Source organism: Podarcis melisellensis (assembly GCF_964234715.1).
Source record: "Podarcis melisellensis genome assembly, chromosome: 1".
Lineage (NCBI taxonomy): Eukaryota > Metazoa > Chordata > Lepidosauria > Squamata > Lacertidae > Podarcis > Podarcis melisellensis.
Genome location: NC_138528.1, coordinates 60,045,503 through 60,151,368, shown reverse-complemented (window position 1 = coordinate 60,151,368; position 105,866 = coordinate 60,045,503). Strand labels below are relative to the sequence as shown.

Here is a 105,866-nt window from a genome sequence, read left to right as displayed (position 1 = left end):
CAGACTGAGCACATCATAAATAGAAAGAAAGAAAATGTAAGCCAGACCGTTTCAAGATGTCAGAAAGGTTTTGATTCAAAATTTGAGGAGGATGCTAAATTCAGTCTGGTGCTGAATACTTTTTATCACACCACTCTCCAAACTCTCTTCAAAACCCCATAGGTTATGCACAGACCCTTATAATATATGCACAAAGCAGAGAATGGGCAGTAGGGCAATGGTGACCGAAACCCTGTCTCTGAGCATGGAAACCTTTGAAATTAGGTTCAATAAATAGAAATTGGGCTAACAACTTACATTCTGCAGACAGCACCCTTAGCACCTTGGTTTTTCCTGCAGACCTCTCTGCTGGAACAGCCCATTAAATATAGGGTGTGCATAGGCTCTAAGATTTCCTTTGTACATTTTAAAAACTTACAATCTGCTTCTAAGTCATCCTGTGCTCTGTTTGCTTCAATCTGTTTGTTTGTTTTTTTTCGGTTCAGAGCTGCTCTGTATAAAATGAAGCTGCGTGCTCCCGATTTACTATAATGGGGAATCTAAAGTCAATCTAAAAACCTTCCTCCCACCTTTGACCAAAACGGATGAAATTTACACGCCCAGGAGCTCCATCAGAGAGATTAAATCTGCCAAATTGCAGACAAAGAGGTCCAGGGGCTTTTATTGTGGGAGAATTAAAGGACTTCACTTTCCTCCATAATGCTCTACTGGATAAGCGCAGGGAAATGGGAGTTTGTCTCTTTCTTACCATAAAACAATTAAGTGATAGCCAAGTGGTGCATATTCTTACCTGAACATTATTTTTCTGGCTGAGCAAAGAAGACAATTGAGGAGCAAAGTGGCTGCAAGTTCCTCTCTGGGGGTCTACATAGTTTTGGCTTACTGTGTTATGCAAACCATGCTATTATAAATGCAAACATTGAATTATACAGCACAGAAAAGCAAAGAAACAGAGCAACAGAACCCCACAGGAGAGGGCCCTATTTGATTTGGAGGAAGTTACTGATATCATGTGTCAATGAAAAAAAGGAGGAAACCCCCAAACCCTGCAATTCTCATTGTTCTATTCCTGGAGCCATTGCACACCCCTAGTATCTGCATAACCTTCTTGTTTGTTACCCAATATCTGTATAAGTTTCTTATTTGCTATAAGCACCATTCTTTTCTTGTTTCGTTTTTTTCGAGACAGATACTATGAATCTAATCTGGGCATTTTGCCCATTAATCTAGCTCTTTTCTTTGCCAAGGATATGAGTACTGTTCCTTCATTGATTGGGATCTTTTACCATAGTGTTTCAAAGTAGATAATTTGCTCTTTTGCCATAAGAAATGAAACCGAAGCACACAAATGTATAAAACAGCATAATCTTTAGCTCACATGCTAGACACAGCCTGGGATATTTGTTCCAATACTTAACAGTCAAGAATAAGCTTCAAAGTGCAAGTACTTTATGTCCAAAATGCTTCATGTTTAGTGAATTCAGAATTCAGCAAGTGTTTGTTTCTCAAGGTTCGTATTGCATTGAGCAAAACACCTTGGAAGTTTGCAAAACTTGCTCCTGACCAGCTACTAATGCACAAGACTGAGTTTGAAAGCTGATACTTTCATAATACCTGTGAATTCACTGATAAGATACATTATGCTACATAACTTACACTACTAGCATTTTCACATCTTTTTTTCCTTCACAAGTGCATGTAAATAAGGCACTATGCAGTGTGGGGCAAACTCGGGTATAAAAATGTAGCAAAACTTCAAAAATACTTGTAAGAACTTAAAATTATGTAACAAAACACTGCCTGTAACACCTTCTAGCTAAGTCTACATGCACAGTTTACACTAAATAAACTTTATAAATTTGCAAAATTGTCTCAAGACAAAAATAAAAAAGGAACTGTTTCTCTTCTTAGCAACATTTAAAAAAACCATTATTTCTAAGCATTGCAGATTTGGCTACATTAATGTACATAACCTTTCATTCATTAAATATTATGAATAGATATTCTGTACAAACACAGAGATCTAGTATTAAGGCATATTGACAACAAATGGCTTTGTTTACAATTTATCCCTGTAGATAATTTACTCAGGGGTTTTGAAAAATATGAAATCATTTTTTTAAAATTTCAGAGATAATGACTTCAGATCCCAAATAATACTACTACAATCACAGGTAAAACTCCAGATTACCTCAGTGGATCTGGTCTTGATAAAGTATATTTCCAATTCAATATCATACTAATTTTAGGAAGAATCTGGTCATCTTTCTAACTCTCACTAATCATGTAAGAATAGAAAATGATTTTATTTTATTTTAGGAACTCTGAGGTATAATTCCTTAAACTTCCCTTACTATTTTGGAGAAAATATGGCTGATGAAAATTATTAAGCATAGAAATTACTTATGAAAAAGTAACTGTGGGTTTTAATTTTTGTTAGGTCACTATAGTTACTGAACTGTTAAATCTACAAATATGTTATCTGTGCCTTAAAAATAACCTACAAAACAACCCACCTCAAAAGGTACTGAAAGGTACAGGTTTGTGCGGCAGAAATGCACACGTGATATGTGAAAGATTTTCCAAGTAATGTTCCAAAGTAATGCATGATCAAGGCCAATGTGTGAAAAGTACATGCTTTTGAATAGCCAGTGCTACCTATCAGACAAATACAGATTAGTACTTCTCTATGTAAGGCATCCAATTTAGTTTTTTCTTTGTCTGATGTTAGCATCTTACAGTAAAGGCTCCCCAAACATTTGTGTACTTGCTGCACTAAGCCCCTTCTGCCTTAACAAGGTTAACTATGACTAGCATATTGGCAGTTCAGATCCCAGTTTCCCCAACTCTGAGAACAGGCAAACAAAAATAGGATTGAACTATAGAGCCATAGGTTGGAAGGGGCCTTGAAGCTTGGTTAGTCCTACCAAGATGATGCATGAAACCCACAGCCACAGCATCCCCACCGGAGTCTGTGGAGTGCTTTAATATCACTTGAAGAGCATGATGAAAAGATACAGAATTCCGTTTAGGCTCTAGCATCATCAGTTGACAGTGCAACAACTGAAGGACAGCACACCAAACTCTTGGCCTTAACAACTAATAATGATACTAATTAAATATAGGCTGGGTGAGGGAGGAACTTCCTGAGCTTCATTCAGGACGCCATTGCCACACTTACCAAGAACGGTGACTGCAAATGTGGAACATTATGAACTTTTCGCTATAACACACTTAAGACAATTCTAGCAATGAGGAACATACAGTCTTAGAAAGGCAAGGCATTTCAGCAGTGTCATGAGCAGATTCATTTTTCAAGGTTCCACAGCAGCAAAGGTATGTAGCTTGTTGATTGGCCAACAGGAAATCCATGTTGATTCTCTCCACTTGCTTCAGTAAAATTGTTAGAACCGAAAGAGAAGCTTTCACGCATATTGAACTGCTTGTCTCAGATTGGACAACCAATTTTCACAGGCTGGAATTTCACAGTCAGCTGTTCCTCAGGTTACATGACTTCTGATAACTCCACTCTCCCTTCGGTGGCAATGACTTCCTTTTCCATGCTGGCGGTGGTCCTGTTTTCACACAGCTTCTGCTTGAGTTTATTGAGTTCATACTCATGCAAGATTTTCTGAGTTAAGTACTTCTCACGCTTTATTTTGGCTTTCACTTCAGCCGGGACATCAGGAATCATCCAAGCCACAAAGAATTTGACAATGAAAACAACATGCTGCAAGGCAGGGGAACAATGCAAAAATAGGAGAATGTATGCAAAGAACTATGGAGGCAAGGTATTTCATCAAACAGTTGTTATTCCCTGTCCTAAACATTTGCAATGCAGACTTTCTAGGCTTGAGCTCTGAGAAAGATGGTTTTGCAAAGTGATGATATCTTCCTACACCAGGCTTCCTCAACCTCGGCCCTCCAGATGTTTTGAGACTACAATTCCCATCATCCCTGACCACTGGTTCTGCTAGCTAGGGATCATGGGAGATGTAGACTTAAAGTTGTGGCTACAAAGAGGTTTTTTTTTGGGGGGGGTCAACAATAGCATGCCATGCACACTAATTTCATCAGCTTGGGATGCATTTAGATAAATAGCACAAACTTTTGGGAGGCAAAACAACAGAGGGTTGTTTGCAGTAAAGCTTGCAAAATTCTGCAATTCTTTTATAATCTGCATATATGCAAATAGTATTCGATTCTGGATTTCTGTTTGCAACTTGTAAATCCTTTGTGTTTTGTTGTTACCTTTCTTTTAAAGCTACAATTCCATGAATCACAACAAGATAATTTTGTACCCTCATCAAAACTGCAGTAACTCTACACTGACACTCTACACTGAATCAATTACAAAAGGCAAGGGAACAACTTACCTCCATAATAATGATAAAAGCCATCTTGGCAGCCAGGATGTGCCAGAACTGCATTGTGTGTGCATATTTCCTCTCATGGTCTGGTGGATATCGATAGTCCCTGTACCTGTTGAATACAAACATGTAAAGGTGAAGGGCCACATTCAAAGGCAGACAGATTACAAGCCCAGTGGCATTTACATTCAAATACACCTGTCACTTAAGAAGCCTTTTGATCCTGATCTTAATGTTTTGCTTTATTTATTTCTTTTCAGGACATGGCTCTTGTAACTGGTTCAGTGTCCCTCGTTTGCTCTTTCGTAGCAAAAGCAAACTGTAGAGCACATGCTAGCAGAGCTTTCAGCTTTCATAAGGTGATGTTTGGCTAGGTAGATCATGGAAGAGCATAAATCAGGGAACAGAAACGTAAAACAAGACGTGATGTAGGAAAGTTGTTCAAACAAAGCACTAAAGCTTAAATGGTACATACAGAAGCCTTGGGCTTTAAGGGGAACATGTCCTTCACTTCTACTGTAGATTTCCATGGCTCATTTATAGCCAACAGGAACAGTCCTCTTCACATGCAACTCACACAAATGGATAGCACAGATATAAAGAGAGCTGTGTGTATAGCCCCACCCCTGAGGCAGTGTGAGTCCTCCTGGCCCTCCTTGAGCAACACCTTCCATTGACAAAAAAGGCTCCCTCTTCCAGAAGGTATCTGTAAGCACACTGGGGGCCAGGAGGAATTACATGAGCTCCAGGGTAAAGCTAAATGTGTGGTCTTTTACAGCCATAATGCCCCTTTGCATAAGAAACATGCAAAGAAGGCTAATGCCAGAAATGATTCTGTAGGCACCTTGTAGTGAAAAGCCATGTGGAATCTTGTGTGTTATAGTAGCCCCATTCCAAGAGGTGCACTCAACAGGGAATAGGGTTATCAGGAATGTCATAGAGGTAGCACTGGATAAAACAAAATGTTGAATCCATTCCTAGCCTATTACATATGAGTCTTCTTTTAAAGGAGACTGTAAAAGTCTCCATGTGATACAACTCCCCTTTCTCCAAACTCTGATATATGCATTTTATTTTAGGTCACCTCTCCAGGTGAGACAATCACAGAGCTACTACTGAAAACTGTAGTTCTGTGTTGTGGGCCCCCTCTTCCCCTAGGGACATGTTAGAGAAGCAGGTGACATCACATCATTTATTTATTTATTTTAGCTTTTCCTGACCCGCATAACATGTTACTGAGAAAGGTGGCAGGGGGGTTGCCAATATGGGGTTGCAGAGACACCATGATCAGCATTACATCTGCTTCTAGAGTGAAATTACTTTAAATTTAAAAGTGAGAATAAGGCAATGAAAGGTTGTAGACTTTACACTTCCTTACTTCTGTCCTTTGGGCTACATTTGTTCTCTCCCCCCCCCTACAACCTACTGGTAATATTGCCACAATTACATCTTGCCTTCAAGATGACATCAAATTACATTCCCTAAAACTCATATAATAAAGCAAATGTCTTATTCTGATGGCTAAAGGGCCCCTCACTTCATCTTATAGAAGGCAACAGTAAGGAGAAGAATTTAATGATCAAGACCAATATAACTGATTTATTACAGAAATCTACTGCAAAAAAACCACACACACACAAACAAACAAACAAGCAAACAAACAAACAAACACGTAAAAGGGGTTAATTGCAACTAACCTGCAAGTGGAAAAGTTTTCTGGGTTTATGTCAGGCCTGTTTTTATCAGGAAAATCTGAGGTTTGAAATATGGAGAGGCTGTCATTAATGTATCCAGACATGGGTGAAGAAGGATCCATAGAGTAGGCATAATAATAAACCAATCGAGGGATCATATCGGATGTGAAGGCAACAATAAATGCCTGCAGGAAAGAAGTTGGATTATATGTTAAATGTTTCATTCACAGGAAATGCAAAGAAATGAACAATGTATCTACCTTTGAATACTAATCCACGCACAGATACAAAGGTCATCAGGTGACCTTAAGCCATTCTTTCTCAGCCTAAGCTACTTGTGAGGATATAGGAGAAGAAGAAAAACCAGGTATGCCACTTCGAGCTCCATGGAAACAGGGATTAAAAAGTGTCTATTTATTGATATATGTAAAAACATAAGAACAATGGTGATTTATCAGATGAAAACCCTACCTAGTCCAGCATCCCATTTCCCACAGTGGTCTATCAGATGGCTATGTGAAGCCCAGAGGTAAGACAAGAGCACTTGCCTGTTCCTATTCCACACCACCGAGCCTCTGATGCTGAAGGGAACCTGGATGTACAACTGGTAAACTTAACTGCAACCATTATTGATCTGCCAGTGCTCTATGATCCTGTGCCAAGGCTCTCTTCCATGTACCTCTTCCATCTGGAGTATGACAATACCTTCAGAGGAGAGGGCTTTCTTGGCAGTGGTTATAAAGTATCCTTCCCAAAGAGGAAGGTGCAATCATTTAAATGCCAGGCAATAGCACATTTTAATTGATTTAATTGAGCAATCATTTAATAGTTCATTTTAAAGCTTTCATCTGCTGCTTTTATCTTTGTTTTTGTATTTCATTACATTGATCTTTTATGTTTAGTGCTGCCCTGAAATCTAACCTGACAAAGCATGGTCCACAATGAAGGCACCACTATGGATGCTTTGCCATTCACACTTCTGCGAAGGTCAGGACGAAAACCAACAATTTATTCCACTAATTTTAATGGAACTAACTTTAGCTGAATCGGGGTCCTGTGCTTTACATATTACAATTTCCCTTAGAAAAAAGGTGATTATGTTGGAGTGCACCAATTAGCACCTTCTTAGAGCTTCGGTTCCCAGGATCCCTGAAGTAAGACATGAGCTTTAAAACAATGTGTACTACCATACACCTTCCAATCGGCTTAAAAATTTTTACGTACACCCAAGCCTCAGCAAAATGCAGGACCAGCTGTATGGACTCTAATACAATAGCAATTCAAAGAGGCACAAAACAAGGATGCCCACTGTCTCCCTTCTTATTAATCTTGGCTCTGGACTCTCTAGCAAACCGAATCCAAGCAGCCACAGACATCAAGGGAGTGGAAATAAAAGACAGAACCTATAAATTAGGGCACTTTGCAGAAGACCTGATGATCACAACACCAGACCCCATAACACAGCAACCACCCTAACCAAAGAACTCAACACATTTGCAATGGTGTCGGGCCAACAATTAAACATTGCAAAATCTGAGGCCATGTGCTTCAACATCCCCCTCATATCCAAAAAGAATTTTCCCCAATCTCTCTCACCACCAAGGAAATACAACAGGCGAATAGAAAGTGAACGCACACAAGTGACACTGACACAAAACCCCACACATACACTGAGTACAAGAATAGAAGCATTACCACACCACTCTACTCACTGTCCCCCTCCCCCTCTTTTATTCCCAACCTAATACTGCATGCAACACTAATATCTCACAACAAATAAAACGGACCTGTAGAAAACACAACTTGAAAAAACAGACAATGCACATATTTTTGTAAAGTAAGAAATCATACACACACACACACAAAACAACTTACATTTGTGACAACAGACAAGATAGCCATCCCATTCAGAATTTCTTGCCAGACTCCTATGCTATGGGCTTTGGCTGCCACTGGCCTTCTAAACTGCGTTGTAAGCTTCCAAGAATCAACTCGAATTTCCAGGATATTGTTCATCAGAGCAAGTAATGGAGCCAAAGGAAAAGAGGCCACAAATAAAGTGATAAATCCAAACTGGATAACTACATGAAAAGGAGAGAGAAAAATAAAGGAAAACATCTGAATGAAACCTTAGAGAATTTACATTTGAATTAATTGTGAATAGTAAACATACATATCAGAATATTTGTGTGCAGCTGTGGATGCAAGTACATGGTATGAATCAAAACAAATGTAGCAAGTATTCCTGGGGAAAAAGTAAGCCTGTTTTTACATTTAAGGACTTAATTCAGAAAAAAATGGTAGTTATTTATTAAGAAAAATAATACAGAGACTGAAGATGAAGAGATCAATTCCAGAATAAGACTGAAAATCTTTTCCCTGAAGAAGAAAAACCCTAACACAGAAAAGGAAATTCTACCTCTTCCTTCAAGTCTTTCACTCAGAGGCTGGAAGCCAACAACCTACCAGATGTTGCTGGACTACAGCTCCTATCATACCTGACCATAGGCCACACTGACTGGGGTTTATGGGAGCTGGAGTCCAACAACATCTGGAAGAGCACATGTTCCCCACTCCTTAGTTCTCATGACCTACCATAGCCTGCAGTCAATCTTAAGCATGCATGATCAAAGTCTTTCTCTCCGCCTCCACTTTCTTCCCTTTTCTTGGTTGATTTCCCTTGACTGAATTTTAGATTGTAAGTTCCTCAGGGCAGGGTCTCTGTAAGTGCCATGCATACTGTTGGCATGGTAATCATACTAAATGATAAACCAAGAGTTTGTGTGACTTTAGCTGTGTTCCAGCCCCATCCCTGGCCTAAAAGCCTTCGTGGTAGTAGTGGCTGGTGTGGCAGCCATCAATGGTCTCCCAGCTTCCAAATACAGTATGTTGCTGGCACTTACAGGACGGAGAGAGGCTAGGAGCATGGTGCTATGCAGTGGACCCAACCCACTGCTGTTGCCATTATGTGCCTGCACAGTGCCTAGTATGGTGCTGGGAGGACAGTGGAGCCCCACCTAAGCCACTACACTGGCCACTACAGTTTCATTGAGACTTTATTTCCTTGCAAGTCACTCCCTCTCCATGGCTGTCAAAGTGAGCATGGGTGGGAGAGAAGGGCATTTTATGAGGTAATAAAATTTTAAATGGGGAAGAAGGGGCTACGATTTGACAAGCTGCCCAGTGAGAATAGGATAGGGTCTAAAAACAGAATAACAGAATGCATATTTACCTTTACACTATAATCTTCTCTGCCCCCCAGCTTTAAATTTTCATTTGGTAATACAGGTGTCCCCCCCCCACTTACGCAGGGGTTACGTTCTGGGCCATCATGCACATAAGTGAAATTGCATAAAGTGGGAAGCACCCTCTAAAATGCCTCGAAATGCTCATTTTCCCATGCTTTCTAGCTCCCTCTCATGTTCTCTCTCAATACAACTCTCTCTTCAACTAGTGTAGAAGCTCTGGGGCCAGCTGGAGGCTGGAAGATGCGTGGGGAGGCTGAGCAGCCTAAACAAAACCCAGCTGTGTCTCAAGTCTTTTGGGGGCTTCCTCCGCCCTCACTGATGTCCTCTTTGGGCTCTGTGAGGGTCTCCTCATGAGCAATGAGGACTCTCTCCCGCCATTTCCTGGTATGATTCTATTTAGAACATGGGAAAGTGGGGAGATGCCTGTATGGTCCACAACAAATAAAAAAATATTTCACTCTATGGTGCTTTCAGATAAAGAGAAAACCCAAAACATACTTTATTCATTACTGCAATGAATACCAACTCAAATCAGCATGTCTGCTTTTAGTTTCTTAAAGGCTAGCACACAAAACACAATGTAGCAGCCATAACAGCACTATTTTAGAACAGATTTTCTTGCAAGCTACCATATGCCATCTGTTGGCTGCTCTGTGAAATCACAACAGCTGTTGGCTTCTTATCTTCTGCTCTCAGTAGTCATGCTCTGTTTATGTGGTAGCACATTGTGACGGCAGAAAGTTCATGTCTTTCACTGTACAGAATGGGTCAAACTGCAGATACTGCTGTGTTCAGATAAGGCAGGGGTTTAAGCCACATGAAGTCTGTGCTGAAAGCTCACTAAAAGCAACGTAATTATTGTTGCACACTGCAGCAAAATTTTAGAATATTTTTTTTTTATGAATATTCTACATTTTGTACCCAAGAAGTTGATTCTTTTCCAATACTTCACAGCTTGGCAGCCAGAAGTTGTTACTGTTTATATAGTGCCATCTATATATAAGGTGCTTTACAATGAAAAGGTTTGACAGGTCCCTATTCCTAGGGGACAACCACTGCAAATGCATCTACAGGTGTATATGTAGTACTATTAGTTCACATAGTCTTTCAGCCAAGAGACATCAACTGAGGAATATGTATTAGCTCCATTCAATTGCACAGAAGAAAAGCAGCTGTCAGAAACTTTAAAAGCTCTATACAGAGGTATTTTATAACCATTCCTTGTGCTTACCCATTTCCAAGTACTCATAGAATAGGCCCAAGGCTCCAAAGTTCTGCAGATCATGGTCCTGCTCCCATCGACTGTATAAATTCTCAGGACTGCTACTGGCTTTCCGACGACCCCACCAATTCCGGATCCAGCTGTGGGTTGGGGTAACAGAAAACACAGGATGGGGCAGGTTGCATAAAAGGCACAGCATTGAAGTCAGAATCATGTCCCATATGGTATGACACCAAAAGTGTTTACAAAATATCTCTCCCATAAAGAAGACTACCCAGGGTTTAATACTGGGTGGGAAAAGTCCAGGTTACAGGGCCACTGTAGTTCTATGTGGGTGTTCTAAATCACACAACACACACAATGCATCTCTGCAGTCAAATCACCTTCCATCATCACCCCTACTGTTCACACACTGAAAAGTCTGAAAAGAGGAGCTTGGCTCTTTGTGTGTATGACAGTGCAACCCTGATCTCACAGTGCTCCAAATCAAAGAGAGACCATGTGTGTGCAGACACTCCCTCCTATAGCACTGATTCTGGTGCCTAGGAATGCTCCCTCTTTTCCAGTTCCATAACCATTGCCTACATTTTAAATAATTTTCTCTCATCCTGCAGTAAGAAGTTTCTGCAACCAAAATGAATATCGTTATGCCTTTATGCGCTTACTGCGTTCACTGGTGAGATGCATAACGCAACCTATTCCTCCCTCTTAAAAACAAAACTTACTCAACCTGAAGGCATCACTTACGGTACAATAGCCTCTTGGATGTTGCCCCATATCTGTTTGCCAGCCATGATAATGGTAAGCTGCGTTGTCAGCTCTATCAGGCATCCTGCAGGATCACACTAATGAAACAAGGGTGGGGAGAGGAAGAAGCAACACGTAATTGGTCTTTCCCTTGAAAACCACAGTTTTAAAGTAGAAGACAGGAACTCTTTACTACGTAGTAAAAAAAGAAAGCAAAAACTACATGGGTTTAACACTAAAACTGCTTACCTACAGAGCAACTGTTCTTGATTATGCCGAGAAATTAAACAGACTACAGCATTCACTATACTCCTCAACCTTACCCCCAAGTTGACACCAAAAGCCAGCAGAAAGTTTCTGCCAGAAAAAGAGAACAGCAGGACCAAAAAAGAAGCTTTCCAGTGCTGGGCTTGTCATCTTTTGTTTTAGGAAAACTAAGGCAATGAGAATTGGTTAGAGAGCTGGGTCTGGGGTGAGAGGTTGAATTATGTGTATACCAAGTACTGATGTAAAGCGCCTATTTTTAATATTAAAAAGCCAGCAGCCAAACATCTGACTGGCTGTTTCAAATCAACAGGCGACCCCTCGTTTCTGTTCCTGGGCATGTGCAGCTTTTTTTTCTGTGCCCAGCCTCCCAATTTTACTTCTGTCAGGTTCCTCATTCTTGCCTTCTCTTCTTGCCCACATTCCTCTGGACAGCTCAACCCAGGGAAGTAACCTGTTCCAACCTTCATTTTCTAAAGTTCCATGGATTCTCTAGGGCAGCAATCCTTCTTCTCAAGTTCTTGGCTCCTGCCTTCTTCTGCCCTCCCTCCCATGGTCTCTCTGACTTCTCTGTCCCTTTCTAAGATCTGAACACCTCAACTAATGGCAGCCAGAGACTCAGAGGAAGGGAGCTAGGCTGACTTGCTTCCTTTGCCTACGACCCAGTTAGCTGTACAGAGGATTCTTATGCAGAGAAGGTATATCCCACTATTTACCTAAGGTCAACTTCTGAGGAAGCCCCCTGAAAATTTATCCATCACATTTTGTAGCAGCAATTTCACTGATAGGGAACAACAGATTTCAGCCAATCAAATCCAGAAGCTCTTTCTCCTACCCCACCCTGTCATTAGAGTGGCTTAGTCTGTTAGTAGCACTGTCAGCACCATAACAAAATCCCTTAATACTATATAAATTTATGATTTGGGAAGAAAGGGAGAGACAAAGTCTTAACGCCAGAACGAGAGACATGACTATTGCTCTCAGAGAGCCAGTCTGTTTCAGCAGTTTACTCTTGAGTTAAATAATGCAAGGACCTTTGTTTGCAAATAGCACATTCCAAAACATACACTGACAAACACAGACAGGCATCTTCTACTGCATCTTATGTACATTTGTGACATTTTCCTGGCTTTTTATTCAGAATATTGTGCTGTTTTATTGGCCTGTCTTTACAAAAATGAGGGTGGTTGGAAATTACTTCCTTAATTCACTGAAAAATGACCCCATACCTCTTCATTTCTCCAGCGATCAAACATGTATGTGTAGTGACCTGGGTACCCCACAAATTTCCCTTTGAAGAAAGCCACGTAGAAACATGAAGAATAATAGTTGACAAACTGAAACAGGAACATCTTCATGGTGAGTCTGTTCTCATATTCAAGGTGAGTTCTTGGGATCTCTGCAAGGTCAACAAAATAAACAAGGATTTTTTTTCTTTTCTGCACCATGCACAGCAAACAAGGCTACAGCAAACACTGACAATTTTGAATTTGGCTGAAGCACTGCAGATCAATTAGGTATGAGTAAGAACAGGGTTTCCAAAAGAATACTACAAGACCATTCACTGCATTTTTATGCCAGCAGAGGGCAGCAGCTATAGAACAGTGAGTCAAGTCTATAGCCTCTCTATGCAAGTGACAGGACTACTGCAGAATTATTCCTATAGGTGAACAATTAAATTCTTTCACATTTAAAACACATTATAATTATTATTTCCACTGTGGAAAAATGAATGCAGATTAAAACATTTCCATTTGCCAGCTACAATTGGGGATCATCATCTTATGGAATTTGTGGTCCAAATCTTAATTGTAAGGTTTGCAAATTGTAATAAATGCTCACATAAGCAGCCTATTCATATGAAAGGTGTAAAATCTGGAGAGGTGAGTCAAGAAAAATGTCACTTGTGGATGGTATATTATTATGGAAGGGGAGAAACACTCTTCCATGAGTTCCCTACAGTGATATTACACTGCTAATAAGTAGTTATTAGCATGGTCTAGCCAGCTGCAATAGTGTACAAGCTCTTCCTCATAAAATCACAGAACTAGGATGCAGCTGTGGATAATCTAGGAATAAAGCTACATGATACAGAGGTCTCAAAAACAGTTTCCCAGGAATGCTAGCCAACTTGACCATATGGAAAAATTGTACAAATATTCAGCTTCTAGTTGCCAATAAACTCAGCATTTCCACCACAGGGACAGAAACATATCCCTGACAGTTCTGTCTTTATGCAACATACCTACCCATATCTGTGATCCAGATGGCTATCCTCTCATACAAGAAATTCAGTATCATAATGATGACAAAATTCAGGCATGAAGCAGTGACCGATGTTGCCAGTTGTGGTGTCAGGATACCTTGAATAGGCTGCAAGGTTTGTGCATTCTCCATGATGCTGGCAAAAGCAGCATAGACGGCAAGGCGGTAAACTATCACAGCTATCATACTAGCTATGATCAAAAAGATCTGAGAGAAACCAGAGGGTTAAGGACAATGACATCGTATCAGAAACAGCCTTTGATGCTTTTTACTATATAGCAAGCATGAGGAACCCATGTCCCTACAGCTGTTGATGGACTCCAAGTCCCATCAGCCCCACCCATAATATCCAATGGGCATGATGGGAGTTGTAGTTCAGCAACATCTGGAGGACCACCAGTTCCCTAACTGTGCCATATTCTAAGGACCAAACTACACATTGAGAATAATAGTGTAGTATGGCCCCATCAGGACTGTATCACTTCAGACTGCAAGAGGGAGGATATGTGTTTATCTGAAGGCTCATCTGATACTCATCCAATGTATTCTTCTTGCAAGTAAAACCCAAGTACATCAGGGTGAGAGCCAAGGCAGACCCTTTCCGCCTGATGCACTGTTATTTTTGTGTCTTTCAGTTGATATTTGCTACCAACAGTTGTGTGTAATGGACACAATGCTGTGATAGTTCTGCATCTACCTCCAGGGTCAGTTTCAGAAAGCTGCAGTGGGGAGCTTCTGCTCAACCACCATGACACTTGTGTCATAGAGTCCTACATGGCTCTGTTTTATGCCCCCATGCTCTTTCTCAAACTGCTCAGTAAGGTAATCTAACCTAGATCTATTTCTCTATGTCATGTGAGTCAAGTGAGCCTCAGCCAATGCCTGGATTTGGAAATGGACACATGAGGGTCAAGACTGAAGCTGAATACTGACAAGGCAGAAGGACTGTGAGCAGGTGATTCTTGGGTCTGGGAGACAGATGTTCAGTGCGTTCTGGATGGCACTGCACTCCCCCTGAAGTAGCACACATGGAACTTGAGTGTACTCCTTGATTTAACATTGCCACCTGATGCCTTAGCGGCCTTGTCTTTTAACATTTGCCTGGTTCTCCAGCTGCATCTGTTCCTGGCCAGAACCTCTGGTAATATCCTGGATGGTTTAGACACATAGGGCAACCCCTCAGTGTTATACACAGGGCTGCCCTTTAAGACTATATAGAAGCTTCAATTAGTGAAGAACTCAGGTGACACAATTTTAACTGGCTCAGCCCAGTTGATTCACAGTATTCTGATTCAGAAAGAATTGTCTTGGCTACATGGTCACAACTGGGACCAGTATTCAAGATGGTGATATGTACTTGTAAAGTCTGAAATGGTTTGGGTCCTTTTCTGCAGTGGTACTCCAACTCTGGAACACCCTCTTCAATGCTGGTAAGCCTTTTGCTGACGTTGTAATATTTCTGGTGCCTCTTGTATTTGGCCAAGCATTTCAAAGGGCTATGTTTGCTTTTGCTTTTGTAGCTTTTCCTGCCTATTTGTTTTCAAGGTTGGTTGTTTTTAATTGTGTTTGTGTTTCGTATAAGTTATTGTTTATGCTTATTGTACATTGCCCTGGAAACCGCTAGATGAATGGAAATTTAGAAATAAGTAGAATAAATGTAGTCATGTCTTCAGTCTAAAGTGGTATAGTCCCAACAGAGCAGTAATATTGTCTTTTTCTGCTTAGCTTGTCTGTTAGTACACCAGGCAAAATCATGCAAAGCACACTAGTGGCATGCTGTTTCAAAATCCACCAATACCATGTTACAATTTCATTGCATAGATATGGTAGCATTATAAACATTTGTGTTTATAACACATTATCCACATACTAAAGATCTCTCAATCTTTTTCTGTATTGAAATAGAGAAAGTTGAATTGATTCAGACGTAAATGATGCAATCCAGAACCCAATTTCTCCAGAGTGTTTTAGTCAATAATATATGACTACAGGTTATAGGAAGGTTTTATAATCAAGCATTTGAACAATTCAAAATAGGGCAAAATTCCCTTGGTCTACAGACAACTACAGAGACTGATTATCTAGATCTAGTTTCAAGGCTGGTTATGGAACAGAGGCTCTGCAAGGATAGTGTATCCCTGTTGACTCTGCTAGACATCTTGACAGCTTTCAGTCCATCAAACATGGTATTCCTCTGGACCACCTTGCAGGGATGGGTCTTGGAGGTACTATTTTACAATGGCTCTGCTCCTTCCTGGAGGGACTCCTGTTTGACACCTTGGACATTGGCCTGCAGAGTCCCTCAGTGTTCTCTTCTGTCCCCTGTGCTATTTAACATTTACATGAAACCACTGAGAAAGGTAGTCTAGAGTTTTGGGGTTCATTGTCACCAGTATGCTGATGACCCAGCTCTATTTCTCCTTTCCACCAAAATCCAAGGAAGCAGTCTCAGATGCAAACCCACGTGTGTCATCTGTAATGGACTGGATGAGGGTGAACAAATTGGAACTTAATCTAGACAAGGCAGAAGTGCTCTTGGTCAGTCAGAAGGCAGAACACGGAATAGGGATTCAGCTTGTGCTTGATGAGGTAACACTTCCCACGAAGACACAGTTTGGGTGTGCTCCTGGACTCCAGACTGAGCATGAATGACCAGGCTTCTGCAGTGGCCAGGAGTGCATTTGCACTGTGCCAACTGCACCCATTCCTTGATATCTCAATTGGCCACAGTGACACATGCCTTAGTTACCTCCTATGTGGATTACTGTAAAGCGCTCTAGATGGGGCTGCCTTTGAAAAGTGCTTAGAAACATCAACTGGCTCAAAGAGATATGATCAGATTATTGACCAGAGATAATTATAGGGAGCATAACCCTTTAGTGAGCAGTGGAACAGCTCCACTGTCTACCAGTCTGTTTCTAGGCACAATTCAAAGTGGTGGTTATGACCTTTAGGCGCTACATTGCTTAGGTCCAAGCTACCTGAAATAATGTATTCCCTCATACAAACCTGCTCAGGTTTTGAAATCTTCAGAAAAGGTCCTTCTCTTGGTCATGCCACACTCATATGCACAGTTGGTGGGGACATAGTAAAGGGCCTTCTCAGTAGCTGCTCCCAGACTCTAAAACTCCCTCCCAGGAGAAGCTAGACTGGCACCCTCCTTGTTGTTCTTTCATCAGATGGTAAAAACTATCTTGTTTTTTTGGCTTTTGGGAACTGCTTTTAATGAAAGGGCTTTTGGGAACTGCTTTTAATGAAAGGGCTGGTGACATACCATTTTTACTGTAACTATTTGCTTGTTTTAAACATATTTAATACACGTATATGGTTTAATTCTATCAGTGTTTAATTGTTTTTTAATTATTATTTTTCTATGTTTTTAGTGATTCTTTTTATCTGCATGCTGCCCTGAATCCCATCAGGAGAAAAGGTGGGGTATAAATAAATACAATAATAATAATAATAATAATAATAACAACAACACAGTCAGTGGTATCTCATAGATGTCATCTTAAAAGTAGGTTCCATTGAATTCAACAGAGGTTATTCCCAGGTATGTGGGTATAAAACTGTAACCTAAGTCACTATATTCATTATCATGAATAATGGACAAATAATAAAGTCAAATGGATTGATTTGGCAGAAGAGAGAGTTATGGATTGTATGCTATACGATTCAGTGTGTACTTTGCATGACACTAAGAAAGCAGAATGTTAGTTACAACCCCTTGTAGCCAGAAGCACAGAGAGAAAGATACCGACAGCAAAAGCATTAAGGCATGTTAAAATTCAAGCTTAAAAAGTGATGCCTTGCTTGTTATGCATTACAGTGATGATTCAAAAGGATGCTCACCCAGAACAACACTGTCGTTCCCGAGATGCAGAATCGTATAGCCTGGCTAGTTAAAGGCAAGTAAGGCTCCAACTCCTGAAACAGTCAAGCAAGCACAGCACATTTCACCTCCCGCAGACATATTCTTACACTGAACACTGCAGAAAGCAACCTTAACCACTGTGAGAAAGCAAACACACCCCAAGAAAATAGTTTTTACACTCCCAAGGAATGCATGATGTAGCACATTTCATCTTATGGGAGAAAGACAGAAATGGAGGAGTCCATATGTAGATCAGAAGCCAGTCATCCAGAGCTTTTAAGACTTTGCCAAATTTACAAGACGGCCAGAAGGCCATTTTTGTTTTCCTTCTCTGTGATCTTCTGAACAGAAGGGAGTGAATGCAGTTCAGTTTCCAATATGCCCAAATTACATGACAGGAAAAAAATATGTATGTTTGGACTGGACTAGCTATTGCTGTTAAGTGTTGTCCTCCATTCACTCAGGTCTTTTCATTGCTTTCCCACTTGAAGAAATGGCTCTTTCATTAGTTGCCACTCTAAGCTGCTGAGTTCACGCAGCCCTGTCTTACCCAAAACAAAATTCCAAAGTACAACAAGCTCAGTTTCCCATAGTCATGTATGCTCTTCCTCTTAACCAATTCTAATTCCTAGAATAGCAGACCAGACAATTTAAAAAGCAGTAATTAAAGAACGGAAAAGATTTCACTGTACCACCATCACCTGATACTAGTGCTACACATGTCTGCAGCTATCTAACCAGGAAGTATCCCATTAACCAGAGTTTCTCATTTCATCCAAGCCAGGAAACTAGGGTCACCACCATCAGTTTAATTGCAATGAGAAACTATGGTTAATTGGAGACTTTCTGGCTTGATTGTTGCACAACACAAAGGGAAGGATGGAAGTAATTTATAACAAAGGTCAATAGTTATGTCCAGGCCTTAAGGCTCAGGTCTATGCTGCTGTAAGCTCTTTGCTGCCTCTCATCTGTGAAAGCCAGTGGGAGGAGAGCAAATAGGCAGAAAGGATGACAACAGAGAACTGAGCACATTTCAAACCAGGCATTGCCTCTGGAAATGTCTGAGCTCAGTTCAAAATTGGCTTAAGATGTTCTCCAGAAAAGTGTTGTTCAACCGCACACACTCCTCCCCCATTTTGAAGTTCAGTACCATCATAAGTAATAATCTCCATGAGAGCAGATCATAACCCACTGTGATCCAGCTTAAAGCTTTAAGATTGATTACAATGTTGCTAGACCTGCGGGTTAATAAAGAGGGCACAATTCTGATATAAGTCTATGGAAGTGCAAAATGACTGGTGACCAGCAAAAGTCTTAAATTAGTGTAACAATGAAATGTAGTTGTACAGTTGAAGAAAATTTTAATCTAAGCACATAGTTTAGCAAATTTACTTTATCAGTGTTCTTTTCAATCTGCAGATATAATCTTTAGAGCCTCGGGTCCTTCACATTTTCATTGTCTAATGTCACACAGCAAGAACAATCAACTATAATTTGGTTAACCATTGATTTCTTTCATATCTGGACTGCTGACAGGATGTTTACAAATTTCTGTAACCTAGAACCTTGACAAATAGATAATAGAGTATTTAAAGAAGAGGGAACAAGGTTTCAACATTCTTTTTTTTAAAAAAAAATGTAACTAGGTGTGATGGGACGATGAGCTGCTTGTGCGTAAAATGCAAGTCCCTCAGAGTTTGATCAGGCTTTCAAACCTCTGCCTGTGACGGAGCCCCTCCAGCATGGCTGCGTCAATCACTAGTAGAATCCGAAAGTGGCTGCTTTCGGAAACGTTTCCAACATAAAAGCTCCTTAACGGAAACACGTCGTCTGGCCTCTCGGCGTGACAGTTTCCGTCGAGGTGTGGGTGTCCCTATAGGAGGTCCTGAGACCTCCCCACTGGTTTCGCTTGAAGCGTCTCTGAGCCATCCCTCCGACTCACTTTCCCTTGGAGTTCTTGCTCGCCCTCTACTGGTTCCCTCTTCCGCTGCTACTGCTCTCTCACCCTCAGTGAGCCTTTGCGCCTCCGGCGCTTTAGATGTCAGTTCCCTGACATCCACCTCCCCTCCAGGGCCCCCTTCACCCCCTCCCGTCTCCTCTCCTACTGGCGGTGAGGAGGTAAAACCCTTGAAAGAACCTCCCTCATCTTCCGACGTCGCGAACACTTCCTTCCACTTGTTGCTGTTCCTACTCTCTAGGTACTCTTCGTCATCAGAGTCCACTCCCTCTTCCAACTCCGACTCCGCGAACCCTTCCATTTCCTCTTCCTCATCGGTGGTGCCGAAATACTCCCTCCTAAACCTTGCTATCGGCTGAGGTTTCCTCGGGAACCTTTGATGGAACGTTTCTGTTAAAACCTCGTCATTGACTTCCTGCGCACTTACCCAGGTGTTTTCTGACTCCGGTTCCCCTTCCCACGCCACTAAATACTCCACCTGATTTCCCTTCCACCTGGAATCGGGGATTTCCGCTACATGGTTGCGGCGTTCCCTCTCTTCCAAGGCTGGTCCCCTGACGTGCTCCCCTTCACCTCCTCCCCTGTATGGTGACAGTAACGACCTGTGGAACACTGGGTGCAATTTCATGTGATTGGGTAATCGGAGTTTGAAAGCTACCGGGTTGACCTGCTGAATCACCTCAAAGGGTCCCAATCTTCTGGGCCTCAGTTTCTTACAACCCCCTTTGAACGGCAACCCTTGGGTTGACAACCACACTTGATCCCCCACCCTTATGGTTTCACCTTCCCTTCTGTTCTTGTCTGCCTGCTTCTTATATTGTGCCTTAGCCCTTTCTAAGTTGAGCTGGAGCTGCTGATGGATGGCTTCCATCTCTTCTACAAAATGTTCAGCCGCTGGGACGCTCCATCTCTCCCCTCCTTCCCCTGGAAATGCCCTGGGGTGACACCCGTAATTAGCCAAAAAGGGACTCATCCCTGTGGACACATTCTCCGCATTATTGTAGGCAAATTCTGCCAACGCCAACTTTTCGACCCAATCGTTCTCTCTGTCATTGACATAACACCTAAGATATTGTTGAAGAATGCCATTTGCCCTTTCCGCCTGCCCGTTGGTTTCAGGGTGCCGGGCAGTTGAAAAATTGACTTCCACGTGTAACAAGCTCATGAGCTTCCTCCAGAACCTGGAAGTAAATTGTTTGCCTCGATCTGAGATCACCCTCGAGGGAGCCCCGTGCAACCTAAAGATATGTTCCACAAACAACTTCGCCGTTTCTTCCGCTGTGACTGCATGTGAGCATGCTACAAAGTGGCACATCTTAGTTAACAGGTAGGCCACCAAAATTCCCTGGTAACCAACCACATGGTCTTGTGTTGCCCAAAATGTCCCGCCGTGGGGCTATCATGCAACTGCTTGAGTACTCTCCCCCTCAATTCACCTTCGGGTATATACAGTGCCCCTTTGTAATACAATGCCCCATTTCTTTCCTCAAAACCTCCGGGGCTCTCGCCCTCCCCCCTGAGACCTCTGAGCTTATCCTGGGCATATTCATCATTTTCCGTTTCCTCCACCAGTTCTCGTTGCCCCACCATCGCCGCCCCACACACCCAGCGGTCCTCCGGGATGACATGTCTCTCTTCGATCACCCCCTCCCCTTCCCAATATTCTGGTTTGCGTGAGAGCGCGTCCGCCCTGACGTTTTCTGGGCCTGGCACATAACAAATCTCAAAGTTAAATTTGGAGAATTCCTGTGCCCATCTCACTTGTCGTTGGTTGAGCACTCGAGCTGTTCTCCAATACTCTAAATTTTTGTGGTCGGTGCACACTTGCACCTTGTGTTGTGCCCCAATTAATAAATGTCTCCACCTCCGGAATGCTTCGTGAATGGCAAGTAGTTCCCTGTCATACACCGTGTAATTCCTCTCGGACTTATTCAGCTTCCGCGAGAAGAAGGCACACGGTCTCCACTCCGACGCACTCCTCCCCGGTTGAAGAAGGACCGCCCCTACCGCCCGGTCGGATGCATCTGTTTCCACTCTCATGGGTTTTCGTAAATCCACATGCAGAAGTTGTTCTTCCGAGGCGAAAGCCCTTTTCAGTTCTTCAAAGGCTCGATCCGCCTCTGCCGTCCAAACAAATTTCTTCTTGCTGCTGAGACAGTCGGTGATGGGCGCCGTCAAGTGGGCAAAGTTCTTGATGAACTTCCGATAAAAGTTCCCAAATCCCAAGAATCTTTGCACGTCCTTCTTGGTCTTCGGTGTCTTCCATTCCAGTACCGCTTGGACCTTGCCTGGATCCATGGCCAATCCCTTGTCTGACAAGCGGTACCCCAGGAATTCCACCTCCTTGGTATGAAACTGGCACTTCTCCAGTTTCACCCACAGCTGGTTGGCTTGCAGCCTGCCCAACACTTCTCGAACGTCCCTCACATGCTGTTCCTCATTTTCCGAATACACCAACACGTCGTCTAAAAAGGCCACACAATTCTTGTAGAGCAAAGGTCCCAGAACGTGGTTTATAAAAGCTTGAAAACACGCGGAGCCCCCTTGTAGACCGAAGGGCATAACGAGGTATTCAAAGGCTCCCAACGGGGTAAACATGGTGGTCTTCCATTCATCTCCCTTCCTTATGCGTATCAGATTGTACGCCCCCCGCAGGTCCAGTTTTGTAAAAATCTTTCCCTTCCTTACTCTGGTCAAAATGTCATCAATTCGGGGCATAGGGAAAGCCAGGGGCTCCGACACTGCATTGAGGGCCCTGAAATCACACACCAGTCTCGGTTTGTCTGTGTTCTTTTTGTCCACAAAGAACACTGGGCTGCCCCCCACCGCTCGGGACTCTCTGATGAAACCTCGCTTCAAGTTTTTGTCAATGAACTCCCTCAGCTCCTGCATCTCCCTGTCTGACATGGCGTACAGCTTGCCTACTGGGAGTTGGGCCCCTGGGAGTAGGTTGATTTGACAGTCAAAGGGTCTATGCGGTGGCAGTTTGTCTGCTTCCCTTTCGCTGAATACGTTGCTCAGATCTGCGTATTGCGGGGGCACCTTCCCTTTGTCCATCACTTCCATCCCCGCTAGGGTGACTCTGTCTCCTCCCGAAACCTTCCCCTCCTTGCAGTGTTCTAGGCAATGCGCTGACCCAAAGGAGACCACCCTCTGATGCCAGCCCACTAGCGGATCGTGTAGCGCCAGCCAGCTCATCCCCAAAATGATGGGCGCTCCTCCCAGGATGGCCACATTAAACGCTATCTGTTCGGTGTGCCTTGCCACTCTCATTATCATCGGGACAGTCTGTTGGCTAACTTCTCCCCCCAACAGCTCTCTGCCGTCAATCGTAGTCACCTGCAAGGGGTTACTTAAAGGGATAGTCTGTATCTGGTGCTCAGCTGCAAACTCCTTACTCATGAAATTACAGGAGCTGCCTGAATCCAAAAGCGCCTTGACCTTTAGTGGGTGTCCGTTTGGCAGTTCTAGTAACACCTCTATCACTAAAGCGGGTCTGGGGGGTTCTGGCATGGGCACTTTCATTGCTCTTTGGCCTGGCTGCTGTGCCCCAACGGTGGCAGCCAGGCGTTGGCTTTTACTTGCTCCTTGCCTTCCTCTTCCTTTCCCCCAACAGCTCCTGCCATCCCTTGCCATTCCTTTCTTTGTGGGCAAACTCTGGCAAAGTGCCCTGGCTGTTGGCAGAGATAACATCTCTTGGCGCTCTTTCCCTCCTTTTTCCGCCCTTCACTGGGATTTGAAACTGCGCGCGCCCGCGCTGTTCCAACTTCCATCGGCTCTGCCGGCGGGAAAGGTGGCTCTGGAATGTCTGGAATGCGGAACTCCCTCCAACGGTCTCCTTTCCCTTCCCGCTTTTCCATAGCCCTCGCCTCCTGGCGCGCTCCTATGGCCAGCGCAGATTTGGTTAACTGGTCCATAGACTCCGCCCTGGGGCCCCGGGAAAGCTCATCTTTGACGGTTGAAGAAAGCCCCTCTTCGAAAAGCATTTGGATGGGCTCCGCCGATAGGTCCCACCCCAATTTGTGAATCAACATGGTAAATTCAGTCCAGTACTCACGGACAGATCTGCTTCCTTGCTGGCAAGCCATTAACTGCCTTCGCACCACCCCCTGCTCAATATCGCTGGAAAACATCAGGTCCATGGCACGAAAAAACTTCCTCGTGTCCTTTAAGATCTCATTATTCGCTGCCATCAGGGGTCTAACCCAATCTTTCGCCCCGGATTCGAGATGGCCAATCACATACGCCACTCGCGATTCCTCATCGGGGAAGTCATCAAACTGCAAGTTTAGAGCGTATTGCATCTCTGTTCTAAAGGCATGATAGTTCCTGGGATCCCCCCCGAATTTCTGCACCAATCCTGGCACCTTTCTGGCGAGCGGGGTGGTTTTCTCCTTTCCCTTTTCTGCATCCTGAGCCCTCCTCTCCTCAAGCCTCGCCGTTTGCAGCGCCAACTGGATCTCCAACGCCCTGTACCTTTCTTCCAGGCTTGGACCTCCTCCAGCTGCTCCTGCTCCCCCGGTTCCGGCTGGATTGCTCATGATGCTTCTCCCTGCACAAGCTGGCTTTCGGTGACTTTCGGATTGCTGTGATGGGACGATGAGCTGCTTGTGCGTAAAATGCAAGTCCCTCAGAGTTTGATCAGGCTTTCAAACCTCTGCCTGTGACGGAGCCCCTCCAGCATGGCTGCGTCAATCACTAGTAGAATCCGAAAGTGGCTGCTTTCGGAAACGTTTCCAACATAAAAGCTCCTTAACGGAAACACGTCGTCTGGCCTCTCGGCGTGACAGTTTCCGTCGAGGTGTGGGTGTCCCTATAGGAGGTCCTGAGACCTCCCCACTGGTTTCGCTTGAAGCGTCTCTGAGCCATCCCTCCGACTCACTTTCCCTTGGAGTTCTTGCTCGCCCTCTACTGGTTCCCTCTTCCGCTGCTACTGCTCTCTCACCCTCAGTGAGCCTTTGCGCCTCCGGCGCTTTAGATGTCAGTTCCCTGACACTAGGAATTAAAGCAAGTGACTTGTAATGATCAAACACATATTTAAGAATGTCAACACATTTAGACTTCTCATTCTTCATGAGCTTCATGTACAAAAGGAAATATCTAAGCTAGGATAGATAATAATATGCAATATAAATTAGGATTCCTCTAACTTGTAGCTGTGCTCAAAGGATACCTTCATTTTGTCCCAAAACATTTTGCCAATCCATTGTAAAGATACTGCAAAATCATCAACTTGCTGATTCTAACTGATATGTTTTATTTCCCTTGCTTTATTTTTTTGTTTTTTGTTTTTTACTTTCTATTTTCCTGCAGTTGAGCAGCTTTGACGGAAAGAAAGGATAGAATTTAACAAATAAATAGATACATTAATATTACTTACATCCAATGTAATCACATTAACACCAGAGAATTATTCCTTAAAGCACCAGAGTTCCATCATAAGGATCAGGCTTAGTGAAACAGACATTTACTGCATCTGAAGTAGAACTGTAGCCATTTTGTCTGTTATTTTTCCCCTTTGGCTTAGCTGCCCAGAAACTCATGGCATGCAGACAAAAGCTCATCAGCAATTCAAACACTCAGAAGAAGCACATGCTGTAGGACCCTAGGACTGTGTTGCTCCAGAATGCAGATGTGAAAACTGCATATGTGAATGCATCCACATCAAAAACTACCTATACTTAGAGAACTGTTTCAGGAAAAAGGCTAGATAGAAGCTTTCCATGTTCAGCATTTTTCGGGGTATGGGATAGCATTCAAACATGCAACTGTTAAGCTGTATTCTGAACCAATATAGTCTCAAGGAGAGCAACATAAGCTTTTTTTTCTCAATGGTTGAACCAATTCCTAGAGAAGAACAAATCAGATAAATTTGCCCTCTTGAGCTCCTGCCTTTCCCTACTGGAATGATATATCTTCTTCTCCTTTGGTGATCACTTGTAGCCGAGTAAGATTGTCTTCTATAAACATGGTTTTAACAATGAGTCTGTAAGTGACTGTGGATAACAGCATTTGGAGAAAGCCTGATTCTTTTCAAATCCATTTTATATCTGTCATTGGATCCCATATATTAACCCTAAGCACCAGCAGTTGATTTGCCACCTTGTTCTGAAACATTTACAGAATTATAACTTTCTGGACCCTGTCAGAACAACATGCTTGTGTAATGTTCTGGCATAATTCCTTCTTAAGCACTTAAGACATGGCATAAAAGGTAAAGGGACCCCTGACCGTTAGGTCCAGTCACGAACGAATCTGGGGTTGCGGCGCTCATCTCACTTTACTGGCCGAGGGAGCCAGCATACAGCTTCCGGGTCATGTGGCCAGCATGACTAAGCCACTTCTGGTGAACCAGAGCAGTGCATGGAAATGTCGTTTACCTTCCTGCCATAGTGGTACCTATTTATCTACTTGCACTTTGACATGCTTTCGAACTGCTAGGTTGGCAGGAGCAGGGACCGAGCAACGGGAGCTCACTTTGTCGCGGGGATTCGAACCGCCGACCTTCTGATCAGCAAGCCCTAGGCTCAGTGGTTTAGACCACAGAGTCACCCGCGTCCCACAAGAGATGGCATACTTGGTCTTAAATACGCAATGGGTAACTGGAACTTATGTATCCCCCAACCTCCATGTGATTTTTGTCTTCTATTGCTCAGGTTACCTGTGTTACTGGATTCTTCCTTTTTTGAGTACATTTCGCTTCATACTCTGGCCTCAGTTGGAGTTGTTGCTGTTCCTCCTCAAAATCAACTAGATCCCATTCATATTCAAGTCGAGCTTGCCGACGCTTCCAGAACTCCAAGAAAAGTGTGACTGCAATGAATAGAGTATGGTGCAAACAAAAATAAGAATAAGAAATGTCTAGTAGCAACTGAGCAAAACCAACATTCCCAGATGATACTTTCTCTATTATCTTTGTGATGGATTTGATGTCTATACAGTACATCAGTTACATAAAAAACTACTGAAGATTCCCTGGAGAAGCCATTTCTCATTTTGATGGAATTTTTGGAGCTGTGACAAAGTTAGTCAGATTCATTACTGTCTACATATTTTTGCACATTGAGGGTTGTACCACTCCATGGGATTTGGTGTGATTAAGAATATGGAAGCGCTGTTCAGTTCCATTGAAACCAATAGGACCCAAGTTATCTAAAACATGCTTAACTTCCTCTGGATCGAACCAAGTGAATTATTGCACATTTACATATATCATTACAGAATGATATTTATTGCATTCATGCCATACTTACAGAGGCTGAGATCTAGAGTTGCTCATCCAAGAATAAAAGCAACTCCAATTCAGCAAAGGTAATCTCGGCCCTGAATGGGACGCCTGGACTTTGAAAGTCATCTAATCTTCCTTGCTGTATTATACTGTATTGTTTTAACTAGTGTTTCTATACTTGTTTTGATTTTGTGTGGAGTGCCCTACCTGGGTGGATGGAGCAGCCAAGTAATTTCGTGGTCCCCGAGAGGGGGCAATGACAATAAAGATGATATTATTATTATTATTATTATTATTATTATTATTATTATTATTATTATTATATCTGCCAATTCCCCCCTTTCCCCTGCAATCCCCCCCATGTCACCTCCCACATAGTTCAGAGCTGAATACTTGGGGGGGGCATGTGGCACTGTGGTCTAAACTATTGAGACTCTTGGGATTGCTGATTGGAAGGTCAGTAGTTTGAATCTGCATGACGGGGTGAACTCCCATTGCTGTGTCCCAGCTTCTGCCAACCTAGCAGTTTGAAAGCATAGCATGGCAAGCAGATAAATAGGTACCACTACAGATGGAAAGTTTTCCATTGTGCCAGAAGCGGTTTAGTCATGTTGGCCACATGACCCAGAAAGCTGTGGACAATTACCGGCTCCCTCAGCCTGAAGTGAGATGAGCGCCACACCCCATAGTCACCTTTGACTAGACTTAACCATCCAGGGGTCATGTACCTTTACCTTTTACTTTATGTTTACAGAGGGATTCATGAGGGAGTCGTGAGCTCTCCCTCTTCCCGTGAGTGAACATTCATTCACAGGACCAAGTCATGGTCTTGTTGTTAAAAGTGCCATTGACTTGCATGCAGTAAGAGACAAACCTAAAGCTGACCCACATGGCTTGAGTGTTATTTAAGTAGAACTAACAAATATACTCACCCCAGATGCCCATAAAGATTGCAAAAAAGAGGGTAGCCACATTATCAAACAAATGGGAGTACTGGAATAAAAACACAAATTAACAATTTTACTGAAAACAACCATGGAAAAGCTATTTTTTAAAAAACAGAAATTGCAGCAATGACTACAGACCTCTGAAGACTCACACGTGGAGTTCAATCTCCAGTAATCACATTTTTGATCACATAGTGGGCACATGATAATCTTTCCCCCAATTTCAGAGTCACATATTTCTTGGCTGAAGGGGACAGATAAAATATATGTTGTATTTAATTAAGCAATAGACAGATAAATTGTGTTTTTGTGCAGATGCTGATATTTGACTTTACAAAAGGAATATAGAGAAACAGTTCCCTCTCTTTCAGTGCGCAATATTCAGCAGGGCCATACCCACAATAATGCAGTGGCACATAGTTCTACATCTGGATCATACATTTAAGCTAATGTTTCTGTACAGTGGCTCACAGGATCGCTGCACACAATGTTACAGAAGGCAAGGGGACTCAAGCTTTTCAAAGAAAAAATTGAGCCACAACAATTTGCATTGAAGTGGACAGGACAGCTGTCATCAGTCAACTGGTCATGATTCAATCTAACCAACACGACCATGTAAATTACTCTTACCTACTCATATTTTCATTCATTGTGAATGCACCATACAGGAAACAGATTAATCCAACGATAGCGGCAAAGAACAGCATCTCAGTGTAGAACCCCAGCCAGGCAAAGTAGATTCCAATCCTCTCCCCATAATACTTCCTGTGGGAAAGTAACGTGGAATGGAAAGTAAGGGAATGCAAGAAACAACCAGCATCTTAAAAAGGGGGAGGAAAGGGGAGAAAAGCTTGGAAGACTAATTGCAAATAAAGATACAGGGCTAGATTTGGATGACAAGTTTTCAGGCAAAATTCAAAGGAATGCTACTGAGTTGACTGTAAAACAATTCTCAGAATTTCTTGTTCTTATTTGTGCCCTAATTACATGGATAGCTAGTTTTTGCTCATGTGTTGCCCAGCAACCAGATATGATTCTCCCTCCCTTCATTTTGATTTTAAAGCTGCCTTAGACCCTGGCATGAAGCCATGGAAGTGATGATATGAACATGGCCAGTGACAGCACCTTTAACATCCACAGAACGTTGTTTAGCATAATTGGTCAAACAGCCAGTTGGGAAGCTGAACACCAGAGAAAAGGAATCTAACAGTTCAAAGTACATCCTTTTACAGCTATACATTGACATTGTACCCTCACCTCAAACAAAATGAAGCATTTGGTGGGGGGGAGGGTTACTTGGAAAACAAATCTGATTCTAACATAGGAAGACACTCACTGCAATGAGAAAAGAGGGCTTTACGGTGTGATGTAAAGAGAAACAATATTGACACCTGTACTGGGACAGGTCAAAAATCTCATGCAAAACATTTTTCATTCTTTCTGCTTTTGAACGTTCCAATGATGATCTTGGCACATACAGGTCTCCCAGCTATCTAGCTATATATCTTCACTTCCATTATTAGAAATTGTATCCCATTGGATACCCTCCCAAAGGGGAGCCCAAGGCAGCAAACAAGAAGGTACCAAAATAACACAGTAGTGGTTTTTTAAAATTAAAAAAATTAAAATAACAAAAAAACAGTTATATATCTTCAGATTCAAGGTTGCTGGAAACCATTTTTTTCAGCCATTAAATGCCTGGTTGAACAGGGGTGTTTTAAGATTCCTCTAGAGTGTTGATAATGAGGGAGACCACACACCCCACCCCACCAGGGAGGACAGCACACAAATGGAGAATGGCCAATGAGCAGGTCCTGTCATGGGTCAGCAACAACAGGGCAGCGGGAAGTGGCAGCACCACCAACAGGGTCTCTCCTGTGAATTGTAGTGACTGAGATAGTGGGCCTTGGGAAAGGTACTCTTTTAGGCATATGGCCCCCAAGCCTTTTAGGGCACTGGTACTAATACCTTGAATTGGGCCAAAGAACTCACTGGCAGCCAGTGCAACTTTCAGGATTGACAGAACATGGTCCTATCAGGATGCCCCACTCAACAATCTAGCATTCTGCGTTAGCTGCAGCTGCCTGAACAATTTCAAGGTCAGTCCCATGTAGAACACACTGCAGCAGTCCAGGCAGGAGGTCATTAGATTGTGGACCCCTAAGGCCATTTTACAATTTTTGAGGTTTCCTTGAACTATGGAATAATCTACAAATTAAAGTATATACAGTGGTGCCCCGCAAGACGAATGCCTCGCAAGACGAAAAACCCGCAAGACGAAAGGGTTTTTCGGGTTTTGCGACGCTTCGCTAGACGATTTTCCCTATGGGCTTGCATCGCAAGACGTAAGCCCATAGGGAAATCTCGGGGACCTTTTTTTAAATGCTGGCGGTGGGGAGCAAAGCCTTTTTCCCCCCTCCGGACTTCAGAAGAGGTCCAGGAAGGCCGGCGGGGGCGAAAGGCTTTGCTCCCCACCGCCAGCATTTTAAAAGCGGTCCGGGATAGCAGGGAAGCGCTTCCCGCTATCCCGGACGGCTTTTGAAGGCAGGCAGGGGGGGCAAAGACTTTTGCCCCCCCGCCCGCCTTGGGAAGAGGTCCTGGACCTCTTCCCAAGGTGGGCGGGGGGCAAAAGTCTTTGCCCCCCCTGCCTGCCTAACCAGGGGCTTTTAAATCGCCCCGGGACTGTCCGGGGCGATTTAAAAGCCCCCGGACGGCTTTTGAAGCCTCCCCCCGCCGCCCGGCATCGGGGCATCGTCCCGATGCCGGGCGATGGGGCGAGAAAGCCTCCCCCCGCCGCCCGGCATCGGGGCATCGTCCCGATGCCGGGCGACGGGGCGAGAAAGCCTCCCCCCGCCACCCGGCTTCGGGGCATCGTCCCGATGCCGGGCGACGGGGCGAGAAAGCCTCCCCCCGCCGCCTGGCATCGGAACCATGTCCCGATGCCGGGCGACGGGGCGAGAAAGCCTCCCCCCGCCGCCTGGCATCGGAACCATGTCCCGATGCTGGGCGACGGGGCGAGAAAGCCTCCCCCCGCCGCCCGGCTTCGGGGCATCGTCCCGATGCCGGGCGACGGGGCGAGAAAGCCTCCCCCCCGCCGCCCGGCTTCGGGGCATCGTCCCGATGCCGGGCGACGGGGCGAGAAAGCCTCCCCCCGCCGCCTGGCATCGGAACCATGTCCCGATGCTGGGCGACGGGGCGAGAAAGCCTCCCCCCGCCGCCCGGCTTCGGGGCATCGTCCCGATGCCGGGCGACGGGGCGAGAAAGCCTCCCCCCCGCCGCCCGGCTTCGGGGCATCGTCCCGATGCCGGGCGACGGGGCGAGAAAGCCTCCCCCCGCCGCCTGGCATCGGAACCATGTCCCGATGCCGGGCGACGGGGCGAGAAAGCCTCCCCCCGCCGCCTGGCATCGGAACCATGTCCCGATGCCGGGCGGCGGGGCGGGAAAGCCTCCCCCCGCCGCCCGGCTTCGGGGCATCGTCCCGATGCCGGGCGACGGGGCGGGAAAGCCTCCCCCCGCCGCCCGGCTTCGGGGCATCGTCCCGATGCCGGGCGACGGGGCGGGAAAGCCTCCCCCCGCCGCCCGGCTTCGGGGCATCGTCCCGATGCCGGGCGACGGGGCGAGAAAGCCTCCCCCCCGCCGCCCGGCTTCGGGGCATCGTCCCGATGCCGGGCGACGGGGCGAGAAAGCCTCCCCCCGCCGCCCGGCTTCGGGGCATCGTCCCGATGCCGGGCGACGGGGCGGGAAAGCCTCCCCCCGCCGCCCGGCTTCGGGGCATCGTCCCGATGCCGGGCGACGGGGCGAGAAAGCCTCCCCCCGCCGCCTGGCATCGGAACCATGTCCCGATGCCGGGCGACGGGGCGAGAAAGCCTCCCCCCGCCGCCTGGCATCGGAACCATGTCCCGATGCCGGGCGACGGGGCGAGAAAGCCTCCCCCCGCCGCCCGGCATCGGAACGATGTCCCGAAGCCCGGCGGCGGGGCGGGAAAGCCTGGGCGCGCTTGCAACTCTCCGCAAGGAGCGCGCTCCTTGCGGAGAGGTCCGCGCCTCTCCTGGACCTTTTCTGAAGGCAGGCGGGGGGGGGGCAAAAGTCTTTGTCCCCCCTGCCTGCCTTCCCAGGGGCTTTTAAATCGCCCCGGACAGCGGAGAAGTCCTCCGCTGTCCCGGGCGATTTTAAAATGCCGCCCGCCAGAAGAGGTCGGGGGAAGGCGGTTTCCATAGGAACGCATTAATTGATTTTCAATGCATTCCTATGGAAAACCGTGCATCACAAGACGAAAAACTCGCAAGACGAAGAGACTTGCGGAACGAATTAATTTCGTCTTGCGAGGCACCACTGTATTGCAAGGCAATGCAAAAGCTGGCGCTTTCATTACGACAAGAGTACCCAATTGCTCACCTGATAAGGTCCAAGGGCTGTTCTTTGAAAAAACGAGGAAACCTTGCCCATTCTCTGTAGAGGGTGTACCTTTCATTTTCACACTTCGGGTCATTCGCCCTCTTCCAGTACTGGCACTGTGTCAGCGTGGACAATGAAATAAAGCAGAAATAAAACAGATCAGTAAACGGCAGCATGTGTTCTGCAACACTGGTTCCTCCTAAATATGTACCAGGATAATATATGTAGAAATTGGTACAATTCTATGTATATGACAGGCTGGGGGCGGGTGGCAACAAATAGCTATTTATAGTATTAAGACCAACAACGTGGGCATTCCTTAAGAACAAGCACACTTAATCTGAAACTTGGGGACTGCATCTCTGCCCGGACTAAATAATATATATTTTAAAACTTAACTGACTGTGGGGCAGCAACAAGCAGGAGTGGATGGCAGGGAATTAACTACGCTGGCATCCCTGTGGCTTACCAGGAGGGAGAAGGGAAGGGGCAGTGCAACAAAGAAACTGGGATTGTGCAGATGTACTCCTCCTGCCAGCGTGTCATCAGAGCACAGACCTTCCTGCTGCCTACCTTCCCCACCTCGCCCTGGCAAGTTGCAGTTATTCTAGTGCCAGGAACAGGTTGTGCTTACTCTCCCAGCAATTAAGGCACTAATTATTTTTCAAATTCTCAAACTATTTAGGCATAGAAGTTCAGGAGTCTTGCAATATGCAATTCTGTTGTGTTAATATACAAAGTGCTGATCAACTTGTATTCAGGAAACCCTATATCCCATCTTGATCGCTGAGATCATCAGGAGCCAGGCCCATGTTACAGAGGCCCGACTGGCCTCTACCAGATGCCAGGCTGGTTGCAAGCACTGAAAACAGTCTTCTAGCAAAGATTCAGCAGACACCCTTGTTTTTGATGTTTCGCTTGAAGGAATCTCTACCTTGTTATGCAGGCAGGTCCATGCAACTGCTTAATTTTTTTTTTAGCAATTAGGAATTAAAATGATCATTTTGTACTATTTTATATTCCATTGCATATATTGTTGCATTGTATATATTGCTGTTCTTGTTATATCACATGAACTGGCACTGTGAAAGTATTTTAATGAATACATAAAAGGCCACAATTTCCTAACATAGTTTCTAAAAACAATTATGTGCCCCATTCATATATAAACTGCTAAAAAGAAAATCCAAAAATGCGCTCCAGTGAAGCACTTGTTGTATGCCGCCAGAGGGCGCTTTGACACTAAACTTTAACCCTGCAATAACCACCCCAGTTTGACAGCACAGTTGTAATTAACCTTCTTCCCCTCCTTGCTCTTTTCCCGAGGCTTGCACAGGTGTTATGTTACGTTATGTTATGTTGTAAGCAGTTTCCCATAGCAGTAGTCACAATTACAGAGAATCACACATACTATGTCTTCCCCAGGAGGTGTTACTTAAAAACAGATAAACTGAGGTTTGGAAAACAGGGAAGTACTCTGAAATGAATGAATGAATGAATGAATGACAAAAAAAATACCTACATCATGAAGAGGATAAGCAGCAGTATAGGTGCCATTATTCAAGAGCCGTTTGATTCCAAACTTCTTTTTCCCTTCTTCTGTTCCATATGGACACCTTGTTAAAATATAGAAAACCTAAAAGAGGGAGAGAGAAACCAACCAACCCCACAGTTTAAAATGAATATACTATGATTATCAGGTAATCTACTGGTAATTTTCCTTCGCAACTGTTCTTCACTGCAGTGCGTGGATACAAAACATTTTCCACACTCCAAAAATAGATATGTTAGTCAAATAAAATTATATTTGACCTTTAAACTAATTTATTAACCCATTACCTTTACCGACTAAAATACTTCAATATAAGGCTCCAGAACGTTGAATTGCACCTCATGTGTGCTAATGTGTCGGAAGTACTCACAATTCTGTTCCTGACAGACGGGGAGAAAAATGTATTTTCGTCTTCAATGAGGTAGAGTTCCTGCCTTTCTTTGCTGAATGGGGCTGTGAAGTAATCTGGTTCTGGGTGCATCACAATTTCAGGCAGCCTAAATGGCCAAGATATCCAATCAAAAGGGTTTTCCGCAGTACAAGGGATATCATTTTCTTTGATGGGCATTTTTATGCTCAGTACTTCAGCATATGTGATCAGAACCTCCCATGGCGCATGAATCTTCACAAAGTAAGTTTTGCCATTGTCAGATTCCTACGAAGGAAATGATAAGGTTTGAGGTTAAACAGGCAATACTTTCACATTCATACATCTATGAAGAAGCTTCACATTAAATACAGATATCATCTATGGGAGCTAGTGCCACTGCATCCACGTAGTAAGCAAAAACAAGATTACTTTGGGTGGTACTGAACTCCTGTGACCTGCCAGTGCAAAGATTTCCACATGGGTAATAAAACTTTCTCTCCTTTTTGGACCCTCCACTATGAGCATCCTATGCCCTCACTAAATCTGCTCCAGAAGGGAACACCTGGAACAGATTTTTTTGGGGGGGTGCAGAATGAAGAGAAAGGGAGAACATTTCATTACCCATCGAGAAATCCTTCCTCTGATGAAATGACAGACCTAGTGCTACATTGGACTCTAGCATAAATATTTATTTAGCCTTTACCACCATTTTTAATCCACCATTACAAGTATTTCTGGGCAATATACATTTCTTAAAAAACAAAATACCATAAAATATAAACATGCAAAATAAACCTTTAAAATATTTTTTAAACTTCAGACTAAAACCAGAAACAAGCCCTAAAAGGCGTATTTTGAACATATTGAGAAAGTGCAGTTTAGAAAGCTTGTGCTTCTATTCTATGTCAAGCCGCCCTGTTTGCTATTCATCTCATTACTCTTCTAGGTATTTGATAACATTTTGTACATCATAGTCCAAAAGAAATACTAAATTACATTTAAATCTCGCTGAAACCAATAGTGCTAACTTGTTCTATTAATCCCAGTGGGAGTCAATCATGACCAATCATCTACAGGCAAAATGGGAGAATAATGAAGACCAAGAGAAGCTAGTTGTGCTCATCAGAAGTGGTCCATATTCTGTCTCCATACAAAACCTTTATTTAGACCACATGCCTGAAGATTTTCTGCATTTACAGCTTAATGCTCTTCTAGCCCTTCTTTTTCCTTTATTGTAGGCCTTTAACAAACCTCCCACTGATGATAGCTGAAGGATTACAGCTTATCAACAAGATCTACAAAGAGGCTCTATTTCCATGGGGCTACACTTCTCATCTCCCGTACCCCCGCACAACAAAGGATAATGGGCACAAAACAAACCCTAGGCACACCTGGAATCAGAAGATGTCATAATCAGAGCAACTGCCATACTTTGAGTTAAGAAAGTGAAATTCCTCAATCTTGAAACTACTTGCTGAGACTTCTCCTATAGAAGCATTGTTGTTGCAGCTGGACTGTGCAGTCTCCTGATCCCAGGTATGTCTTGGGCTTGACAGGCAGAGGAGCACCTCTCCATGTTGTTAGGCACTGCAGGGTTTTGGATGACACCTAAAGGTCACAGAACCTCTCCAGGAATGGAATGCATCACTATTTTCTGATCAGCATCTAGCACGCTGTTAACAAACAAATCTTAAACATGGTGCTGGCAGGGAGGTGAAAGATGCCACAATTCAATAGACATTCTATTTCCTAGCAATTTCCAAGCAGAGTTCTTCTTCCCCCCTCTAGTTTAAGCATATGTTCAAGAAGTAAGAATGCATAATAATGCTTCGTTACCTTCTTGTCTTCAGTTTCTAGTTCCAGGCCAGCCTTCTCTAGATTGTTCTCAAATTCTCGTCTCCGTTCCTGAAGGAAAACAAATCTCTTTACTTCTTATTAAAATAGTAGGTGCATTTAAATCGATAAATACCTGTTATGTGTCAAAGAAATGTTCTCAAGGGCAGCCCAATACAAAGCACAGTGCAATGGTCTAAAAATGATATTACCATTCTCTTGGTGACAGTAACCACATCTTGGGTGAAAAAGAAGAGAGATCATAGCCACCTTAGTAGCCAAACTGTCAACTGGCCATGGCTGCTCCCTGGACATCCAGCAGCAGAAAAGGCATATCATTTAAAGGGATGTTTTTCTAGCTAGATGAAAATGTCCCTGCCTTAGGTGACCATTTTACATTGTTTTCTGTTTTATGGTAGGACTATAAATCACACCAACACATGTGTAAAAGGCAGTAACTAAACAAACAAAAATAATATTTATCAGCACCTATTTAGAATGACTTGAACAGTTTCCTTAACAGACTTCCTGTTTTATATTGTAGACCCATCCCAAGTTCACCCTCAGGGTAACAGTTGAAGGCAGACTTCAATTTCCCATGGTACAGTTTTATGAAGATAAAAAATAGGCACCGAAGTCCAGTGATTAAAGTTAATGATTCTGAAAGAAGTTTAATATAATGAACAGATAATACATGTTATCTTAGAGAAAACCTGTGCTATCAATGTAAAAAGAAGTTCACTTTCAGATAACAGTGCTGATTGCTCCTAACCTTCAAATAATCAGCAAAGTGATAACATGTTTACAGTGCATGTATTATAATTCAGGGGTTCTCATGCAAGGCTTTCGCTTTGTTACGACTCTTTGGAAGGCATCACCAGTAGTCTCCCTTTCACATCTCTCAGATGTCCTACATTGTAAAGAATGTTTTGCATTTGTGATTACTACCTACAAGATGGCACAGTCCACATTGGGGTGGGGGGGGGAGAGAAACAGAACATGGCCTTTTATTTTAGGCAAATGATTACTACCATTTTGGTTCTTTAGTAAAATCAACAAGCCTAGCACCAGGAAAATCCACTAGGTGGACAAACAATAAGTGAAAATGACATGTGCAACAGTGGATAAATTCCAAACATTTGCCTGTTTCTAATTTGTTGCCAAAGTTTGTGTTATTTTGATCCAGGTAAGTCAACACCAGAAATACCAAAAACAACTAGTGCTTTTTTGGTTAGATTATAAAATTTCCACAATAGGGGAAAGGGAAAGGTTTACTAAGGGGAAAATAAGACCAAAATTCATATTCTGAACATGAACCTCTCCCTGTACTATTAACAAAATATAACAGTGCAAGTTATTCAAAGAATAACTTTACCATTCTACTTTCACATGAGGGATATTTCTTTGGAGTTGTTTGCCTGTGAGAATCAAGAAACTTGATGCACTACTTTTCAAGCCTGTTTTCTGATGTGGCAATTTTTGCATAATCAACTTTTCTTCATGTGAATCTTAGGGAGATGTATTTCACAACTGCACATGTAAATTGGCCCAACTTCTATAGCATATTTACCCAAATAAATATGCTTAGGCATGCACTAGAGCGTGTTGGCATGCAGCATTGAACCAACTCTTTCTATTAGACAGCATTTCAGCTTCTCATTGATTCATTTTAAGGTTCTGCTGAAAATGGAAATGATTTTTAAAAGTTTTCTTTGTATGAAAAATTAAGTGCTCCACTAGCATATGTCTGCAAAACAAAGCAAGCATACAGACTTCCAGACTGTGCAGCTCTCAGATGTTTTCCCAAGAATGCTTCTATTCTTAGCCCACAGAACATTGCCAAGTCACTGTGCTGTAGAAAGAGCAATGCATGAGATTTCCTAGCAGTTACTGTACAGTATGACACTGCATGCATTTTTTTTCCAATCCTTAACAAAGTGTCAAGCCCAAATCCATTATAACAGAAGGAAAAAAAAATCCATGGTTAGAGTTCACTGCTTAAAAGGGAGACGTTGCTAAGTAAACCTTTACGTCTGACAACGCCTCCAGCTTTCCTTCTCCCAATGACATATAATTGGACTGAATGTTTTCAGGCAGTGGGCAGATGTTTAAAAACTAAGATCTCTATTAAGATTAGTCAATCTTCTAGTTTATTTCCATAGAGTAACCCTCACAGATATTCCAGATGATCTTCAGTCAGAGTTTTTAATGCAGCAAAAAGAAAATCACTTGCTACAGTTCCATGGTTTGGGGTTTTTAAACCAACAAGACGTCAAGCTGGGGTCGACACAAACTGGGACAGGAAAGCAGTCTCTCCATAATTTTTTCTTTGAGAACTAGTCTGCCATCAGCAATGGCCTTGATGCTGTACTAAACTTTCCATTCTTCAGAAAGGAAGGCCTCACACAGTCTCAAAAAGAAAGGAACACAATAAACAACTCCCCAAGGAAAAAGACAGTGAAACTTGAGCAGTGTTGCAAAAGCCCAGTCTTGCTCTCTGAATGCAACTGAAAGATTTAACTATGGATCTGCAAACTACCGTATTTTTGCTCCATAAGATGCACTTTTTTCCTCTTAAAATCTAAGGGGAAATGTCTGTGTCTTATGGAGCAAATGTGTGGTCCCTGGGGCTTGGGGGGGGGGACCTGGGCTTCCCTTGCCAGCCCCGACAAGCTCTGGGAGAAGCAGGAAGGCTGGCTTTCCCCACCACCAGCTCCACAAGCTTCAGGACGCTTCCTGAGGCTTCGGGATGCCTTCTGCTGAAGCCTGGAGAGCAAGAGGGGTCGGTGCGCACTCTCACTCTCCAGGCTTCAAAGAAAGGAAGCGCTCCGGAGGCTTCGGGTTCCTTTCACTGAAGGTTAGGTGCCCCTTCAGCTAAGCGGGAGGAGAAATGAAAGGGGCTCCATTTCTCTTGCCACTTCACTGAAGGGGCGCTGCGCAGAGAGGGGGAGATTATTTTTTTCTTGTTCTCCCCCTCTAAAACAAGGTGCGTCCTATAGAGCGCAAAATACGGTATCTTGGGTGCATAGGCCTCATGTACAAATGGTTCCTACCAGAGGTGAGACCACAGGATGATCTCTTTTTTAAGGGTTACATACAGAATATGTGTATGTTATCTATGCATTTTTTATTGAGTAATTCTGTGCAGTAAAGGTTCTAATTAGCAAACTTAAGGATAACATGCCTTAAGATAGAAACTGTAGTCTAAGCATCCGGAGAGCTCCACATTGGCTATCCCTGCTGTTGTGTATAACAGCTATATGGAACAAGATGTAGTACAAAGTACCGAGGACAAAGTTCCCACCCCATCTTAGAAGATAAGATTATTTCTATGCTTTTGTGGATAAGGAAATCTAAATTGCTTACAGCCTGGTTCTCAAACTACTCTGGCAGCATTGCAAGTCACTAGATGGGTAAACAAAAAACATTTGCTGAAATGCTGTTGTTTATGATTAGTGTATTGGACCCCTGAAAATATATAGTATCTTTTGTAAGCTATGCAACAACATACCGTATGTTTCCAATACATTTGGAAATAAATTGTTTTGATTATAAAGGCAAGTCACATTGAGATGGAGGTCTATTTAATTTTTTCCTAACAGAGTTTCAGGGCTCCATGACCTTGAGTTTTCTTGCAAAAACTCAGTGTCTAAGCATACATTCCTCTCCTACATTGAGAGAGGAAACCAACATTGCAGTGAGGCAATCCTTCTGTCAGGTCAAGCATTTTGGCTTGCCAAACAAAACGATTCCCCCTCTTCTCCCCACACATGCTGTTTCAGTGTTTCTCCCAAAATCCCCCAGAACCAATTTCAGGGGGCATGCGGAAAAGGGAGGGGCTGTTGCACAAGTGAATGTCCTTGCACAGGGCTTCTGCTGATAGGATTCATGAGTTGAATCCCCCCCAGAGACTTTTCTACCAGCAAGGGAATGAGGGATAGACCAAGAACACTACAGTACCTAAGCATTCCCGTGTGTGCAATGAAGTACCAGTTGGCTAATTTCATACAATTAAGGGAAGCACGTGTGCTAGACATGACTGCAATCTCCAACATCAAGAGGAACTGCAAACAATCTTAATCTTGAGTAATTCACTATGTCTGTTGTTGTTTCACTGACTATTTGAAGAGCAACACAAACTATGATTCTATGAACTGTCCAATTACACAAAATAGTGCTCAGACCTGCAGTCAAAATGGTGCTATCGTCATCAGAGAAAAGAAGCTGCTGCTCCCCACCCTTTCTTTTAGGATAACCACACGACTGCTGCAGCTCAACTGGCACCACTCAGCACATCTATACTTTAAAAGCTATATTATGATTATTTAGAAGATATATACAGGCATTAACAGAACTTTACACAGATAATATTAAATGTATAGAGCAGAATCATTAACAGTGAAGAATGCAACACTTAGAATGGCATCCTGACACTTCTGAAGAAGTAGATGCCAACTTAGAACAGAAATTAAGACAGAACTACATCATGCCTCAGTAAATTGCTTGGAGCTGTTATTTTCTGGTCATACAAGAGGCAAAAACAGGAAGCAACCATTTGTTTCCTAATGTCATAAAATGTCATAAAAGAAACTTACCACTTTTTTTTCTCCTTCTATTTTTGGATCATCTACATATGCAAGTACGAAGTCTATTCGCCGGACACCATCCCTGAAGAAAACAGAGTCCTTGCTTTGATGGCGTTTATCAATCTATATAGAATATAATGTACACTATTAATATTTGTGGCTGCTTACATGGCAGAAAACCACACATCTTCCAGTTTGTTTCAAGCACTCAGTCTCCTATTTCTGAAAGAAGTATGAGATTTATGAAATAATTTGAGGGAAATGCTTCATAATTCATGGATGTTGTGTGTGTGTGTGTGTGTGTGTGTGTGTGTGTGTACTCTTTACATTTTCTCGCATTTGCCCTCTTCTATTAATCACTAATTTCCAGTCAGTCACTCACACTACTGACCCCTCTCCATGCATGAACAAGTTCACACACTCCCATACATCACAGATGTTTTCAAGTCACACATTTGACTGAATGAAATATATGAAAAAGAACATCTGAAGCCCATTGCACATAAATGTTATTCACCTGCCATACATCAGACATGTTAAATGCAACATACAATGACAAAAGACAACAATCTTTAAATTCTTTTTACATTTTGTCTAAATGTCTGCTTTTAGAAGCAATTGCAAACATTGAAAAGTTTATTTTAGTCCTAGCATAATTTTGTACTGTAAAATAATAATACTCTGCTGTTAAAACAACACACTTGCAATATGTGAAAGCAGGAAGCACAGCAGTGGTTCTGAAAGTAAAGAAAATCTGTCATTGTTTTTTAAATAAATATTTAAGAAGGCAACAGACGCTTAGCAACAAAATCTAGTTGACTTTGGATTCTGCAGTAACAAATGTGGGAACAAATTTGGTACATAAGTAATGTTATAGAGGTACTTGCTTCCATAAAGACTCCATAAATCTGGGAGTGGTATCTTTTTCAGCTAGTTTTAATTTTATTTTATGCACTTAGAAGATTACTATTAATTGCATAGCTGTAAAGTGAGTTTCCTTCCGATTTGCTTCATAATTGGCTTGACTATTCTGAATTTCATTAGTGAAGTCTCAGGGCTTGCCCAAGAATTCTCCAACAAAACTTGGAAAGACCAAGTCAAGGAAAACTCCCTGTCAGTAGCCTTCTATTGCCAACCCTCCAGTACTGTGTCTCCCTCCGCTTGCCAAATTTACTGTGCAAGGGAATAGTGAGGGGAAACAGTTAAATTGGTGATTATATACCTGGACAGCAGTGGGTGCCTTAAGCTAGAGGTTTCCTTTACTGCAAGGCCTTCTTAAAGCTATCTCATTACCAGAGTAAATTTGAGAATTTTTTTTGCACCAAGTCAAGTCCCTTATGAGTTAGGCTAAACTTCAGTAGGGACCTTGGATGGCATTGCAGGCAAAAAATATTTTTATTTAACCAGACATTGCCCTTCTGAGTCATTCTTCTCGGCTGCTCTGTGTTTTAAATTGAATTATGTTTTTAACTGGCTTCCGCTGTTTGGGTTTCTTATCTGATTTTACTGTACTATTGTTTATGGTGTGTGCAGTCAAGCCAATTGTTTTGTGGACTTTACTGCTATCTGCCTTTGTAATTTTTTTATGGATAGGTGGAGAACAAATGCAACAAACAATAAAATCCTAAGTTTACCTTTCTGAATTCCACTAGACTTTGTGCCATCAGTAGTAGCAGCAGCAACCGTATATAGAAATTTAGGCTATATGTAATGCCAAATGCTTTGCAGCACTGGTTTTATTCATTCTCACAATTATGCAAGGTAGCTCTTCATTTTCATTCCACTATGAAGCCCATATTATTATTTATTCTGCTAGCTGAATTTTGGGTGTGTGTGTGACACAGAGTTTCAAGTGCCATTTGCACCTTTTCATAATTTTGCTACAATGTCATATGTTGCTTTTATCACACTGTTGAACTGACTCTTAATTATGCTTTTTGTTCCATTTTATCTTATGGGATATCCCTGAGCGCTTTATTTCTGTGTGGAAAGCAGACTCATAAATCACAACAGCTGCTATGCAAATGTTCATCTAATGCATGGTGGTTGGGTGTTTGAAGGAAATTTGGTCCAATACAGCAATTGCAGTTTCTCCCAACATATGCATGCAAAACAGAGCTTAATTTAATCTACAATTAGGTTTGTATTCAGTACCTTGCAGTTGGTACTCAGTACTTTGCAATGATTAGAATGAGTCTCTAGTAATATCAAGTTCACCCTAATACAAAGTTTTTCAATGCTGAAGAAACCCCATCAGAAATTAAATATTATATAATGTCCAATTGTCAAATAATTGGATAAGGTTTGCAGTCATGTAGGCAGAGCTTTGATGCTGTCATCAAGTTTAACATGAAATTATGTTAGGGTGGCTGTGGGTTTGTTTTGTTTTAAGAAACAAGCTAAAAATCACTGATCATTATTGGGGGGTTTTCTGGTCTAAATTCTGTTCTTGTTTATATTATGCAAACAACTATTCTTTATTTAAAGACTATTGAGGCTACAAATTTAATTCCCAATTAACCAGAGACATCACATAGTGAAGCTTGTTATCACTGCAGCCATCCAAGCTATTAGCAGTATCAGCTCTCTATGGTTTACCCTGAGACGTTGCTTCAGGAACAGATTGTATCTCCTTCCAGCCTTCTGGAACAACCAACAGGGAATTAGCATGTCACCAAACTATTTTTAAAAAAACCTAAATCTACAATTGCGTAAAGTCAGGAACAAGACTCATTTTTCCAGATCAGAAAGTTATGGCTGCAGTAATAAAACCTGCCATAATAAAGAATGCTTATTTCAAAGACAATATATGCTTACATAGACCTTAAGTTCTAATATGTATATCATACATTTAAGATATCATTTTTGGAGATCTGGTTCTTAAATTCTCTATGACACATTCACAACAAGAAAACAATGTGCTCCAAGAGACACCCATGGACAAATACAGACTGAGCATTTTGCATTCAATTCCTGTTATCGCAAGAGCTGGAAGTTTACAGTCAATGTAATTTGATGCCAGGAAGCTATAGCTATACCTGCAGACATCCCAAGTTGCATTTATGTGTCCACACTGAAATATATGTGATGAAAGGGAATTGAACTTGCCCATTGTATGACTAGTCTGTCCACATACATAAAAAAGAAAAAAAGGTAAAGGACCCCTGAATGGTTAAGTCCAGTCAAAGACGACTATGGGGTTGTGGTGCTCATCTCGCTTTCAGGCCGAGGGAGCAGGCGTTTGTCCACAGATAGCTTTCCAGGTCATGTGGCCAGCATGACTAAACCATTCCTGGTACAACGGAACACCTTGATGGAAACTAGAGCACATGGAAACGACATTTACCTTCCCACCGCAGTGGTACCTATTTATCTATTTTCACTGGCATGCTTTCAAACTACTAGCTTGGCAGAAGCTGGGATAGAGCAACGGGTATTCACCCCATCGTAGGGATTTGAACTGCTGACCTTCTGATTGGCAAGCCCAAGAGGCTCAGTGGTTTAGACCATAGTGCCACCCACGTCCCTTTTGTCCACATAGCAGTAAAGGAGAACTTTCAGAGCTATGTAGTGGGCACTGCAGTTATTGCTATCAGAAGTATTTTTCGAAGGAAAAGGAGGCATTCCATGCAGGGGCGAGAGTTTTCTCTGAGGCAGTTTCCCATGCTTCTAGTTACATGCTCCAAAGCAAAACTGGAAGAATGGATATGCCCTCCAGTTCATAAAGCTAAGAACAGATAAAAGCCTCACATTTTATTTCTGTCCTGAGGCTTTGACCACAATATGATTAAAACCAGTTTCAGTGCCCTCTTATTTAAAAAGTCAAAGCAAGATCCAAGTTGTCTGTACCCTAACAGCTAAGTAGGTTGTGTACAAGCTTTTAGCACTTCATTCCCTAAAGGTAGCTGCTAACTCCAAAACAAATAAGAGGTCAGCCACCAGTAACATAGCTAAGAAAAGCAAATTTTGGTTACAGCCTCCACCACCAAATTATATTAACAGAAGAGTTATTGGTGTTTCTTTTTTTTAATAATACTTGCTTATACATTTATTATATCAGATGAATACTGTAAGAATTATTTGCTGCATATGCCACTGGTTCCCAAACCCTTTCCCCTGTGGACAACTTAAAAATTACTGAAGTCTTGGCAGACCATTTATTGGATTTTTCTGCCTGTTGTAGCAATCGTGATGCACTGTGCTAGATGCTGGATGATTTTTAATTGCTTTTTTATTGCTTCATTTATTTCTTATCATGTATTTTATTGCATTACGGGTTGCATGCCATAAATTTCAAACTGTAATACAATAAAATACATAAAAAAGAAGCAATAAAAGACAATTAAAAATAAATATGAGTGTTTGATGCAGACATGCTGTGGATCACCTAGATAAAGCTCATGGAGCACAAGGGTCCACAGACCACAGTTTGGCAATCTGCACATGTACAGTACAACAAATCACTTCAGAAATAAAATCGGTGCACAAAAAGGAGATGATGTTCATGATGCATATGCACTGTATTGTAAGATAACCAAGATATCACCGAAATCTGCTAACATGATTCTGGGATGGAAGTGTGAGCGATCAACTGACCAGAAATACCAAGGAAGAATATATGGTCATAAAAAGCAGTAAAAAGTCACAGCAATATTTTTCCAGATCTTTAAACTCACAACACATTGTGTTGGAGTTATATTTCACAATTACAAACTTTATATTGCTTAATTGTACAAAATATTATATAACATATTAATTAAAACCTGTGGTTGTTTTTTTTTTTAAAAAAAAAAAACATAGTTTAGGGTTACTTTCATTTTCCTATACATATTGAAATACTGCCCCTCAATGAGGCCAAACTTAGATTCACAAAATGTTTAGGGGTATGCGTACCCCAGCGTCCCACTAGGGAAAAAAGCACTGATTAAAACCATAAAAAAGAGAAACATTCATGGAAGTTATTAGGTAAGAAAAAAAACTAAAATAGGCCTACTTCACTTAAGCACATCAAATAAATGTAAATCCAGAGTTATAACTTTCTCCTGGCTCAGAATACAAGGAGCAGTACAGTAAATAATGATAAAGATCCATCCATCGGGCACCACAAACCGGATAGATAGATAAATAAATGGAAAAGTAACACCAGTATTAGTAACACCAATACACAATGATAGTAAGAAGTCAGCGGCTACCTCATATAATTTCGTCCGTGAAGCTAAGGATATCTAGGTGTACCTGAAAGGCAGACTGCCTCAACTCCATTCAAAATTCATTAGATTAAAAGCGAGATACCATGTTAAGAATGTTAACAGATACCATTTTTATCCTGCTTTCACTAGCTGCATATTGTTACAGTAATTAATAAAGCAAAGCATTACACTTTCTTGGACTTCATTTTTCAAACTGATCCATTAGGGACTCCCCACTGCCCAACATTTATGCTTGCTTCAGTACAAGATGAGGGGGTGTTGAAAGTCCATTTATTCAGAAGGGGCATGCAGACTCCCACTGACAGATGAATGAGCAAGGTGGTAGAAAATAAACCCAAAGTTCTGTTAAAACAGCAGAAAAGATCGAAACACATAATAGCAACTCATTCCACAGCAAACCCAAGGAATTTTTAAAAAAAACTTTCCAGTTTTCAGCATTGTGTGGAAATTTTATGCAATTTGACACTTCATATTTGGTGTACTCTCTGATACCACTGTCCATTTTAATGATTAAAATGAATGCCAGCAAACTGAGAACACTAGGCAATTAAAGAGACAAGAATTGTTTAATTTTTGGATGGACAGAGACTCCATATCTAAAGGGTAATAGCTTATTCTAAAGTGTCATTCCAGAAACAGACATTACCCTTATTTCTGAAATCTTGATACTGTAACTCAAAGAAAGAAAATCAAGGGTCACCATTGCATTTGCAGAATGGCTTCTGTTCTACTAGTGGTGTCTACTAATATAAGAGAAAGGGGGATCATTGTTGCTGATTTCTCATGCAGTCTCCGATTTTACCTTCCACACTGTTCTGGAGAGTCTATTGCACAGATTGTTGAAGGGATATCCAAAATATCTTAAGAAAACTGGAAAATATTTTTTTTGCTGTTGTTGCATTTTGACATACAGTAAGAGACAACACTATTCATGCAGGGATGCATAACCACTGCCACTGATTGCTGCTTACCCCTTGAAGATCAGAGATGAGTAATGTAGTCTCAGTGGTACTTAGGCCCTGCCAGTGGCATCATGAGAAAAATATAATGGGATTAGTGTAGATGCAAAAGCTGCAGGGTGCTTAAAACAAAAAACAAAAAACCCAGCAGTAACCATGAAGCCTTGCAGGGTTTGTATGTGTTTTTAAAGCTGCAGTGAGTAATTTCCAGTTTAATTCTCAAGGAAACAATAGACTGTCATAGCCACCTGTCAGCTTTATTTCCTGTGAGGAAACTTAAACCACAGTAATTTATGTTTTACATGGTTATTATCTTCCTGTTTGCGAACAGGAATAAAAGTTTCTATCTAATAATCTTTTGGTTATTCTACTGTAAAAAAATAAAAATAGAAAAAGGCTATGGTTTTGATAAGAGTTTTATTCCACACTTGGAAATGATGGGGAAAAGAAGCTTTCTTTACATTTTTATCATAATAAATTTCCTGTTGGTCACTAAAAGCTTTTGGAAATTTCTATAATCTAGCGGTCTCTTGAATGCAATCAAATTTACTATGTAAATTAGAAGTTTGCTGTATACCTCAAGAAGTGAGTAAATTTGGTATGAAAAATGATCTAACGTTTTATGTAATAACAAACAAATGCTTAGGACAAGGTTTTCCAACAGTGATCTCAAAACATGAGTTTAAACTGGCAGTCGAGCGGGGTGTATAGTGGTGATGCATGAAGATATATAAAGACAAATGTTTGATGCGTTAGTTTCAAATACAGGTAGGGAATGTGAAACAAGATGTGCAAATTTTTTCTATGTTAATTTCAGTCCAGTGCATATGAGTGCATGAGTAAGTTACAGTATTAGACAATAAAAGCCAGATGGTGATATTCATCCACAAATTAAACTGGATTCAAGTTTGTCACTGAGCATCTAGCACAAAAATTCAAAGAAGTGATCACCTTTGTATTTAAATTAGATAAAGATGTACAACAGCATATATTGGACAGTAACTGTTGCAGCAAGCAAAGTGGATAAGGTATTTATTATGTGAAAGTATGGCAGCCAAGCAGAACTAATTTTAGGCTAACATTCATCACAATAAATATTACTCAAAATGCATACTCATAAAACATTTTCGTAATGGCTTATCCATAACTCATCTTGTATACTATGCATTGCATGTAAATTATTGTAAAGAAATCAGAATTTAAAATGCTGAAAAAACTTAATTGAAGTTGCAAATATCTGCCCTTTTATTATTAAGCTACCATATTTATCATATGTGTAACCTCGATGCAGCTACTGAATTTACATTTGCTTTGCAACCAGAAGCCAAAAAATACAATTTTAGTATCAGATTTACACACAGGCTTTACCCAATAAAGCAAAAATACATTTGCCTTGAAATATAATTGCAAAAGTGAGCAGAATCATATTGCCCTCCCCATTCCTCTACAGTGCGTCTTGAACTTGCATCTCCTTTTCCAGCTCTATGCTCTATGGCATTGGGCATTATTGCTGTCAATATGTGGCTATTATGTTTAAAAATAAACAGTACCTGTGCACAGTTTACGGTACAAAGGAAAATAAACTTCTATGTGCAGGGATACATACACTGGCCTCTTCGTGCTTGTTCAATGGTGGTTCACACACTGGAAGATGCTGTGACATCATTATATCTGGCAGGTGTGTATTTTGTGAGAGATTGACTCCTCCTACATCTGGTTAACATGGGGACATCTCTGCAACCTCAACCTCAAATCCACACCATTGCCTCACTCCACTGCCATGGATGATGGGGTGCGGTACTTGCTGTTACTCTATTTTGGAGCAGAGTGTTTTTCTGGATTGGTGAGTCTAGAATATGGCAGATGTTGTACCAGTGTAGTGAAAGCACAGCTCTTCTCCTGGTGTATGGGAATAAAGGATTGTTCTTCCCACATAGTACCGGTATATGCCCTCAAATACTACCATGTGTTTAAACGCATTAAACTTATGATAGGTATGTGATTCGCAACCTGAACAATTTCACTAAAGTAATGAAGAGAATATATATTTACAAGAGCAAGTACTGTACATACAGTACCCAAAGTATACAACAAGTGGGCTACCAATATCAAATCAAGACTTTCTAATAATCAGCCTAAAGTAATAAATAAATAAATAAATAAATAAATAAATAAATAAAGCACTAAATATATATAAGATAAATACAGTTTGAGTTGGGTTGTTAAAAAAACACTTTACATTAAGATATAGGAAGCTGCCTTGAACTAGGTTAGACTATTCTTCCAGCTATGCAAAGAAATGGACAGCATTAACTATGATGAGAACTGTGAATTAATACTTTTATTATTATATCATATGGGAATACAAACACAAGGCATAGATGGCTTTCTCATATCTAAATCACATAACATTATTTGATTTCATGTAGCACTCATCAGCTTAATCATCTAACCAATTCACACATGTAACCAGGCTTCTATATGCAGTTTCCTAGATTAGGGAGCACTTGCACAATTCTGCTGCGCAATGGAATTTAGGGTGGACAAACTTTCCTGGCTCCATTTTGCTTGTCTTCTGTAGACTGGCAAGGCCCTGCATTCCACTCTTTTTGTCTTCTGATTTCCCCTGAGAATTGTATAATTGATTCCTTAGAAGCCAATTTCTAAATATTAAGGTGTATGCCTTCCCTGAGAGATTACTGGCAATCTAATGAGGTTTTCACTTACCCACAGCATTACTTCCCTTTCAGTATCAAAAATCACATTTTATAAAATGAACTGTGCCCACAGTTAAACCTTACCTCAGAGTTGCAAGGCAGTTCTGAATCTGTGTTTGATAAATTTTCAAATAAAGGTCCATTGCTTTCTTCTCCTAAAGAATACAGGAATAAAAGTCACATTTACCTCAAATGTATGCTTCTCTAAATAATAATAATTCATGTTTGAAGTTAAAAAAAATATTTACAGCCCAATTAAATATGTTTTCTCAGAGCTAAGACTTTCTGAGTTTAATGAGGCTTACTCTTTCTGTTCACATGTACTAACCAATAGGTGCCCTTGGCAGTCACATAACAACACAGACAATTCTGGCAGTGTAGCCATGCTTGCAATTCTGGGATATTGATTTCATATTTTAGTAGCTACATCCTGAGAGGCAGGATGCACATGATGCACAATAAGTAGTGTATCATGTACAGCAAAGGGAGGACAAGCGTGTTTCGCATCATAGGAAGCTGCCTTCTACTGAGTTATTGGTCAGCTAGCTGATTTGTGATGGCTCTCCACCCCTGCCTGGAGATGTCAGGGACCTTCCACACATAAAGCATGTGTTCTGCTAAAGTCACAGCCCTTCGTCACATCTGTGCAAACATACTGAATTGAGGCAAAAGTTAAGACAAAGGTAGGGGAGTGGGGGAGAGGGCGGGGGAAGGTGGGTGAGGAAGGGCTTGGCCTCCTCCATCCCTTCAAGATGGGGGGAGCTCAGCCCCATCCCAAAAGACACTGGGGGAGGGGGGCTGCAGGCACCTCAGCCCTACAGAGTTGGCTCCTATGTGTACCAGCAACTCTGTTCGACACTCCACATAATCCACGAACGTTTATGCCATAATAAATGGGTCAGTTTTTGCGTTGCCACAATTTTATTTTATTTTTGCTGTTTTTGCTGCAACAGACTAACATGTCAACCATCTCTAAATACATTGTTGTGCTTGTTCTGTAGCCATTTCCTGAAAATGCAACTGGCCTTTCATTGTTAAAAGAATCAATGAAGAATACTTTTTTGTGCTTCTCCAAGCAGTGGGATCTTGTCTTTTGTACACTGAAAGAAGTATGAACCTTCAAGCAAAGAGTATCCTGTATTTTGGCCACACTTTTACCCTACATAGAGTTTCTACCTCTGAACCACTACATGAAGAAAAGCCACAGAACAACATGCATCCTAATACCATAACTAACAGTAATGCAGGAATTCACATGAAGAACTTTCTTGTAAATGGGCTTTTCTCTGTTCACACTTTGTCCTGAGCTCAATAGGAGCTGTTTATTTTTACCTGCAAGCATACAATGTCTAACAAATGGTTTTTAATGGTGCCAGCTGATGCCCTGATATCAGATTATATAATTTACATGAGGTAAATAATCTTTCAAAAGTGATAATATGCATGAGAATGTTTTACAACCTTATACCTTGCTGCTGTTCATTTAACTGCTTGCCAGTGAGACAGAAAACAATTGAAACATCTATGTCTGGTATTCAATGAACTTCTTGCATACCAGTATGAAACACTCACCACAATTTACCTATTTCATATGGTCATGAAATCTTTAAAATATGAATCAAGACCCCCACCTACTAGGAGTTTCCTGCTCAGTTTAACGAAGAAATTCTATTTCTACTAATCAATGGAGAAACTCAGACCTGTTCTTTGGAACTTCCTCCTTTTGCAAAACTAGTTTTTTTCCATGGCTTCAAAATTTCCATACATTTTACATAAAGAAGAGCTTTATGTGCACAGTGGAGAGTCCAAACAGCTTTGGATCATAGACCATTCATTTATGAGCCCAAATTATTTCACCATAATCCACCCCCCCCAAGTGTGCTTAGAATGGCAGCTTTGAATTTTTGTATTGCACTATGTTGAGCTTGTATTAATGAATCTAGTAGTATATGTAAATTGAAATTTGTATGTTGAACATGCAATGTTATTTGCATACCTTGTTGAGTCATTGTGTAAACTACCTTTGAAGTACCATCACATGGAACTCATTCTAATTCTCACATGCAACCTATACTTGATGCTTCTGTCACCGACTACCAAATATGCATGTGTGAACTTATGCTTAGGCTTTTGTCTTAAGCCCATTTATATGGAAGGCAATTCTGTGAAACACTAAAAAAAATTAAATTTGGCTAAAGAAGAAACTTAATATCTTCTTGATTTACAACTACATCTCATTAGATAGAAAGGAGGGGAAAACTGAACTAAATTTCCTTTGAAATGTGTCTGAAACATATTGAGGTATATACACTAACCAGCAAGCAATCTCTCTCTAGCACATATTCACTTTATTTAATAAACTTTACATTTCACTTGGCTATAGTGAAATCTCTATGTGGTTTACAAGAAATATTGTAATTATCAACAAAAACAGTTTATATTAAACATGTCAATATGTCTGGATAGGCTTGCCTGAACAAAAATGTTTTAAGCAGGCACTGAAAAGTGTACAGCAAAGGTGCCTATGCAATGTCAAAATGCAAGGAACAGACATAGCACAAAGGAATTGAGTTTCCATTGTGCAATATCTGTTGCAGAACAAATCCTTAAAGAAATGATTTGTGTTTCTAAAGCAGAATTAAATCTACTTTGTGGCAAAGGAATTAAAACTGCCTGGAGAGAACACATAATAAATCTGATTCAAACCAGCTCTACCAAGAGACTTGTATCATTCTGTTGCTCTGAACATGTTGTTCTGTACCTACAGACCTCCCTGCCTTTGAGTGTAATGAACACTGTAAACTGGACGAATCTGAGTACAGTGGTACCTTGGTTGTCAAATGGCTTGGCTCCTGAACAAATCAGCTCGCGAACCCTGCAAAGCTGGAAGTGAGTGTTCCGGTTTGCGAACGTTTTATGGAAGCCAAATGTCTGACGCGACTTCTGCAGCTTCCAATTGAGTGCAGGAAGCTCCTGCAGCCAATCGGAAGACTCCCAGAACAGATTAAGTTCAACAACCTAGGTACTACTGTACCTCTCCTCTCTCATAGCTACAGAGAAGTGTTCAGAAGCTTCTGTTTCCATTTTGAATTGATTGTAGATTTCTGTCTCACTCAAACCTGGACAAATGGTAGTTAATTTCAACAATGATGAAATGAAACAAGCCACAGTTTATGAAGTTGGCTTGTTTTGTATAACCATACTATACTCAAGATTACAGTTAGGGTTCAGACAACAGAATAAAACTATGGTTAATCTAAACCAGAAGTGGGATTTTACAGTCTCCTCCAGAGGAGAGGGGAGGAAGTTCATGCATGACTCAGGTTTGCAAAGCCTTATTCTCACAATGCTAAACCAGGGCAGATCCATACCATACATGTAAAGTGAATTCAACATTTATTTAAAGCATATGGCTTCCTCCAAAGGATCACGGAAATTGTAGTTTGTTAAGAGCACCGAAAGTTGTAGCTCTGTAAAGGGGAAACCACAGTTCCCAAGATTCTTCAGGAAAGTCATGCGCTCTAAAGGTATGGTGTGAATCTACCTCAAGACACACAAATAAGCCATGGAATTCCATGACACTACTACTACCCTGAAGGACAGAAGAAATAAATAAATAATGTAAAACTGGTTTTTGTGTGTGGAAATAACCACATCCTTCTTTAGAATGAAAACTTGTTTGCTGAGCCACATTTGAACCCAACTTTGGTTTGTTTTGTACTTTGGTTTCCCCTTGTTGGTGACAAAGACTTGCATAATTAAAGTCTTGCCTCAGAGGCTTTCAAATAGATCATCCCAGCAGAAGTGCTGTCATGTGGATAAGTGCCCTCTGTTTCTCCAATTTCTGATTTAATCTCTGTATCTCTTTGCTTGATATTTGTTCCTGTTCCTCATTTGGTTTTCAACATCCTGATTCAGAGCAAATCTCTTAATATCCTCTCCTAGTTCAACATACTGTGTGGAATCTTGTGCACACAGAAGCACTGCTGAAGCAACAGAGGTAACCACTAATGCAAGAAGAGGGGAGGGGATTTTTGCTGATGCCTCTTCCTCTGAACAATTTATTTTGTTTGTGTGTTTCAAAATTGTTGATATATGCAAGCTACTTTAAAATAAACAAAATGGTGGTATATAACACCAGCGAAATTAGCTAAAATGTATAAAACAGATAATAAATGTTGGAAATGTAAAGAAAAAGAGGGTACCTTTTACCATATGTGGTGAGAATGCAAGAAAGTGAAGGACTTCTAGGAAATAATTTATAATGAGATAAAAAAAATGTTGAAATACACATTTGTTAAAAAAACCAGAAGCCCTTCTCTTGGGTATGGTGGATACAGAAATTCATAAGAATAATAAAAAAATGATTTTATGTGATAACTGCAGCAAGGATACTATTAGCCCAAAGATGGAAACAAGAAGAAATACCAACTAAAGAAGAGTGGTAAGAGAGATGGTGAGACTAACAGGGGAAATTCAGGACCAGACTTTCCTAAAGGAATGGAATAAGTTTTTTATATATTTGGAAAGCAATTGTAATCAATTGACATCGCTTGTAGCGTTAAAAGAAGTTTTGTAAGGAGTAATTTATAAATTGAGAAAAGAATTAAGAATAGATGTATTGGAAATTTGAGTTTATAGCAATAATTATAGTAACAAATTGCATAATTAGAAAGGCTTTAGAAAACCTTCAGTCGAGGTTGAAGGAAGTCTTAGGCTGCGATAGCCAAAAACTTTGAAATGATGTTTAAAAGGATGTTATGCTGTGTAAAAACCAATAAATAAATTAAACAAAAGAAAAGAAAAGAAACAAAATGAATTTGAAAATTCTATCTGAGATAATCTTGGGGACCAAGCGGAATAAAAATGAGATAATGAGTTACTGTATCTAATGCAATACAGTTTTGAAACTTTCAAAAGTATAAATCCATAGATCCTTGTAGCAAATGTTTAATCTTTCACTCATATTATAGTTTCGGGTTGCACTCAAAATAAAGTAAGAGCTGGCTGCTGGCTGCTGGCTTTACTGTGGCCTTGCAAAGGTCTTTTTCTTCTTCTAAGTAACCATTTTCAGTTTGTAATTGTCAGCACAATACATGTCAGGCTTGCTCCAAAGATGCTAAGTCTGGTCTTTCACATATCCTAACTTATAGTTAAGAAGTCGTCTTTGAATAGCAAACCACATATCACTGTGTAATTTCAAAGTAAAGCTATGGAAAAATTAGAGGCCCAAAGAAGTTAAATTTAGCAGAGCTGCTTTTTAGCATGTGCCCCACCAAGCATTTTCATGCCGCAGGGGCATTTGCCATCTCGCCACATTCTTGGTCGTTCTAAAAATCCCTAGGTATCACAAGAATCCTGTTGAGAGAAGCTATATCATCACTTGGAATGTCAAGCTATAAAACTGGACCACACCTAAAGTATTGTGGCTTCTGGAGAGTGTGTTCTCTGGAACTATTTTATCAGCAATAGATAACAAGAAGAAAATACTGACCCTATCAAGAATTTCAGATAACAAAATAAGCATGTGATTTCTTTAAATATCATGCTTCTTTGTGCTCATGAGGTGAAATGGGGTGGGGAGAGGTGATATTCACAGATTCCCACTTTGCTATGTACTGCATTTCTTTGCACAACCTACCACTTTGTTGCAAAGGTCCATCACACTTCTTTAGCAGATTGGCTGGGTACATAGGGCTTCAGAGGAAAAAAGAATTACCAAAAACCATTCCTCCTCTTTACACTAATGGACGTATCCATTAGTGACGTGGGTGGCACTGTGGGTTAAACCATAGAGCGTAGGACTTGCCAATCAGAAGGTCAGTGGTTCGAATCCCTGTGACGGGGTGAGCTCCCGTTGCTTGGTCCCTGCTCCTGCCAACCTAGCAGCTTGAAAGCACGAAGTGCAAGTAGATAAATAGGTACTGCTCCAGTGGGAAGGTAAACAGCGTTTCTGTGCACTGCACTGGTTTGCCAGAAGCGGCTTAGTCATGCTGCCCACATGATCCAGAAGCTGTCTGCGGACAAACACCGGCTCCCTCGGCCAATAAAGCGAGATGAGCGCCGCAACCCCAGAGTCGGTCACGACTGGACCTAATGGTCAGGGGTCCCTTTATCTTTAAGTATCCATTGGATCAAAAAGCTTTTTGCAAGTGGAGTAATACAACTGAATACAATCCATAAAATGGCAACCTGAGACTAGTGGGAATTAATTTATTCAACTGTATCTGTTTTCAGCCAATAACTCTAAATATGTATAAGAAAGCCAAAGAAGTTAGTATTTCAAAGGCTGTAAAGTGTAAGAATATACACTGGGGTATACGGCTGGGGAGGGCAGGATATAAATAAAATTATTTATTATTATTATTATTATTATTATTATTATTATTATTATTCACAAATTCCAGACCAGACAGCCAGACTGTCCCTTTCAGATTTCAATGAAAGTTTAAGTCCTCAAAGGGTAAAGGAAGGTTCAATCCAGTATTTATTGTAGTAGCATCTCTTGCAACTATGTCTTCACCACCTTGCATTATGTCTTTGCTTTAGTTACTTTCATTATTATAGATCACAAATATTTCATATACAGGAAATAAGTAATACTGAATTTTTTATTGTTTCCCCTTATAGCAACTCTGCAGCATGCACCACTTCTAGTAAAATATTGAATGAAAATATAAAAGCACTTCAGTTCCTTGTTATTTGCAAGTGAATTGCGAGAGCAGGTCTTGCTATAGTTTTCAAGATCATGAATGACACCAGTTTGGAAAATAATGGCTAGCAGTATGATACAAACCAATTCAAATCTCCCCTCTGCTATAAATTCACTAGCAGGCCTTGCACAAGGTTTTTGTCTCTCAAATTCAGTCCCTAATCACAAATATGGTTACAGTATTTCTGAGCTAAACTACAGGATAGTCGTAAAAGTTAGTGAGATAATGTATATGAAGTGCTATGATTATGCTGAAGTAGTATATAATGACAATTGTATTGTTGAATACTGTGTACAGTAGGGTATACTTACAAATGTTAAATACATCTGATGTTGACATCTATTGTCATCAGAGTGATATGTTCTTCATATACAGCCTATGCCTAAGTGACAAACGTATTTAAACAATGTCTGTCACAATGTTTAAGCAGCTGTTACAGTATCAATGAAAGTGGAACAGCCCAAAAAATTGAAAAATTACCTCTGTCTTTTCAAACTCCACAGTTAATATTCTTATTTCAAAACTGAGAGTTTGTTTTTGTTTTTATGTGCTGTAACAAATGATGACAAAACAGGGTAGGAATAATCCCTTCTTTTGGGACAACTTAAAAGCTGTGTGCAATAGCTAATCAGATCCCTAACTGGGTCATTCCTTCATCTTGGTCACTTGATAACTGTTTCTTTATTTGACATCTTCAACATGTACATGTGGAGATTTGTGGCTGTGAGCTAAAGACATCATATACATACAAAAACAAGGTCATCCTTATTTAGTCATCATCCCAAGAGAACGTTAATTATTTCACGAGAGATGCTCAACAAACTGAAAATACATTTTCCTAAGTACTGGTCTGGGAATACACATGCTATCCTATCTCTCAGTGTTGTTAGGAAGAGTATTGAGGAGTTAGCTACACGTTACAGGCAAACAACCATGACACCCTAACCCCCTTGAGAACTCTCTTTGTCTAATCAGACCCCACTCCAGATTTTTTCAGTGTGTCAGATATGAATACCATATGAATATGTTGCTCCAAGCAGAGCTGTAAAATGACTTCAAGTCATGAGGAGGGACAGACCTGCTCCACATCATTTTAATAAAAGCTCTAAAAACTTTGGCTTTTGATTCCATGCTATCCCAAGGAGCTTTGATGATTTTTTACCTGTTTGTTAAGTTTATAGTGGTACAGTCAAACCTCGGTTGTCGAACAGCTCCGTTTTTTAACATTTTGGCTACTGAATGCTGAAAACCCCGAAGTTAATGCTCTGGTTTTTAAATGTTTTTCAGAAGCCAGATGTCCAACACGACTTCCGCTTGAGTGCAAGAAGTTCTTGCAACCAATCAGAAGCCATGCCTCAGCTGCTGAACATTTTGGAAGCCAAACGGGCTTCCGGAATGGATTACATTCCACAAGTGAGGTTTGACTGTATGTTTATTGTTGATTTTTGGATTAGAATTTTATTCTTTACATTATAGCTGCTTTGAACATTTTTTAAAATATGGTTAAAGTATTGGTCTAGGACTGGGGGGGAGGTTCAAACACACAAAGTCATGGCTCTTTTTTAAAAAAAGAAAAGAAAAAACTAGAGAAGTAATTGGAATGCATCTTACCCTTTTCTGCTTGCCATTTCTCTATTCCAAATAGTGAACAACAGTTTCCCCCATTAAAAACAAGCTATTTCTGAGGTAGAAGGAAAGCATCCATCAATGCTTCCTTTCTGCCCCCCTCGATATATACATGCATATGGCTACAGGGCTGTTATATGCATTAGTATATAAATAAAAGTTAGCCCCAGAGATACTATCAGTGCTTCCAGATGTGGACAATCAGCAGCACCCAATCATTCCTGGTCTACTTAAAGCTGCAAATGAAATAGCAACTCGGTTTCCAGACTTATGGAATCCAAGAAACATTCTGCATCCATGTGGGTAGCTCCCCTTTCTCCAGTCCCAAATTGCTGGGAATGTTACATGGACCACAGTGCAGGTGAAAAGTGAAATGCTCGCCTCCCTCCCCCCCTTTGCTGCACTCACAATAAGTATACGCCTTCTGCTGCAATTTAGGGCTGGGTAAAAGAAATAGATATGAAGGCAATATTATTTGGAAAGGGGATGGTGAAAACGATAGAAATGATTGTTAGAAAAGAGACAAAGCGTATGAAAGGAAATGGCTACAGCAAGCTACGAAAGACCAGCTGGCTCCAACAGTTGCACCATAAAACATCTATCCCTAGGGAAATTCAATACAGTGTTAAAGGAGGCATACCATAATTTCTGAACATGGGGGCAGGGAAGGAAGTTAAGCAGGGGAAATATAGGAGCAGGGCATTTTGTTGACAATACCAAGCTAATGCTCTGTAAAAATGAATGGAAAAAGTTGACTATTTCACAGTAAAAGCCCAGTGTGGAAACAGATTATATGTGAAACACTCTGAGCTTGTACAAAAATAAAATCTATAAAACATTCGTAATTATGGCTATGGCTTATGCCTACCTTCCATTCTTTGCCTCCTGTCCCCCTCTGCACTCCTAGCCTGCTCTGTCTCTCCTGCATGCATGTCAGCTGATCAGTGAAAATTTGAAGCCTTTGAAGCTGAGGCCACACCCTCCTCTTTACAGGCCACTTTCAGAGAGTCAGGCTGATTCTATTCCCCCCTCCCACGGCCATTTTATTTTTCAATGACTCAGTGTTCCATGGCTATTGGGAATGCTCTGTCCTCACTGGGTTTGGGAGGGAGGAGGAGTTTCTCCTTATGGTCTATCTATAGCTATATGGAGGGGGGAGGGGAATTGTACTTCTGCATCTCTTTAGATTCCCCCAAGTATGCTTGTGAGATGAGAGTGCTTTTTTATTATTGCTTAAGGGCTGGAGCTCATCCATGAATTTTAAAAATATTACTTCAATATTGCTCAACTAGAGCACAGCTAGAGCATTCATAGCTCACAATGTGATCATGGATAATTTCAAAACCTATAGGGTGGTGCCAATATAGGTATGTCATAATTGCAACTGAAATTGTAATTACTCTGGCTCATCTGCAAGAACATTAGTTTGATAAACAATAAACCAAAAACTTGGACTTCTGGATTACTGTGGAATGGCAGTGGATGATGAGCTGTTTTCTCCATGAATGGGGAGCTCGTCACAAGAGCCTTGGGGGAAGCACGAAGGTGGCGTGCACCCCCCAAGTAAGCCCCATAAGACATAAGAGAATTAGTAATTGATTGGTTGCAATATCACCAACTTAATGAAGTGTTTAAGATGGATAAAAACAAAACCTCCCAGTTCAAAAGGGAACTGTTAGAAAATAAAACTAAGTTAATTTCTAAAATGTATAAACTTTTATTAGACTGGCAAACAAAAGATGAACAGGTCAAATCAATTATGATTCACTAGGCGAAGGATTTTTGTTATAATATTGAATTAGCAGCATGGGAGAGATTATGGACAATAGGATTAAAAAAGACAGCCTGTTCGAAAGAAAACTATATGAAAATGATGTATCGTTGGTACTTAACTCCTAGTAAATCAGCTAAAATGTATAAATCAAAGTCTAAAACATGCTGGAAATGTAAAGAGAAAGAGGGCATGTTTTATCACATGTGGTGGTCATGTAAGATAATAATAGACTTCTGGGAAATGATAAATAACGAATTGGAAAAAATGCTGAAAATAATGTTTTGTAAAAAAAAAAACCCAGAAGCTCTTCTTTTAGGTAATTTACGTCCAGAGATCCTGAAGGACCAGACAAAATTATTCATGCATGCAACCATGGCTGCATGGATGATGTTAGCCCAGAGATGGAAAGATGGCACAACTCTGACCAAGGAAGAGTGGTAGATAAAACTGATGAATTATGCCTAGATGGCAAAACACAGGAAGAATTAGAAACCAGAAAGAGACTGACTTTAATAAGGAATGTGGTAAGTTTATTATTTATTTTTAAAAATACTGTAAACAATTACACACATTGGTAGGATTGACAGAAAACGTGTAGTAAAACTTCGAACTATGGAGTGATAAAGGATTTATAAAAATAGAGCTACGGAAGAGATGCAGAGGGGGAAATTATTATATGAAGATCCATGAAGGTGGGGAGGTAAGTCAAAGAGGATTTTATGTTTGTAGGTTTTTTTATTCTGTTTGTAAAATTGAAAATGCAAAAAATAAAATTTTAAGCTGCTCAATAAAATGAAGAAGAAGAAACCAGAAACTTGAGAACCATATGAAGGAGACAAAACAAAACTAAGAGCTGACTGAGTGAGAGATTATCTGGACAAATGCATGTTTCCCAACTTGCATTTGGCAAGAAAACAATTATACAGATAAATATAAAGTGTTTGGGATGGTTACACTAGTAACTGGGTACACCGGGTTCGTGTCTCTGCTCCTCCACATGCAGCTGCTGGGTGACCTTGGGCCAGTCACACTTCTTTGAAGTCTCTCAGCCCCACTCACCTCACCGAGTGTTTGTTGTGGGGGAGGAAGGGAAAGGAGAATGTTAGCCGCTTTGAGACTCCTTTAAAGGGAGTGAAAGGCAGGATATCAAATCCAAACTCCTCCTCTTCTTCTTCTTTAGAACAAAATCACTCAGATTATTTGTCTGTCCTCACCATGTCCCTGCACTAGGTTTCAAAACAGCAGGCAAAGAGCACAACTACCAAGTTTTTGATCTAATATCTGCACTAATCCTAAGATCATCTGTACCATAAGGCTGAGATATCCCTGACTCAGTTTCATTCACTGCAACTGAAAATCTTGCCCAAAAGGCTTAACAGTGAATGTGCACTTCTACTTGATGTGAGTCAGCGCCACAGCAAGGCTATATTTGGTCAGAACTAGCAACAAAAGTTTCCCTCCCCTTTCCCTGTAGGAAGTTGCTACTTTAGAACTAATGATTTTACATCAACATTGTGTCCATGAACTAAAGACCTCATTCTCAAATTTGTATGGGCAGGGTAAAACAGACTTTAATATACGGTATATAATGGCAGTGCCCTAAATATGTCCCCGTTTTCACAAAACTAATCCAGATGCAAATACATTTCCTTCAGACTAGAATACTGACAGAGTGACTCAGTTTTAAAACTCAGTATTTTTCTACAGCAGAACAAACATGTACTTTGAATAACATGGAAGCAGTACTGTTTATTTGAAGGAATAGTAGTCAGTGGAAACTTGTCTGTTCCAGGTTCCTGTCCCACCCCCACCCCCTTTTCATAATGCCCACTGGATGATGACAACATCATAATAATATATAGAGTTGGTTGACATGGTACCAAATTGGAAATTTCACGTGCCAAATCCACATCAAAGAACAGGCATTGAGAGACCTTACCCTTTTGTGCTATTGTTGGACTCTCCCCAAATTGACAGAACAGGGTTGAGTGTGTATAGACTGTACAGCATGCTAATCTTAATAGATGCATATATAGCTGATGGTCTAAGGCAGATGTGGGAAGCTGACAGATTACTATCAGTAGAGATGACTGGACCTCAACATGGGGGAAATTTGTTTTGAAATCTGCCTTGGCCTCAACATAAGAGGCAGCACTTAAAACATTGTAAAAATGCCATCTCACACCTATACATTTGGCTCATATTACTACCTGACATTCACCAAGCTGCTGGAGAGGCTGCAGATCATTATGCTTGAATCAACATATTATGGGGTGTGTGGAGGGGGGGTGAGAATGGTTCAATTATGTGAGGAAGTATTTGTTGAAATAAAAGCAGTTATTGGACAAAACACCTTGAAATGTCCAGAGCTAACCCTGCTCAATTTTTTGTTAATGGGAGACAACATTAACTTACATTTCAAACCCCTAATAAGTCATCTTTAACTAGCAGCCAGGCTGATAATAAAAAGATACTGGAAAAAATCAGAGGGTGCTTCTTTGACAAACTGGTACGATAAAGTACGATAAAAAGCACTAATGGAAAAAGTGACTAATAAAATAAAAATGTTACAAGGTTCAAAGCATAAAGATTCTTTTGCAACTGATTGGTACAAATTTATTATGTATACAGCTAAAAATGAAAAGAGAGGACGCCCTTCATACTATAAGACTTTTTGGTTAGCATAGCTGTATGTTGCCTTTGATGCAAATAAATGGGACAGGAAGTGATAGCAACACGCAGTGTTAGAAACTCAGATATATAAGCGAGGTGCCAAGTGGCTCCTTAAACCAAAGTTACAGTCACCAAATTGCCATTTTTGGGTAAAAGAGCTCTAAAATCTTATTTTTCAAATGATGGATTGACTATGATTGACTATGTGGCTAATTGAGATGACAACCATGAGCTAGGTTAAGAACTTTGAGAACTTAAAGAAGAAAAGTCACTTGATCCAGGTCCAGTCCATGAATATTTTGGCCTTTTCTGACCACCTTTTTTTCTTAAAGGTGACTGAACCTGCTTAGGCTGCACAGAAAAAGCATTTTGGTTCCAGAAATTCATTCCGATTGTGCAGATGAAATATAACTGATAGAATTCTACAGGATGGGGTATTAGTACGTGAAAACAAACCAGATCCAATGATCCCCAGGCATGCATCTCCAGATGGTGGAGATGTCAGGCACCATCCTGGCACCCAGGCATCTTCACTTGGTTGCAACTGGTCAAAAACCAGGTGCAAGGTGAGCCTGGCACCTGGCTAATTTCAAACACTGCTTTCATGATGCAGAACCATGAGACCTATCTTGTGATTGTTTATCCTGACCCTTCAATGGTCTCTGACTCGGAATATGACTTCTGTGGAACTTTTATAGCTGCATTTTGGGGCCTTGAAGGAATCAGAAAGCTATTGAAGTATAGCCATATCTCCTAGCCTTAAAGAGATATAAGAAGCAGGTAAAACAGCATTCCAGGGCATCTTTGGAGGCCAGGAAAGAGGCAATGGATGAATAAGTTAGGGAAGGGGGTGACTTTGGACCTAGGAAGTCGACAGTAGAATGAAAGCTAGAAGTGGGAGAAGAGTAGATAGGGAATAGAGGCATCATTTGCTCACTTTGCTGAAAATCTCCTTGAGGCCCTTATTACTTTGCTCTTTTCAACTGCTTTCAGGCTCATCCTATATCAGTTTTTAAGGTATGTGGTTGAGGTCTGCCTTTCCAGGCTTTTCCTGGAAATTAGCATAGTCAACTGATGTGTTCCACTAGCACAAAGACACACGATTGAGAATTTGAACCCCTTTGCCTTCTCCTCTCCCCATGCATCCTGTGCATGCCCCATAAATCTGTTCTAGAAGATTGTGGGAGCCCCCAGAAAAAAGGGGTTGCACAGGGAGCGAATAAGCTCCATTGCACAACTAAAAGTCATTGCTCTAGTGGAACTGTTTAATTGAATACCACTCATGGTCTCAGTTTCCACAAGAGTGCCTTGTCTGCTTCATTCTATCATTACCTAACAGAGGGGAACTTATACTTCTGTGCAATGCATGACTGAGAGAACACACCTGCATGTAAGTGATTATGTGAATGTGTATGTGCAAGTGTTGTGTGTATGTGTACACAACAGAAAAATCACACATGAAGTATGCTGGTTATTACAAAAGACAGGATGTCAGAGCTGTTAGAACTCTGACTTCAGTTTTATTCAAAGATGACACCTATCCCAAACATAGTCTGGGATGCCATGGAATGCTTTAAAAAACTTTCAAGTCAAAGGCCACTGAGACAGAAAGTTCAGTGTGTTGGTGGTGGGAATGGAACCAGTGAACATCAGTACATTTCTAGCTTGCATTATGCTTTAATAATGGGTTCCTTTAATGATTAAGTAATGATGGGGGAAAGATGCTAGGCAAAAATTGATGCAATGGATTTTTTCCTGGCTTAGTAACTGCTTTGGGAATGGCATCAACTATGCACTTTGTAAATATTCACTTTAGCTTAGTCATAGCAATAACTTCATCTCAGACACTTACGAGAAAAATACTCCAACTTGGAAGTCATTATGAAAGTGCTTAGTAAGTCTATTTTAGGCAGTATTTAATTTACAAAATAATGTTTTCCAGCATGATGATAACACCACACTCTGACTTTTACATTATATTGGTTCACTTGATCTATCTTATAAAAGGGAATGAAAACTAAGGATCTTGAAAGAAGGGATGAAGCGTTCCCTCCCCCAACCCTAGATTTTACTGTCATTTTTTTTAGTTGACTAGTAGTATGCACATACACACACCAGAACTTCACACATACAAAAATACATTATTCACTTCTCTACTGCTATGACCCGGTTGTCATAGCTGCCACCAAACAACAACAAAACAACATGGCTTTCCACTTCCACACTCAGTTTCTCTCCTTCCTCACCCCAGCCAATTTCGTTATTTCCGTCTTTTAGCCTAGACTACAGAAGGACCTGCCAGGCATACTGTCCTATTCTCTTCTTTGTCACCACTCCGGGGTAACGAAGATGGTACCTGCAGCAGCATTTTTCTTTATTGCTTTACTGAATGATGCCACCCTCCACTGTCACGACAGCCCAGCCTGGCAAGCATATGAGGATTGGGGAAGGCTGAAGCTAAGGAAGGAACAGGTGGCAGCAACCAGTCCAGAGCTCAACAGCGAAGCACTGAAGAAGGACCTGCAGGAGGTGCTAGTATTTTCATTTCCCTCCCAAAGCCACCAGAGTTGTTTGGGGAGGAGGCAGAGGTGCCCTCTAGTCTTGGGAAGGATCTGCATCCATTCCCCAGTGCCATGTCTAGCTTAGCTATAGTATCTATTCCATTTCACCTTGAGGTGAAAGTCCTGCAAGTATCAGTTCAAAGGCAGTGACATAATTTCCAATTTGCATATAATGAAGGCAAGAACTACCAGGGAAATAATCAATAGCATCTGGTAGAGTGGAGCTGAAACTTCCCCTCCAGCGCTAGCATCACTGCAGCTTACCTGGGCAGGGCAGGGCGATATCAAGGTTGGGCTGTTTTACAGCCTCCATCAGTGGCCACAAACACCCAGCCTCATCACTACCCTGCCCTGTCCATCCAAGCACTGGTGTCAGGGGGTGCCTCCAAGCTACACCACACCAGTCACTACTGGGAGTAGTTTTACAGCATGTAGAAGGGGAGAAACATCCAGACTCTAACTTGTGTTTAAAACTTTTGTAGTAATAAGGCCCAAAACTTAGTATCGGTGAAAGACAATTTGCTCATACCTCCTCTGTTGTTGCACCATTGGGAAACCAACTCCTGCCTTCGTCTATGGCTTCGTAATGAAGCAGGTTTTTTTCTCATGCTGGGTCAACCATGCCAAAGGTGCTTTTAGGGTCATGTATGAAAATATTCTTTGCCTCTATTTCTTCTCCTTTAACAAAGGTAGCCTTGAGAACCATATCATGTTTTGAAGAGGCTCTCAGTTTCACAGAGCAGAGCTGTTTCTTTTGAATTACAATGCAATGCTCAAAACGTGGCAGGAAAAGTTCATTTGGAAAGCTAACAAATAGTATAATCCACATTAGGGCAATACCCATGTAGGCTAACCCGAATGCCAAAACCGTTGTGCAAGTTTTCAACTCAAAAGCTTGCACACTATTTTGGGATATATTGGCTGGCTTGATTAAAGTGTTGCCTTAAGATAGAATGTTATTTTTTCCTTATGGGCCACCTTTATTTCATTTTTGTTTAGAACAGAGATCACCAAACTAGTTGGTGGCCCTAAGGCATTTTTGCAAAATCACTAGTTCTTGCATTTTGCAGGGGGAGATATTTTATTTTATTTTTGCAATGGTAGGCACTTCCTTCACTCATGAAGGGCCTTTTCTGAATGTGTGTGTGAGGGTTCTCAACTATGCTCTCTGTGTGACTGAGAGACATACACTTGGGCAGACAGAGGGGGAAATGTGTGTGAGAGATAGAGAGAGACTTTTGCATGTGTGTCTGTGGTCTATATGTGTGTAGTGAGTGTACGTGTGTGCTGTGGTGTGGCCAGCTTGTATATTTTTCCTGGTACAGGGGCATGCTCTCTCTTCTTAGCGTGAGTGTGTTCAGTGGGTGGGTGTGATCTGAACAATCAGGGCCAGCAGGACATCTATGACTGCCCACAGCAAGAATGGAGGGAAGGGAGCAGCTATTATTTTGTGTTATGCCATGCTCCCTGTAGCAGCCACTTTGAGAATGGCACCCATAAAGGTAAAGGGACCCCTGACCATTAGGTCCAGTCGTGACCGACTCTGGGGCTGCGGCGCTCATCTCACTTTATTGGCCAAGGGAGCCGGCGTACAGCTTCTGGGTCATGTGGCCAGCATGACTAAGCCGCTTCTGGTGAACCAGAGCAGCGCACGGAAACGCCATTTACCTTCCCACCGGAGTGGTACCTATTTATCTACTTGTGGCGCTCATCTTGCTTTATTGGCCGAGGGCGCCGGCGTACAGCTTCCGGGTCATGTGGCCAGCATGACTAAGCCACTTCTGGAGAATCAGAGCAGCGCACGGAAACACCATTTACCTTCCCACCGGAGTGGTACCTATTTATCTACTTGTGGCGCTCATCTCGCGTTATTGGCCAAGGGAGCTGGCGTACAGCTTCCGGGTCATGTAGCCAGCATGACTAAGTCACTTCTGGAGAACCAGAGCAGCGCATGGAAACGAATGGCACCCATAGAACTTTGAATTGTGTCTGCTGGTCCAAAAAGGTTGGCAGCTTCTGGTGTAATAATAACAGCTTTCAGAAAATGATATGAAGGCCTTTTTTTAAGAAGGGGAAAGTTACCGTAAATAATGGCAATCAGCCTTAGCTTCATTATCTCTGATGCAGTTTGCTGAATTGGCTGTTGGAACAGTGTTGGGAGCCCCATGATCTCAACAAGGCCTCACTCTCTCACCTTTCCCCAACGGTGCCAGATGCAAAACACCGCACCTTCCCATGTTTCTGGTCAAAGCTTTGGGTGACATAGGCGTATAATGCGGCCGTCCTACGATCTGCTGAAGAAAGGACCCTCCCGTAGAAATCTACTGGCGACAGAGCCTTTCGGTTTGGTTCAACCCCTGGGAACGGCTTGAAGAGGCCTCTGGAGCCGGAGTGGACTGTGAAGCCGCTTCCCTCTGAGGAAAGGAGGGAGCCGCCCTCCCTCCTTGCACGGCCGCCTGGGAATTCCGCTAGCCTCGCTCCTTCTCGCCCACCCGAGGCGCGCCTTTTTCTCCGGGCTCACCCTTCCTCCCCACACCGCAGGTGCCCACATGGAAAAAGTGAGCCTGAGGCGACGCATTTCGGCCAAACACCGGGCGGCGGAATGAACAGCCGCGGCCAGCCCCGCCCGCCAAGAACCAGGCCGGGATCCTCCGCCTCCCAGCGACACCCGGCCCGGTTTTGTCGGTCTCGGGGTGGGGAGAAGCTGCGCCTTCAGCACCGGACAGGGAGCGCGAGCGGGGCAAGGGAAGCCCCGGGATTCCCAGGCACTTGCCCAAGCGCCGCCTCAGGAGCCGGAGTGGAGAAAGGGAAGTTTTCCCCCGGGCAAACTGGCCAGCGACCAAGACCCCCCCCCCCGCGCGCGCCCCGCTTCCCTCCCAGTGGCTTTACTCACCGTCATTGGCCAGACCCATCTCGATGAGGGTCTCATCCTTCTTGCCCACTCGGTTCATGGCTGCTCGGGAGAGGCGGGCGCGCAGGCTAGCCAAGCAGCCTTGCCCGCTAGAGAGAGCCAGTGTGTGGGAAAAAGGGGGGTGGGGAAGGCGGGCGGGCAGAGCGCGAGTGCGCCGCCCCCAGCCTTTCCTCTCTCTCGCTCTCTCTCCACCCTCGCCCGCCCACCCCTTATCTCTTCGCCCTGGAATCCCAGAGGAGCAGCGGACGACCTAATTAGAGTTCGCCGGCAGAGCTCAAGGAACGGGAGGGAGGGAGGGAGGGCGCGCGCGCGGGGAGGTGGGGGGGGCAGAGGTTGAATTGCTTCAAGGGGAGGCGCCTCGTGCGGCCCTGGAAGCTGAGGAGGGGAGGAAAGGGAGGGGGCGAGAATGCGCGAGTCGGGGTCTGCGCGCGCTGCCAAGGTTCGGACTCGGGTTACTCCTGCGGATTGCGTCACGGGGGAGGGGGGAGGCGCCGAGGCTTTGCTCCTTGCGCTGTCTCACACTCTCGAGCTCCACACCCTTTTCCTGTTGAGTCTTTCGGTGTTGATGCTGCTGGCTGTTCTCTTCTCTCTCTCTGAGCAAGCTCACACCCACGTGCTGCATTAGGAGAGAGGCATTCTCAAGAGTATAGTCACCCGTCTTCCACCCCCTCCTCTTTCACAAAGGCGAATATTTTTCACTTCCACTTGAGTGTTATTATATTTTTATTTTTATGGACATCATCAAATATCTCAAAGGCCAGATAGAGCAAGCTTGTTTTCTCCTGCTCCGGAGGGTAGGACCCAAACCAATGGATGCAAGTTACAAAGAAAGGAGATTCCGACTAAACACCAGGAATAACTTTCTGACAGTAGGAGCAGTTTGACAGTGGAAGGGACTCCCAGGAGAGGTGCTGGAGTCTCCTTCCCTGGAGGGTTTTAAGCAGAAGTTGGAGGACCATAATAATTTACTAATAATAATAATAGTAATAATAGTCATACGCTGCCCATCTGGCTGGGCTTCCCCAACCACCAACCATCTGTCACGGATGATTAACTTGAGGTTCCTGCATTGCAGGGGGTTAGACTAGATGTCCCTTGGGGTCCCTTTGTTGTTGTTGTTTAGTCGTTTAGTCGTGTCCAACTCTTCGTGACCCCATGGACCAGAGCACGCCAGGAACTTCTGTCTTCCACTGCCTCCCGCAGTTTAGTCAGACTCATGTTTGTAGCTTGTAGCTTTGAGAACCACCTCGTCCTCTGTCGTCCCCTTCTTCTTGTGCCCTCCATCTTTCCCAACATCAGGGTCTTTTTCAGGGAGTCTTCTCTTCTCATGATGTGGCCAAAGTATTGGAGCCTCAGCTTCAGGATCTGTCCTTCCAGTGAGCACTCAGGGCTAATTTCCTTAAGAATGGATGCGTTTGATCTTCTTGCAGTCCCTGGGACTCTCAAGAGTCTCCTCCAGCACCATAATTCAAAAGCATCAATTCTTTGGTGATCAGCCTTCTTTACAATTCTGGGGTCCCTTACAATTCTGTTATCCTGTTACCAACACCACAAACAGGAGGCTGTCAAATTCAAAGGAGTGGAGAGGGAGGGAGAGGAAAGTCACCATAAGAACATAAAAGCCCTGCTGAATCAGACCCAAGGCCATCTTGTCCAGCATCCTCTTCTCACAGTGGCCAATCAGATGCCTGTGGGAAACCAAGCTGGAAATCAACACAAAAGCCCTCTTCTCTCCCATGGTTTCCAGAGACTGGTATTAAGAGGCATGATGATTCAGTTTTCTCACACCAGTCAGCTAGAATATGTGAGGACCATGTGTGCCATCCTGGGGAAGGATAAGGATAAGAAAAAGAAAAAGAAAGGATCTGCATCTCCTCCCCCCTCCTTTATAGTCCCCCTCCCCTCAGAATTTGCCTCCACCCTGAAGCTGCATTTCCATCACTGGTTCAACACTTTTATAAGTTTTATGGGGATACAATTACGGTATATAGCAAGCTAGTTCAGTAATAAAAGTTTTGGATGCATTTAACAAGAGAGCCAGAATAATTTGTGCATGGTTTCAAACAATAAAATGATCTAATCATGAATAAGAAGGGGAGAGGAAGTACTATCACAGTAATTTCTTAAGTCGAATAAATTCCAGTGAAGTCCACTTGACATATAGTAAATTTCTATTAATGTCTTCCCCACATTGGTCTCTACAGCAGACACTGCAACCGTCCAACAGTTTGACTTCACCCCCAAATGTACACTCCTCCATTGTCTCCCAAAACAGACAGATGCCAACAATTGTTATGTATGTATGATTGGCCTTGGTATTATCAGCACATGTATGCAGCAGCAACACATGTGTATGTTGGATTGTCACAAGTATTCTACAAAATGATTTATAATATATTAAATCACCTATAAAATTACTCACTTGTTCACATACCTGTTCCTTTTATAGGACCACCTCTCTTCATATGAACCTATCTGGACCCTGAAATCATCCTCTGAGGCCCTTCTTTGTGTGTCTCCTCCAAAAGAGGTTTGGAGGCTGGCAACTTGAGAATGGGCCTTTTCTGCTGTGTCTCCCCGTTTGTGGAATGCTCTCCCTAGGGAAGCTTATCTGATGCCTTCATTATACATCTTTAGGTGCCAGGCAAAAATGTTCCTCTTCACCCAGGCCTTGGGCTGATTGACATCCAATGCCCTTTCAAATGTGTTGTGGGAGGGTGCATTATTGGTTTGTTTTTGTCTATATTTTCATTATGTATTGTGTGTGTGGTTTTTTATATTGTGCTTTTATGTTGTGAACCATCCTGATATAGAATCATAGAATCATAGAGTTGGAAGAGACCACAAGGGCCATCGAGTCCAACCCCCTGCCAAGCAGAAAACACCATCAGAGCACTCCTGACATATGGTTGTCAAGCCTCTGCTTAAAGACCTCCAAAGAAGGAGACTCCACCACACTCCTTGGCAGCAAATTCCACTGTCGAACAGCTCTTACTGTCAGGAAGTTCTTCCTAATGTTTAGGTGGAATATTCTTTCTTGTAGTTTGGATCCATTGCTCCGTGTCCGCTTCTCTGGAGCAGCAGAAAACAACCTTTCTCCCTCCTCTATGTGACATCCTTTTATATATTTGAACATGGCTATCATATCACCCCTTAACCTCCTCTTCTCCAGGCTAAACATGCCCAGCTCCCTTAGCCCTTCCTCATAAGGCATCGTTTCCAGGCCTTTGACCATTTTGGTTGCCCTCCTCTGGCACTATTACTTCCTTTGATCTAGATGCCATACTCCTATTGATGCAGCCCAGAATTGCATTGGCTTTTTTAGCTGCCGCGTCACACTGTTGGCTCATGTCAAGTTTGTGGTCAACCAAGACTCCTAGATCCTTTTCACATGTACTGCTCTCAAGCCAGGTGTCACCCATCTTGTATTTGTGCCTCTCTTTTTTTTTTGCCCAAGTGCATTTTTTTAAAAAACATTTATCCCTGTTAAAATTCATCTTGTTTGTTTTTGCCCAGTTCTCTAATCTGTCAAGGTCATTTTGAAGTGCGATCCTGTCCTCTGGGGTGTTAGCCACCCCTCCCAGTTTGGTGTCACCTGCAAATTTGATCAGGATGCCCTTGAGCCATCATCCAAGTCGTTGATAAAGATGTTGAATAAGACCGGGCGCAAGACAGAACCTTGTGGCATTCCACTAGTCACTCTTCTCCAGGATGAAGAGGAACCATTGATGAGCACCCTTTGGGTTCGGTCAGTCAGCCAGTTACAAATCCACTGAGTGGTAGCATAGTCAAGACCGCATTTTACCAGCTGCTTTACAAGAATATCATGGGGCACCTTGTCAAATGCCTTGCTGAAATCAAGGTAAGCTACATCCACTGCGTTCCCTTCATCTACCAGGCTTGTAATTCTGTCAAAAAACGAGATCAGGTTAGTCTGACATGACTTATTTTTCAGAAATCCATGCTGACTATTGGTGATCACAGCATTCCTTTCTAGGTGCTCACAGACTGTTTGCTTAATGATCTGCTCCAGAATCTTCCCTGGTATTGATGTCAGACTGACTGGGCGGTAATTATTTGGGTCCTCTCTTTTCCCCTTTTTGAAATAGGGACAACATTTGCCCTCCTCCAGTCTGCCAGGACTTCGCCTGTTCTCCAGGAATTCTCAAAGATGACTGCCAGTGGTTCTGAGATCACATCTACCAGTTCTTTTAATACTCTTGGATGCAGTTCATCTGGCCCTGGAGACTTGAATACATCTAAACTGCCAAGTATTCTTGTACAATCTCCTTAGTTATTCTGGGCTGTGTTTCCTCTGCTGAATCATTTGCTCCAAATTCTTCAGGTCGGGCATTGTTTTCTTTATCGGAGAAGACTGAGGCAAAGAAGGCATTGAGGAGTTCAGCCCTTTCTGTGTCCCCTGTTTGCATTTCACCATCTTCTCCTCTAAGTGATCCCACTGTTTCTTTGTTCTTCCTTTTGCTATGAACATACCCATAAAAGCCTTTTTTGTTGCTTTTAACCTCTCTAGCAAGCCTGAGTTCATTCTGTGCTTTAGCTTTTCTGACTTTGTGTCTACATGCGCTGGCTATTTGTTTGAATTCCACTTTGGTGGTTTCCCCCCTTTTCCATTTTTTGTACAGATCCTTTTTTAATCTTAACTCAGTTAAAAGTTCTTTAGATAGCCACCCTGGCTTCTTTAGGCACCTTCATATCTAGGGATGAAGAGCAGTATATTGATTTAATTAACAACAACAACAACTTTTTTGGGCTCCATGATCACTGACAGCAGTCACGATATTAAAAGATACCTGCTTCTTGGGAGAAAAGCAATAACAAACGTAGACAGCATCTTAAAAAGCAGAGACATCACCTTGCCAACAAAGGTCCGTATAGTTAAAGCTATGGTTTTCCCAGTAGTGATGTATGGAAGTGAGAATTGGACCATAAAGAAGGCTGACCACCGAAGAATTGATGCTTTTGAATTATGGTGCTGGAGGAGACTCTTGAGAGTCCCAGGGACTGCAAAAAGATCAAACCTATCCATTCTTAAGGAAATCAGCCCTGAGTGCTCACTGGAAAGACAGATCCTGAAGCTGAGGCTCCAATACTTTGGCCACCTCACGAGAAGAGAAGACTCCCTGGAAAAGACCCTGATGTTGGGAAAGATTGAGGGCACAAGGAGAAGGGGATGACAGAGGACGAAATGGTTGGACAGTGTTCTTGAATCTACCAACATGAATTTGACCAAACTGCGGGAGGCAATGGAAGACAGGAGTGCCTGGGGTGCTCTGGTCCATGGGGTCTCGAAGAGTCAGACACGACTAAACAACAACAACAACAATTTAAAATTGTTAAAAAAAATATATTTTTATGAAGGGTCCAGTTAATAGATCTGAATTAGTCTAGTTAAGCGCTCATGAATTCTTTCATTGACTCAGTCATAAAAAAAATATATCTCAGAAGCATAGTATGATATGTCCTGGGCTTTGAAATAATTGTGGCCTTGGAAACAATGTTAAGCAGATGCCACATCTTTTAAGTTTCAGCCTATATAATTTCTGACTGCTCTTCAGATAATAAGGATTAAAGCAAGCAAAACTCTCTTGCTACCAATCAGATATCTTTATGTTTTCATTAATTACTAGTGTTCTTGAAGCTACTAACATGAGTTTGACCAAACTGTGGGAGACAGTGGAAGACAGGAGTGCCTGGTGTGCTCTGGTCCATGGGGTCATGAAGAGTCAGACACGACTAAACGACTAACAAACAACAATCTATATTTATGAGTTATTAGTATTGTAAGCCACCCAGAGTGGCTGGGGAAACCCAGCCAGATGGGTGAGGTACAAATATCATCATCATCATCATCAAATTAATTATTCCTAGAATATATTACTAGTATATATTTTTATATGTAACATGCAACTGATGTGCATAAAGCACATTCAGCTTTATGTGCTTGGCAAAAAAAAGTGGGAGTGGAAAGGGGGTGGGCATCCAAGAAAAAAGACTTTGGCAATCCCACTTGCCATTGAACCATGTGTGTTTTGACTATATATGTTTTTGGTTTTATGCGCCACCCCTGGAATGTAACCCTTGCATAAGTTGAGAGTTGCCTGTATACTAGTGCACTTGGTATTCCCTTGGCAAGCAAAGGGTTTAAAGGTCTGAGGATCAGCTGATATGATTTATAAGTGAATAGGCCTTGTTGTGGCAGGTCTTGTTTATGTTTCCTAGATAGGTATCAAATATAGTTACTTGAAACAAAAAGAAAAGTGAGTCAACAGGCAGGCACACAAGGTTGCTTGTCAGCTTCAGTTCAAAAGAGGCTGAAATACGTTGGGACTCTCAAAATGTTACCCATTATCAAGTGAAGTAATAAAACACTGTGGACCATTATATGTGCTGTACAAGTGTGAAAGATCATTTATAACTCTGGAACCGTCTGTTAGAGTTATGGGAAAATTGTGTAGCCTTTTTCTCAGTACTGGTTCCAACTAGCACATAAGAGCACATGACAACTTCAGGAAAAGCTTAGAGAAGATAAAGATCAAGTCACTTGGCTGATCTTCTGAGACAAAAAATTCCCCACATTGTGGCTGATTATTTCTTAGAATAAAATGTTGAATGTCCACAGCCAAGGCATTTCAGTTTAATTAGTGCCAGTAGAAATTTTTTAACAGTCTATTACTTGTGAACTTTGTTCATGCTTAGAGGGCAATATATAGTACTATAATACATGCCTTCCCAGAACAAACCGAGGTGTGCCTAGCGACCATCACTGTGCTTCTAGTAGCATCGAGCCAGATGCATCTATCAATTTCACAAGCAGCATACAGAAGCAATGTCTGTTATCCTTTTGTGCCCCTCTTCTAGTGCTCTAGTCAAGAGTTACTGTGTGTGTGTGCGCGCACACACACACACACACACATCATTAAACTCATTATGGCTAGCCTTCCTTTCATCTAATTCCTTCTTATAAGGTATGATCATCACACCAAAAGTCATAACTTTGTATGAAAATTCATAAGAACATATAACACAAATGATGCCTTGTATCAGGAAAGCAACCAAGCAACTCCGTTTGGATTTAAAACTTGGCATAAAGGCAGGATAAAGGGTACCAACTCAATTTTACCTTCGTATAAAACAAAATGCTCTGGAATATCCATGCAACCACCCCCAGATGCATCTTTTCCAGCTGCCTGAGCTGCTGATTGAGCATTTTTATTACCGATTGTGACAGTGATGCGGAAGGGAAGCAATGGATACATATGAAGAACTGGTAAAATGTTTCACTAAGCTTAACACTGGTTTGGCATTATGCGAGTCTCTGAAAAATACAGACTCTTACTTTCCTCATATAACTTGAAAGTAAGGAATGACATTGAAAAGGCAGGTACTGTTTTTGCTGGGTTGCCAGCTAAGAGTGTTGCACATCTCCATTAGCAGTGCCAGCAAGGATAGGCAGGGGACTGGCATTGGCTGAAGTCCCTCTGCACTGCGAAGGTAAGTGACAAGTAGAGGTCCAAGTTCTACAGCCCGGTCAGAGTTGCAACAAGTTAATTTTGATTGTATTGAGTGTTCCGTTTATTTCCCATGCATCTTTAACATGCAGCTATCCACTTACAACCAATGTACGGTATGTGAATCTATTTTTGAAGGTTCTGTATGCCATGGGGAGTGGAAAGTAGTTGGACTTGCTGGTAGACCTCCAGGTGAATTATAATAGATCAGGTGTCAGCAAGGTTTACTGGCCATGGGTTGGATTACTCCCATAGAGATCATCCGTGGGCTGGACCAGCGCAGCGCGACACTGGAAATCATGTCTGCGCATGTCCGCAGCACCAGAATTTGCTTCTGTGCATGCCCAGATGCCAAAAATCATGCCTGCACAGAAGCGATTTTCAGCATCTGGACATGAGCAGATGCGATTTCCGGTATCTGCCCGTGTGCAGACGTGATTTCCAGCACTGCTTGGCGAGTCCCCGCACCACGCTGCGCCGGTTTAGCACAGCACATGGGGGACTCACCAAGTGGACAGCTCAGTTTGAGGGCGGCTCAGGGGCCGGTAAAACAGTCTTTGTGGCCCACATCTGGCCCATGGGCCTCACGTTGCCGGCCCCTGTAATAGATTGTTAATAATTTCTTTTTTATTATTAAAGATTTTCTTGTTTTACAGAAGTATGTGTATTGTCTCTCATATTTTTTCCATGTAACATTTTTACAAATCCATTTCATTTGTTGAGACATTGGGGGGGGGAGGGGGAGTGGAGGAGGGGAAGATGGGTGGGTGTGGGGTAGGGTGGTGATGTTTCTGTTATGCTTAATGTATGTAGGGTTTGGTGTCAGCATTGCTTGTGCTGTTCACTTGTGTTCCTTTGGTGGTGAGAGAGGTTGGGGTTGGCCTAGGGTGTGGTTGTTTGTTTGTGATTGGCTGTGGTGATCTTTGTTTTCCTGTGTGATTGTCAATAATTTCTTATACCCCAAACAGCAACAGCAAGAAGAATGGCAATGATCTCCTTATCTCTTAGGGTGTGTTCACAGTGAATTTTTAGTTTTTTGTTTGTTTTTGTTTTGGGGGTGCATATCACAGCTGTTTCCCTCCTGGCTGTTCACATCAGCATAGCTTCAATAGGGTCAGATTTGTTTCTGTTTGCATAGACAAAAAAAGAGGCATTGCCAGAGGGATGATGTCTATCATATGCAAAGGTGCTCACGCTAATGGCAAATTAGGAATGGCTAAAAGTTTCCAGTATTATCTTGGATTATACTGAATGACACCAAAAAAGGGGGTCTGACACAAAATGATGCCTGTGATTTTGAATCTATTCTGGGTGTTAAATATATGTGTGTATGTTTTGTTGATAGAGGGTCTAATGTTAGGACTTCACAAAAAGCAAGACAAGAATGCCAGTGGCTGTATCTTATTTACTAATTACAGACCACTTGTTACTCCACCCAATATGTTGTGCAAGGAGGCTGAACAGTTATTCTGCAGAAATCTAGAATCCAAAGAATGTCTGGTATATTTTTCTAGCCAAGTGGGTTACTGAGACCTTTGTGGTTTACTGACATATATGATTAGACTGTCCTAATTTCAGAGTGGCTCAAGATACAACCCCAAGGAAGCTGTAGGGAGCTACAGGGGCGAGTGTGTGTGTGTGCACCCACCCACCCACCCAGGAGTGCCAATTTGAATAAAATATTGTGTAGGCCCAGGTAACCAATCACATGATGCAGTGCACACACAACATTTGAATGGGAATGCCCATCAATTTTGTGGGGGCCTGGACCCCTCAAATATTTTACGATGTTGCTCCTATGCACCCACTCATGCCTGCACAGCAATGTATTTCAAAGGATTGCCCCCACCCATTCAGTTAAGGCCAGCTATAATAATATCTATTTTAAATATCTATTTTTTGTTCAGCATTTTGCATTTTTTTTAATTGGGAGGGGAAAACGTGGGTGGTGTGTGTATGTATTGCAACAAAGTCTGTAATAATAGTTTCCCTGCATTTGCTCATTAAAACCTACAGCTGCTGCTGCTGCTGCTGCTGGGTAGGGCAGGACAGGTAAGGTAGATCTCGGACACGTGCAATTCCAGTGTTTTTTCCAGAGTATTTTCAGGAAAAGGTGTGCAGATCTGCTTCCAACAGGCTAGATATATCCAAAATGCAAAGGAATGGAGTCAAATGCTGGCACAATTATTATTTTTTCCTTTATCTTTATTGACTTTGTCAGTGAACAGAATACTGATGATAATGATAGTGACGATGGTGATGATAATAATTAACTTGCCTTTAGGCTTACAGATAAAAACAAGAATTGCAAAAAGCATAGAAAAAACAATCATTAAAAAATGAAACATTAATTTAATTAAAATCATTTACATAAATCTGTTTAAAACATACCACTAATTACAATAAAAACAGCATGGCACCTGAACTTTCATTAAAAGCAGTCAATTCCCAAAAGCATGTTAGAACAACATCTTCACCTGCTAGGAGGAGGACAAGACTGGAGAGAGCACACTAGCTTCTCCAGGGAGACAGCCTAGGCTTAGAGTCAGTAAAAAGATTTACATGCTCTCCAATATCTTCTCTGATTAGAATTTACAGGGTTTTTTGATGCATGGTGCCCTCTCCTGGGCAAAATGGATACTTTAAGCATTTATATTTTACTTTGGTTTGTTGCCGTGCGCTGATTTGCAATAAATTCATGGATAGATCGGATGGAAGTTAAGGCTTTTATTTAGATTTATACCCCTGCAGGCTTTACAGCCTGAGGTCACCCTGTAGAGCTCAGGGCTGATAACCACTGTTTTTTATTCAGCTTCACAGAATTTGGTCACAAAACCCATTTTCACATGAAAAATTGATGCTGGGGAGCAATTTGTTCAGTGCCAAGGAAGACTCTACAGCTAAGACTATGCTGGAGCTGGAATTTTAACACAAGGTTTTCTGTGGATTTATTGAGTGGTCTCTGCTATCAATTCTCAACCAAATCAAACCTTGTTTAATTATTTGTTCCGAAGATGAAGCAAAAGTGACTATTGACTGCATCAACATTGTGTTTGTTTTATAAACACGCTTTTAAAGTGTAGAAATAGTATTTCTGCCCCAAAAGGAGGTGACCTGAAAAAGCCCCTCTCTGTGTATCCATGTAGGCAGCAAGTGTGCGAAAAGTGCTTTCTCAGAAAAAAGTGGATTATAACCATTCCAGCAGAAAGTGCTTTATATTGACAAATAGCATGGGGGCAGGGATGAAGTCATGTGTGTTAAGTATAATTTGTTTAACTGACAATGAAATGGGAATGCCTGGAATACTCTACTGAAACTAAATTAAGAGCAAAAAGGGCTCTCCAAGCTTTAACTGAGTTGATTTCTATTAACTATTATTGTTTTCTGCTAGCTAACACATGAGTGGGTGGGACGCGGGTGGCGCTGTGGGTAAAACCTCAGTGCCTAGGACTTGCTGATCGTATGGCCGGCGGTTCGAATCCCTGCGGCAGGGTGAGCTCCCGTCGTTTGGTCCCAGCTCCTGCCCAACTAGCAGTTCGAAAGCACCCCTAAGTGCAAGTAGATAAGTAGGTACCGCTTTATAGCGGGAAGGTAAATGGCGTTTCCGTGTGCGGCACTGGTGCTGGCTCACCAGTTGCAGCTTCGTCACGCTGGCCACGTGACCCGGAAGTGTCTTCGGACGGCGCCGGCTCTTGAGTGAGATGAGCGCGCAACCCTAGAGTCGGTCACGACTGGCCTGTACGGGCAGGGGTACCTTTACTTTTACCTTTAACACATGAGTGTTTATGCTTAGATCACCTGAGAAGTATTGAATTGCAAATTCACCATCTTGGAAGCATGGTGGGTGGAGTTCTTTGTTCTCAGACTCTGTGAGAGCTAGGATGTACATGAAACTCTCCAGGTAAACTGCCTAAGGCAGGATGTAGGCTGGAATACAGGCCCTGGGGAGAGACAGACCTTTGCTTTGAGGTCTGTTGGAATTATTTCAGATTTTGTAAGATGCTGAGCCTATGCCTTGGACCGTCATATATCTTATGCAACTGTTTGGATGTATCAGCTGATGTTCATGTTCTGTTTTAAAGAAAATTTTGCAAGTCAAGTTTTGAATAATATCTAATGGGTCTGGACAATGCTTCATTTCCAAAGGGAGTCAGTTTTTACGCATCCAGTCACTTCAAACTGTGCGACATTAATGTCTGCAATAATGTGTACTGCACCCCCAAAAGGCGCTTGTTTCCAACACCAAATGCATATTATCAGTGTTTACATGCCCTTCATTTCATCTTGCTTTATGTGAACATGACCCATATTAGCCCTGTGTCTGACTGCTTACTTTGAGCAACATGCCTCTCCAATTTATGATAGTTAAAGAGTGGAGTAGTAGTATGACAGCAAGTTCTTTTACACTAAGAACTAAAACTAAGGGGCAATGTTGCCAACACTTATTTTCTGACAGCCATATAGTAAAAGCCGTGATCTCCTCCTAAATTGCTGGAATAATTTGGAAGGGGGGAAAAGTGGTTGGGTCACATAAAATAGTGCATGTCACAAAACAGACAGCAGGGTGACATATGACCTCTAATTATTTCGTTTACAAGGAAGTCCAAATAGCTCAGACTGAAATGCTGTAAATGAATAGGACTGCAGACTAAATAAATGTATCGACATCTCAGTCACAACTGAAATAAATGATTTTTTCTTGTTCACCATTCATTAAGTTTCAGATTAATTTAAAAACAGCACATATGAATTTAGAGAGCTGCATATTAATTAACAGCCTTGCTAATTGTATGGATAAAAACTGAGTTAACAGCTCAATGTTATGCATTTGTTAACTCAGTTAATGACCTTGATATGTTATTTTCTAATTCATTTGGGTGGGAAGGTTGAAGACAACTAGCCAGCTGGATGCTCTGAATGTTAATTTTGGACTGTTAGTTGTACAATTCTTCTGCTTTCCTTGTAACCCAAACAACAAATATAGCCAGAATCCAAGAAAGGCATGGCAGATATTTATGGAATTATCCATGATGTGGGAAAAGTGGATAGGCAGAATTCCCTGTCTCATAATTCTAGAACCCAGACTCATCCAACAAAAGCTGAATGTTGGGAGATTCAGGACAGATGAAAGGAGCTATTGCTTCACACGGCACACAGTTTACTAGCCACTAGCTTGGACTGCTTTAAAAGGTTAATATACACATTCAGAAGGGGATAAGAGGATAAAGCTTTCATAGTTATGAGTAACAATGACTATATACAACCTCCATGATCAGAGGTGCACACGTCTGAATACCAGTTGTTGGGGAACAACAACAGAGAAGTGTTAGCCTGGTTGGCCACTGTGGATAGCAGGATATCAGAGTAGATACTTGGGCTGTGCATCATGTTTGGACAGATTCCAGATCCCAAGCTGAGATGTGATTGGGACTTGTTCAAAGAGAAGTAGGAGCTGTACAAGGCTGCCTGGGTATAATGAGAGACTCATGAATTGCATCCTGATTCCTTAGTGATCCAGAGAGAAAAGAAAAGAAAAGAAAAACTAAGCTTGTACTTATTGTAGAAAGAAGGTGCCAAGTCGGGGGATGGAGAGAAGCTTTACAAAAATGAAACTTAAGTGCCTATCATAAATAATGGACCAAGATCAAGAGGGATGAGGGGGAGCTCCTTCTTGATTGACAGTTTAGCTAGTATGTCTAGAATAATCAGCCTAGTATGCCTGCAAATTTAATCCACTTCTGCTAAAATAAAAAAGTGTTGTAGCTGTTTTTTTGATCACCCAATAGTGAAAAGGAGTGGCAATGAGAGGAAAATAGTTGTAGAGTTTCCTTTTAAAGTTTCCTTTTAAAAAAGAACTCCACCAAAAAATACTTTAAAGGTGTCCAGCACAAAAGTCCTATTTGCCTGTAATCTGGGGTGCTTTATCCACCCCGGAGGGGCTAGTATGCCTGTAAATATCACCCATTTCTGTCAGAAAGAAAGCAAAAAGATATAGTAATTTGGAAAATTTTCCAATAGTGAAATGGAGGGAGGAGAGAAAGAAAAGCAAAGACCCTGAGCCAAATCAGACAGCCCAAAGAGCACCATAGACTGTGGCAGGCTGTTTCTCAGAGCATTGAATCATGATACAAACCTAATCTTGTGATCAACACTAGATAGGCTTTTGGTCCAATCTAGCAAAATTCTGCTTATGCGCTTTTGTTCTCAAGCCATCACCTTTGTAATACCTTTATTAGAATCAACCCAAGTGCCACAAAGTTGTGAGCAAACTTTTGAGTTCTCCAGAAATCTTCATCAAGCAGGATATTGAACAAAACAGATGGCTAAAGGAGAGGGGAAGAGAAAGGAGGAAACTACCGCATTGACCTGAATATAAGCCTCACTTTTTTCCAAATTTCGACTGTGAAATATTAAAGTGCTGCTTAAATTTGTGACCTTACAAAAATGGGCTTCTATGATATCGCTGCTGTAACAGACATATGGCAAAATGGAACGGGTGTGCAGTGGCGAAGCTGCATGCTCTGGTACCAGGGGTGGAGAGCAGGCGGGGGTGTGGCACATGTCCCGGGCGTGTGGCATGCATCCTAGGGGTATAACACGTCGCCCATGGGGGCATGGTGTGCATTCCTGGGCGTAGCATACTGCCCATGAGGGCGTGACGCTCAGCAATGGAGGGGGGGTGCACGGCACATTCCGGGGGTGGCCATGATGGTACTCCCTCCCCGATGGTGCCAGGGGCGGTACGCTCCCCCGCCACGCCATGCCACGCCCCCATTCATCTGCCAGTGTGGGTGTGAGTGCCTGCGGAAATTTAAGAGAGCAGCTTATATTTCGGTATTGTCTCCCCCCCTTGAATTTTAAAGGTGCAGCTTATATTTGGGTGCGGCTCATATTCAGGCCAATACAGATGTGGGCTTTGGATTCCCCCCCTTATGTACCTATACTGCTATCTTCTATGTTTGTGTGTAAAATGTAGCCATGTTTTTGACTATTTCTGCTCTAGTGAGATTCTGTGAACCACCTTGAGACCTTCAGGTATAGGGCGGTATATAAATTCAATAAATAATAATCAGAATCAGAATATATTTGGGCCAGTTATTTTGTAGTGGGCATTTCTGTGGTTCCCAAACCAAAAATTGAACCAGGCAGGAAGCAGACTTTCCCATTCTGCAAATAATGGAACATTCACTTCCTATGAGAACTCACATCTGAGACCATTGAGCAGGCAGAAGAGCAAGTTGTCACCAAGTGCTCCGCCGTGCGATGCTATGGAATTTCATCCATTCCTTCATTAAACACTGTAATGTTGGTGAATGAAAGAGATAGGCAGCAAATCTTTCACGAAAGGCATCTTGCAAACAAGTGGGAGAGAAGGGCACCCTTTATGATACAAAACAAATCGAACCAGCACGTTCAGAGACCTACCTGCAGATGACTGAGCCTTTTCAATTGGGCAGCTGTATTAAAGAAACCTTTACTCATTACATGGGTATCAAAAAGCATGAAGCATTCTGAAATCAAGGAGCTAGTGCCTAAGTTCAAGTTTATTGAAAGAATGATTGATCGCTTGCAGAGCGGCTAGAAATTACATGGTGCAGCTCTTACTGCAAACAGCTCTCTTACTTGTGCTTTTATTCCTTAGCTAAAAGATGTTGTGAAATGCTAGTTACAGGAAATTGACCCCCTTCTATTCTGAAACACAAATATCCTACACTTAAGACTACTTTACTATTCAGTACAATGCAGGATTTTCTAAATTTTCTTTTGTTGTTGTTGTTGGTGATTACTCTATATTTGGTTGTGGTGATGATTACTCTATATTTACAAGAGATGTATTATTTCCGACCTAAAATATATATACTTTTGTGCATTCATAGAGTCTGCCATACCATTTTTCAGCCTGGGTAAGAACAGACTCCAAAGGGACCAAGTTATAACATTCATAATTGGGCTGAAGTAATTCCAGAGAAAGATTTGTAATAATCAATATTTCCTGTACACCAAAACAAACCCTTCTTGTTGTAAGCAAGCAGACTTGACTAGGTGTTAATTCTTAACTTGCTTTCAAAGACAGCAGGTGTAGCATCATCTATGTATTACTAATATATATATATATTTAATGGGCACGCTCTTCCAGTGTATTTGTATCAAAGATGACATCTTAAACCACAAAATAAAAATAAAATAACAATAGTAATTGCAATATAAACCCAATAAAACAGAGGCATGTGGAACAGATAATATTATGACTGATGGTTCATCACATAAAAATACTCAGTCCAGCTGGTTAAATGCCTACTGGAATAAGGTTTCATAACCAGCAAGTGCCATGGAAAAAACAGGATGTCCAATTTTTTTCTTGTGAGAGGACAGTGGCCGTTCTGGGTGCTGTGATGTCATGCACTTTTGTGCACTGAGCTCCCCCTGAAAAAGCATTATTGTGCATTATTGCACAGTGCCCCAAAATGCATGTTTTTGGGCACAGTGCCTGGGAAAGCACCTTTTACAGGCGGGCACTAAAGTGCGAAATCACACAAGATCACAACACCCAAAATGGCCACTGTCCTCTTGTGGCAGGCAGTGAAAACTAATAAGAGTTGAAGGTTAAAAAATACCCCCAAATCTGTGTGCAACAACAAATAAGGAAGGGGACAGACTGGTATGGGAGGAAATGGTTCCTGAGAGATCTTGGACTCAAGCTAGTTAGGGCTCTAGAGCACGGTTGGGGAACTTCTGGCCCTTGGGCCAAACTTGGCCTGACAGGCTTTCTTAGTTGGCCTGTCAGGCTGTTTTGGGCAAGCCATGTCCACCTGCCCTACACCTGATGTGCTGGTCCCATGGGCTACTGAGAGGCGAGGTCGAAGGTGCAGTATGGTGGCCATCCATAAAAGTTGAAGCTGGATGCAGGGCAGGTAGTCAGGTGAGGTCAGGAGCTCCAGCAGGATAGCAGGACAGGGTTCAGGCAGGAAGTGACAACCGACTGAGGATGGCTGGCTTTTATCTGCCCCGAGGCACAGGGTGGCCCCGATCCTCAGGTGACTCGCCTCTCCTGGCCTGGAGGCAAGCACTCCTCCTGTGGGAACTTCAGTACCTCCGCCTCTCTGCCCTGAGCCTCTGCAGCTCAGGAGAAGCTGGAGGGTTACCAGACCCAGAGGCAACCGCAGCTTCCTCTGACGGGGCTGAGAGTGGAGCACCTGCAGGCAATGGGTCCTCCACCCCCTCAGGAGCCAGAGCAGACTCAGCTGGTGCCTGCACCTGAGGATCCAGCACAGGTGAGGACCCTTCAGGCTCATGCCCCAGCCCCAACTCAGCTGGTTCTGGAGGCTGGGATTCCTCAGGTTCAGCATTCGAAGCCGAATCCCAGGGCATCACACCTGATATCATATAGATCAGGGTAGGCCTTGACCTAATAGCTGGTCTTGATTGAAGCTGCTTTGTGCATCTCCCAGAGTGACCTACAACTAGGGGCACAAAGTGGGGACATAGCACTAAGTAGGATTGCTCCGCCTTCACATCACCTAATGCACAAGGACAGTGATCATTCTGGTTTAGGGTTCAGGGAGCTGTCTAGCATGTCCAAACTTAGAGGTGAGTTTTGGAGAGGGGGCAATTCTGTTTACTGCTGGGCTCAGGAGGATCCCAACTCCTCCTTGTTCATCTCAGCTGCCTTTGGCTCAGACCTAACAATGGCATCCCAGAAAAAAATTAGAATCATAAAAAATGGTGCTTCCAAGGGCCATCTCACTCAACAAAACCCAGGAGGCTTAATGCTGCTGAGATGCTCAGCAGAATTAATATGGACATTTTCCTTATCCAGTTGCTAACGTAGGCCATTCATCATAATGACCAAAGAAAAAGTCCCAAACAGTTTCCAAAACAGGCTTGGAATGGGTCTTGTTAATCGTAATAAAAAGTAGAGGAGGAGGAACCCAAAATGCACAAACACTAAAACTGCACTGCACTGCTATAGTTTGGGCTTATTAAGGGCATAAATAGCATTAATGATAACATACAACATGCTGTGCCATGGAGTGGAGCTTAAGAGAATGTATCTGAATGTGAGCAGAGAAGGGAATGTGGCTTTGCAGGTCATATTGTTGTGAGGTTGCCGAATATGCATTAACATATATGGCCTCAATGACCATAAGTGCTTTGAGCAGGCTATTGCAAGAGATGAGGAAAGGAAGATATTCAATGCAATAACCTGTAACACGAGATCCAATCTGCTGTGAAAGGCATCTTCCTTCAATTTGTCTCCATTCATTGATCTTGCAGCATGCACCTGAGCCTTATTCCCCAAAGACAATCATTTTCCATGCAAGAACTCAATTTACTCATCTTATATTCTGACATTTCCAGAAAATCATAGTATTTCATTTCTCTGGAAGGGAAATGCGTTCAGCATGCAAATTAGACCACAGTAAATGTCGGGAAAGTTTTAAAAGAGAGAAGCCAAGATGGTGAAGGACTTGCAAAGCATAACGTACAAGGGCAGGCTGAAAAAATCTTGATCCAGTCTGGGTTCCTACCTGGTTTTGGGACAAAACTGGCTATGGTTGCCCTAATGGAGGACCTTTTCTGGAAGAGAGACAGAGGAAATGCCACCTGGTTAATTCTCTTGGACCTTTGTTGTCTGCTCTTCCTGAACCATCACCATGAGTTGAGGGTTGGGGCACCATTTTACTGGGTTCACATGGTCAGTTGCACTGCATGCCTGTGCTTTGAACACACTGATAACAGTGTGGAATGGGGCCTTCTTGTTTATAGCAACTGTGGTCTAGAACACCCTCAGCTCAGTTATTCATGAGGCAACTGGGTGAAAGCGAAATTGATTTTATCTGTAAATGTGCCTTGATGCTTTCTGAAGTCCTTCTATAAAACAGTTTGTTCTTGAGATGTGAAATGCAAGCTGCCCAACATGTTAATAATAAAGATACAGCTCAACATAACAAAAGAGCAATAAATATAACACCTGGGCTAGCCTGGGGAAACTTTGTTTTTTTTTAAAAGAAAACTGTCTAATAGAGAAATAAAAATTTTGTTATTTTTGCTGGGTAGTTTTGTGGGGGAAATCTGAATTTTTACTGGGAAAGCTGGGTGATGCTTGTAAACAGGCCTGTGAAATATGTCTGTTCTACTGTGATATACCAACAACTTACTGCATCTTCTCTCTCTCTCTCTCTCTCTCTCTCTCTCTCTCTCTCTCTCTCTCTCTCTCTCTCTCTCTCTCATTTCTTTTTACCAGCCTGAGCTTTACGGTTATAATAATACCCTTACAAAAAGCGATGTAAAAGATCTGAAAGTACCAATCAACTGTCCTATTCATACATGACTATGTATGAATAGAATATATGCATTTACCTGAACAGATGTGCTGACTCCATAATTTACCCAGTTTATTCTGGTCCACAAAAGTAACCGGAATTAGCAGCAATAGCAGAGCTCAGTAACAAGAAGAGAGAAATTTATTGCACATATTTACCCATTGAGAACAGGTCTGGAGTAAATTATACGGTTTCGTTTTAGCAGTCATATAATTTTTACACCACTATTCAAGTCCGATTGCTTGTTCTTGTTGTTGCTCTATTCTTGGTTGACATGTTATTCTCATTATTTCCTCTGTTCACACAGAGTGAGTGAAGGTCTGCATCAAGAAGAAGGAGGGAATAAATATCTACATAAGGACAAGGGTGGGAGGAGACCAGCAGCGCCTCCTATTTGCCAACAGGCCAATGTAGAGGCAGCATTGGAGAGGAAGGGCTGCTGAGGAGAAGTCACATTTGGCCTCGAAGAAGTGTCCTGCTGCAGGTGAGGCATTTCTTGAAGCTTGAATCTGCTGCCCCTGTGGATCCTGCCACCTGAGGCAGTTGCCTCACCTTGCTTCATGGGAGAGCCGACCCTGCATGCAGACATTACACACTTGAACTTTATATGTTTTCATTTTTGAATGTGAAAGTCATTCTGCCATATCTGAGACAGAGCTCTAAAACTTGAGTTGTATCAAGGACATCATGTTCCCCGTAGTAGTTCTTCAGATAACACCCAAGTTCTGAAATGCACTTTGTAGTCATGTTATATTTAATAGGTGCTCTCCCCCTTATCAGCCTAGCAGAAATAAATGTGGCTGGTAAAATATCTCTGCTTAGTCTCTGAGAGATGAAAGTGATGTAGCATTCTGTGGGCCAGACATTAATTTCTTTGGGTTTAACTTCAGGCCAGAATAAAATATTGTATTGTGCTAGGAGTCAGGTTTGCTTCTGCCTTGCTTTGATTCTTACATTTGCCCACAACCTTTATTCATTCAGTTCTGCTACAAATTGTGGTTTTCATTGGTGGATCAGGCCATACCAAGATAATTTGGGACATAAACAAGGTTTAATTTGAGCCTGTGTTCATCTGGGCTGAGCTCTGCAATTTCCCTATGAACATATGCATAATGATACTTTTCTCACCACTTAAATACAACATCGAAGAGTCCACAAACATCTATGATTTGGGTGGATTTCCCTGATCAGAGTTTATTAGGAAATCTTGAATTTAGCATGTAGCTTTTTAGAAATTAATCACACAACACCATTCTGTGCATCAAGTTAGTGAGTACACTACCAGAGAAACTCTGTTGTTGAAAGAATTGTATTCACTCCAGTGTGGATTCTACAATAAATGTCACTTGACAAAACATCACTAGGCTCCATTTAACTGTAAAACCTGAGAGGTTTTCTACTGGAACCCCTCCCCTCCCCACACCCCCATCTTTTCCCCCACTCCTAATTGTTTCCTAACTGACGCAGGTGGCACTAGGGCTTGCTGATCAGAAGGTTGGCGGTTCGAATCCCACGATGGAGTGAGCTCCTATTGTTCAGTCCCTGCTCCTGCCAACCTAGCAGTTCGAAAGCTTGAAGTGCAAGTAGATAAATAGGTATCTCTCCGGCGGGAAGGTAAACGGCATTTCTGTGCGCTGCTCTGGTTTTGCCAGAAGCGGCTTAGTCATGCTGGCCACATGACCCAGAAGCTGTACGCTCCCTTGGCCACATGACCCAGAAGCTCCCTCGGCCAGTAAAGCGAGATGAGTGTCACAACCCCAGAGTCGTCTGCAACTGGACCTAACGGTCAGGGGTCCCTTTACCTTTACCTTTATGTTCAACATTACAGATAGTTCTGGTATAGGAAGCAATAAATACATGCAAGCTTTACAATAATTGATAGATAGGAACTATAAGCAGCAGTGCCTATGCACAGACTGAATATCTCAAGGACCGCCTCTCCTAAACTGTAATGTGGGTTAGTGCTTTTGTTTGTTATTATGGTATGTATTTTTGTGTTTTTATATTGTGAACTGTCCTGTGATCTTTGGATGAAGAGTGGTATTGAACTGTAAATAATAATAATAATAATAATAATAATAATAATAATAATAACAACAACAATAATAACAACAATAATAATTTACCATATGCATCTGAGTATATCGAATATATAATATAGATTCCATCCAAAGAATCAACAGTCTGGCAAACAAACAAACAAACAAATCCACATAAAATATATTAATAATTCACACAGCATTAAACATATTTCTAAAAGTGATAACCAATGCCAAGTAGAAGACAAACCTATTCTCCAAATGCCTGTCAGAATAAGCAACCTCATAATCTGAAAGTGTTCAGCCCCATGGGAGATAATATGCCGCAAATAGGATCTTACCACTGAAAAGGGCTTGCTGCTTATAGATTCCAAATTCAGCTCTTCCAAAGAAGGCACCTGGACAAGAACCCCACCAGAAGATCTCCGTTCCCCAGGAGATTCATAGGAGGAGAGCTCTGTCTAAGGCGCCTGGTCCATAGCTGTGCAAAGGTGTAAGATTCAACAGCAGTATCTTGAACCTGGTCTGAAAACAAACTGATGGCCAACAAACTGATAGTTCTCTTAATACCACCATGCTGACCATTATGTAGCCACATCTTGAAGTTTCAGAACTTTAATGCACTTCAGTTATATTCCCATGTATAATTACACAGAACTAATATTTATCTTGCCCTGATATATGAATCTAATAATCCCCAAATATTTTTTAAAAGGCTTATTCTTTCTATGAGCCAAGCATCATTAGCCACTTACGCACAGCTTTAACAGCACAATATATTAGGGAAAATGCTCACTTAGAGCCAGCAGGGGGCGCTCACAGATTGGTTTGCTTATTTGATAAAAGAGGAGCTAATCCCCGTTCTGGAAAAAACTCAAAACACTATTCATCCCCTCGAAACAGTGGCCAGAATATTGGAGCAACTTTGAAGGAGGAAGGAATCTTAACATTCCTCTCCTGTCTCCCTCCATCACTTTGTCATTCTTTGCTCTACCGTGAAGTATAAGGTTTATTTGCTGATATATTGCAAATCATAAATCTGATAATAATTGCAGGGTCAATAGCTACATTCCTAATTTTAGGCTCAAGTGTCTTTTACCCCCGTCATACTCTGCCATCATCTCTCTTGTGCCGACTGTGAAGAGCAATTGCCATACCAGTTCTGTCATCCCCTCCAAATCCTTGGCTCTTTCTGAAGACAGGGTCTTTTGTCTTCCTGATCGGAAACCCCTATGTGAGCCTTGATATCCGTGAAAGAATTTTGGAATGGGAGGAGGGCGATGGCTCCATTTGCTCAGTGGCTTCGTCTCACTGTGGAAGTGTGTCATTGTCTGACATCAGATTGACTTTGCATCGTATCGCCCTTAGGCAGTAATTCTCTCTTTACTGCCAGTGATGGAAGGCACTTTGCCTGTACAGGCTCTTTATGATTTTATTATTGGATGTTTACTTTATGGCTTTCTAGGAAGTTCAAATCTCTTTTGTCTAAACGAAAAGAGGGGGAAGCAAGCTTGGCTGGCAGAGCTTAGGAGAAGGAAACCAGCCATCTCAGCAGCCAGAGGCCGCCAAACTTTTTGGGGTCTCTCTCTCTCTCTCTCTCTCTCTCTCTCTCTCTCTCTCTCTCTCTCTCTCTCTCTCTCTCTCTTACACACACACACACTGCAACCAAGCATGGGCATAGCCAGGTTTTTGTTGGGGAGGGTAGACCTTTGGTTGGGGGGCAGGCCTTTTGTTAGGGGTGGGGTAGAACCTCACTTTGCTATGTATTTTTATTGATTTGGGGGGGGCAGCTGCTGTCAGGAGTTCAGCCTACACTCGAATAGGACCCTGGCAGAGACACATGCCCGACTGGCATGTTCTCTCCCTCCTGGTTGATCGTTCAGGAGCTTCATAAGCTTTCTTCTGCCTGAATATCACAGTGACTGATGTCAACCAACACTGGCACACTTAGGGATCCGCAGAGTCTTCGCAGCTCGTGCGTGACAGACCTCAGCAACTCAACATTTTGGCTGATCTACCTTATTTACATATAAACACACACGGAGCACTGCAACATGGCTCCCTCTCTCTCTAGCATCAGACAGCAAAAAGAAAGAAGGACAAAGGACAGTAGTCCCACTTCATGGAACAAAGTAACACAAACATCCTGTCTCCATCACTTCCCACTCTTTGGAGTCAACACATATACCATCATGTGAAAGACAACAATCCCATGACTGCAATCATAGATCAGGAATTCTAACCGCTGCCTCTCCCTGCTCCCCCTTTGGCTACGCCCAAGCAACCAAGCACACATCACAAACTATTTTATTCACTTTCAAGCTTAATTTCAGTGGGGAGAGGATCCTGTAGGTGCCAGAACTGATGTGTGTGTCCCAGTGGATGCACCTTGGTGGCGCTTCAGCAATAGGAAGTTTGTAATAACTGATAACCAGGCCAGTTGAAGGGGCAGAAGACTGTCTGTATGACATAAGTCTTCATTCAGGAAGTGGAAGAATGCCTCGACTGGGAGTGAGAGATGTTGGTTGTATGAGCATATCTACATTTGTAAATGCCCACTTTTGGCTGATCCCACTTTCAGAAGAGAAAACATGATTACAGGTAGAAAAAAATTAACAACTAAGTGTGCTTTGTGATGTATGCAGGCAGGCCCCCTAAGCAACAAAGCCTGCCAGCTAGTGTTGTAAAACCTTGGGAATGTCTCCTTGGTCTCTTCACATGTGTTCTCTCTGTGCATTTGTTTTCTCTCACATACACACACTGCGACAAAAGGAGGGGGGAAACAGAGGGGAGTGGGGGAAAGCAAAAGAGAGAAAAGAGAAAGAACAAGGAGAAAGACAGAAAATCACAAAGAATGTCAGAAAAAACACAGAGAGAGAACCAAAGGGGGGGACTAGAGAGAAAAAGAGGAAGGAAGGAAGGAAGGAAGGAAGGAAGGAAGGAAGGAAGGAAGGAAGGAAGGAAGGAAGGAAGGAAGGAAAACCAACACAGGAATGGTGTTTAGGGGGACAGGAGAGAGAAACCCAGTCATGGAAGGGAGGAAGGAAAGGGGGGGGGGACAAGGCTCAGGGATGGTGGAGGGAAGGAGAGAGAGAGAAGCTAGGGAGACTCTCTTCTTTGCCTTTGCTCTGTTTCTCTGCACTTCTCTACTCAACACAGGAAGCAGAAGCGAAGAAGTCACTGTCCTGTGCTTTTGCTCCTTTTATTACAGAACCTCCATCCAGTGCCAGTGATGCAGTACAAAAGCAAATCAGAAAACTATAAGAAAGGGGGAGGAATAAAAAATAAAAGCCATGCAAACTTAGGGAGAGAGGACAGGTGGAGACTTTCATGCGGGCTCAATGAAACAATTCCAGGGTGCCATGGCACCCCTAGGACTACAATGAGGAACAGTGCCCTATGCCAGCCACTAAAGTAGTTCTAAACCTCAGCTTGTATGGTTAGAGCTGTATGACACTTTTACATTACCTTCCACTTCTACTCCCTTACAAAAGGGAAATAACAGAAGGGTCCCTCTCATCCACTTGACCTCTGTGTCAATACAGTGATTTCTTATGTAGTTATTCCTGATTTACATGGGCATAAATGGAAGGAGAACTCAGCCAAATATTTCTAATCGAGGTCAGCTTGGAGCAATAGCCTACTGTAGATCAATATGCACTGGATATTCTGAAATGTGACTAGCTTGCTGTGCGGATAGTATGATAGAGTGACCCTCATTTGAGGGGAAGGGATAGAGGTGTTAGAAGGTAACTCCAAACAAAGTGTATTTTCCAATCTGTTAATATGCAGATTTCCAACCACATTTATGGCCTTGTGGATATCTTTTCTGGGTATGTGCCGCTCGTAATGAGTCAGGTGAAGTGTTATTAATGGCAAAAGATTACTCTGTAAAGTTTATGGTAGCAGTCCTGCTGATACAAGCAAATACCTTCCATTATATTAATGTCCCATTTAAATAACACATTGCCAACAGCTGAGTTTATGTATAATTTCACCATATGTGAGAGGAGGAGCGGGTGGGATTTATAGTTCAGCAGTCAACACACTGTTAATAAAAGGTCATCTGGCGTTTAAGGCTCACAACTCAATGCTGGCCCCCTTTATAAGTGATGTTTATCAATTTCCTTTCAGTGCAGTAATGAAGTCAGAAATTACATGGGCTGAGGCTGAATGCTCTGGGGGATAACAGAGAAGGAAAAATTAAAGTGAATTAAAGTGAGGAAACCTTTCTAGACATCGAGCAGAATGCTGTATGCCAGCGTGACATTTCATCCCGCTCGGGCTGCCGAAATTTATCAGCCAAGCAGATGAGCTGCTTCTGCTGAAAAGCACAGGTGCAGAACTAGTCAAATTCCCTTCCAAGCAGGTCACCTCATCACAATCTGTTTGACAAAATACCTAATCAAGGCTGCTGATTTCCCACGATCCCAGAAAAATGGAAAAAACCACACAGAGAGAAATTGGTTGTCAGGACTTTGCATACTGTGTGGAGGCGCAAAGCAGAAATCACCTGTACTGCAGTCTTTGTTCTGAGATTTCTGCCGAGTGCAGATTTCCTTTCCTTTCCTGCCATCCCAGCCTTTGTGCAGGAGGCAGTCTGAGCTGAGGAGTGAGGGAAGAGCATTTGGGGCTGTTGCGTTTAGAAAAAATTGAGTAAGAGGAGACACGTTTGAAGTATATAAACTCATGCATGGAACAGAGAAAATGAACACAGAAAAGTTTTTCTCCGTCTTTCATCACACTCTAACTTGTGGACAACCAGTGACACTGAATGCTGGAGGATTCAAGACAAACAAAAGCACTTCTTCACAGAGCGTGTAAACTATAGCATTTTGTCCCACAGGAGGCAGTGATAGCCACCAATTTGACTGGCTTTAGATGGCGATTAGATAAATTCATGGCATTAAAGGCTATCAATGGCTACTGGTCATGATGGCTATGTTCTGCCTCCATGGTCGGGGCAGTATGCTGCTGAATACCAGTTGCTGGAAACTACAGGAAAGGAAAGGGCTCTTGTCAAATCCTGCTTGCTGGTTTCCCATAGGAAACTGGTTGGCCACTGTGCAAAGAGGATACTGGATTAGATGCGTCATTGCCCTGATCCAGCAGGCTCTTCTTATGTTCTCAAGAGGTGACAGGGAGAACTATCAAGCCAGTGTTTAAATTCCCATAACCAGGATGAATATATAGTAGTTTAAAAAACATAGGCCTATCATTTTCCTGATGTTGTGTGAGAACTCTGGCTTTCCTTGTGATGGAGGGCATTTAAAAAATAATCATTCACCCAATAGATTTATGAACTTCTTTTGACCTCACTCAAATCAGCTCTGAGCAGGAGGATATTCTTCCAATCTAAAGGATCACGCTTCCTTTCAGTTTGATGAAGAAACTAGACGCCAACCCATTGGCTACAGATGTTTTGTTTCTAGACTATCCAACTCCAGTGGTGGCATTTCTTTTAAGTGGGACATTGCCCCACTAACCTCTACCTGCCCACTTGATGGATTACAACAGTTTTTATGACCTCTCCTATGAAGTGAAAGGCAGCATATTCCCAAATTCTGATGAGTGTTTCCCCCACCCCAAGGCTGGAAAGGGATTTCCAACAATCAAAGAGCACCAATGTTGTTTTGCTTTGTGGCCCAACTAACAATGTCAAGTATTCCCCACAATGCTTCATATGTTAGGTAGATGCTCATAACTGGTCTGGAAACACCACTGGCTTTCTAAATTCAGCCAATGGTGCATTTCCACCTACAGTTAAAATTAGTTAAAGTAATTCGGGGGGGCACTTGTTGCAATAGATTGATCATCTATAGAAGGAAATGGCCACTGTGGAAAACTGAATGCTGAACTAGATGGTCCATTGATCTGATCCAGCAGGTCTCATCTTAGGTTCTGTTGGGAAATTTCCAGTACTGTACAGGAAAATGTTCCATATGGACCACAAGGTTTCAAGTACAGACGGACTGGAAAACAAAATGTCAGCAGGAGCTCAGTTTGCCCAAGGAAGTTACCACACTTACTATAAATGTCTCTGCTCTGGAAAAGAAAGTGTTGTTAAAAAAAGAAAAAGAAGAAATGAAATTTGTTGCTAAGCTGCAACAAGAGAACGGCACACTGAAACACACATCTGTCTGGGAGTAAGTCCAGTTGAACACAATTGGATTTGTTTCTGAGAAAACATGTATAGGTTTGCACTGAATATAATCCCAAACTAATTCCAGTATTCTCATCAACACTACTCTGGAAACAAAAGAGCTTAAAAGGCTGTATTTGCTCCAAAAAAAAACCAATCAAAATCACAACAAATGAAGACAATAATGTCAATTTTATTTTTCTCATGCTAATATTCTCCATGTGCAGCAGCCTGATACATAGTATTATTCTAGTTTGGATATCTATTGAGCTGGCCACAAACTAACACATTATTGCCTAAATCTTGACTGGATTCAACTTTGGTTTACCTTCATCTAAATCCCAGGTATTGCCAGATAATGTTAAATAACTAAAACTGAACAACCTTAAATGTGAAACAAAGTGTTATCAATGCATAGCTGGCACCCTACTCTAAATCCCTATGCATTCATAGCCCCATGCCTCATGAACTGGTTGGCATATGGAAGAAGACCTTTTACAATTCCAGAGAAGTGATGGGCAAGAATAACTATCTTCCTTTCAATTCTGCCTGCTAGAATGAGCGGAACAATGCAAGAACAATAATGTCAATATATGCGAGGTCCATTTGTCATGTTTCCAACACTATGCAATCAGCAATATTAAAAGTTACTTGACTATCTAATAAAATCAACGAGGGACAATTTCCTCTGTCAGTGACCAGGTACAGACCATCAACCAAAGAAAAGAGTCAAGTCATTGTATCGAATGTAGGATGGAATAACACACTAAGCAAACACAGTTGTGTAATTCTCATTTATACTGTTGATGTCTTTCTCTTCTTGTATTATTGGAAGAAACAAATAAGAAAACTGTGTTTGACATTGCTATCTAATCCACTCTTCAAGATACCTTTATTATGTCCCTCTTCATCAGCTTGCCTTCAAACTCTCAATCATTTCAATGTGTCTTCTTTGTGAAAGCCATGTTTTTAATAACTTGTCCTGCCCATCATGAAGTCTCTATTTTCATGCATTCTTCCCTGTTAGCTGAAGTGGGTCAAACAATCAGCCTGTTGATCAGGCATATCTCAATTATTCCTGTACTAGCTTTCCTCCTGAAGGCATTGTTTCAATTTAACTAAACACAGAGATATGCATACTTTTCCAAATAGGAATTTCTCTGACAGCAAACTGAGTGAAGTCTGAACAATGGGATATTGGTTATTATATGAATTCTACAAGAATAGAAATTTCTGTTCCTGTGGTACAGACGTTACCATAGCCGGCTAACTTCTGTAAATAATGTATCATGAAAGTGGCTTATTCATGTGAACAGTGTAACACCTAAAAGGGGGCTGCATGGAATAGTGTTACAACTATTTTTGTGATTAGAAACTACAAAATATGCTCCCCCCCAAAAAAAGACATGGAGTTGTTCAATAGTTATGATCTTCTATGTATCCCCAGTTCAGGCATTAATCTATATGTGAAAAAACAGAAGTGGAAAGTCTTTTGAAAGGTGATGTGAGCATCAACATTTTCAGCATAAACGTGTTGGACAACTCCCAAGTAGCAAGATGAAAATCTGAAGCCACAGCATTGTCCAGTCTCCACACAAGCACACCCAGTAATGTAATTTTGTTATGTGTATTTGTTTTAAATTCTGTTGATTTTATCCATGCTTTTGAAAGAAATGTATTATGTACCCTTTTTTATTATGATTAAGTGATATGTAAATTTTGTTTTTTTAATAATTTGTAATATTGTATTTGCATGCAGGGGAAGTCCCTAACTCACCAAGTTTGAGACTCATTGGCTACCCTCATCTGGTTTAGCCAGCCAGTCAAAGCCATTTGTGGAGTGTGGCAGCTGTCACATGCAGAGAGCTTCTAGGAGATGCTGGTGAAAGCTCCAGCAGTTTGAGCGGATGAGACCAATACAGTGGTGCCTCGCAAGACGAAAATAATTCGTTCCGCGAGTCTCTTCGTCTAGCAGTTTTTTCGTCTTGCGAAGCACAGCCATTAGCGGCTTAGCGGATTAGCGCTATTAGCGGCTTAGCGGCTTAGTGGCTATTAGCGACTTAGAAAAAGGAGGGGGAAAAGGAAAAAACTCGCAAGAACTCGCAAGACGAAAACGTCTTGCGAAGCAAGCCCATAGGGAAATTCGTCTTGCGAAGCACCTCAAAAATGGAAAACTCTTTCGTCTAGCGAGTTTTTCGTCTTGCGAGGCATTCGTCTTGCGGGGCACCACTGTACCGGTAGTTGGTCTAATGGTCAAGAAGGAAATTTCTGCACAAGCTGTAGAGGGAAATGAGGGGTAGATGGGACTCATCAATCTGGGAAGCAGGTTCCTTCTCCATCTAGGAGAAGGAAAACTCTGGTCCTAAACCTTCACTGCCTTGTGGGATATCTTTCGGAGAAGAAAAGGCTAAGAAGTAAACTCTACACAAATCCAGAGTGGAGTCCCTAAGACGATGCCTTTTACGCCTCTTTCCAGAAACTCCTGCAGCCAAGCTAGTGTGAAGCATTTTGCTCTGCTTTCCTTTGGACCACATCAGGGAGGTCTTGTTATCTGGGCAGCCCAGGATCTCCATACACACTGCCCAGGCTTGCATCCTGAGGAGATCACTTTGGTGCTTCTAACACAGCGGTTTGACTTCACCCTCAGAGACACACTACGTTGCCTCTTGAGACAGACAGATGCCAACAACAACATAATGTTAGATCAGGGCTGCTGGGCATCAACCTGTCTGAGATTTCTCCAGAGAACTATTGTATATCCTATGAGACTTCCAGTTTCCATTTTTTAAAAAGAAGTTATATACTTCAAGTTTGTAGAAATGTATTTTTAAAGGAGTCTTGTTTTTGGAGAAAAAATGTTTTTATTTACTCAACTTTGACAAAAACTTGTTAAAACCTTCCAGCTGCATGACAGGATGTTTATAGTAGAGGCTAGATGAAGAGGTTCTGGAAGAATTAGACGGGACAGATTGGTAACCCTTTAAAGACACATAGCCCTTGCTAAAAGCCTCATTTGAAGGGCATAGAAGGCATGATTTCTCCTCAGCAGATATCCTTAGTGGCTATGGAAATACTAAATACCACAAAGCAGTTAACTATCATTCAGGATTCATAGGATCTGCTTGTAAAGGGCTTGGTGGCAATCACAGGAACATTGGAAGATGATATAGATAGATAGATGATAGATGATAGATAGATAGATAGATACCATAGATAGATAGATGATAGATAGATAGATAGATAGATAGATAGATAGATAGATAGATAGATAAACTTTATTCGCATTAGCCAACGGCCATAGCAACATAAAACAAGCAATATATACAATTAAAAAGACAACAGTGGGTAAAAAGGGCAATCAAATGACCAAGATTATCGTTCAGATAGTTTGGAAGATGCTTTATACCCTGAAATGACTGGCCAGGTGGGGTAGAGCCACAACACTAGTTCCACATCAAATGTCACTATTTCTTACTGGGAGGGAGGGAGACAGAGACAAAGCAGAAAGACAGTGGGAAGGATGATGATGAAGACAATGGTGATGTTGTAAACTATTTTCATTTATTACCTGACCTTCACCCTAAGGTCCCAGGGTGCTTTACAACAATCTAAAAATACAGTTTAGAACAGTTAAGAAACTTAGAATTAAAAACACAATCACAAAAAATAGTGTGGGACCTGAAAATATACATCTCAACAATGAATCCAGAAGTTGGTTATGGAAGTTGCCTGTTCCAGCACCTGAGAAAGGTAAGATGGAGTACCCATGTTATACTACAACCATTTGGAGATAGCATTTGGAGTCTGGGGTGTTCCATTAGCATCCATTGTTTGCACCAATTGTGCCAGAGAACTCAGAATTCAATTGTTATAGTCTTGAATGGCTATCGTTGCAAAGCACCCTAGAATAGCTAGGCTATGCTTTCTTCAGATGATAGAACATATCTTGTGTGGAAATTGTAGGCAGTTTCCACCTATGTAGCTATACAATTATGTTAGTGCAAATATTTCTGGCTGCACAATGGAATTTCCCCTCCTCTCCTCTTCATGCAGGACCCCTAAATCTGTTCAGGATCCCTCTCCCCCCAAAAAATCTTCTGGAGCAGATTTAAGAAGGATGTTGGGGAGATTTTGTTGTGCAAATGAAGATCTTTGAGCTCATGGAACTAATTTGTTGGATACCACCCTGCATTTTCTCAGATTTAATATTTATTACATTTAACATTTATCCTATTTATTCAAATTAGGGCTTTCTTTAGTAATCAGCCCCTTTGGACAAAGGCCCTGAAGATATGAGCTACTGAAAATAATATTTCAGGAATTTCACTGCAACTTACAAGATTCCATACCGTCATGAATTCTTGGAGAAGAATGGAAGCCCTGCTCCAGGTGTACCCTACCCCCAACTCTGCAGCTTGAAAATTAAATTGTCCAAAGGAAAGAGCAAGGCTTTCTCAGTAATTTGCCCAGTTTTGTAGAATTCTATCCAGTGTTCTTCACTTTGAAGGGGACATTACTTGGGTCCATGCTGAACTTCGTGCCACAATTGGTTCAGGGTTCCTGGAGGTCCCTGGAGCATTGTTGAATGACAGAGTGTGGAATTGTTTTCAGTTGTTGCAGCCTGAGGGTGTAAACAAGATTCTTGCAGTGGTGAGGCTGACTACCTACCCTCTTGATCCCTGCCCATAATAGTTGATAAAGCCTAGTGGGAGGGGGGTTTGACTAGATGGGTCGAGGGAGTGGTGAAGGCATCATAGGGAAAGGGAGTTAAGCCCGCCTTTGTTGGACTTGGGGCTGATGAAAGCTGTAGTTCAACAGCATCTGTAGGGCTACAGGTTTCCCACACTTGTTCTGATGTTTACTTACTTCAGTTTGTTACATTGCATGGAGTTCTTTATAAATGGTCCTTGTGGGATGCCTTGAGCAAGTTTGGTGGGGTATAAATGGGTTCTGTTAAATAAACAAATGAATAAACACAGAAGCTTGTAGTCCCAAGGGGAGAGTAATGGAGCCCATTAGCGTACCCGCCTTGCCTCTATATACTACACCACTTCCTCCTCCTCTTTGAAAGATCAATTTATTACCTCTCTGCTTCTCTGATAGCTCCTTCTCACAGATTATTTCTGATTATCTGTGTGCGTTCTTGATTGTCATCTGTAGCTTCCCTCCCGCAAGCTAAGAAAAAAGACAGTTGCTTTATCCTACCAATGGTTACATACTCCTGCCTTGTCTCAGAGTATAAAACAACTATCTGTTTTTGGAAGCTTCTCCACAGATTCGTCTTCTATCACATCCCACACCTTTCTCTAAAGTTCAAGGTCTATGCTGCTCCCATTCATTTGTCGGCAATGGGATGCCCAACGAGACAGTCCATGGCTTTGCTTCCTGTGATTGTTCTCTTAGATTTCTCAGTCACAGAAATACCCATGTTGTCTGCATCATAGAGTCCCATGCTAATTAAAGCTGTGACTTTTAAGCTGCAGGAAAAGGTTTTTCTTTTCCAAGCTTGTGTTTGGCACTGTCCATTTCACTCTCAGTTACTTAGGTCTGCACATTGCATTACTACTCCTGAATGAGAAAATCGGAGGAAAAGAACAATGAACAAATTTAGTAAAGAATTCCTGTTCAGCAGTGTATGTGTGTGTTTGCTGCAAAACAAAGAAGCAGAAGAAGAAGAATCCATTTTCATTTCAAATCCCCTTTCCATTTCGAGCTCGAAAAGATGAAATATTGTATATGGCATTTGGATAACCCTGACAGTAATCAATACACCCTCATTTTCTAAGAAGACCTTTTAAAAGCCACCTCCATGGCACGACAATGGCTAATGTTTATTGCCCCCTACAGAATTTTAGTCAAGAATTTATTTAACTTATTGGCCACTAAAGCAGGACAATGGATAATTGCTGCTTTTCTGGCCCTGAACATACTTATTTAATGAGGCACTTAGAGAAATCCATAAACATTAATCATAAGGATGACATATATTTTGCGTATGCCTATTGAAGCTGCACTCTTATACCTATTTACTTGGGGGTAAGCCATATGAAACTCAATGGGGTGTACCTCTGAGTAGACATGTACTGTATATATGGTAGGGCTGTCTAGGCAGCTACAGCTTTTAGCCCTATTTGCCTAGTTGCTGGCGATGGGTGGCTTTCAACAAATGACTGTGCAAAATAGCCTGCATAAGGGTTGCTTTCTCATCTGGCCTCTGCCTTCCATGCCCCAGCTGGTGATTCCACATGTTGCCATCGTCTCGCCACTTTTCACTTAATGCTGTCATTCTAGGGTTAAGGTTCAGACTCAAGAAGCAAAGATGCCGGTCCCACTCTCTCATGTCTACTGCCATTAGGCTCCTCCGTGTATGATATTAGGCAAATCCATTATCTCCTTGTGCTTTTATCTATATAACGATACCCTGCCTACTTAGCTAGCCTTCATTAGCCATTCCTCAGAGGAGGAAGAAATATTGTATGGCTGGTGAGAACAACATACAGCCTGGAGGCTGAATAGTGAATACAGTCTCTGGAATGGATTTCTGCAGCCTGTCTCCCCATCTGGCAGAAGCGACATAATGTGGAGTGATCACAGTCCATCAATACCACTGCCAGATGGGGTAACAAGTCACGGGGAAACCCCCAGAGGCCAGAAAAATCAACGGATGTTTCCACTCTCAAGAGCGCTTTGCCTTAGTTACAGACCCCCCCCCTAAAAGTTTTATTTCTTGATTTCAGGCATTATTTTTCTCTCTAAGATGACCCTTGTACCATTTAAGTGTTTGGGGGCTTTGCTCCACAGGCTTTTCTGAAGGGCTCAGAAAGAATAATATCATTTTTGGGGTGTGGGTGTGTATTTTATTTATTTAATTAATTTGCAGCTTGTAGGTAATGCCCAATAACTTTACATTCTCTAGGTGGCAAATGATATAGCAAGGGCAGGTATTTGAACGTGGTCATTTTTGCCCTAGCTTAAATGTAAACTGAAGACACCCTTTATTCCAGTTACCAGACACAGGCTGCACTCCAATGCCCTGAGACCCACTGACTTCTTATCAAATTCACTTTTGAGTACACATGAATAGAATTGTACCGTTAGCATCTATGCTGTATCAGCTCTTTATATACCATATTGTCTAACCCAGGGCAGGGGTGAGAGTCAAACTAAAGTAGACAGAATAAAAGTGATTTTTTGAAAAATGCCCGTCAATACATACTCATAAGCACTCTTCACTGAAATGTGTTTATTTATTTGTTTGCTTCAGTTATGAATTGCTTCCCATAATGCATCCCAAAGTGATTTTAACCATAAATCAATCAACAATACAAACAGATATTAAAAACAAAATTTCAAGTCCAATAAAGATAAGACAGACTGGGATAAAAATCTCAATTGAAAAGACTTGTTGGAAAATGAAGGTTTTCAACGGGTTTTGAAAAGATAATACAAGATGCTTGGCTGGTGTGTAACTGGAGTGTTGTTCCAAGGTGGTTCTGCTGGCATCAGTTGGAGTCTTAACTGGAGTTGAAAGAATCATACTTGAGAAAGCTGGATGGAGAGCAACACTTTTTCACATGCATGAATCCAATCATTCCATAAGGACCTAATTACTACAGCTGTGCACTGGAGCTACCCAAAGCCCAGAAGCTGAACCAAATCTGTCAATTTGGGGCCATCAGGGTTTTGGCCAGATGGGGTTGATGCAGCACTGGATTACCTCAGGTCAAAAGGAGGGGAACAAGGAAAGGCAGGCCGCAATCTCAGCCAAGAGCAGAACAGGGCTGTTTGCAAAATGTCTTTCAAACAACCCTGCACTGTGCTTTGACTGCACATGCCTGTTCACAGCAGGGGAACACACAGGCACCGCTACACTGAGCAAGATGGAACCCTCAGTGGAAGATTCCATCTTGCTGACCACAGGGAATGCGCTGGCGGAGCAGCACTCAGCAGGGTGGAACTCTCCACTCCCCTGTTGGTGAGCAGGAAGTTCAGTCCTGCTCTCTGTAGCTGCAAGGAGGAAAGGAGATGCAGTGTCTCCTTCTTCCCCTGCCTCCAGTGGTGGCTGGTACCACTGAAACTGGCGGGGCAAAATGCCAGCAAAAGGTGGAACAAGAGCCAATGAGTGGCAGAGGCACCCCATGACTGGTCGTAAGTAAGACAGAAATAAGGTAAAGGGATCCCTGACCACTAGGTCCAGTCATGGCCGACTCTGGAGTTGCGGTGCTCATCTCGCTTTAGTGGCCGAGGGAGCCAGTGTACAGCTTCTGGGTCATGTGGCCATCATGACTAAGCCGCTTCTGGCAAACCAGAGCAGCACACGGAAACGCCATTTACCTTCCCGCCGGAGCGGTACCTATTTATCTACTTGCACTTTGACATGCTTTCAAACTGCTAGGTTGGCAGGAGCAGGGGCCAAGCAACAGGAGCTCACCCCGTCATGGGGATTCGAATCGCCGACCTTCTGATTGGCAAGCCCTAGGCTCTGTGGTTTAACCCACAGTGCCACCCGCGTCCCAAGACAGAAATATACAACCCTAATTAAACATTAGGTCTAGCTCCCAAATCAATTCAGGGCCCAATCCAGGTCGGAGCTGATCCAAACTGACAGGTTGTGCCCAGGATTGGATTGGTGTGTGTGGGTGTGTGGGTGTGCGCGCGCAGCCCTTCTATTTACATGTGATCCTTTTTGTCTTGCTTGCAATTGCAATGTTGTTTTTTCTTTCCTTCATTAGAACTGCATGGGTTTTTTTATTGGGACTCCTGCATGTAAGGAGAAGCCATTTCCCCCCCGCCATAGTCTCAGTGTAAACCACTGCCTCTCCCTGCCCCCTGGTGTTTAGGAGAAAAGAACGTATTGGCATTCCATACAGTATATGCAACCTATTGAGCTGGAACCGTTCTAACTATTCTTTCCCAACAGATTATCAATCTATCACTAAGCAAAATGAGCAATTTAATAAAGCACACGAGTTTATGCCCACCGTTCTCAGCACTTTTGGATTAGTCCAGTTGATTTGAACTTCTCACATTCCTGAATTGTCTACTGCAGCATTAAACACTGACTGCTTAATGAACTCCTATATTTACTTCTCACCCTATCTGAAAACAGTCTTTAACATTCACCTCTCCTTTGGGCGAGAGAAGCTTGCATTTGCAGATGAAGAACTGAAGCAAAAATATGAAGCTCTAGATAGAGAATTTGCCCTTTAAAAAGCCTATACTTGATTTGGCAAGGAAAGCTCAAGGGGAGCATGGAATGGAATTTCAATCACCCATGTTCCACATCAGATCACCTGATTGTTTTGACCCACACGATGTTGTCTGAAGTAAAACCAAGATGATCTAAAGTCTTCACAAAATATTTTGCATTTTACCTGAATCTATCATTTCCTAACTTCAGCTTGCTTCCAACCAATGTCCTGGCCAAACTCATCTCTAGATGTGGTTGTTTTTAATCAATTAATAGATGTTGCTCATGTTTCAAAGTTTTCTGGCAAGAACAAAAATGGCTACAAAAGCTTGGTTTGTTTTAACATAATGAAAAGTGAGATCCATAAGTCACCCAACTGTCCAGCAGATCTGTTTATCACCAGCCCTTTCAAAGAGACACAAACCTGCCAACATAGGTTTTGTTATTGTGTAAATGTGACCTTAGGGTTGTAGATTCCTTTGGAAGCTGCCATTCCTTCATAATGGAACAAAGTTGGCCTGCTCCTCTGCCCTGACATTTAGCCACCTAGAAAAAAGACTTGGAGCACCATTGCATGTTAATAAAAACGAGGATGTAGAGCCTGTCTTCTGTATTAAAGCCTGGTATTAATCAGCAAACAACCATTGCAGACTTTTGTTTTCAGCAGAATACTTCCTTTCCCTGCATCTGAAGGGCTTCTGCTGGAAGTGGGCTGTGAAAATTTCTCAAGTGAAGTCAGAACTGCTTTTTCTTTATGGCCTCTACACAAGCTCCCTTTCCAGGCATATGCGTTCTGAGTTTTTGAATTGTGGATGACCTTTTTGTGTAGGGCCCACAAGTACTTTCCCCTGCTTGTCCCCAGTGCAAAACAAGCAGAGACCTGTATTATATCAGCTCAAGAATTCAATTTCTTGCTGTCAAGTGTAATAGATGCACTAAACTCCGAAGTGAGCTATTCTCCGAACATAGGTACTCTGTTCTGTAAACATAAACATATGTGCTTCCCTTGTGCCTAGAGATTCAATCTACACAAGTATCTCCTTTCAAAGGAAACAGGGTCATGGCTATCAGGTCTAAAGCTCCATTAACCACTGCACTTCCTGGGTGTCTTATTTAAGTTGGCTTTCACCCCCTGATGTCAGTCAAGTACCATCAATGATACTCACGTTTGGTTTGGGCCTTTGGCACTTCTTATTGAGGTCAAGTGGCTTTGGTTCGTACATGTTTTGAATGAAATATATAGATAGATAGATCCAGTTTGTTTGTGAGTGAGTCTGCCTTCTGTTTGTGAGTGAGTTTGCCTTCTCCTCCTGCACCACTTCACTGGGTGGAGGAGGGACTATTGGATAGCTGGCAGAAAGGGAGAAAGCTCTCATGTCGAAGAAAGGCCTCCCATCCTGGAACTGCAGGTTTGAACCCTGCCATTACTTTATCAGACCCTTTAGACCAATTCTGTCCCTCTGCTCACACCCGTCTGTGTGACTGAACACCTAGGTATGGGTTCTCTCAAAGTATTATGGATGGAAAGAAAGAAGAAAAGCAGGGCAGGAATACAGAAAATACAGCAGATGGGGAAAGCGAGAATGGAGGGAGCATAAGAAATGAGTTGTGGAGGAAGCAAGTGCCAAGTGAAGGTAATCTAGTATAGGAAAGGAAAAAGGGAAAGAAATCTAAGTAAAGGCTTGAAGGAAGGGCCTGATCCGTCCAGGGGCAAGTGAAGGAAGGATGGAGGAGGCAGGACTGGAGGATGATAGAATTACTATCAATATTTTATTGGGCCAACTGGCTATACCTGGTAAGCAGTATTAGGATCTGAAATGGAAGCAAATCACAGTTTTGACTTAGCCTCACCCATAATTTCCTGGATTCTGCCAGGATGGTAACCTAACCTGCCAAATGCTGCTTTAGTCCCACCCTGGTTCTAATCAAGAGTGCCCTGACTTTAT

General features: G+C 42.2%; 1 protein-coding gene across 8 annotated transcripts; it reads right to left on the bottom strand.

Moving 5' to 3' along the window:
- Nucleotides 1–1,880: 1,880 nt before the first annotated feature.
- ANO5 (anoctamin 5) lies at nucleotides 1,881–67,987 on the bottom strand. Of its 8 annotated transcripts, none has more exons than XM_081927504.1 (22): nucleotides 67,679–67,987; nucleotides 49,523–49,593; nucleotides 46,734–46,781; nucleotides 43,151–43,195; nucleotides 40,562–40,675; nucleotides 35,970–36,038; nucleotides 34,134–34,418; nucleotides 33,734–33,847; nucleotides 32,212–32,327; nucleotides 28,447–28,581; nucleotides 27,955–28,060; nucleotides 27,802–27,862; nucleotides 26,303–26,454; nucleotides 18,235–18,312; nucleotides 13,795–14,017; nucleotides 12,775–12,944; nucleotides 11,282–11,379; nucleotides 10,544–10,674; nucleotides 7,940–8,145; nucleotides 6,068–6,249; nucleotides 4,377–4,482; nucleotides 1,881–3,730 (listed from the first exon to the last, which is right to left on the bottom strand). In XM_081927504.1, exons 1-22 carry the CDS (start codon nucleotides 67,734–67,736, stop codon nucleotides 3,506–3,508), a joined length of 2,793 nt encoding a protein of 930 aa, XP_081783630.1. In that variant the 5' UTR covers nucleotides 67,737–67,987; the 3' UTR covers nucleotides 1,881–3,505. The 8 variants fall into 8 exon arrangements, with proteins under 8 accessions (XP_081783630.1, XP_081783631.1, XP_081783632.1 ...); XM_081927505.1 differs by lacking the exon at nucleotides 18,235–18,312 and adding an exon at nucleotides 17,663–17,737; XM_081927506.1 differs by having other exon boundaries at nucleotides 43,151–43,192.
- Between the last annotated feature and the right edge of the window lie 37,879 nt (nucleotides 67,988–105,866).

Coding starts and splice junctions, on each gene's coding strand:
- ANO5 (XM_081927504.1), bottom strand. CDS start 67,736: ATGAACCGAGTGGGCAAGAAGGATGAGACCCTCATCGAGATGGGTCTG. Junction 40,676..43,150: donor TCCTGAAGCAACGTCTCAGG/GTAAACCATAGA, acceptor TATTCTATATAG/ATTGATAAACGCCATCAAAG. Junction 18,313..26,302: donor GGAAGAATCCAGTAACACAG/GTAACCTGAGCA, acceptor CTGCTATTCTAG/GAATTAGAATTGGTTAAGAG.